General features: G+C 46.7%; 1 protein-coding gene and 2 long non-coding RNA genes across 4 annotated transcripts; 2 read left to right on the top strand and 1 right to left on the bottom strand.

Moving 5' to 3' along the window:
* Nucleotides 1-43,361: 43,361 nt before the first annotated feature.
* On the bottom strand, nucleotides 43,362-115,505 carry Baalc (BAALC binder of MAP3K1 and KLF4). 2 transcript variants are annotated; one of them, XM_028879229.2, is made up of 3 exons: nucleotides 114,090-115,193; nucleotides 57,460-57,626; nucleotides 43,362-45,539 (listed from the first exon to the last, which is right to left on the bottom strand). In XM_028879229.2, the coding sequence occupies exons 1-3, from the start codon at nucleotides 114,247-114,249 to the stop codon at nucleotides 45,429-45,431; spliced, it is 438 nt and encodes a 145-aa protein (XP_028735062.1). In that variant the 5' UTR covers nucleotides 114,250-115,193; the 3' UTR covers nucleotides 43,362-45,428. The 2 variants fall into 2 exon arrangements, with proteins under 2 accessions (XP_028735062.1, XP_028735064.1); XM_028879231.2 differs by lacking the exon at nucleotides 57,460-57,626 and having other exon boundaries at nucleotides 45,448-45,539; nucleotides 114,090-115,505.
* LOC119086387 lies at nucleotides 54,228-60,147 on the top strand. The gene is made up of 3 exons (XR_005089671.1): nucleotides 54,228-54,801; nucleotides 55,703-55,843; nucleotides 58,124-60,147. It is a non-coding gene; the product is annotated as an uncharacterized LOC119086387 (long non-coding RNA).
* LOC119086388 lies at nucleotides 113,279-116,537 on the top strand. The gene is made up of 2 exons (XR_005089672.1): nucleotides 113,279-113,362; nucleotides 115,497-116,537. It is a non-coding gene; the product is annotated as an uncharacterized LOC119086388 (long non-coding RNA).
* Nucleotides 116,538-124,137: the final 7,600 nt, after the last annotated feature.

The following is a 124,137-nucleotide window of genomic DNA, read 5'->3' as shown; positions in this document are numbered from 1 at the left end:
TCCAGTGTTGCTGCCGTATCTGAAACTCGTTCTGATGCTTTCTCTGTCTCTGGCTGGCTTTGCAGTGTGGGGTGACAATGTGTGAAGACGGGGGAAGCTGTTGTCGTGAGGGAGGATTCCCTCTAGCCTTAGTGATCCCGAGACTCTGGGCTGGGAATCCTTCATTTTCCAACCCCCTTTGATGGGTCAGGTGGCTAGAAGGGTAGGGTTGAATATTTTACTCCCTCCAGTTGGTTTAGGTTCCCAGTAGTCTAGGCTCCAGTAAAGTGGTTTCTCTTGAGAGGAGGTTTCCGTAAGAAAAACAGCGCTCTGGCGTTGTGTCACGTGGGATACCTGAGATAAGCACCTTGTAAGGGAAAATACTGATTTGGGGTCATGGTTTCTGTCCATGCTCACTTGGCCCTGTTGCTTTGGGGCCTGTGGCAAGGCAGTCATGGTTGCAAAGTGTGGTGGAGACAGCTGCTCTCCTCCTGGAAGCCAGGAAGCCGAGAGGTAGGAGGGGGGCACACCCCCCCACGGGTCTTGTGGGCACACCCCAGGACCTCGCTAGGACCTTCTAGTGGGCCGGTGTGCGTCAGCCGGCAGCTTCCAGGAGTGAGCTCCCTCCTTCCGCTGTGAGTTCTAGGGAATGGAACTCACGCACTTTTATCCACCAAATCATCTCGCAGCCACCCTGCCTCTTCCAGATCCTGCCACCTCTCAGAAGCACTCAAGGCTGGGGACCACGCCCTTAACATCGGGCCTTGGAGGAGCAACCAAGATGGGATTATAGCAGTCATATTTCAAAGTGGCTGCTTCCCCTCCCCTCCCCGCTGGATGCAGAGGGGATGTCTCTTTGACTCTCAGTGGGAAACCCCGAAAGTAAAACACCCAGCAATGCGGGTGGTCCCCAAGACTAGACCCCTTGGGACTCTCAGATGGTCCACTGGAGCCTCTAGCCACTCAGCGGCACTGCTCTGGTGCCTCTTCCTCTACCGGTTTCTCCGGAGGATTCTGCTGGCGGGTTCAGCTGTGCGGTGCTGCCATTCTCTCTGCATCCATCTGCTTGTTTGGTGGCCTTACCTCTGCCAGATCTAAGAAGAGTTGTTGATTTGTATCTGCTCAAGTTTTCATTTATTGCTAGGACAAATCTCTAAGTTCTTTACATGTCAGATCGGAAGCTCCAGTGTTTCATTTATAAAAACAATGCATTCCTTTAGGAATAGTATTGGTAATTCCAGCCTTAAGAGAGCAAGTCTCTCCAAACTATTTAAAAGTACCAAGAGCAGGGTCAGTGGTGCAGCTCCGTGGAACAACACTCGCTTACTCGGCATGAGGCCCTGGGTTCAACCCCTGAAATACATAATAAAAACTACAATGTTGGGAGTTAGACTCAATTAGGAAAGTTCCATAATTTGATGTGATTGTTAGCAGAACACTGCTCTCTAAAACTTTTATCACAGGTAGGCTTAGTAGTTCATAGCTATACTCCCAACATTTGGGAGGTGAAAGCAGGGCACTTGCCATGGGCTTTAGGCCAATGTATACAAAGTGATACCGTTTCAAAAAAAATTTTTTTAAACACAGCATTAAATGATTTTTGCTGAAATGAATGTGTGGTGGTTGGAATGAGAAGTGTCCTCCATAGTCTTGACCTTTGAACTCTTAGTCCCAGGTTGATGGCTGGATTTGAGGAGATTCAGCGGACACAGTCTTGCTGGAGGAAGGAAGTATATCAGTGGGGCAGGCTTTGAGAATGAACTCTCTGTCCTGCTTCCACTCAGTGCCACCACCAGTTCACTCTCTGCCTCTTCTTGCAGTTCAGGATGTGAGCATCAGCTCCCTGCTCCAGCCACTGGGCCTGCTGCTCGGCGATGGACTCTACCTCTTTGGCACCCGAAGCCCACATGAACTCTTCCCTCATAAGTTGCCTTGGTCAGAATGTTTTACCACAGAAACAGCGAAGTAACTTGTTGTGGGATGCCTTTCTGTATGCTGTGAATGTGTGTTGCTTTGATTGGTTAATAAAGAAGCAGCTTTGGCCTATGGCAAGGCAGCTTAGAGGCAGGCAGGAAATCCAAGGAGAGAGGAAGGAAGGAGAAAGGCGAGTCTAGGGAGAAGCCAGCACCACCAGGAGAAGCAAGATGTGAAAAGTACCAGTAAACCACAGCCAAGTGCCAACTTACAGATAAATGGAAATGGGTTAAATTGTAAGAGCTAGCCAGCAAGAAGCCTGAGCAATCAGGCCATACAGTTGTAAATAATATAAGCCTCTGTGTGTTTACTTGGGGCCAAGTGGCTGCTGGATGCGGGTGGGAGAGATTTGTCCCAACCGCAGGGCCGGGCAGGACCATAGAAACGTCTGACTACAGTAACTAATACAGAATATAATAAATATTTGAAGTGAATATATAATTTATAAACTGTAGAAGTTTTCATTTTACTACTTATCCAGGCATCTTCAACCCATCACTAGGCTTTGCAGATACATGCAATAATAAATTTCTTCATCTCTGATATTTTACCAAGGCTCATTTAGGAAAGCAGTGTTTTCATGGGTCCCTTCCTTTCTGAAATTCTCAATTCCACCTTCCCTTAAGCCTTGAAAGCTCTCCCCATGGCTCAGGTCCCTGCAAGTGGTATTTGTGAATTTTGCATTGACTTAAGGGTGTCTGTGAACATGACCTAGAGAACAGTGTTTACTTTAAAATGGACTTTCACATGAAATGCACTGCCTGTTGCTTTCAGCTCTAAAATCTAAGTGGGGCAGGGTTTGCAGCATGGCAGTTCACCTTTGTTTTGCATATATAGCTGGCCAGACATGATATAACCTCTAACTACTCCCTCCAGTATGACTGGAAAAGTAAACTTTTCAGGGCAGTAGTAACATGACACTGTCGGATAGAGCCACATATTTTAATGACAGTTTGATGCATAAGATTGCCTCTGTGGAGCTCTGGGATTGTCATTTGCAAATAAAGAGATTTATAATGCTGAAGAAAAATGGCCTCCGCCCTATGAAGGCTTTGAGTCACGCTTTTGTTTCTATGAGTTTACTTGCTGGGTTTTGTTTCCAGTGGCCCAGTGCCTGCCATCTGGTCACCTTTAATGTTTAATATCTGTCTTTTTATTTTCGCTTACCAAAGGAGCCATATTAAGTCAGGCACTAGAAACAGTACTTTCCCCTCCAGCTACTAGCTAACATCTAGGGTTTCTTGCCACAAGCTTAGTGATTTGTATAATAACTAAGTTCCTTTGATGTGAAAACCTAAATTTATACCTGATTGTATTTCATGGGCTGCTAATGACTCTGTGTGGTTTTTAAAATTGCCCTAGATTATAATAATTAATATTGTTAAAATGTTTATACTTCCCAAAGTGATCTAGATTCAATGCTATTCATATCAAAATCTGAGTGGGCTTTTTTACAGAAATTGAAAAATTTGTGTGGTACCACACAAGACCCTGAATATATATATATATATATATATATATATATATATATATATATAGAGAGAGAGAGAGAGAGAGAGAGAGAGAGACAGAGAGAGACAGAGAGAGACAGAGAGAGACAGAGAGAGACAGAGAGAGACAGAGAGAGACAGAGAGAGGAGAGCTAGAAGCATCAGAAGTATCATTCTTCCTGATTTTAGACTGAATTGCAAAGTTATAGTAATCAAAACCACATGTTACGGGTCTAAAAATAAATCTGCAGACCAATGGACCAGAACAGAGAGATCAGAAATAAACCTATGTTTCTATAATCAACTGCCTTTTAACAAGGCCCAAGAACACATAATGGGGAGAGAAGAGCCTGTCAAGAGATGGCTAGAAAAGCCAGATGGCCACACACAAAGGAATGAAGTCGAACACGTATCCTTTTTTTTTTTTTTTTTTTTTTTGGAGGAGACATGGTTTGCTGTGTAGCCCTCACTGTCCTGGATCTCACTCTGTAGACCAAACTCATGGATCTGCCTGCCTCTGCCTCCGGAGTGCTGGGATTAAAGACGTGTACCACCATCGCCTGGCTTACACCCTTATCTTAACCAGATGGAAAATGAACTTGAAATGAATTAGACTTAAATGTAAGACCTGAGACAGTAAAACTTCCAGAAAACCCTTGTCATTGGTCTTAATAATGAGTTTTGGATACAGACAACAAATACAAAGAAATGGAAGAAATTTTATGTCAAAGTTGTATCTGATAAATGTTAGTGTCTTATTTTATTTTTCCTGTTGGTGGTGCGCATACATGCAGGCAAAACACTCATGCACATAAAAGAATATGAATCTTAAGAAAGAAAATAATTCTGAAAACTTCCCAGAATAAGACTAGCATCTTGCTTTTGGGGTGACCCACGGCTAATTTAAAGGGGCAAAGGGAATTAGGAGGTCCCTATTGGGGCCTTTAAAAACTATAGGCAGGCAGAGTTAATCCTATTGGAGTGTCCTAAAACATCAGATAGTGAGTGGAAACTAAAGGAAGCCTGTTTACAATCACAGTGTCCAGTCCCTGGCATTGTGTTGGGGTGGAGTGGTGGAGGGTCCCCACTGTTCTGCATTCAGCCAGTGATTGCTGAGTCCTAATGTATTATATAAGGAAAGGTACCATGTGTAGGTCCTAAGAGGCAACAAAAAAAATAGGCAGAAAAATGAGTGGTATTTCCTAATTGAATAGGAAAATTAGGCAAAGACATTCCTAGAGAAGCATATGTCTTGATCACATTTCACCCAGCTTGTCAAATGAAGTTCTCACTTAAGAAATCTTATAGCACAAAGCTATACACTGTTGTACTGGGTAGAAAATATTGAAGGACACATTCCTTGGCTTTTCTCCTGGTTGGACTGGTTTAACTATAGTTGAAATGTTGGCAGCTATATTCAGCAAGAAAAATAGCAATTTGAGACATTTCCTAACTACCACGAGCTCTGGAGAAGCTGTATTTAAGGGAGAAAACCCAAATTACCTTGGATCTTAGGCATGACTCTTAGGTCTGCCTTGATCAATTTGCCCAGCATTTGACTCCCTGCCACAGCATTTTGCGAAAGTCCGACTCATGTTTTCCTAAACTTGATTTGCAGACATTCCATTTCTGAGGAGGTCGGAAACTCTCATGTTGGGAAGCTGATTCCTTTGGGAAAGGAACATTCCTTCTACTTGCTCCCATGCTTTTAGGAACGAGTCACGTGGTAGCTTGAAAGAGAATGGCCTCCATAGGCTCCTTTGTTTGAATGCTTGGTCCCCAGTGGTGGAAGTGTTTGGGAAGGATTAGGAGCTGTGGCCTTTCGTTAGGAGCTGTGTCACTGGGGGTGGGATCTGAGGTTTGAAAAGACTCATGTCATACTTAGTATCTCTCTGCCTCCAAATATCGGATCAAGATGTGAACTCTCAGCTGCTCCTGCTGCTGTGCCTTTGACTCGAAGATTCTGAAAATATAATCCCAATTAAACATTTTCTTTTACAAGTTGTTTTGGTGTTTTATCACATGTAGAGTCTCACAATTTGAATAAATGGTCTTTGTGGTTTAGCATATCTGGGATTGAATCATGGCTCAGCCACTTGCTGATTCTGATTTGAGTCTCAATTTATAAGCATACAAAATAAAGAACATAATCATCCGTACCTTCGGTGTGAGAATTGTATGAGAGAAGGCTCATAAGCCCTTTTCACAATGCTTGACATTCAGAGAGTTCCTGAACTTTCCACCAGGTGGAAACTGGAACTTTGTGCACGGCACCTTCACTAGGTACAACATGCTATCATGAAAAGAAAACTTGGGCCAAGCTACTGCAGCCCTTGGAGTCTGTACCAAAATGTGTAAGGAAAGAGGCCAAGTCCGTGTCCTCGAATGACATTACAGTTATAACAGGTCATGGTTCACTTTCACCCTGATGTCCCAGTACAGGAACTATGGGTGTCCCCTGGAAAGTCCACTGAAACAGGGGCCCAAAGCTTATACACTGCTCTCCAATAAACACTCTCTAGGAATGTGCCAAGTCCCTCTAACTTCAGTGATCAAGTATGACTATTTGGAAAGTTGAGTTTGGAATGAAATTGCTATCCTCTGTCTGGACATTGTGCCAGAATCTTGTGTGGTCTTAAGCAGAGCACAGGACTTCACAGGCGCAGTAACTGAAAAGACACCTGGGAACCATGATTTGGGCAAAGCACCAACTACCAGCAGCTAATGTCCTTCTGCTCACTTAAATATTGTTCAGAGGTAGAAAAGAAGATCAGAGGAAGTTGGGGCTGGAAGGGTGATGGCTCAGAGGTTAAGAGCACTGGCCCCTTCCAGAGGACCTGTATTCAGTTCCCAGCACCCATGGTGGCTCACAACCATCTGGAACTCCAGTCCCAGGGCATCTGATGCTCTCCTCCAGCCTCCACAAGTAGCAGGAAAGCACGTAGTACATAGTACATGCAGACAAAACACCCATACATAATTTACATAAAATAATGTAAATTAAAATTTTAAAAATTTTTTGAAAGAAAAGAAAAAAAGATCAGAGAAAATTATTCACTTCCACCTTCTAAATGCATTGGAATGTCTTTTAAAAAAATGGAGTCCCAGCCTGGTGTGGTGGCACATGCTTTTAATCCTAGAACTTAGGAGGCAGAGGCAGGTAGATCTCTGTGATTTCGAGGACAGAGTGAGTTCTAGGACATCCAGGGGTATACAGAGAAACCCTGTCTCAAAAAATTAAAAAAGGAAGAAAAAAAAAGAAAGAAAAAAGAAAACAAACAAACAAACAAAAACCCAACAAACAAGCAAAAAACATCTTAGCAAATGATTGCATTAAAGATAACTCCGCAGACTTGATGGATAAGGCTGTGGGCCCTGGGTTTTTTTGTTTTTGTTTTAGCTGAATATAAAGAGTTCCCTTCAGTGTTAGCTAAGTATCCATGGGAAAACACATGACCTTTCCTGGCTTTGGGAGAGGACCTGCTGTGCCCTTGGCCACATCACCACACATTGCTAACAGCAGTCAGTGGAGCTGAATGCTGGCCAATCTTGCTATTGTTGGATGACATCTAGAGCCCAACATTCCTTTTATGTTTACCCTTACATGTTATCTACAAAAATGTTACACATTTAATAATATAGTTGAGCAATGAAAACGCAGTTAGTGTTCTACCCTGGTGAGAGAATCACTTCATTTCTAGGTGTGTCTCATTAACAGCGAACCGTGATCAGGCTCGCCTTCAACACAGTTACAAGGATGGATCTGTCTTGTGAAATTTCTAAGATTTCCTCTGGGATATTCTTCTTTAAGCAGCTGCCAGCATATAGGCCTCATCAACATTGTTTGTGTAAGAGATAAGTCTCCAGAGCATAGTCTTGCAAGCGCAGACGAGACTGTGGGAGAGAGGGCTAGGTTTGGCACAAAATGTTGCATTTCACAACAAGTTAAATCTCTACAATACATTAGAACCACACTACAAACACATCTGCAAATATTTCTACATTTCTTATCTAACAACTTGATAAGGAAGAGTTAAGCAAAAACACACAACCACTGTGTTATGACTAAAGCCTCTTCACATGTTATAATAGTGTCATCAAAACACCCAAAACCAGTCTTGGGAGCCAAACAGCAAACAGCAAGAAAACTTCAGGCCCAACAAACATTTGACACCATTGTGAACTTCCACAGCCTATGATAATCAAGTAAACCACCTATAACATTATGGCTGTAACACTATGATAATGAAGAGTGAAAATATAATACCTATTATAAGAATGAAAGAGACTGAAGTTGATTGCTAGATAGAGAGATGAAGAATACTGTGAGAAAGGGAAAATAAACAGATACCAAGTACATCACAGATATAAAGCTAAAAGAAGCACTTGGAGACATATTTGACTATCTTTCTGCAAGCTTCCTACATCTCACCACTGCTCCTCCTCCCCTAAGACCAAAGTTCTGGAATTAGTTATTTTGATGATGGTAATGAGCAGCACTCATTGGGCATTTACCGTGAGCCAGGTGTTTGTTGAACAGTTCCAGCTTTCTGTTGGTTCTGACAATGACTCTATGATCCTAGGAGATGGGCTTGAGCTTGTTTGTTTTATCGTGGGGTTTGGTACAGGGACTCACGGTGTGGTGGGAACTGGCCTGGAATTCACTCTGTAAGCTGGTCTCCAACCTGTGGCCCCCCCTGCCCTCGCCACTGCAGCCTCTCAAGACCTGGGATTGCAGGAAAGCAACACCATACACAGCTCTGTCGTTACTGTCTTAATTGATGGCTTCCAGAAACAACATCTTGTCCAATTACACAGCTAGTGAGTGACGGGTGCAGGGTAGCTTCCTGAGCACTGCTGTCCACCAGTCACTTGTCTTGATTCAAATGCAGCCCTTCTACAGTCCAGGGTGTATCACAGGTGCTGGGTCTGTGTAGTCAACCTGATACCCACTAGCCACACTAACTTAAAAAAAATCAGTTCCTCAGTCACACCAGGTACATTTCAATCACTCCATCTTCCCCTTGTGACTTGTGGCTGCTGAATTAAGTCACACAGGTTAAAGGTCACTTACATCACTAATAAAGTTCTACTGCAAAGAACTGAATTCTAGAGATCATGTCCTATCAATGACTTCCGGGTGCCATCAGAGCACTTCAGGAGGTAAGAGGAGCCACTGCTCTCTTTCTGGCAACTGAAGAAAGCGACAGACTAAGGGTCCTTTGGTGACTGGGGAGTAAGGACCACAGCTGCTGGTGGGCAGTGGGAGGCAGCAACAGTGACCCTCAGCAGGACAGTGACGAAGGCTTGATGGGCCCTGAACATCACTTCTTTTTCCTCTAGCCTTAGTGTGATAGCAGAGTTCCAGTCACCAATCTCTCAATATCGCACTATCCTGCCTTTTCTGACTTCTAGCCCTTCCAGAAGCATTGTAGCTATTCTTCCTGGTGAATCCTCTATTTGAAATGCCTAGTGTAGCTAGAGTTTTCCTGCCTTGCCCACAGTCAGGACAAATCTCTGTCACCCACCAGTCCCACAGCCGCTCAGACCCAACCAAGTAAACACAGAGCTTATATTGCTTACAAACTGTATGGCCGTGGCAGGCTTCTTGCTAATTGTTCTTATAGCTTAAATTAATCCATTTCCATAAATCTATACCTTGCCACATGGCTGGTGGCTTACCAGCGTCTTCACATGCTGCTGGTCATGGCGGCAGCTGGCAGTGTCTCCCTGCCTCAGCCTTCTGCTTCCCAGAATTCTCCTCTCTCCTTGTCCCACCTACTTCCTGCCTGGCCACTGGCCAATCAGTGTTTTATTTATTGACTAATCAGAGCAATTTGACATACAGACCATCCCACAGCAGCCTAGAGTATCTCTGACTAGAGGACATAGTTCACTAGTAAACTATGAAAATGAAAAGAGTTCAGACTTGACAAGGTAAGGTGGTTATCATTAACTAACTAGAGTGACTGCCTAAACAATTAAAAATATTTTGGGAAGGAAAGATACAATGCTTTTATTTGATAAACATTTATTATTTATAGAATTAAAAAATGTTTAGAGGTCTGAAGCTAGAGGTATGCCCCTGAATTTTATTCTCATCATAAATTGTGATCTGTTGTATTATTACCTTTCTTGTTGACGACAAATACCTAACCAACTCAACTCAAGGGAAGAAGGTGTTCTTTGCCTCACAGTCTGAGGGTCAATCCATTGTGGAAATCAAAGACCTGAGCAGAGCAGCTGGCCCCACGGCATCCACCATGACGAAGCAGAGAGTGACGAGCACTGGCGATCAGCTGGCTTTCGCCTTTTTATTCAGTCAAGACCCTAGCCCAGGGGATGACATCACCTGCATTTATGCCGAGTCCTCCCACCAAATTAGCCTAATCCAGAAACTCCCTCACAGATATGCTCTGAGGTTGGTGCAATGATACAGCACCCAGGAGGACTTGGTGGGTTGGGCCAAGGTGCCCAAAAAATAATAATAAAAGTAAAAGGTTGATATGCTAAAGGCTCAGTTCCCAGAGGTTGTACCTATGGAGAAATGATTGGATAACAAGGATGCTAAATTCACTGAGAGGTTCACAGCTAACTGTGAGAAGCAGACTTTTCATGTGACATTGAAGGGTGTACTTTTTCCCTGGCGTCCTCTCTCTGCGTCCCAAGTAGCATTAGGTGAGCAGCACCATTCCACCACCATGGTGTCCTCCTGCCTCACCATGGGCACAGAACCGTGACAGTGGATTGAAATGTCTGAAAGCGTTGGCCAGAGTAAATCTTCCCTCCTCCACGTTTTCAGTCCCAGGTACTTGGTACAGGGATGAAAACCAGCGCGTTGTATGCAGGGCATAAGACAACGGAGAAACATCCGCTCTGGAAAGTCGGTTTGATGATGGAGTGATGGCTCAGGAATGAAGAGAACTTACTGCAGAGGTCCCAGGTGCCCAGGCGGCTGTAAGAGGACTGTGTGGATGTTGTGCTGGCTAGATTTATGTCAACGTGACATAAACTATAGTCATCAGAGAGGATGATAAAATGTCCACTGATAAAACGTCTATAGACTATCAGGCTGTAGGCAAGCCTGGAGGGCATTTTCCTAATTAGTGATTGAAAGGGGAGGACCCAGCCCATGGTGGATGGGGCCATTCCTCTGTTGGTGGTCCTGGGTTCTATAAGGAAGCAGGCTGAGCAAAGTATGGAAAGCAAGCCAGTAGACAGCACTCCTCCATGGCCTCTGCATCAGCTCCCGCCTTCAGGTTCCTGCCCTGTTTGAGTTTCTTCCTGACTTCCTTCAGTGACGAACAGCAATATGGAAGCATAAACCAAGCAAAGCCTCTCCTCCCCAAGTTGCTTTTGGTCATGGTTGGTGTTTCATCACAGCAATAGAAACCCTCACTAAGGCAGATGTGCTTCTCAGTCCCGCCTTAGGAGGTTCCATCCTTACTCCTGATTTATTGCTGGAGTAGATGCTTTTGGTTCCACCCTGTTGCAAGCACCCAGGGCTGGAGGAAAGATTTCTTCAGGCATTGGGCAGCTAGCCAAGCAGGAGAACTTATGTCCTGGAAACAGCTCTACTAATGACAAGCAGGAACTGTGGAGTGGAGACCCCTGCCTCCCCTGTTCCTCCAACGTCTGCTCTGGCAGGTGCCATCTATTTTTAAGAAATCTCCAAAGCCTGGCGGTGGTGGTGCCTTTAATCCCAGCACTCAGGAGGCAGAAGCAGGCAGATCTCTGAGTTCGAGGCCAGCCTGGTCTACAGAGGGAGTTCCAGGACAGCCACACAGAGAGAAACCCTGTCTTGAAAAACAAAACAAAACAAACAAACAAAAAGCATGAAAGAGAACTCCCTGTGATCTAAGCCCTTAGTTGCTCAAGGGAATAACCTGATCATTGTACTCTGTGCTGGCTAGTTTATAAACAATATTCTTGATATAATAGCCAAAGGGGGAAATGAAAAAATTGAATATATATGGCATGATTATGTACACAGGCATACATACCCAGCAAGAGAAATGGGGAAAGAAATGTATCAGATTTTAATAGCAGTTATTTCTTGGTGTTGAGATTTAAAGTGAAATATTCTTCCTTACAATTGTCCTTATTTTTCAATGTAAATCTGTGTTACTTTTTTTAAAAAAATGTTTATTCATTTGTTTGCTTATTTAGTGTACATGAGTGTGTGCCTCTGTGTGCGGGCGTGCGTGTGCACACTCACCTTCGGGAGCTTCTGTGCATGTTATGGAACACACATGGAGGTCAAAGGGCAGCTTAAGGAAGTCATTTCTTTCCTTGAACCACATGAGTACCAGGATAGAACTCAGGCTTGGCCGCAAGTGCCTTTGCCCACTGGATCATCTCACTTGCAGCCCTGGGTTTTTAAAATCAGAATAAATCAATTTAAATGCTTGTAAGTCTGATGACTATTTTGCCTTTATTACTTATAAACTTATGCTGTCAATCTGAATCAGAAGCACTCAGGTACAGTCCTCAGCAGCAGTTGGGAACCTATTAGACTCCATGTTCTCAGCCCCTCCCTGCAGCTTCTGAATGAGAAAGCTGGGGTGGGACGTAGCAACCTGTGTTTTAAAAAGCCCTTCAGGCAATTTGGAAGCAGACTTAGAGTTTGAGAACCACTGATAACTTTCACATACCTGTAAATCCTAAGCAACATACCGTTGACTGGATCCACAAATTTCAGTCACATAAAATGCAAGATCACAATGTTACAGGTTAATGAGCCGACCAGGTGGATCTTCTAAGTAAAGAGGCAGTCCACTGCACTCATCCTGGTCTGAGTTCATTGGAGGGAACATTAGGTCTAGGTTTTCTGACTATTATATTTGTTTTCAGGGTGCAGACATTTTATGTTGAAATCTATGGTCCATTTAATAGACAGAAGACTACCCTGACTTGAGTCTAGCCCAGCAATTCATCAGGACCATGTGACACCGTGATATTTCACAGGACCAAAGAGAGTCTGGTTTTCTTTAGTCCTGCCTCTACTTGCTGGTGGCTGCATTCCCTCAAATGGATCTTTCCTTAGTAATTCTCTCTTTCCCTGTCTACAAAAATGGTAGAATTTCAGGATTTTTGGAGAAGATCACCACTCATTGAGCTTTTGAGGCCCCTTCCTTAGCTCCTCTATGGAATCTTTGTTTATTCCAGTGAATGACACTTAGGCAGATTTACTAACCCACAAGCTCTTACAGGCTGGCTAGCTAGTCACCTTCTTACATGTCTGCTTCACGGCCCAGGGCTGGCAGACAACTCAAAATTCTCTTTGAATGAGTGAGTGAGCAAACACTGTATTTCAGGAAACACATTCATTTAGTTGGCACTGAATATTTTACATAGCAAAATCCAATCTAGGAAATGCACCCGAGGAACACTACCCACACTAGTTTGCATGTGCTGGGAATGAACACAGTGCAGTGTGCTGTTCTGCTGGCCATGCAGTTCATCCTGGCATCATCAAGTTTTCAGGAACTTCCAGCAGATGGCACCAATAAATACTGCCTTGGGACAGAATTGGAAACTGGTTGGCATTTTTCAACATGAACTTAAATGTCCAACTCGGTAAGTCATCCTTAGTTCAGCTAATAATAATAATAATGACTGGCATTTATTTGGCACTTTCCCATTTACAAAGTGCTTTTAAATCCCTGCCTTGATTTCATGTCAGGCTCTGTCAGCTTTAAGAAGCTTTTTTGCACTTTGGACCTCCCTCTGTTGACATGTCATATGGTCACAATGGCAGCATAATTTATGTTAATGACAATTTTTTTTTTATATTAGTAATAACACCAGTCTTTCAAAGAGCAAATTCTCTATGGATAATTTAGGCATGATCCTTCATGTAAAGACAGAGCAGAGCACTAATAATTTCATTAACTCTCTCTCTCTCTCTTATTCCTCTGGTTTGTACGTCGCTCTGTAGATGCCGAGCCGTTGCACAGGCCCAGCACCCTCTGATCTTGGAACAGCCTTAAGATGTGGGCCAAGCAAGTATCACACTATTTTTTGAGAAGGAGAAAGCAGTTCCTCTCTCTTCATTCCATGCCTCAGCCCTGCTCCTGGGCCTTCACTTCCTTCTTCAGGGTAATTGGCTCGAGGCTTCTCTTTTTTTTCTTTTAGTGCTATGTCTATAGGTGTCTCACCTGCATGTATGTGTGCTGGCACCCGCTGAGGCTGGGAGAAGGCACCAGATCCCTTAGAACTGGAATTATAGATGTCGGTGAGCCACCATGTGGGTGCTGGAATTGAACCCGGGTCTTTTGGAAGAGCAGCTGGTGCTCTTAACCACTGAGTCTTGCTCCAGTCCTCTCAGATTACGCTGTAATGACACTCCTGGACAAATTTCTAGGTCTGGACTGAATTTGGAAATTGTGACAGATAGGTCTGGTTCATGTAGTCTTGAATGCCTGAAACCATGTTCAACAGAAATTGGCCAGGTTTTAGGGCTAGAACCGGGGCTTTCAGGGAGACCTCAGGTGCCTCCCTAGGTTAGACAGTAACAGAAACCGCACTGGGCTCAGCGGGTAGGTCAGGTTGCTAAAAGACAAGTAATCAAGCGTTCATTGGGTCTACATTGCGGTTAGGTGGTGAAGGGGCCACAACCACGGGAGGGCCCGAAGAGTCAGTGTGTGGTGTGGGGGTACAAGGGTCAGTGTGTGGTGTGGGGGTACAAGGGTCAGTGTGTGGTGTGGGGGTACAAGGGTCAGTGTGTGGTGTGGGGTACAAGGGTCAGTGTGTGGTGTGGGGGTACAAGGGTCAGTGTGTGGTGTGGGGGTACAAGGGTCAGTGTGTGGTGTGGGGGTACAAGGGTCAGTGTGTGGTGTGGGAGTACAAGGGTCAGTGTGTGGTGTGGGGGTACATACGACCTTTGTGAAATTGTGGTGCCACCTGTTTAGAAACTGGTCAGAATGAAAAGAACGTATCTTCAGAATAAATGGTCTGCAAGGAAGATAAGTTGGCCCATGAAGGAATGGATTGTTGGAAATGTCTATGTGTGGTGAAACCTCCTGATAAAGGGTCCATGTTCAAAAGCTTGGTAACCACTGAGGCCCTTTGGAGTCTCTGAGTGTAAATTCATGGCGGCATCCAGAAAGCCTTGCATTTTGCTGTTTTTAGTGACTTTGACTTAACTAGTGCAGTAAGGAATATTCTGGATGTTTCACTGTGTTTGCTGGGCTGAGCATCCGGTCCCGCCCCTGTGTGGGCCAGGCTGGCACTCCTCCACTAAGCAACAGCCCTAGGTTTTTTTTGTTTTTGTTTTTTGTTTTTTCGAGACAGGGTTTCTCTGTATAGCTTTAGCGCCTTTCCTGGATCTCGCTTTGGAGACCAGGCTGGCCTCGAACGCACAAAGATCCGCCTGCCTCTGCCTCCCAAGTGCTGGGATTAAAGGCGTGCGCCACCACTGCCCGGCAACAGCCCTAGGTTTTAAGCAGTATGTTCTGTGTTGGTGTTTCCTGAAGCCTTGTATTCTGCTTAGTGAACACAATCATAATTTGAAATGAATAAATAAATTGGATATAAGTGTGACAAAAATTTTAGTAGTGCTTGTCACAGTCTAAGGAGTCTTTTTTTTAGTAACTTGGGATTTTAAAATTATGTTAGTTGGAATGGCAGAGATTTAAAAGTGACTTGACAGCATAAACAAATGTAAACATTGAAATTGTCGTGGGCTGGGAGTGTAGCTCAGGTAGCAGAGTGCTTGGGAAGAAGTGGACTTGATAAAAATCCACAGAACTCTTACCCTGTTTGTAAGACAGCCTAAGCTCAAGGATCAGCAAAGCGGGGATTGGTTGACAACCAGGGGAAACTTTCCTAGACTTTCATGCTAGATTAACTAGTGGTGAAGGTATTGCAATGTGGATTTCAAAAACTCCTTAAGGTTGATTCAAGGGTATGAATGCCCTGTGGTGACCAATGTGACATCATGTACCCAAATTAGAGTAACAAACGCTAATCATGAAAGGAAGTCAATTCAGTGATAAGCTGGGGTTTATGGAGCTAATGGGCAGTATGTTTGGGGGTGATGTTTAATGAAACCCTGCATTTTCTTTGATTGGAAAGACTCCTCTGAGTCACTCGGGCTTCCGTCACTAGGAGTTCTGTATTCCACAGCTCATCATGGAGCAGACAAATGCCACGGCGTGTGGAGAAGTATTGGTAAGCTGCCTGCTTAGAAAGAGTGCCTGGATCCTCGATGGAAGGACTGTGCCAGGTTCTTCTTAATACCCACATTGCGTTAAAGCTTTAACCCCGCAGCCGTGGGTCCTGTTGGAGACTAAGATGTAGACAGCATGTTAGCTATAGACTACGTCCTCTGAGGTACTGGCCAAGACCCCATCGTGAAGAGACTCAGGCCCTTCTCCATTTTCCTTGTGTGAACTTTTTCTCTTGACAGGATTACACTAGAGAGCACACTTCCATGCATTTCTTGACACCCTGAAAAGGCCATACTGTGTTGAAAGTTTGGAGATAGGCAGGAGTGTAGAGATGAGCAATCCTGAGCTCAAACACACTTTTCTCTTCTTCCTAACACATGGGGGCTTGTGTATAAAAATCCTCCCAATAAGTCATGGTGTTTTTACATGGCAAGTGTAGCCAGAGGAAACCAGATGTGGAAACTGCCAAGGGTAACATTTTAATCCCTGGTATATGGCCTTACAGATGAGAAATTTCTCTCCTGATAAGAGCTCAAGTTTTGAGAAGAAAGTAGAAGGCCTGTGCTGATTTCTTGGGTTTGCAAGACTAAGATTGCTTGCCAAGGGGCACACGCCACAGCACGCGCCACAGTGCACACGTGGAGGCCAGAGGCTAGCTTCCGAGAGGCGGTTCTCTTTTCCCCTACGTGGGTTCTGGGGATCGAACTCAGGCCGTCAGGCTTGTCATCAGGTTCCTTAACCTACTCAGCTGTTCCGCTGGCCCAAGAATCGTCATCAGGTTTAACCAAAAGGGTCAGCTGCAATTATTACAACTCAGCGCAGAATACCGATGTTGAATTTTGTTTTTAATTAACAGATAACTTCATGTTTATGGCACTTAAAAAAATGAGGAAAAAAATGAGGAGACGCCGGGCGGTGGCGGCGGCGGCGGCGGCGGCGGCGGCGGCGGCGGCGGCGGCGGCGCACGCCTTTAATCCCAGCACTCGGGAGGCAGAGCTGGGAGGATCCCTGAGAGTTTGAGGCCAGCCTGGTCTACAGAGTGAGATCCAGGACAGGCACCAAATAAACACAGAGAAATTCGAAAAACAGAAACAAAACAAAACATTAGGAGACGTAAGTGACCTATAGCAAGCTGATTTGATGAGGGACTGACACCAGTTCCTTAAACATGCAGAATCCAATTTCAAAAGACTAATTGCTTAAGTTAACAGCAAAAGCTGATTCCTTTTATCATTTATTAAGAATAAAACTCGGGTATAAATATTAGGTAATAAACCGGAGAGATCCACAGAGTGACTGAAACATGACCCTGGCCTTCTCGGCTTCTCTGATTGAAGAGGCTGCAAAACCTCCTCGGCTCCTGTCTTCCTCCCCTGTGTGTCCTTCTATCCCCCTCTGAGTCCGCCAGGAATCTCTTTGGTCCATCCTGGCTCTCCGACCCGAGGTCTCAGAGCCATCAACCCGAACAGATCTCCCCCAGCAGAGCTGTCTAGGGTGAACTTTCACGGTTTATTGTCCTTTCCATGCTTGGTTTTCAAATCTGTGACCTTGTGGTGGGGAGTGTCTTCTCTTGCTCTGTCTTTAGTCTTAAATCAAAATTCAAAAGCAATGGCTTTGAAGTTGATTCTTTTGGGTGTGTGAGAGAATTGGTAGATTACCATTTGTTGGACTGTATTAAATTTCTTAGCATGCCAGGGTCTGTGTCTCTGGTCTTCATGTGGCTCAGATTTCACTGCACTTAGCTGAGCTCACATTTGTGTTTCTCTTAGGTAAGATGGTTTGCACTGGGGGAGGCTCCTGAGAACACAAAACCATCACCACAGACCTTGTCCGTTTCCATCTGTAAGAAGGCATTTTGCTTTTGTTTAGGGGTGGAGGTAGGGAAGCTTATTGTTCTGATGCGAGGGGGGGATGAGGTCAGGCTCTGTGATCTGCAGTAATTCTTCAGGAATGTATTGATAGGTTGCTGTACAGCTGGGCCTGCCCTGTAAACTGCTGAGGTGCGCAGGGGCATCTTTGCCCAGACATGTCTTGCCCTCGCAGGAAGCCTGGCTTTTCCTTCTCTTTCTTCAGTGTGTCCTGACATCTTCTCTCCGCTCTGCTTCTTCTCAAAGGTTGAGATGCAGTTCCCCATCGCCAAGCTGATCAATTTCAGATAAAGATACAAACTGGTTTTCGTGGTTTTAGCAGAAGGATACTTAATAATATGTGAAAATCTGAAAACTTAAACTCTTGAGACTAGAGAGACAGTTCAGCAGGGAAGAGCATGGGCTGCTCCTCAAGAGGGCAGGTTTCATTCCCAGCACCCACATGGTGGCTACAATCATCTGTAACTCCAGTTCCAGGGGATCTAACACCTTTTTCTGGCCTCTTCTGGTAATACTCATTCATGTGGTACATAGACATACAAGCAATTAAAACATCCACACACTTAAAAAAAAAGAAAGAAAGAAAAGAAAAAGAAAGAAAGAAAAAGAAAAAAGAAAAGAATGAAAATTAAGTGCCCATGATCCTAGAAGACTTGGAGGGTTCTTCCAGCAAGAAGACCACCATCAGATGAGGGTCCTAAACCTTATTCTCTGTTATGAGCACACCATGCTAGAAACGAGATGAACACATTTGTGTCTGTCTGCAACGTCAGATTTTATTGAGTAACAATAAATGCACAAGGCTCAGTGGTTTCAATAGAAGAAATTTGCCAAATAACCCCGCCTATGTTGCCATCTGTCCAAGGTAAATGCAGGTTCTTTTATTGCAGTCTTAATTACCAGTGCTAACGCTCGTATAGCAGAGCTCACCACACACAGTAAACACATCTATACAACCACATGCTGGAGTCAGGGTAGGGAGTGAAGCTGTGGCGATGAGATGATCAGTAAAAGAGCAGCCCTGGGTCTGGAGCCCTGGACAACAGGTTCAGGTCAAGACCGGTGAACAGGTAGGTAGGCGGCCAGCAAAATGGGCCTGTTCAACAGTTGGGGACCGAGCCAAGCTGGGGCTCCAGGGACAACTGGGGACTCCTCGGCTTGTGGGTCCTTCATGCAGACATCAGGCATCAGATGGAGGCTGGCGTGGGGCCATGCCATCACAGTGGGAAGTGTGGGTCCAGGCAAGCATATTACATCCATTCCTCAGACTGGCGTGGCTGATAAGTTCTTGGGCCTGATTTCCCTACATGATTTTAGTACACTCAGGTATCTTCACAGTTTTCAGACTCACCTGGATAAATTCCTTGGGCAGCCTCTTTTCTACTCCTGGGGAAGTTGTCTCTCAGTCTAACGGATGGGTGGGACCTGACAGAGGGTGCTGTTTGTAGGCCCACCCAGGGCCTTCAGCCTCCTCCCTTCTCCCTCAAAAGGAAATAAAAAGATGCTTGTAAAATGTAATCTCTTAAGACAGTGCACAATCTGAAAATTAAAAAAAACCTGCAACACTGATCTCCATAGAATGCCAAAACTTAGGGAAGAGCAGAGGCTGGTCTCAACAACCCCAGACCCACAAACCAAAATAAGCCCCTTTCTTTACAACATAACCCCTGTCAAGCGTTTACAGTAATGAAAAATGGACCATATATACAGTGTGTGTGATGCGTGTGGTATGAGACTAGCATTAGTACTGGAGACTGAAATAACAGGACGTGCATTTGCTTTACCAGGTTACCACGGGAGGTGGATTTACACACCAGTTGCTGACACTGAAACCACTAAGCTCTGTGAGTTCATTGTTAGGACACTTTGGGCATTCACAGATGTGTTCATCTATGTTTCTGGCATAGCACACTCATGGCAGTTACGATTCTGGAAGTATCAGGGTTAGGGGACTCCTCTGGAAATGGTCTTCTTGCTGCAGAGTCCTGAGGTGGTGCAGAACATACTGTGGGAAGAGACAGGGCATGCCGCTGTGTGGACCTCTCTTTTACTTTATTTCTTGTGTGTATGGGTGTTTTGCCTACATGTATGTTTGTGTGCCCAGTTCCCATGAAGGCCAGAAGAGGGAGTCAGATCCCCTGGAACTGGAGTTAAAGATGGTTGTGAGCCACTATGTGTGTGCTGGGAATTGAACCCAGGTCCTCTGGAAGAGCAGTCAGTGCTCTTAACTGAGCTTGTTAGCAGCCCGTGTGTAGATTCTTTCATTCTCCTCACTCTTGTGAAGCCAACCAGGATTCAATCACGGCATCTCCACCTTTCTGAGCTTATCTCACCTGTACACCTCAGTCAGGTTATGTTTCCACCTTTTAATACCTCATAATAGGTATTAAATTTCAACACCCAAGGACTTAGGACACTCAAACCATATCCAAACCACACAGCAAACAACAGTCCTGGTTTGCCCAGAACATTTGAACAGGACTTCTGGGATAATGACCTATTTTTATGAACTAGAAGAGTTGTGGACAAGGCAGGACAAAGTGGCCACCTTAGACAGAGCCTGTGGTTGATATATTGTGCACCCCAATAAACTTATCCTGGGGTCAGAGAACAGAACAGCTATAATATTAAACATAGAGGTTAGGCAGTGGTAACACACGCCTTTAATCCTAGCATTCCAGAGGCAGAGATCCATCCAGATCTCTGTAAGTTCAAAGCCACACTAGAAACAGCCAGGCATGGTGACTCACATTTTTAATCCCAGGAAGTGATGGCAGGAAGCAGAAAGGAATTTAAGGCACGAGGACAAGGAACTAGAGCTGGTTAATCTTTTAGGCTTTTGAACAGCAGTTCAGCTCAGATCTATTTGGATGAGGACTCAGAGGTTTCCAGTCTGAGGAAACAGGATCAGCTGAGGAATTGGCGAGGTGAGGAAGCTGTGGCTTGTTTTGCTTCTCTGATCTTCCAGCTTTAACCCAATACCTGGCTCTGGGTTTGATTTTATATTAATAAGACCTTCTAACAATCCATGCTACAAGAGCCTGTCTGGGAAACAGCCTTAGACTGTTTTGTTGGGTGTAGAGAATGTGTGAGTCATGGTATGAGGTGCAGTACTATTGAACCAATGTGATGGTGGAGTTCTGTTTGCTCAGAATGACTTTAGTAGAAAGAGCAAAATGCTCATGTGTCACCACTGTTCATATCCATTAAAGACAGAAGGCAGAAGACTTCTGAGCTGGATGACTTTCAGTAGCATGATCTGAAAAATCACAAGTGATGTTTTGTAGTTGAAAATTTTCCTGTGTCCCACCAAGTCCTGCAGCCGCTCGGACTCAAGTAAACACAGAGGTTTACATTACTTATAAACTGTATGGCCTAATTGCTCAGGCTTCTTTCTAGCTAGCTCTTATAATTTAATCCATTTCTATTAGTCTATAAGTTGCCATGTGGAAGGCTTATCAGTACTTTCACATCTTGCTTCTCCTGGCAGTGGCTGGCATCTCCCCCTTCTTTCTTCTTCTTGTCTATCTGCTTGGATTTTCTGCCTGCATCTAAGCTGCCTTGCCATAGGCCAATGCAGCTTTATTTATTAACCAATCAGAGCAATGCATATTCACAGCATACAGAACGATATCCCACAGTAATGTTTCACAAATCACACTAATTATTCAAAAATTTTTCTAAGGCCAAGTTTGACCTTAAAATTCTCATTATACCTGATATCATCATTCAGTCTTGGACATTTTAAAGTAAGATTAGTCAAATCAGAATTTTTGGTTTAAATCATAGTTTAATTTTTCTCTTCAATGCAGGGTTTCCATTCTACCTCTATCCCCTGTACCCCAAATCTAACGATAATAGACCCACAGCACTGGTAGGGAGCAGGATCTGTCCCCGCTGGCATCTGTGAAGACGTTCATCATCCCAGCAGGAATATTCTAGGACATCTGAGTACTCCATCTGGTCTCCAGGAGCTGGTCCATGAAGGTCACCCTGAATCTCAATCTCAACCTCCACACCCAATAGCCTCTCTCAATGACTTTTGAGCCACCCACTCCCAATGGATAAGGAAAGGCTTGGGGCCCTCTGATGCTCTTCCATGATAGTGTAAGGTTTGAGGCTCTGTCTAGTTATAAAAGCAACTGGACCTATTTTGTGACCTCACCAGATAGATCTGAGGAAGTATCACGAGGCTTATCACTTCCTGGTGATAACTGGGTAGTTATCAGAGAACAAGGGGCTTCTCTGCCTTGGGGTGCCTTCAGTATGTCTGAGGTTTCTGTCTCCCTTCCCGAGGATTTGGTGATAAATCTGGTTACAACAATCTTCCTGAGGACCCATAGCATCTGTTTCCTGCCCCATTTTTTTTCTGTTCCTCCCACTTCCCAACTTAGTCCAAAGGATGCTTATCTCACCATGGTGAGAACTTGCTTTGCACAGTAAATTTAGATTTGTGGTACCAACTTTGTGGTACCAACTTTGTGGTACTAACTTTGACAGTTGGGTTCTTCAAAGGTGTAACAGATCCTGGTGTTTTCTGCCATACATGCATTCTCTTCTCCTACTCTAACAGAGTGTGGATCTTATTTATATCAGCTGTATGTCCTATTAAAAGGTCATATGTTCCTGGATATCTCCATGTTAACTATGGCCATGTGACTACAGTCTGGTAAGGAAAGTAGAAGTCAGAATTTGTGGAATGGCCATGGAACGACTGGAACCGATGGAAAGGACACTTCTTTCCCACCCCTCAGCTCCCACCCCGCACTGTTGTTCTTTTTTTTTTAGTTCCTATTGCTGCAGATGTGGATAGAACAGTTGGGATTCAAAGGCTTCAATCCAGACTGAAGCATAAATGGCACCCAAATCCCTGGCACACCAGCTGTAGCCTGTCTTTGACCTTGTACACTGTTGTTTCATTCTTTCTTGTAGGTAGCCTGCCTCTAATAAGTACACACACACACACACACACACACACACACACACACACACACACACACACTGTTTGCGATAGTAACTTTCAAAGGTCTGCAGGGAGACACAGTAGCTAACACCAGGCTCTGTTTGTTTTTTGAATTCTGTTAGTTAACATTTGTGGACTGTTCTGGCCTCCTTGGCCGGCTCTTCAATGACTGGTACAGCTCACCAACTTCCCGAATGATTTACTGCTCCTCTTTGTTGACAATTATACCAAATTCTGTCTTTTCTTTCTCTTCCTCCTCCTCCAGGGTTTCAATCTATAGCCCAGCCTTAACTCATACTTGAACTTGTAGTCCTCAGCTTCCCACGAGAATCAACACACATAGCATCAAATTCTACTTCTTAAGGAAGGGATAGTTATTCAAACTTGGTTAATTCAATTAAGTTTCCCAAGAGCTTTGTCTAGCAAAGGGCATGCCTTTATTTCTTGCAAGGATGTGGGTGGCTTTATTACTGCTTTTGATAGTGTAGACGTGGATTTAGCTTTGCAATCTAAGAAGTAGATTCCAGTAGAATTTCAGCAAAGGCATTTATATACAAGAACGTCCTCTATTCGAAGATCCTTGACTCCCTTTTGATGCCCACAAGCTATAATTTTATATTTTATAGCATTGATTTTTAAAAGTTGATTCTTTGATACAAAGGCATTCCCATGATAACAGAGAGGCTACATGACTTATATTTTCCACATCAGGCTTGATTTGTTTACTTTGTTCATATTCAATTCCACAAATAATATAATACCACTCATAAGAATGTAAAGAATAACTCAAATAATGATAATTTTAAAACTCCAAATAAAACTTAAATACAAAAAAAAAAAGAACATGGAGAATCAAGATCATTTTTTAAAAAAGAAAATGCATAAGAGAGAAGAACATGAGTTGACAGTGTCTCCACTTGTGATCCCAAAGCACTGACAAAAAAGGAGGCACAATGAGTCACAAACCAGAAAAAGGAAGCAGACTACTTCCTTGTGAGGTACGTGTTTCATCCTTGCACCAAATTCTCAAAGACATTTTATAATTTAAAGCTTTCAAGGGCCCCTGAGTTACCAAATGGACAAAATGGCTAGTGAGTCACTTTCTCTTTAAACCAACTCTGTGGAAGCAGTACTTAAAATCCAGTGAGCAGTTTCTCAAGTTGGTGTTTTTCTGAAAAATATTAATAAAAATGTCATTCTTAGCAATGTGTTCGATGTTCAGATAAGGTTGGGAACCACTGATTGGCCAGCATCAGGCAGGCTTCCTGGAGAAGATTCTGAAAATGTTGAGAAGTGAGTCCATGCTGGCCCTTGAGATCCCTCAGTCTTGAGGGTTAAGAGAAAGGATGAGAGAGCTCCCATGTGCCCGGCACTGGCTGTGGCTCAGGGCGTGGTGTTTATGTGCACATATAGTGTTGGATTCAGTGGGAGACAGTCGAGCACTTTGAATACGTACCGGGGTTAGAAGATGTACATTCTTCAGCCGGTGGTGAGTAAATCATTCCTTTCTCTGTGGGGCTTTGGAGAGGAGCATATCCGATTGTGTAATGCTGCCCTCTCTTGAAAGGCTCTGGGATGTGGGTGTGTAGAGATGCTGTGTGAGAGCAACTGCTCCGGAAACCAGACAAGTTGGAGGGAGAGTAGCAACTCATTGCTCCAACGAGCAACATCCCAGAAGAGAGACCCATCCCATTGCCACATTAGAGATATGCCATGGGCTCCCCAGGCCAGAATCGAACTAGGAAGCAATTTCGATGATAAAACTCAGTTGAGCTCAATATATTTCTATGTTATAGAACATAGTCAAGATAATTTGGGGAAATCTCGATTCTAAACACTCTATCCATTGTCAGACTGTGGGTATAAGGAAGTTTCCTGGCTTTGAGATTATAAAATACAGTACCTGTATAGAGAAAACATTTTGAAGTATCAGCTAACAGGTACTTGTTATTTACCATGAATCCAATATTATGGTCATGTGGAGATGATTTTTAGCATCATTTTAGGAAATGCTAGGATAATTATACCTTGGTTAGGAGAAGTTTATTGAGAAGAGAAAGATATCCCTAAAACAACTTGTACCGAAGGTTATCACAGTTGACTTCAGGGAGAAAGAAGAAGCAGCTTCACGGACAGTGGCTCAGGGTTCATCAGCCCCTGCTGAGAACCAGACACCATGCCAAGTCCTTCCACTGTGCTACCAACTCGCAATACGTGGCCCTCGGATTGCAAGCATCAGCTGCTCCCTCGGCAGGATCCCTGGGTGCTCAGCAGCAGCATTTCACCCCCCATCAGATCTGTGAGGGCTCTCATCGCATCTCATGCCCAGGAAGCTGCGTCCTAACAAGACTGCTACACAGCTAAGAGCTGGGGAACTGGAGCTTGAATAGACATGTCCTTCTCCCAAGTCCAAGTTCTTAGGCCACACTATGTAGCATAAAACATGTGCTTATATCAAATAACTTTTATAAGAAAGCTGTAACCTACTTTCTCTTTGTGCATGAACTGGGGGTTATTAGCTGAGCACTGATGGCTGAATAGTACTGTCAGGTTAAATGGCCCAGGTTCCCTGCGAGCTGCGTGAGTTTTTTTATTATAGTGCCTACCTATATCTCTATCCTTGAAGGAGGTGAGAAAGCAGTGTGACCATGAGTCACTATCTGTGTGAGGCTAGCCCTTTGTTCTTTAGTGCTAAGAGAGAAAAAAAAAAGAGCTGACCCAGAATCATCAAACTGTCAGGCTCCGGCTCAGCTGGGGCCCAGCTGTTTCTCTCAGATCTCACAAAGCCAGGAGCAGGACCTGTCCACACTACCTGTCTGATCTCCACAATGGATCTCTCCTGCCTTTCTTTTCCCGAGACAGGCAAGCCTTGGTCCTCTGCCCTTTTCCATTCTTTGTTCCCACTGCCCTCGGCCTATCCAGGGGCTCTGCTGGCACCAGATTTATTTCCAGAGACGTCCCGCGAGCGCTTTAAGGTGTAAGGTAACTGTGACTCATGTTCTCACTCAGCCTTTGTTGTTTCCTGGTGACCTGGATAGCGTCTCCCCGCGAGCACCTTTCCTCTTGAGACCCTGACAGCCCAACCCAGGGCTGTCTCCACAGCTAGACAGACCTCTCGAACCCTTTCCTCCACAGTCAGGGAAGCAGAGATGGAATATCTTAGATAAATTATCGTTTGTCAAAACAAAAGAATTCAAGTTTGCTTATTCGACAGCACCTTTTTGAGCATCACTGTCAAGACTGTAAAAGTTATAAAATTCACTTATGGTCACCATTAGTGAACCAGCAAATGAAGTATGTGGAACAGAACAGCCACGTAAGTTCTGATGTCTAAAAATACCCTAGAGAAAGTTCTAAATACTTACTGTATAGACTCTGCAGTATGATGCCACAACTTTAGTTAATCATATTATAAGAGATGGTTCTGTGGTTAAGAGCATATACTGTTCTTGCAGAGGACCCAAATTTGATTCCCAACGCCCACCTTGGGCAGCTCAGAACTGCCTGTAACGCTACCTCTAGGAACCGGAAGCCCTCTTCTGGTCTCCGTGGACGCCTGCACTCAGTGTGCATACACCCCTCACACATAATTAAAATTAAAAAATAAACCGTATCACCCTGTCCTTGGGAATTGTGTTTTACATTCTCCATGATTAAACATCACAGAAAATTGCCATGTGACCTCATGCCCTTTTCTGTCCACTCCAGTGAACACCAAGGCCGCCTTCAATTCTGTCCCAAGTGGGGGGCTGTAGAGCTTGCCCCTTGCCTCAGAAGAATACCAGTCGCCCGAGTCTCCAGACCGTCTACTCTAAAAGGGAAGGCAATCACAAACACTGCCTGTCCTGGGCCTGGCGGCCTCGCGTTTTGTACACAGTAGTTCCCTTGTTCGTCTTTAACTTGGGCCCTTTCAAGGCTGCCCCACCCTCTATTTCCCGTTGGGGGAGTAGACTTGAAGCCATTAGGTGATCCATTCCCAGTCACACAAGTAGTAATTGGACTTCGGCTGACATCTGCCCAGCTCCAAACCTCCCCTGGAGCGCTGCCCATTTTATTTGCTGCTGCCTTTGGGGATGGGGCCAGTGTTTGTTCTCTCCAGCAGTGATCTAAGGAGGAGACTGAGCAGAGGCTCAGCCGGATTGTCCCTGGGTCGCCTCGGTTGTAAATGGGGAAGTTGGGGGGTGAAGCTTGAATCATGGCGTCACCTCCCAAACTCACGCTGAAAGCTGATCTCCACAGTTGTTAAGTGCGAGATACAGTATTTAGAGGAGCGGGCTTTGGAGGCAGGTTTTTAGCCCGTGCCTTCTAAACTAAAGTAACTCTGAAACTAAGACTCCTCAAGGGAAGGGAGGGCTGCCCCACCCTACCCCCACCCCCACCCCGACGTGCAGACAGGCTGGGTCGGGGCGGAGGTGTCCGGAGCAGGGCAGGCCTGGGAAATGTCATCACCTCCTGAGCTTCCTGTAGCTGGTCTGTCCTCTGCTTAGTTCTGTGGCTGCCAGACTCCCTTCCTGTGGGAAGCCTGAGCCAGGACAGGACAGGACGGGACTGACAGTCAGAACGACAAGAGAGATTGATGGCATTTACTGTTAGAGAGCAAGGAAAATGCCCCCAAGTTTGTATTCCCACATGACAAATGCCTCTCCTCTTAATGTCTCAACACAACCACAGTGACTCAGAATCACAATTCGCTTTGCAAAGTGAGATGAGCTGTGATTTTTTAAAAATTATTTTGTGTTGAGGCATTATTTTTATGTGTCAGATCTTGGAGTTACAGACAGTTGTGAGCTGCCATATGGGTGCTGGGAATTGAATCCGGGTCCTCTGAGACATCTCAACAGCTCCTGAAGAGTCATTTTTTAAAAGCATCTCTGTATTTTTCTATAAGGGTCATGTATTTTGAAAACTTTCATTTCCTTAAAAATTGATGCAGAGAATTTGAAAGCTCCAATCATCCCTCTGGAGTTGACCTCAGGAAAACCACACAAAGGAACTGTTTCTGAAAACCAAGTCTCAGTGTAACTTCTACTTTATTAATTCGTATTAATACTTTAACAAAAATTTTACCTTAAGCGGTGTGCAATTGGCTTTCTGCATCCATATATTCAACCAACCAGAAATCGAATGTATTTGAGACTTTTAGAAAAGTGCCAATAAATAATGTGGAAAAAACAATATATAAACACACAAATTAAGACAGAAAAAACAAAACAAAACAGAAAACCCCCCAAAACCAAGCATCTGAGAAGATATATATTTGTAATACATGAGAGATCATGAAAGGTAAACACATTGGACTGTGAACATTTTGAAATATGTCTATTTTTAAAAGTTTTTTCTCCTATTTTTTTTTTTTTTTTTTTTTTTTTAGAATAAAACTGTCACTTAGGCCCAATAACAAACAAAACTATGAGTTCAGTTTCTGTTCATTTGGGACAAAAACCTCCCTAGCCATCTTCTTCAGGGTTTTCTGCCACTCTGACCTTCCATTTCCTTCAGTCCCATGGGAGTTAGGGGACTGGGGCAGAGGGTAAGGGGTCCACATGGAGCCCCAACTCCAACCCAAGAAAGGAGGGAACCCAGAGATGGAGAAGAGATGGTGTGGTCCTGAGACACAGAGCAGCCTGACTTGCAACTTGACGTTGGGCAGAGCCGTGCAGTGACCTCATGGTCCCTGACTGCACAGAAGCAGTCAGGTCACCAAGCTGCTTTCCTGTGAGTCTCCAAAGCCACACGGTGTGTCCTGTGCCTGCCCACGGTGTCTCCTGCGCCCCTGGTTCAGAGACCCCGCGGACCGGAATGACCGCACATCTCAAAGACATCAGTGTGGGTAGACGGAGATCTGAATCTGTCACTCTGCCCCCACACCAGGCTTGTGGCACTTTTGGTAGGCTAATGTAACTTTTAGGAGATGCGGAAAGCTAAATAGATCTTTTCTTGGAAGGCGGAAGACTGTAGAATAACGTGTGGTAACAGAACTCAAGGGACTTCGTTCCGTCTCTGTGGTTGTCCCAAGTCAGTAGCGGCCAAGAATAAGCTGAACTCAGAGCGAGCCCTCCCAGTCACTGCTGTTCTTCTGTTGCCTTGGGAAGCATGCTGCTTTGTGGGATTCGGAGGTTCGGGGGAAGATAGAAAACACCTGTAAGATTGTCTATTTTTAGCACCTTAGCGCAAACTTTGACAACATTCCCACAGTGATTCTGCTTCATGGCAGGAGTTCTGTTTGCACTGAAGAAAGCTAGCTCTGTGATCTTGCCACAGAGTCTGAGGATGTTTAGCTTCTTTTTTTCCACATTCTTGGAAATCCTAGCAGGGTGTCTCTCTCGACATATTCCCACTTCCTCATCTTGTGCTTACAGTCTCCCTGCATCCTGTAGCTCTGGAGAGATGGCTGAGTGGAAGCTAAGGTTAGTAGATAAAAACTTAGGCCACCAAGGTGTGGTGACACAGGCCTCTAATCTCAGTACTTGGGATGCTGAGGCCTGGTCTACATAGACCCTATCTCACTCCCCCCCCCACCCAACACACACACACACCAAACAAACAAACAAACAAAAACTTCTAACGAACTGTTAAGAGCAGCTGCCACTTGTCTACAGGACCCTGGTTCAATTCCCAGTACTCACATCAGTCAGGTTGCAAACACAGGAACTCCAGCTCCAGGACATCCGACACTCTTGTCTGGCCTCTGTGGGCACCCAAACACGTGTGGCATACCTTATACAGACACATGGACGTACACATGTGGACACACCAACAACAAAAGCAAAAACTTCTTGGGCCAAGAGTGGCCTCTTTCTCTGGCCGTGGATGGAGGTGGGGTGGTATTTTCAAGAGCAAGACTTCAGAAAGAACTGTCTTCAGGCTTCCAGACAGACAGTTTCTCCTTGCTTGTCTCTGAGGCTATCTCCCCCTATCTCTCGGTTGTAGGATCCTGTATCTTATCTCTTCCAGGCCAAATATCGCTGATTCCTTTGATACTTGAGCTTTTAGGCTGAGATAAAGGTTCACAGAGCTCCAGATAACTGGCTGTATTTCCTACAAGATGTATGTGCAGAGGATAAGCGACCTGCAGCCTCAAGTTCTATCTGATTGTGTCTAGGAATTTGATATTTCGGGCCAGTCAACTGGCTCATAACTTTTAAGTACGTTGTATGACATTATGCAACACGTGACAATTCAAGTTTCCCATCCTAATGTAGGGATTGTAACCTCAATAATCAACTGTGATTGATTGTGATGTACTGTATGTACATTGCTTGGCACTTAGGATGCATGCATTCAACAAGTAGTGTTTCCTTGACCTCTCATTAAGTTAACATGGCTGGGTTTATCTATCTATATGGTAGGGATTTACAAAAATTTAAATTGACTCATCCAATGCACATCACTGCAGTGATACAGTATTTGTGCTCATTTTTGCTTTTTTGTTGACTTCTTATTGTCTTTACCACATTGTACTTCAGCTGTCTATGATATTCAAGGTCGGAACTCTGTTCATATGTTCCCAGTCCCTAAAACACCCAGTAAGAGCTGGTTAATGAGCAAACGAGTTGATAGAGTCCAAAGTAAGCGTTTAGGCCATACACTCTGCTAATGCTATATATATATCATAAGAACCTTCAACTCAATAAGCATCTGTTGATCAGATAGAAGTTTCAACATAGTATTTCCCACAGGACATGGCTTTCCTACACAGTGCATGATAAGGTGAGGCCTGCTAATCGCTGAGTAGACAACTTGAAGCACTTCTGTAACACACATACACGGATTTCACAAGCACTGTGTAGACAGAAAAGCAGGGCATTAGATAGCGGGAAAGACTGCAGTTGATTAGAGAATAGAAGAGGTTTTGCTGAGGATTGGGGTAGCCTGAGCTAACCAGTAGCAGTGAACACACAGATGCTCCAGGGGACATTGTGCCTGACACAGAGCCTGTGATAGGTAGTGTGTGAAGGCAGCAAGCAGCATGGGAGAGGACTGGTGTGTCTCCAAAGGTGTGCAAATTTGGTGAGAGCTGCAGAGACCAGGGTGGGCGTTGAAAACCTGCTCTGTTGAGAAACTGGTTATTTCAGGCCGTGCGAACTACTGAAAATGAAGTGAAGGTTAAGGTTTGGTTAGTTTGCTAGTTAGTTTTTCTTTTTTCTTTTAGTCAACTTAACACAAGCTACAGTTATCTGGGAAGAGGAGCCTCAATAAGACAATGCCTCCATCCAGATTGTCTGTAGGGCATTTTCTTCATTAATAATTATTGTAGGTGGGCCCAGGCCATGGAAGGGGTGCCACCTCTGGGCAGGTAGTCCAAAATTTTATAAGGAAGCAGGCTGAGCAAGCCGTGGAGAGCGAGCCAGTAAGCAGTATTCCTCATGGCTTCTGCTTCAGTTCCTGCCTCCAGATTCCCACCCTGACTTCCTTTTAAAGAGACCCAAGAGTTCTAGGCTGAAATAAACCCTTTTCTCCCCAAGTTGCTTCTGGTCATGGTGTTAACCACAGCAACAGATACTTAACTAAGACAGTTAGTGTATATTGAGTATTTCCAGTTTTTAGATGAGACGAAGGAGGCTCAGATATTAAAAGTGGCAGAACAAGATTCTGTCTCTTTGTTCTTGGGGAAACACTCCTGCCACACCCCGTTTTTTCCCTTGGCAGACTCCTTGTGCTACAGGCTGGACTGAGCTGGCCTGGGTTTGGCCGCAGAGAGGGATCCTGCAGGTTGGGGTCCCAAGTGAGAGGAAGTGAGACTCTCACCACTGAATCACTTCCGCAAACAAAACAATTTCAGACATGAGGTCAGCTCTCACTTCCCTGGGAAGAAGCCTGAAAGGACCTGCTCTAGACACAGAAGTGACTGAAGGTGATGGAACGAGCCAGATTTTGAAGCAACCATGAAGTCATATGTGAGTCTAAAACTTGAGGGTAGCCAGTACGACCATTACATTTGCATTGCATGAAGATAATTTTGTCAGCAGTATGGCGCCCAAATTAGGCATGGAGTGAGTGGTAGAGGGGGGAGGAGACTTTTGTAGAAACTTGGGAACTAAGGTGGTGGTTGTGAGACACAAGGACAGAATACAGATGTGAGAGACATTTGGAACCTCGAGACAAGACACAAAAGCAAAGGAGACCATCAAAGGTGCCTCCATGGTTTGTTTTGGACAATTTGGAGGATAGGTGAGCTCCTGCCAATATACAAAGCATCTTGATGAGTGTGAGGAAAATGATGGGCCCAGAGAATGAGAATAATATCAGGAAGAGAATAGTAAACAGTGAGAAAAGACATGTAGTGTAGCCTACAGTCTAGAAAGGAAATGGTACACCAGAGGAGAGAGGGAGAGCTAGCCAGGGCAGTAGCTAAGTTGGGGTGATGCTGAACTTGGTTTGCATCACGTTATTCCTTCCACCTCTTCTTCTACCCCATTCCTGCCATAGCAACTTGGATTGTTACTTCATCTTGAGGGTTGCCTGTGTGGAACCATAAGAAAGACTGTTTTTCCTGTCCTGGGGCAGGAAACACAGCAACTCTTACTCTGTAAGTCTTCTCAGGGAAAACTAAATCTTCAGAACGAATGCATTTCATGGACATGCAAAAATAAATAGAATGGGAAAAATGTCTTCTTTTGAAGATGAGAATAATGCCATTCATTTTAACCACTTCTAGGCTGTCTGCTGTTACCGAGGAGAAGCTAATCATTGGTCTTAGAAAGGGGTAACCAAGGCATCCTTGGTTGCCTAGGACTCTTATAGTTTTAGCACTGACAGCTCGGCCATCCTGCCATCCCTTGATACTCACTCTTTCCCAGAGTTAGATTTGGATTCTTGATTCCAGTGACTGATTAAGTGAAATCATGTGACACAGCTTTTCTGAGCAGAGTTTCTCACATAGAATGAGGAAGGGAAGTGTATTCCTTGTATAATCTTTCCTGAAATGAGCCCAGGCAGTCCCATGCATTTAAATATCACGTAATACAAAACGTCTGTCTTTAGGCCTGGCCATCCCTTTGATGTCTGAGTTGTGGACTTGCATTCCCACCTGCCTATTTTCTATTTCTGCTCAGATGGCTGATAAACACCTACACCTTAATGCCCAGACAAAGCACGAGTTTTTCTTCTCAAACCTGTCTTTCCTATGTATCTACTTTTTCCCTCTGGGTGACACTATTAACCATCTAACTGTTTTTACCCAAAATCCAGGAACTTGATTTGATTTCTTCTGTCTCTATACAAATTCCAGGCAGATTCAAAAAGTTCTGTAGATTCTAGAATGTCTCAGATCCATCGGCTAGCACTTCCAACAGTATCCAGGAGGACCTTTCAGAAACAAAACCTACCTCTTCACCATGGCACATGAAATGCTCCAGATCTGGCCTCTGCCTTTTTCTCCTCCACCCCCTCCCCCTTTGCCCCCCTCCCAGCCTTTCTCTCACTGTCAAATCCATGTCCAAAGTCTTTGCACTTGTCCTAGCCTGGACTTCTTTCTTCCCAGGTCTTTGTGCATTTGGCTCTTAGCCACTAAGGTTTCAGCTGAAATTTTTCTTCTGCAGAGGCCTCTTGCAATCCCCCACTGGGTGCTGGGGTTCCCATTGAGAGCTAAGCAGTAGCCATTTGGACTGCAGCCATGAGGACAGACTGGGAGGGTCACAGCCTTCAGCTGAGGTAGTACATGGGGAGTGGACCACTAGGCCACAGAAAAGAAGTGGGCCTCATTCCTCCCACCACAGGAGTAGGGTGGGCAGGGAAGCCTAGTAGGGAAGTTTATACAGCCAAGAAGAATGCCAGGGAAAAAACTCCAAAAGAACAAAAATGTAAAGTACCCTGAGGAGGGACAGTGAACTTCCATTGAGTGGCATCTCAATTCCCTCACTATTCTTTGTCAAACTTCAAAAGAGAAGAAAGGGTGAGCCACTGAACAAAGAATGGAAAGAAGCTAGCTCTGACCTTCCCCACAACAGGATGGCCACCACGTGCTGGTCCTGACAAGGACAGGTGGGGAGAACTTCACCTTTGGGTAAAGTTTTACACACAGAATAGTGAGTGTTAGAAATTAATCAAATTTCTGAATGGAGACATTTGCAACTCAGAGAGTATGTGGTTTTCTGTTACCTAAGAGGGTCCAGAAAGGTCCCAGAGCCACTGGAGGTCAGGGAAAACCTTCCCTTCTAGAGTACATTGTTAAAATCCAAATGTGTTTATGGGGGATGTTTTCCCACTCATTCCCATTCAGGGTGCCTTAGGAGGGAACATCCTTGCTTTTCTGCCTGTAGGCTAAGAGAAGAGGTGGATCAGCTGACACACGAGATGCCTGTTGGTGTGGCTCAAGACCATGGCCTTGTGCAGCCTCCTGGGCATTTCACAGGAAGTAGGAACTGAGGAAGGAAGGAGATCCTTTGCAAGGAGAATGTGCTCCTGAGGAAGTCACCTTGGCTAGAGAGCTCTGGATTGCATCTTAAAGGCACAGTTAGAAAGCAAGCTCCACGACAGCTGTGTGTAAAAGTAGCCAAGCTGGGAGCTGAGCCCAAATCCATCGGAACCCCAGGCTCTTGGCCCGAGACTGGGGAGTGTACTAAAGTATCATTGGAAGGCCAAAGCCACCACACCACAGCCCATTCATCTTGTCATCTTTGCTCAGAGTTTGTCTGTGTCTCAAAAATGGACCTTGATTTTGTTTGCGAACTAGTAGGAGACTTGTCCTTATTCTTCCCCTAGAAGGGAACTCAAAGCTGTTTTAGAAGGATCTTCTGTTTGAAGGGAATTGATGTTCCACACCCACTGAAGTGCTTGTTTTGAATATTCATATTCTTCCATCTTTCTTGAACCCATAGTGGAGTTGCTGATGTCATACTATTGAGACAGACTTTTCTACTCTTCTGGAGAAGAGCACTGTGGTTTAATGCTCAGTTCTGGACAATTCATTGGTACAAAGGAACACTATGAAACCTCAGCACATGGGATTCTTTTATGTCCAAAACTGTGCCTCACTTGCTAGCTGCCAATTGAGGGAAAGTACCCTCCAGTGCCCAAAACCAACTAGAAAACTTCCTTCATCTAGGTCACCCTGACTCAGTGCTTCTGCCCAGAGCTGAGTCCATGTACCCAAAGTAATTCTGTTTATCTTGAAGTGTTTGTCTTGAAAACCAGTCCATTTTGTGGTCTTCAAGAATGAAGTACTTATTAAAGTACACTTTCCTCTGAAAGCTGGAACATTCATGACTAAATAGAGTTCAGCAATAAGTCTTGTGTTCATCTGCAAGAAGATAAGGCTCAAACCAGTTGCCAAGGCATACACATAGCATACTTCCTTATGAGTCAATCTGGAGTCTGCCTGAGGGCCTAGCAACAGGTACTGTCAGAGGTCCTGATCATGCCTAGCCAATGAGAGGCAACCATGCAATGTCACAGGATTGGGATGCAGCCTGGGTGCTGGGAGAAGGGTATATAAGGCTTTCTCCATTACTGAATAAATGAATTCATTATTTGCCTTTCACCTGACTCCCGGTGTCTGTGCCATTGACACCATGCCTTCTCACCCGCTCCCCCATGGGAGCCGTTAGGACCCAGCAACATGTTTATTTTCATGTGTTAATAAACAGTGTTAAGTACTTTATCTGTACCATTACTTAGTCCTCCCCAAACCAGGAGGTGCTGTGAGCCAAATGTGTATACAGGCAAACAGGAATAGAGTGCTAAGACAATTCGCACATGGCCGCAAAGGTGAGGCTCCTTCAAACCCCGAGCCTGATTCAAGATGTCCTCCTAGTAGATTGTTTGGCTGGAATAGTCTCAGGTTGCCCAGGCTGGTTTTGAACAATTTAACTCAAGTGATCCTCCTGCCTCACTCTCTAAGTAGCTTTCACTGCAGTCTGGCATTTCATTTCTCTTTGGGGACCCGCGTAGCTCAAGCTTCCACTTCCTCTGGAACAGAAAAGTGATTACTATGACAACTCCATAAGGCTTAGATTCACAATGTACCTCAAGTGCCCCCCAAATTTGTCAGTATTAGCATCAGAGGACTAACGCCGTGGCCCAGCTCAGAGGACTGCTGGGCTCTATTGCTGAGGAGAGTCAAGAGAAACAAAGGTAAAATTCTGCAGGCTTGGACATAGGCTGCCATGCTTGCTCCGTGATCAGCCCTGGCAAGCTGGAAGTGCTGTGAGGGTGACACTGTCAAAAGAGCTGTGAAGTCACTCGCCTTTTCCCAAAACAGACAGGTAGCAGACGTTACTGAGCCCAGTAGACAGACCATGGGTTTCTATAGACGGGCAAATGCAAGTTCAAACCCCAGCCTCTGTGGCTCCCTCACTGTATGGCTGTGAGCCTTTCAGTTTTTTCTCCCATGGAAAGTGGAGTTGGTAAGGCTTACCTGGGGAGGGCTGTTTGATCATCAGAGATAGTGCAAGGCACCTAGAATGGTACCTGACATGCAGAGCGATGATTATCCTGTGGCAGAAGCCATACTATCTACATTTGTTATCTCTCTTAATCCTCACAATACACCCTCAAAAAGATGATGTTATTTCATTGAAGGGAAGTGAATCTCTGAAGCTCCCTCGTGTGCCCCAGGACACACAGCTGGAGACTTCAAGCTTGGATTTGTCTTCTGCAGGCGAAGCTTGTGTTATCTCTGTTTTTACAGGCTCTCTGGCTACCTCTCTTTGCCTCCCAGGTCATCCAACAGTCGCTTTGTCTACTAGAACATAAGGACGTCACCTTTGGATAATTAAATAAAATTTAAAAGTCAAACCCAATTTTAGCCATTTTCTCAGCGTATGTCAGTGTTACGGAAAGGGCAATGGGGTATTTAGTTCAGAAAGGGCAGTCTTATTTTTCAAACATACTTAGGTGTGTGAGAGGGTTTAAGTATGTGCAAGTGTGTGTGTGTGTGTGTGTGTGTGTGAGAGAGAGAGAGAGAGAGAGAGAGAGAGAGAGAGAGAGAGAGAGAGGCAGAGTATATTGGTTTGTTCCTCAGAAGTCATCTTCCTTTTTAAAAAGATTATTTATTTTAGTGTGTGTGGATGTTTTGTCTGCCTGTGTGCCTGTGCTGTCTGGTGCCCACAAAGGCCAGAAGAGGGTGCTGGATCTGCTGGGAATGGAGTTTACAGACAGTTGTGCCCTGCTGTGTGGGTGCTGGGAATCAAACCCAGGTCATCTGTAAGAGCAGCCAGTGCTCTTAACTGCTGAGCCTTCCCTCCAGTTCCTTCCTTGTTTTTTTGAGGCAAAGTCTCTCCCTGACCTGGGGCGTAGCAGTCATGGCGGGCTGTCTGGTCAACAAGTCCCAGGGATCTGCCTGTTTCGCCTTCTCAGCACTGGGATTACAAGCACAGGCCACTGTGCCCAGTTTTTACCATGGGTGCTGGGGATGGAACGAAGGCCCCCCTGCTTGCAAAGCAGGCACTTTCCCAAAGGGTCAGTCCCCCTAGCTCCCAAGGTGTTGTTTTGTTAAAAACAGTGTCTCAGTATCCTAAACTGGCCTTGAATTTACTGTGTAACTGAGGATGACTTTGAACTTCTGATCTTCCAGAGTGCTTGATTTATGCAGAGATGGACAACAGGGCCTTATGCATGCTGGGTAAGAACTCTATCCACTTGGCTACATTTCCTACCCATTCCTTCATACATTAAGTGGAATTCTACCAGGAGAATGTTGATCTGCAAAAGTGAAGCTGTAAAACTTACGCTGGCAATAAATAGACATTGCTGAGTTAAACCCCAGTGATCCAGCAGGGAAATTGCACTGGATCCTTTATTACGTCCACGTTCCCCAGATAATTAAGCATAAATCCCTCTGGTGCTGTCTTTTATGCTCTCCCAGGGGCAATGGTTGTGGGAACAATTTGAATTAAGTTAAAACTCAGTGTCATATGGTATGGGAATGGAGTGCAAGAAAGGCCAGGAGATGTAACCTTGCTTAGTGCTTAGCACTGAGTTTTCCTGGCCCCAGAGGCCAATCAAATGACTGTGTCCAGTGACTGCCCAGATACACACCATAGGAGCTTGGGGTGCAGAGTGGACCTGGGATGTAAATCACTCAGGCCATGGGATCAGATGAAATTATTCAGAGGCAAAAACTAAATGAAATGTGGCTAGAGTCTAAAGAGGGGACACCAAGGAGGAAACCCCAAGGACTATGACACTCCAGGGACAGGTGCGAATAGGAGTTGGCAAAGGGAGAGCATGGGGGTTGAATTGGTATGGCACCCACAGACTCGTGTGTGTGAATGCTTGGTCACCAGGGCATGGCACTATTGGAGGTGTGGCCTTGATGGAGTAGGTGTTGGAGTAGGTGTTGGAGTCGTTGGAGGAAGTGTGTCATTTGGAATGGGCTTTAAGGTCTCAGATGTTGAAGCCAAGCCTAGTGTGTCTTAGACTCTGCTGCCTGTGGATCCAGATGTAGAACTCTTAGCTCCTTCTCCAGCACCACGTCTGCCTGCATGCTGCCATGCTTCCTGTCATGACGAAAATGGACCAAACCTCTGAAACTATAAGCCAGTCCCAAGGAAATGCTTTCCTTCATAAGAGTTGCAGTGGTCATGGTGTCTCTTCTCAGCAATGGAAACCTAACAGAGAGTAACAAGTGACAAAATCAGAAAAGCTAGAGTGACCCACAGAGGGAGAGCTTGTGAAGGCCAAGAAGAAACTGAAGCAGAGAGGCCAAGCAAGATGAGGAGTCAGACCGTCACTGGACTGGGCAGTTAGAGTATTGTTGACCCTATTGTTGACATTAGAGAAGAAAGTTTCGGTCACAATAGCAGAATCCACAGGTAGAAGTTTGAAAAGGAAATGGAAAACAGTAAAATGGACTTAGGATCCCCTCCACACTCACCAAACCACTCAATGACAATGGACGACCTTGCTGATATTCCAGATAACTACTAAGCAGGATTTTAACCAGCAGTCACATGCTGGACAACATGATTCCTGAAGTAGTAACTTAAGAGCTTTAGTTGAGTTCACTGGCACAAACACCTTTCTTCTCTGGGGAGACTGAGGCTTGGTCTCAACTGTCTCACAATATGGTGTATTTTCTTTGGACCCCTTTCTTTACCTGAGCTTGTGATGGAGTCTTCAGAGAAGATAGTGTGTGGTACACACACTCACACAAAGAGGTTTAGTCCATGGGCAGAATGAGCTCAAAGAGCAAATCCATTTGTCAAAAGCAAGTAAAAGCCGTTATCAAATGTTATCAGTAGTGAATCTGATCCAACACTAATCTGTAGTATGGATTTCAAAATCCGGGTCCAGTTGTTTATCTTAGCGAATAGTTTTCTGTCGACAGTGTTGTTTTGTGTTGTTTGAACATCCAGTGCTCTTAAACACAAATGCAGGTCTTTCTGCTCCTAATGTTCTACAGACTCATTTCTACTACCTGCCTGGTTTAGGAACTCACGTAGCTACTGACTTCTGCCAAGGTGTCTTTGGGGAATTTCTTTCCACAACATGTCTTATCACTCTGATATAATATATCTCTGGTTTCTTTTTTGCCATAAAATCTACTTGTTGTGGTGCCATATTCAAGCAAAACATTGAAAGATTCAAGGAAGCCCCAGGTTGCACACGGACAACTGAAGGCTTTTCTGATATTCCAAGCATGCTCGGAAGAAAGTGAAGGAAGAAACCGAGTCTCTGAAATGGTGTTTGGGTGTGGTAATAAAAGAAACAGGAGAAAGGATGGTGTTCATATTGAAGCCTGCAACTACAGCAGTATGCCTACCCTGGAGACCAATCAAAGAAGTGTGCAATAAAGGGGTATGTTATTAAACTAGCTTCCTGCTGGGTAACTGGAGTTAACACATCTGGGGAAATTCTAGGAGCTCATATAAAACACATATTTAAGCATTATCCACCCAAAGCTGAGTGACTTCCAGAATCAGTCATTCAGTGAAGGATGCTGGGATAGGGGAAGTGAATAAGTATCAATAGCACCAATGTCCTGGCCATTCATGTCCTGGAAGGGGTAAGAGAAAGTCCCCCAGCCAAGGAAGGCAGGTGGTCCAGGTGGAAGGAAGCACTTAAAGGGTTAAAGGGAAGTAGATGTAGCAGTGTTCCCCATGGAACTGTGTTCTCCTGTCCAGTCACTCTTATTCCTTTGAAGCCCAGAAGACTGAGTAGTGGCCCACACACCCAGCTTATAAAAATGTCCAAGTAACCTGCCTCAACTGAATGTACCAGGCTCTGCTGACTCCCCATGGGAGACCTTGCCTTGGAGGAGGTAGGAGTGGGGGTGGGTTGGGGAGGAAGGCTGGGGGGCAGAAGGAGGGAGGAGAGGGGGTCTGTAGTTGGTACGTAAAAGGAATAGAAATTTCCTTAATAATTTTTTTAAAAAAGGAAAAAATGTCCAAGTATTTTTCTAGGGGGGTGTTGTAATGATATGACATGCAGGAGGCCTTGGCGGGTTGGACCAAGGTGCCCTGGAGGGTGAGGCAGACATGCCATGCAGATGCAGTGGAGGACGTTGGAAAATCACTCACACCTCAGGCACGGCATCCACGTGGAGAGAATTTATCATAATAGAGAGAGAGAGGAAGAGAGGGAGAAAGAGAAAGGGAGGGACAGAGGGAAAGCAGAGGTGTGCACACCTCTGTCAGGAAAGGGAGGAAAGGGAAAGAGAAGGAAGAAGGGAGGGTCTTTCCTTAAGAGAGGATTTACGTCAGGACGCAGGGCGGGTCCCCAAGGGCTGGGCCGGAATGCCAACAGTTGTACCAGTTTGCTAGGGATGCCCTCACAAAGTGCCGCAACCCTGGTGACTTCCCAGACACGGCTTTTCTCATAACTGGGAGTCCTAATGTCGGGACCAAGGCATCAGCAGGATGTTTACTTCTGAGTCCTTCTCTTTGGTCTGTAGGTAGACATCTTCCTGGGCTATCTCACAGGTGTTAGGATTCTGCCCTCACTCCAGCTGCCTGACCGCACATGCGCAGTTCGGGAATTGAGCAAAGGGTCTTGCGTCTTACGTCATCAATGTGCACTGGTGACTGCATGCTCGTGGAATGGTCACGCAATCAGCGCATGCGTGGTGTAGCTTTGTAGGCCCACCTGCACCTCAAAGAGCCGTGATTCAGACCCCACCCTTTCTCTCTGTTCTGTTCTGTCTCCCCGCACCCCTCTTCCTCCTAATAAAGTTCTACTACTAGGTAGCTGTGGCCATGCCTCGTGACCTTTCTGCAGGGTAACCGGTGCCGCCACCAGTGCCGTTCATCATTCATTTCAACAGGGACTCCCCGCTCTGTGTGTCTGTCTGTCCTAACCTCTCCTTTGTAGAAGTACCAAGGTTACATTTGTTGGGGAATATTATTTTAAAGTGTGTTGCATTTTTTCCTACTGCTTTTGTTAACAATTCAAAGATGTGTTTGATTAAATAAAATCAGCCTGCAAGCAGGAGGCTGAGTCAGCACGTAGCTGACAGGAAGTGGCAAGGAGGAACCACGTGTAGCAAGGGTTTTTTAAGTGGGGCCTGAGAGAAGGACGCTGGGCTTTTTGGAGGACACCAGCAAAGGGAGAAGGTGAGCTACTTGCTATTCACCCTCTGTGAGAGAGGGAACAAAATCCCCTCAGGCCACGGCCCTTGCTTAAGGGGCAGTCACTGTAGATAATAAAAACAGATGACAACCTGCATTAGATCAGGGCCCATCCAGATGTGTCCAAACACAGCCACATTCTGTACACACGGGGTTAGGACTTCAGTTCAGTCTGTAGCACATACAGTTCAGAATGGAATTGTTGAAAGAGTGTATACACTTCCTGTTTTCATAAATTAGCCCAGTTGTCACTGAAGAGTCATGGAGCATGCAACCACCAAGATATCACTCTGGCCTAAGAGTTATTGGAACTAAGGGCACTTTAGAAAACGTCCCAAGAGGAAAGCTCTGGCCATTTTTCCCCCTGAGAGTCAGAGATAAAGCCCACGGAAGCTGCCTTCTATATATGCTTGCAAGAAACCTTCTATACCAGAGACAGGGTGGGGGTGGGGGGTGAGAGGGGGTGGGGAGGGGTAGGGTGAGGTGGGGGTGGGGGGAGGGGGGCATACAAAGACTCTCGCTAAAATAAGGTTTCAATGTAAAACTAGGAGGGGGGGATTAGAGGTGGGGGGGGGCGTGGAAAGGGGTCCAAGAGGGTTGGATCCTTAAATCTGTATGCACAGTTGATTGAAAAGTTTCAATGTGCTAAAAATCGGAAATAAAACAGACATGGACCCTGACTTTGTGGTGCTAATGTAGTAGAGCAAACAAAACAATAAATAGATAAATAAATAAATGATTCCAATAATTTGCTATTTCTGGCACATTGGAGATTTCCAATGAATATAGTTAACAGTATGTGAAAGTGAATAAATGCATAATTTTAGCTGTTGGGTCACATTCGTAATTTATCTCCTCAGAAAATTTCCCCAAATTAGCTACTTCCCAGACTTGTGGAAATGAGGAGAGAACAATCTGCATTTGAAGGACCCTTAAAAGAACAAGAAAACCAGGGATTTGGAGTAAGGGGCTGCGAAGTCATACACCTCAGGCAGGTGACAAACAGTTACGATGTGTAAGTCACATGAGTGGTGGGTCCCTCAGCATCTGGAGACACCAGCCCTAGCTCATGCGGACATGAGGTCCAGGAAACCTGTGTCAAGGGACTCAGAGACAGAGACCTTCCAGTTCTTCAAAAGAAGATGAAGCTCCTACACCAATTTAAATTAGTTTCACTGTTGAATTGAAACCTGAAAGGGTAGATTAAATGAAGTAAATGCATATTTCCTGGTCACGTACAGTCAAGTACGTACAGTTCGGGATTCAGGGAGGCGACATGGAGTCAGGATCCCGGGCTACTTCTAATTTGTTGCTCCGTTTGGCATAGCTTCCCCTCCAAGGCCATTTGACAGTCCAGTGGACCGACATCGCTCCAGCTTTTACCTCCACATTCTAAGCAGCAGGAAGAAAGGGGACCCACAAGTGAACATCCATCTAGCTGAGAAGGAGGGACTGTACATGGAGTTCTCAACAAGGGGTGCCTGCTGGGGCTCGCGGGATGTGGGGTGGTACACTGTTCCTCCAATTGCCCATCTCCACAGTGGAGTCCCAGCATTTGTACAGCATGGCAGCCGAACAGACCATGCCTTTTATCTGATTTCTGCAGGAGAGCCCCGCCTCGGGACCCCTGCTTAGAGGAACGGATATGGAGGGGAGGTGCTTCTGTGACACTGGGGAGGCCCCAAACGGAGGTTAGTAGGTTTTGACACAGCACAGTTAGGCCTGGGTGCGGGCGGCGCTGTGGAGATGGGGCGAGTGGAGGGACAGTCTACCACCCCACATCCCGCGAGTCCAGGGCATCGGCAGCAGCCTAGGTAGCCCTCACCTCCTGCTCTTTATTATATAGAATATATGATGTGTGTGTATTAGACAGTTGTTATAAGGAATGCAGTTTCTGTCTTCCCTGAATTATCAGTTTGCTTTCTGACCTTAACCCAGAGTGCCTTCTCATACCATGTCAGGCTCACCCTGTCCAGAAGGCTAAGGTAAGCTCAGGCCCGGCCTAGCTCTCTAATTGTGGCCCTCTCCATCCACCCCTTGTCCTCATCAGCTTGGTTTTGGCTCAGTTTCGTGGTATGTGACAGCTCCCCCTCTGAACGGCTGGGTCTTTCAGCTGTGCTGGATGTTCTGAGACAGGCGCAAGGAACGGTGGGGAACACTGACCTTGAGGTTGGCTTTCTGGTCTGGCATCCCATCCCACCAATTCCTGGCCGAGAGAGAAGACTATAAATACCTCTGTAAGTGTTAAGTTGAAGCCAATTAAATTCTCCTTACCTAATTCACCCAATTCACGAGGCTGTTTGAAGGAATCACTTATGTAAAACACCTTTTTTTTTTTAAATCCACACAACTGTGCATACAGATTTAAGGTTCCAGTAAAGAGTCTCTGTAACAATCCACATATGTTTGAAATTAATGACTTTATTGACACAAACTTAGAAATGGAAAATGTTATCCAATAGGATAGTAAGAATCAATTCCTGTCTTAAACACACATTTAAAATTTGCCAGATGGAGATTTCAGCGGTGTGGCCAGATCGCAGGCCCTCCCTCCATCCCTTCGTCTCTGAAAGTGAGAAGGTGTTCCTATACAGGCAGAGACCACTTTTCCAGATGGTGAATTCCAAACAACGTGCATCAGTGAACTGAGGCAAACACAGAGTGGGGAAGAGAAGCTGGCCTTAGCCCGTGGCGGACAGCCCATCAGCTGGGGAAGCAGCGTGTCCAAACAGAGCGCACATGCCCTGGAGAGCAAGCCCTTGAGCTCACAGGATCCCACTGCCCGCAACCTTGCAGCAGGGCTCCTGCCGAGCGGTGCCACTGAGGACACGGGAGTCACGGGGCTTGCTTTTGTTTATTAGTTAAATTGTCAGAACATGAAGTTCCCTAAAAGCCCTTTGACAAGGAGTCAAGAGGAGAGAGGTTGGGGAGACTGTGGTGTATACGGTAAAGGCTTGGACAGTGGGCAGGCAAATACCTACATCTGTGATTGACAGAAAGCTACCTTTAACCTAAAAGTGAGACTCCACTGTAATAATTGGTCCTGTGCCATAGGGTCCAAGTCAGTCTCCTGAGTGTCAAGGTCACCTATAGAGTCAGAAGGGACAGTCGTGACTGGCCAGACTCCAAATCCCTCCACAACTGTTACCGCAGCTGGCACAAGGTTGGCAGTGAATGTTTAATACTAACAAACACACGGTCAACCATTCTACGTGTTGGAGAAATCATATCAGAGAAAGGGCTGAGCATCTGCATTTTAGTCTGCCGAGGTTACTGTTCTTGGACTGGGTCGTATAAACATGTCACCAGGCTGCTATTGCTGCTAAATGTGGAGTTTGTTGGTACAGTTTGACACAACTCAGACTACACCTTTCCTAAGCCCAAGCTTGTTAACAGTCCTCTCAAACTCTTATTATGTTACACTTTTCAGGAAGATGTGTTTAAAAAATGCTAGAGAAGGATTCCTCTCGAAGCATCCTTTTGCTGTGTTGACTGCCTGTTTTCCAGCACAGTGCCTCGTCAGGCTAACGTCAACATGAATACACATCAACCAGGTTCCGGCTTCCTGAACGAATAGCTTTGAAGATACCGAAATAACATAGTCCTCGGGGCTGTCTACAGAAAGGGCAAAGGGGCATCGTCTGTGCCACCCCGTGTTCCTAGGTCACTTCCCTCCTGGTATCCAGTCTTTGATTTACAATTGCAAATGACCTGACTGGAGGTCACGGGAACAAACGGGAACTGGAAAGCTATGCTAGGTCCCAGAGGGGCTGCAGGTTGGATGCCTTGGCCTTGGGCATTGTGATACTCTGGTTTGGAAGCCAATGTCTGGATGCCAGCCTTGGGGGTGGCCTTTCCAGGTAGAAGATGACCAGGTGTGACTGTGTCACAGACTCCTCTCAAAGACACTCCACGGGCACTGGTGGAGTCAACCTTTGCAGCTGGGATGGAGCTATCTCAAACCGAGTTTCTCCTGTTCTTATATTTCTGAGTTTAGAACTGGATGAGACCAGCTCTGAAGTGAAAACACTAGGTTTTGTGATAGTTGTTTTTAGACAGAGAGGAGGACAGAAGGGGCTTGTTTAAAACCACACACGGTAATAGCTTCACACTAGTGTGTGACCCTTGACCCGGAAATCCACTACTCCTGCCTTTCTATGTCGTTCACAGACCCATGAATTTCACGTGGCTACAGCAGACCATGCTACGGAAGCTGCAAAGGGGAAAAACAAACCACATTTTGGCAATCTGTGAACATATTTCAGAACTTTTCCATCCATTTTTGTTTGTTTGTTTGTTTGTGATAAACAGGAGGCTGAGAAGGTCCTCACAGCGTGGGTGGCTGTGTTGCCTGGTCAAGCCATCTCTACAGATGCTCAGAGGCAGCCATGTTTACAAGGGACACCCACTTCTTCAAGATTCTTTGATTGAACTCCACAATGAAGTTCCTCTGCTCCTACAGCTAGACCCTGTTAATTGATGCAGTTCTTTGTGATTCTTTTACTTCTGTCCATCTGCCGGATGTTCTCTGTAACGTTAATAGCGACTTCTTTTGTGGACATTCTCTTGGCGTCTTTTTTAGCCTGTTAAAAAGCAGAAAACAGTGAATTCAGTTCCTGGCAAATATCCAAAGTTCATCCCATTTGCTTTAATTTCTTGAGATGATTATAAACACACAGGCAGGCAAGGGAATCGAGGACTCATACACATAAGGCCCTCCTAGAGCTTTTCCTTAATTAAAATTTTCAGTGCTCCATAAAAGCATAAAAATTGCACACATTAATGGAGGTGTCATGTGATGCCTTGATACATACATACATGGTTATTCTCGGAGGTTTCTCTGTTGAGTCTCTAATACAAAGCTAGCATGGGTCCTGGTATAAGACTGTGCTCATAAAACATGGTTGAACGAATGAATTAACAGAGATTAAAGGGTAGTAAGAGCATTTTCACAGTTGGTCTTAGCGGGGTGGTTAAGTTTTTTGAGCTTCGGAGTCAGATTTTGGTTCAAACACAGGCTATGTAGCTCCATGGGGCAGGCATTTCTAACTTCACGGTGGAGCTTCCTCATCTGTGAAGTAGGCAGTGACATTATTGACCTCATAGGACTTTTGTAAGCACTAAATAAGACAACACATGTTCAGTGCCTGGCACAGTGCCTGTTATTAAATGAACAGATACCTGAAAACACAGAGTTGTCCAGTTTGAGGTGAAGACAGACCCCCGCTAAAAGCCCAGAATTAACTTTAAATACAAAAGCATTAACTAAACTGTGGGTTCCTCAACATGTCCCCATCCCCTCACTTCTCACAAAGTGAAAACAACTTCAATTAGGGGAGTGGATTCCTGGAAATAGCAGTAAGCATGAAATGACCCTGCAAGTCATGACCACAGGTTTATGTCACTGATCTCCATTCCAGAGGATCTGCTCGGGCTGGGGAACAGGGGACAGCCAGCAAAGAGCCCTGTGCAGGAAACAAAACAAAATAATGAGACTGGGTCCCAAAGAAAGGCCTGTCCTGCCTGATTTTCATAGGTTGTTACATAAAAGCTTTGAAAGTCGTTAGAGAGTGGGAGACAGAGGCCATATCTGAAATGAATCACCCTGACAGAAGCATTTCTCTCAGATTGGTGGGAGGCAAGAGAGCTAGGTTGAGAATAATTCACAAAGGTTGATTATAGGTTATTCACAGAAAGTGAATGCCCTGTTCTATCTAGTTCAGTCATTTATTTGTGTGTGTGTGTGTGTGTGTGTGTGTGTGTGTGTGTGTGTGTGTGTATGCATGTGTGCGCATGTGTATCCTTAATAGTAGAGTCCAGAGGTCAGTTCTGTGTGTCTTTATTGTTTCATCTAATTTTTTTGACAGGATCTTTCACAGACTGGGGCTCACTAGTTTAGCTGTTTGGCTAGCAAGCCCTGAGAGTTCACTTGTCTCTATCTCTCCCCCACCCCAAGCTCGGAGGTTACAAGTGCAGGCTGCCATACTGAACTTTGATATGGGTGCTGGGGATCTGACCTTGGGTCCTAGATGATTCCTAATTTCTAAGCTGGAGTAAAGAGTCAAAGATTACAAAACGGTTCTTCCACAGCAGTTATGGGTGTGTGTGACTGAACACAGTGAGGCCGCTTCTTGATGAATACACCAGAGTCTGTAGACCAGACCCATAGGACACACACCGCAGTCTGTAGACCAGACCCACAGGACACACACCGCAGTCTGTAGACCAGACCCACAGGACACACACCGCAGTCTGTAGACCAGACACACAGGACACACACCGCAGTCTGTAGACCAGACACACAGGACACACACCGCAGTCTGTAGACCAGACACACAGGACACACACCGCAGTCTGTAGACCAGACACACAGGACACACACCGCAGTCTGTAGACCAGACACACAGGACACACACCGCAGTCTGTAGACCAGACACACAGGACACACACCGCAGTCTGTAGACCAGACACACAGGACACACATCACAGTCTGTAGACCAGATACACAGAACACACATCACAGTCTGTAGACCAGACCCACAGGACACACACCGCAGTCTGTAGACCAGACAAACAGGACACACACCGCAGTCTGTAGACCAGACACACAGGACACACACCACAGTCTGTAGACCAGACCTACAGGACACACACCACAGTCTCTAGACCAGACACACAGAACACACACCACAGTCTATAGACCAGATACACAGAACACACATCACAGTCTGTAGACCAGACACACAGGACACACACTGCAGTCTGTAGACCAGACCCACAGGACATACACCGCAGTCTGTAGACCAGACCCACAGGACACACACCGCAGTCTGTAGACCAGACAAACAGGACACACACTGCAGTCTGTAGACCAGACCCACAGGACACACACTGCAGTCTGTAGACCAGACACACAGGACACACACCGCAGTCTGTAGACCAGACCCACAGGACACACACTGCAGTCTGTAGACCAGACACACAGGACACACACCGCAGTCTCTAGACCAGACACACAGAACACACACCGCAGTCTATAGACCAGATACACAGAACACACATCACAGTCTGTAGACCAGACACACAGGACACACACTGCAGTCTGTAGACCAGACCCACAGGACACACACCGCAGTCTGTAGACCAGACCCACAGGACACACACCGCAGGCCTCACAACCTGGGCCTTGGTACAGGCTTTGCCACCACGTGGGGTCGCTGGATGTGTGCATTAGCTTGAGTCTCAGTCCTTTACCTGAGAAACAAGGAAACAACGTCTGCTTCCCAGATGTTTGAGACCTTCAATGTGTTGCTTACAATAAGGGGACCAACTTCTTTTTTGCCCTTGAATGACTCATTTTAAAATGAGGAGTTTCATGGTCTGGAAACCTGCTCGGGCCCTGGCAGACCAGTCACTCCAGTGGCAGCCCTTGTCATTAATTTCTCTTGAAGAGTCATGACGAACACACCGATTGTTACCTTATTTCCTCCACTGAAACTGATGGCCATTGCAGCAGCTACCAAGTAGCAGAAGTCATTCTAAAGAGATGGGCTTTTGGGTAATGGACGTGGTGGGGCTTTGATTTCCATAAGGAGCACAGCAAGTTCCCAGCTATAGACAAATCCATTTTCAAATAATGACTGCATTAAATTTAGCAAACCAATTAGAACTGACCACTTTCCCCCCACCTCTGACTTACATTATTTACGTATTCGTTTGTTTGTTTGTGTGTGGTCAAGGTAGGTACCCATGATACAACACATGTGTAGACAGCTTGCAGAAGTTGGTCCTTGAGAGGGCTGGGGAGCCAGACCAGGGCCATGACAGGCTCCTATAGCCCTGCCAGAGACCGGGCCTCAGTTTTGGTTTACTGGAACTGAGCAAGCAGTTCTTGGAAAACCACAGCTCAGGGGTAACCAATCAGCAGGTGCCCCATAGCCTTCTGCTAGCTAAAGATAGTTTTCCCCACCCTGCCACTAGAAAGTCCCTAAGAACTAGAACCACCTACCAATCCTATAACAACCTGTAAACTTGTTGTTTAAACCCACCAATCATCCCCCAGACTAATCTCCCCTCCCTGGAACTCCCCTAATCCTGCTTAAAAGGAGCCCACAAGCTTCTCTTGGGGTCACCATTTGCCCCTTTGTCAGATGGTTTGACCCCAGCATGCTGGAATTTTTTTTTAACTAAATGTTCTTGTTGATTGCATACATGACTGGTGGTCTTTTATGGGACTTCTTGCAGACCTTAACGGTCCTCTCCTTCTGCTGTTTGGATTTTAGACATGGAAAATCAGATGAGGTTTGAGAACAAGTGTCTTTACCCACTGAAGCCACCATACCAGCCTAGAAAAGGACACTTTCTTGCAATTTTTTTTTAAAAGGATATTTGGAGGCTGAGACACCAAACCAAAGGTTGGTAATTACTGCAATCTAATTACAACGTAGAAGGTTTAGATTCTGTTTTGACTGTGAAATATCCACCATAGGCTCACAGGTTTGCTCCCCAGCTAATGGTGCTGTTTGGGAATGTTCTTGAACGTTTAGGAGGGGCAGCCTCCTGGGAGGAGATGTGTTACTGGGGGAAGGACTTGAGATTTTAGAGCTCAGCCCTCTGCTCCAGACTGTGGATGCGGTATTACCGGTTGCCTGGTGCTTCTGCCTCCACGCCTTCACCACCATCGTGAACTGTATCCCTCCGCCTGTGAGCGCAAGTTAGCACAACTCGGAGCCCAAGTTAGCCCTTCCTTTTCTGAGTTGCTTTGGCAGATACTTTGTAGCAGCAGTGAGGAAAGGAATCAGTACAAATTCTAAGCCCACGTGAGTGAGAAAGGGGAAACTATAAATGTCACACATTTTCAGTTTTCTCTTCTTTGATAAGGCTACAGAGACACACAGAACAGTTAAACCCCTCTGTCTCTTAGGATTGATTTGTAAATCAATTTACCCCCTCTGATGTGGTTTTCAGCCAGCCAAACCTTTCCTACCCTTATCCTACCCTTCTCCCCAACCCCCCACCTTAATGACAAAGAAAACTAAGTGTCTCTATTGCAATTACTGGCTTTAAAAAAAATCTCACACTTCTGTCTGATGATGAGAGAAACCTATTTGGCACCTTTGTCTTTCACAGCTACCTGTGAATACAATCTTTCCTTCACTTCTAATTTTCTTGTTTTGTGAGCTCTGTCATCACTGGCTCTCATTAATGGGCCACCTCCTGCTTCTCACCCATACCGACAGCTTTTTTATTCTTGTCTCTGTAGGTCTGGAACCCTGTGAGTCAGAGCTTTGAGTCCCCTTGATGCGGCCTCTTTAATTAAGAGTCATTTGCTGGCTGCCATCCTCAAGGGTAGCCAGATAGACTGCGATAACTCCTCGGCAGCCTCCAACCCAGATGGACTTGTCTCTCTTGGGGTTCAGAAGTCAGTGATCCAGCGCATTCCCTGCGGTGGGTAAGGGCAGGGTGGAGGCTTCGTCTCAACTCAAGACTACAACAGGGTTTGCTCAGCCCCTTCTCAGTTTCACCCTAAATGGAAAGAGAGATGTTCTTGCCTGTGTCTAACTCACACTGGCTGTACAATGCCTGGATCTAGCACTGGCTGTACAAAGCATTTCATAGACCTTTGCAGATGACAAAGAAAAGCAAGACTGACTGAAATTGTGGTTTACTAGATATGGTTTTTCCCCCTGTAGTATTAGTGTTTTTAGTTATAAAAGCCACGCATGAGCTGGGTATGATAGTGTACCCTTGTGATCTCAGCACTTGGGAGGTGAAAGCCAGAGGACCAGAAATTCAAGGTCAGCTCCTGCTTCATAGAGAATTTGAGGCCAACCTTGACTACTAGAGATCTTGTCTAAAAAGTATAACATAAAAATATAAAAATAAAAATTAGGATTGATGTAATGTGTGGCACATTCTTCTAATTCCAACACTTGGGCAGCAAAGGCAGATGGATCTCTATGAGTTTGGGGTCAGTCTGGTCTACATAGTGAGACCCTATCTCAAAAATATATATATAATTTTTTTGATGAGCCAAGTTTGGTAGTGTACACTGTAATATCAGCACTTGGAAGGATAAGGGACAGTAGTTGAGAGTTCATATCTAGCCTAGGCTACAGAGCAAGCATGGAGTACATAGTGAGGTTATATTTCAAAAGACAAAACAAAAGGTAAAGTGTAGAGAAGGGTACCATGATAGCATGCTCTGGTCTTTAGTGCTTTCCCATAGCTAATCACGCTTAGTAATTCTTCATGGACAATTCCAGGGATGTTCTAAGCATATAGCATCATAGGGCTCTATTATTTCCTCTCTCAGAAACCTTAATTTCCTGTCTACCCTTTACCACAGTTAGAGCTGTGCACCCATCCATTTGTCTTTCTACTTTTTAATCAGATCATACCTTTAAGAAGATAGAGTCCTAGACTAGTTTGTTCACTACAGGATCTAGCTCAGTGCCTGTCACACAGTAGACATCTAACACATGATTTGAAAAACAGACAGATAGACTTTCAGGAAGAAAAGGAAAGGGGTACAGTGACACATGCCTGTAATCCCACACCAGGGGAGGTGGAGGCAGGAGGATCAGGAGTTCAAGGTTATCCTTAGCTGCTTAATGAATTCAAGGCCATTCTGAGCTGCATAAGATTTTGTCTCCAGGATGTGGAGCAAAGGGAACACTCCTCCACTGTTGGTGGGAATGTAAGCTTGTACAACCACTGTGGAAATCAGTATGGCGGTTTCTCAGAAAATTAGGAATCGAACTACCTCAAGACCCAGCCATCCCACTCTTGGGCATATACCCAAGGAAGGCTGATTCATACCATAAAGATACATGCTCAGCTATGTTCATAGCAGCACTATTTGTAATAGCCAGAACCTGGAAACAACCTAGATGCCCATGAATGGAAGAATGGATGGAAAAAATGTGGTACATATACACAATGGAGTACTACTCAGCAGAGAAAAACAATGAAAGCATGAAATTTGCAGGCAAATGGATGGAACTAGAAAAAATCATCCTGAGTGAGGTAACCCAAACCCAGAAAGACAGTCATGGTATGTACTCACTCATAAGTGGATTCTAGATATAAAATAAAGAACAATCAGACCACAACCCATAGAACCATAGAGGCTATATATATATATAGCATGGAGGTCCCTAGGATGACTGTAGCTTATAATAAATTTCTGTTTTACTCAATTGTTGAAAAAAAATAGCCAAATGAATGGAAACACATGAACTATGAACCAAAGGCTGAGGGGCCCCCAGCTGGATCAGGCCCTCTGAATAGATGAGACAGTTGATTGGCTTGATCAGTTTGGGAGGCAACTAGGCAGTGGGACCAAGTCCTGTGCTCATTGCATGAGTTGGCTGTTTGAAACCTGGAGCTTATGCAGGGACACTTGGCTCAGTCTGGGAGGAGGGGACTGGACCTCCCTGGACTGAGTCTACCAGGTTGATCGCAGTCCTTGGGGGAGGACTTGTCCTGGAGGAGGTGGGAATGGGGAGTACGCTGGGAGTAAGGGGAGGTGGTGGGAGTGGGGAGAATAGGGGAACCCGTGGCTGATATGTAGAACTGAATGGTAGTGTAAAATAAAATAAAATAAGGATTTTGTCTCCAAAAACAGAGTGGAAAAGGGAGGGGGGATAGAAAGACACACAGAGAGAGAGAGAGAGAGAGAGAGAGAGAGAGAGAGAGAGAGAGAGAGAGCTCCCCAGACACAGAACGTGTTAGCCCTGCCTGAATGCCGAAGAACTTTCTCACTGGCTTTCAATGACGTAAATCATTGATTGCTCCTCATATCACCTCCGGAACACTGTGATCTTATCGTGTTTGCTTGCACATTAAGGCATCTGAAGTCATTCGAGCTGATGTGGTTTGCGGAGGACAATGTCCTGCAGGTGACAACCCAAAATAAAGACATTGGCTCCGGGTCCCACATCCCGATGTACTCTGACGAAGCTCACACTAACTCCTCCAACACTGTGATTCAGGCAATGAAGGGAAAGGCTTGGGAGGCCGACGGACAGAAGTTTAAATGTCAACCTAGGCAGAGCACAGCTCTGAGTCCTGTTGGATGGACATTCAGCTTGTGGGCCTCCATTTCCCAGGTGCAGAAGGATGCTTAACTTTTCTGGGTCATGAGGGTTTAAAAAACGATGCCCTATGTAGTGTCTGGCACATAGTAGGCATGTTCATCTACTCCTCCCTCCCTTCTCAGAGGATTAAAAAGCAGGCCTTGTAGGCTGTATCACAAGGCCTTAGGTCTCTGTCAGATCTCCATTAAAGGAAGGCAGGTACCAAGTCTAGTTCCCAAATTCTATTGAAAGGGAAAAATCAGCAGCCATCTTGAGACATCCCCCCCCTCCTCTAAAGGTATTTGCTGACCGGCAGTTTTAGAACTGACCAGAAGTTAAACTCATGAGAAGATAAGGCTGGAACAATAAATCTATATATCCTGGACTTGGTAAAACAGGAAATGGGGAGTAATGGACTCAGCTGACCAGAAATTGAACTTATGGGAAAACAGGACTGGAACAGTAAATCTGAATGTATATATCCTGGGTTCAGCAAAAGCAGGACATAGGGAGTAAAAATTTACGTCTCTGTAGATACCCTGAATCCTGACAGCCATCAGTAACCTCATGCTTATAGTTCAGCAAGTAACTTCAACGAACTACCTCACCCCAACCCCCTCATCCAATCCCAAACTGCATGTAAACCTTTCCTATAGAAACCCCTTCAAGTGAGTGCTCCGGGGCGTCCTCATCTACCCCCTGTGTTGGATGTTGGACATGAGGACCAAGCCCCGGGCCTGCTTGTTTTGTTATTAAAAACCTGTGTGTGCTTGCATCTGATATCGGCTCTGTGGTGGTCTTGCTTGGGGGCCTTGTAACCTGGGCACAACACTATTGAGTGTTAGAGCTTTAACCTGGGGTTAATCAGGGAACGTTTCATCTTAGCAGCTCCACCGGGGGCCAGCTGTTAGCTTGCCACAGCAGGATCAGACCTGCTTTGACTTACCCTAAGGGGATCCTGCAAGTGTCACAAGGATTTATTGCTTTCCCCCATGAGCCTCAGGGAGATGATCACAAAGAAGGTAACAGCTGCCATGACACAGTGATGTTGCCATAGCAGAGTTGGTGCGGGGTGGGAGGGGGCAGCCCCCCTTTAGTCTCAGTGAGCTGCTAGTCTGGTCTCATTCAATTAGCATTTAGCTATTAGCACCTCGTAGGTGCCTTACGGGTAAAATACCCTGGAATGTCAAGGGGAGAACAGAATGAAAAGAAGGGCTGGGGCCCCAGCACCTTCTACCTGAACGGGTTTTGCCGCCAGCCAGATCTCTACAGAGATCTCTCGGCTGCTGTAATAGCTCCTTCCTTCTTCCCAGGCACAGGCTGCTGAGAGCTCCCAACAAGAGCCTTCCTCTGGTTCCCCCCAGCGGCTCTATCTGTTCCCTCCCTCCACGCAGCTTCTTGCTTCTGTTTTCCTGAGAGACTCCTTCACTTCCCAAGCTCTTCCTCGATTTGCCTCCCGTTACCATTGTCCGGGTGAAATTCCAGCTGACCCTTTCCTTTGAACCCTGTGGGCTTTCACCCCTGCTTCCTCCACTGGGCCACACATTGCCAACCATTGTTGGCCAGACACTGGGGGTGGATACTTTTGTAGGAAGTCCCTGAGCTGAGAAGTCATCCAGACAATGGGTAAGTCCTTTAGCGTCTGGTCACTGTGCCAAGCACAATAAAGCCACTGGAGAGGATGTGCAGCTTTGGAGCCGTGAAAGCCTCGTGGGCAGCGAGCCACATGCTCAGAGCTTTGTCTGCCGAGAGCTGTGTTCACATGGTATGTCTGCCTCTGACGAAAACCTCAGGGGGTTTTGTTTTGTTTTGCTTAGACTTACTTATTTTCATTTCATGTGCATTCGAGTTTTGCCTCTCTGTGTATATGCCCCTGCAGAGGGCAGAAGAGGGTGTCAGATTCTCTGAAGCTGGAGTTACAGATGGCTGGAGAGGGTGGGGAGTGGGAGTGGGGGGTTGGCATGCTTGGGGTGGGTGGGTGGTGCTCCGTCTGTGAGCACCCTAGCCAATCAGGAAGACAGTTTGGTGCGACACAGCTCAGAAGGCAGTGTTGGTTCCCTCGGAGAGTCTGACCCAAGTAGTTTACTGTAGGCATATTAAAGCACAGCACAGTCCGGTGAAGCTTCCTGGCGATGATGAACTCAATCCCGTGTGCACAGCAAAGCATAGATCATGGCTACATGGAAACTCTTTGTAAAGTGCGTGTGACACCTCCTATGAAGATGGCTTCTGTAGATTGGCCGAGAAAAACAAGCTCAAGGGAAGGGTCTGGGGAGGATCCGGTGTGGTCTTGGCCACACAGTGCAAAGGTCCTCAGGCTATCAGCCATGTCCACTCCCAACCTTCTGGGCAGAAAACAAGCTATACATCTCTCCCTTTGAAGAGACATTCCTGGTCCCCCGGTGTTTTATCTGTGAGCATAAGGACCGGTGTGCCTCCCACAGTGGTGAGCCACCATGGATGGGGGTGCAGGGAACTAAATCTGGGTCCTCTTCAAGGGTAACAAGTGCTCTTAACAGCTGAGCCATCTCTCCAGCACTAGTTCAGAGTTTTAGTTTAGTGTGGGTGAGTGAGTGTGTGTGTGCGCGTGCGTGCACGCGCCGTTGAGTACCTGTGGAGATCAGAGGATAACTTTGAGGAATTGGTTCTCTCTTTCTACCACATAGGTTCCTGGCATCATACTCACGCTTGGCAGTGGGCACCCTGACCTGCAGAGAGCAACAGAGATGCCTCTTGTGTTGTTTGTGGGACACAGGAGGGGACCCGGGTGCAAGAGAACAAGCCAATGACTTGTTAAATGTTGTGAGGTCAGTATGGCCCCCAAACATATAAAGAGCTCCCTACTGAGACAGCCAATCCAATTTGTGAAAGATCATTGTTGGTGCAGGGTTTTGCCAGTTAGCACCTACTGATGCTAGTCAGAAGGCAGGCAGGGACCAGAAGGAACTGGAGAAAAAGAGACATGGTTTGTTTGATGGGACATGAAGTAGAAGGCTCCAAACACAAAATGCTGTTGCTCACCATCATGGGTACCACTCATTAAGTCCCATCACCCTTCAGGAACGGATCTGAGCTTTGGAGGGGGGCATCTGTGCTAACAAAGAAGTTACCACCCCCACTGGTGACTTCCCAGGTCCCTCAGAACACAGTCAAGTCTGCAACAATGTTGTTTATCTTATTGTCTGCCTCTGGCTCTCACGCTGATGGCCGCTGGCACTCAGGAAGCAGCCCTCTGCCTTTCCCTCTCCTGGGCTCTTGGCACTGAAACAGTGCCTGGCATCCGAGCAGCACTCAGAGGGCTTTTAAGGGTGCTTGTAGGAACTAATGAGGAAACTCTCGAGGCCCAGCAAGGACTACCTTTAACCTACACATTTTTCTGGTAAATCTGAACTAGAAAACCGCAAGAGGTGTGTGCATGAGGCTGTATGCTTTCCCCAGGGTGCCCCCTGGAGATGAACTGTCATCCAGGTGACGGTGCAGGGGAGAAACGCATGAGCATTCCACTTAATGAGGTCACTGTGCTGAGTGCCAGGCCATCCTTCTCATCCTCCTTGCCATTGTCTGGCGTTTATCTCAATTTACAAGAGCAGACTCATCTTTTGTTCCTTTGGGTATTATTCCATTTCCACTGCAAGTTTAAGGAACCCGAGGTTCTGAGAGATTGGTTCTGGCAAGCCTACTCAGTTAGTGAACTTTCAGAGATGAATTTGCAACCAGTTTGCTGAGCAAAGCCTCTAAAGGCGACTGGTGATGCGAGCAAGAATTCCATTAGTAGGTAGGAAGCTGTGCCCTCAGGAAGCAGGTATGGGAGCTGGGAGAGGTGGGGGGCAGCACGTTCTGAAGCAGACAGTAAGTGGTGGACTTTGGGGAACATGAGAAAATGGGAGGGGGGACCTGGGGAGGAGGAAGAAGAGACCCAGCCTGCTCAGAACTTTAGCTCGGGGCTGCAGCCTCTCCAAGCAGGAGCCAGGCACAGCAGGAGAAACACCTCCGATCAATAGCTCCAGGAAGCAAAGCATCAGAGGTTGACAGCCAGGTTCAGGGACCCACCACCTGCCTCCTGTTCAACAGCGAGAGTTCAGGGAAATGAAGGTGTGATACTTTACAGGAATCGCCCTTGGGAACCCTTGCACCGACCAGCTGGTTGGAGGGTGGGAGGTAAAATGCCAAGTTTGACCAGGAGATCCTTGGACAACGCTGTACCTAAGCAAGCACACACTTCCTCCAGAGAGCTGATACCAACGACACACTTCTGTAGGTTAACTAAAACCCAGTAGCCCACAGGGAAAGGATTAAGTGAGGTTTGCAGTAATTTTCTACACGGAGGGTGGAAAATCTCCATCGCCAAGGCTCTGGTCCTGATTTAAAGTCAACTCCACCCCTGTTCTCCAGTCCCCAGTTGATTCTGCGGCTGTGCCCCTACCTCTGTGGTCCAAAGGCCATTCTGTTTCTGGGTCAGAGGGCCTGAGCTGAGGCTCTGGGAGTTGGGACACTGTGTCCCACAGTTCATCTTCTTCTCTGGGTTGGCTATTCCACCTGGGGCTGCAGACCGGAGCACACCATTAGAGGACAGTCCATCTTCCAGCACACCTGGGGAGGCAAGGAGAAGATGGCGCCAGAGGCTTGCAACGGCAGGCGTTCTAAACAACCCCAAGGTGCTGGAGCAAAGGGCAGCCACACGCTCTGCGGAATTCTACCATGTAAAGTGTCCTTTCCTGAAAGAATATGTGGATTTTTATGTAAAAAAAAAAAAAATGAGATTTTGAAGTAATTTGTGGCTTGATATTTTTACTTAACACATCGATGACAACTTTCCCTCGTCATTAAACATTCAGCCATGTGATTTTTTTTTTTTTAGCAACTCTGTTGGTTGTACGGAAAAGCCATCATTTAACCAATCCCCTCTAACTAGATAATGCCTTTCTACTTTCTAGTAATAATGTTACTGGAATAATACTCATTTTGATTCATAATTTTATTCTTAGTGGTTCTCTTGGGATAAATTCCTAGAACTAAGGCCACTCATTTGAAGGTTACACTGAGTTTTTTTGTTTTTTGTTTTTTTTTTTTTCCATCTCCACCAATAGGACTGAGCCAAGTGCGTCCCATAACAAACGCCAAGAAACACAGGACTTTAAATAAACAGCCTCACTGAAGAGCCAGAGGAGGACAAGGGGGCAATTCATGAAGCATAAAAGGGACGTTATTTGTAAGAGAAAAAGGCCCAAGAAGCATGGAGGGGATCTGCCAAGAGCGGGCGAAGCCAGCCAGATGCGGCAGGAGTTATGGGGTGAGGGAGGCCAGCAAGGGCATCCATTCTCCTCCACCAGCCTAGGCTAGATGGCCATCGGGGCCACAGCAGCGTGCTGCACTCGGGCATTGAATTTCACCGGTAAGACTCAAATGCAAAGAGAGAATGGCCAAAAATTCCAAGATGGCAGCCACTGAGCTTTGACTCCAACCCAGGGCCCTTTGGAGCCCAGCAGGTCCTATGCACCAGATGGTTGCACCATGCAGAGATGCCTGCTGTAGCTGAGAGGTAGCCAGCAGGGTGGTTGGGTTTTTTTTTTTTTTTTTTTTTTTTTTTGCATGGGGTATACTGCTGGATGAAATATAGGATGAAGGGAAGGATGTTGCTTGTGCTGCTCTGTATTTACCAATTTTGGCATGTTTTAGAACTAAGAAATACAAGTTAAACCCACACAATCAGAAACACTGGGTATGTTGGTGACCTTTCGGGGTAACCTCTTGACCACCCTGGAAAGGTTACACCTGGCCATGGTCAGTGGGCTGACCTTGTTTCAGCTTGTCATCAGCGCTTCTCAGCTTATCTATTAGGCTCAGTAAGGCCAGTCGTTACGCACTTAGCTGATTGTGTGACTCACAAGCCAAGAACGTAACCCACATGGCTAATGAGAGGGCATGGGGAGACACAGCCGCTGCTGGGCCATAAATAATACGCACACTGTCTGTGCCAGACATTGTCAGAGCCTTTGTGTATATTGTCCCACTTAATCCTCACAGTAGCCCTGTGAACTAGGAATCACTACTCTCTCTCAATAAATGAAGTGGTCCCTGTATTGTGCTAGGCGCCGGGTCCCATCTGTGTATCTACTGCTTACCACTCTCTCCCTTCTCTAGCCTGGGGGTGGGGTGGGAGGCACCCTGATTTTAAAGGAGTGGAAATTAAATTAGATCTGTGCTTTTCTGACACTTGGGATACAAGCAAGTGCTTCCTCCTGGGAAAACTCCCAAGCAGGCAGTTGTTGATTTTGGTGTGTAGGAGACCCAGCAGGCAGATCCTAACATCCATTGCCCAGACTTCTGATTCAGTAGAGACTCAGGAATGTGGATTTCTGAAAGTCCCCCCTAGATTCTGAGGCAGAAGGCTTTAGAGACTTCAAAGGCTTATTGCATTATGAATGTAGATGTAGCTATATTCAGACCTGCCTGTCTGTATCTCACATATTAACACTCTCATTGATCTTGAAGGTTACAGGCAAAAATCCTTATGTTCTCACAGTGAATTCTAGAGAAGTATAATAAAGTAAGATAGATTTGCTGGCTCCTTACAATTTCTGTGCCCCTAGAGTACCTCTTCTTTTTAACATCCTCTACAAAATTTCCATCCCCTCCGAGAGACAAACCAAATTACTGACTTTGTCAAAAGACGGCAAACAGATGTGCCAGTGCTTGAGAAAGTGTAGCCAGTGGCTTCTTGCCGAAGCTTCTGGCTATCTTAGCAGTGAAGCTGGGTAGGAGAGCGGAATAGGGAGGTTTAAAATGGTAGCTGGCAGCCGCACAGAGGACGAGCTGCTCCTTCACCCCAGCACCTGGCTGCTCCTGGTCCAGGTGACCAGAAAGTCTGCCCAAAGTCATGAAGAAATGACTGCCAGTGTTTTTCCTCGATGACAGACATCAGAGTTAAGACATTGCCAGTGTATTTGGGAAGAATCTCTGATGTCACATCAGATGGATCCCTGGCTCATCGAGCCCTGTCTAGGCTCAGATCCAGAACACATGCCCATTGGTAATTTTGTCTAAATTGAGCTATAAGTTGAATTATTACTCCTCAACCACTTACTGAGAGTTTGTCTTCTAATTTTCAAAATGAACTAGACTAGGATGGTGAGCCTGCCATTTCCTTAGTCTGATGAATAACTATAAATTGAACATGGTCTATAATATGTGACCTTTTGCATTGGTATTATTAGATATTCTAATAAAATATTGAATAACCCTTGCATTCGTGGATGATTGATTTTGGACAAGGATGCCAAAATAATTCCAAGGGGAAAAACAATTTCTCAATGGATGTATTAGAGATCCACATGCAGAAGAATGGAGTGAATCCTCTACCTCGAAACCTGCACAAAAGTTAAATCACAAGGAAGCAAAGATCTAAAAGTAAAAGGGAAAACTGTTAAATATTTCTTTAAAATATAAATGACAAATACTCCTGATATTAAGTTAGGCAGTAGTTCCTTAGAAATGACCCCAAAGCACAAATAAAAACAATGAAATCCATAATTGGACATCCTCCAATGTATAGGCGACCACGAAAATGAAAAGGTAATCCACAGGGTAGGAGGGAACTTTGGGAAATTATGTCCTTGTTAGAACGAGTTCGTGCAGTTCAATAACGGAAAACGACAAACGACTCAGCTGAAGTATGAGCAAAGGGTCTGAGTAGACCCCGACCCAGAGAAGACAGGCACATGGCCGAGGAGATCCGACACCAGGAGACGGTACCACTGCCCCAGGAGACTGCGCTCAGGCCAACAAGATGGCGACTGGCATTGCCGCAGATGTGGAGAGCCGGGAAGCCTCCTGCTACTGTGACAGGCAGCGTTCCAGCTGCTTTCCCTCGGCCAGGCTCTCAAAAAGGAAGACATGGAGTCTACCAGCAATGCCACTTCTAGGTACACACCTAACGGAAATGGAAACAGCCCCACAAAAACTTGCACTCGAATGTTTGTAAAGGTTAATCTTGATTGCCAATTTGGTGGGGTTTAGAACCAACTATGGAAACAGATCTTGAGCACGTCTTGTGAGGCGTTGTCCAGACTAGCTTAGGTAGGGCGAGAAGACTCACTATAATGTGGGTTGAACCGTTCCATAGACTGGGATCCTACACGGATTAAAAAGGAGACCCTGAGCCAAGCACATGCATCTGTTGCTCTGCTTCCTGAACGCAGATGCAGTGCGTCCATGCCCCTGCTGTGGGCCTCTTACCTCGATGGGCTGCATCCTGGAACTGTATGCCAACATAAAGCTCTCCTTTCTTCCTTCATTGCCCTGGTTAGGTATGATGGCTCAGCCAAATAACTCACATATAATGTTCACAGCAGCAGCACTCCTAATAACTAAAAAGTAGAAATAGACCAAACATCTCACCAGCTGCTGGGTGGATTCATATTATTTGGTAATACAGACACTGAAGTACTGATATATGCTATACACCAACCGAGCTTGAAAACATTATGCTAACTGAAAAGCCAATTACAGAAGGTAACTGTTACAGAAGCTTATGATTACACCTTATAAAATATTCAGAAACGGGCAATTCTAGAGACGGAAAGGTAGCTTAGTGGTTGCCAAGGGCGCTGGTATTGGAGGAGATGAAAAAATGACTCTTAATAGGTATGGTATTTTTCCCCCAGGTAATGAAAGTGTTCTAAAATTGGTGGTGCAGGTGGCTGTACAACCAAATTATAGCTAAGGAAAGCGGGTATTAAAAGGGGGGGAAACCCGTGAGCAACACACTCCAGAATGTTTTATTGACGAGAGCGAAGAGGCGCGTCTGGACTTGCACAGCACTGGCTGGGGGGAGAGACTGACTTCTGAACTTGTACAGTCCCTAAGGGCAGGGGTCCTGACCACAGTGCCTGGAACGTCTGTCCCCAGAGAGGGCCGCCAACCTGTCACATCTGCCCTTAGCAGATGTGGAAACAGCTTCCTTCCCAAGGCCCTCAGCCACAGGCAAGAGGGATGCCTGCGAAGAGCTGAGGGCTGGGGCTGAGGACTGTAGCCACAGCAGCTGTCTGCAGTTGCTTGTGGAGGTGAAGTCTGAATTCTTCCCCCTACAAGGACACTCAGCAGGCGACACACAGGCTGTGGAGCCGAGTGGCAGCTCTAAGGGACAGTGAAGCGCCAGCTTTACTTTCCTGTGTTCTCACGGGAACCTATGTCTTCTCTCCGCTTCCTCCCTTCCCTCTCTCTGACTATTCAGGGGGTGCTCCCTGTTCATCTCTCCTCCCATATTTTCACAGGGCAGATCCGAGGCTGTCCTCGCCAGGTCTCTGTAGTAGTTACTTGGGGCTGTCCTGACCTAAGCGGTAATAAAAGTTCAGCTCCCTCTACCATCGTGGGTGCTCGATGCTTCTAAGATGGGCAGTTACTGGTGAGTTCCTGTGACCACGGAGGTGGCACCCTGTACTCCTCCCAGGTTGTCTCAAAGACTTCTTTGCCCCCTCTCTTTCCTTTTCCTCTCCCTTGAATATTTCTCTTAAACACTTAAAATGCAAACACTGCTAGAAACATCACAGCAAAGCACAGCAATGTGGTGCCTTATTTTCTCACAGTCCAAGGGAAGGTGTAAAAAAGGCTGGTTTCCAACTGAGAGTGGTGGATGATGCCTGCCTGAAATCTCAGTTAAACCAGGCTGATGGGGAGTTCCAGGTCGGCCTGCCTGTAATCCCAGGTAAACCAGGCTGATGGGGAGTTCCAGGTCGGCCTTGTCTATACAGCAAGACCTTGTCTAAATAAGTAAATAAATAAATAGTTTGATTTCCCTGGAGGCCTCTCTCCCGTGCTCATAGATAGATGGACTCCATCTCTCTGTGTCTTCACAGGGCCTTTCCTAAAATGTCCTTTATATAAGGACACCAGTCACATTAGACTAATGTTCACTCAGATTAACTTTCAAAAGCCCTGCTCCAAAATACAATTATATTTCAAAGTTAGGGGTAAGAGTTAAGACTTCGCTACAAATATATTTTTTAAGATTTATTATTGCCAGATGGTGGTGGTGCACACTTTTTATCCCAGTGCTCAGGAGGCAGAGGTAGGCAGATCTCTGTGAGTTCGAGGCCAGCTGATTGACAAAGCGAGTTCCAGGACAGCCAGGGCTACACAGAGAAATTCTGTTTCAGGGGGAAAATTTATTATTTATTTTTATTTATGTATATGAATGTTTTGTCTGATATATCGTCATGGAAAACATGTGCCTGGTGACCTGGAAGGCCAGAGGAGACACCACATTCCCTGGATCTGGAGTTACATGTGGTCGTGAGACACCGTATGGGTGCTAGGAACTGAAGCAGGTTCTCTCCGAGGTCAGCAAGTGCTCTTTAAGATCATGCCACCTCTTCAGTCCTCAGTGCACAGTACATGAATCTTAAGGAGACTCACATCTTGCAGTTCCTTTTATAAAATAATGTTCATTTACCTTACTTAAAAAAATAGATGTTTCGGGGATGGAGAGATGGCTCAGAGGTTAAGAGCACTGGCCCACCATCCAGAGGTCCTGAGTTCAATTCCCAGCACCCACATGATGGCTCACAACCATTTACAATGAGATCTGGTGCCCTCTTCTGGCCTGCAGAGATACATGCATGCAGAACACTGTATACATAATAAATAAATAAATCTTTAAAAGAGAGAGAGAGAGAGAGAGAGAGAGAGAGAGAGAGAGAGAGAGAGAGAGAGAGAGACGTTTCGTGTAGGAAACTGGACTATGGTGATAAGAAAGTGAAAATTACCTACAAACCTATCAGTTGGGACAACTATTAGTAGATGTTTTGTCTGTCTCTCCCCTATCTATTTTCAGTGCATGAGTATGCACACACATACACACGCACGCACACGTGCACGCACACACACACACACAATTTTTAACAAGTAGACAATGAAGCTAATCCATCTTGCTCTCCTCCATAAACGTTTCTACTCAGTTTCATCCATCCCTTACTTCTTCCTCAGGTTAGATAACTTGTTTCTTCTATTACTCGTTTTTTTAACCAGCCAGTGCTTTTCAGGGTATTTAACTCGCCCCTTCTCTGTCCCAGGCACTCTTTAGGTACCTGTTACATCTGAAGCTATGGTTCACTGGTGTTGCAGACTCTCAGCCAACTCCTCCCCCAGCCTCCTTTCTCTCCTTCCTGCTCCCCTGTTCTGTGTCTAGTCCCTCAAGTCCATACCAGAGAAAACACGGGAAGGTGGGTAGCAGAGGTTGACTTTTGTCGGAGGGAGAAATGATGATCTGAAAGTGTGTTGACACAATGATGTCTGAGAGGAAGAGATGAGGTACCCTGTGTTTTTTCCTCTTCTGCGAAGCTGACTCTGGATCCCATTTTTTTTAGGTTACAGTGCGCAATCCCGAGCACCTACCAAGCAGCATCCTTAGGGTGACAGCAAGTGCTGGGGCCGAAAAGTCCTAGGAACTGGGTGTGAAGAGTGGCCCTCAGACTCACACTTCCCATCGAGAGGACCTGGTGGCTTTCCTGTCCATGTTCTGCGGCATCCTGTTCATGTCCTCTTACCACAAAGTTAATAGATCTAATCAGTACAGGACTGAAAATGCCCTTTGACTGACCCAAAGATGTCTGAAACCACCAACGCCTCCTGGCTTTGCTCTTTAGAGTCTCTCTGAGTCTTCTGATACAGTTTTATATTTTGCTACAACGAATGTTGGTATCCTCCATAAATTATACCCTGAAAGGTAATTTCTAGTGCAATAGTCATAACGGTGGGACCTTTAGGAAGAAATTGTCATGTGGGATCTACACTCAAGGATGAAAGCTGTGCCTTCATACAAAAGTTGGAAGGCTTGCCTTCCCTTCAGACTCGGTCATGTGAGGAAGAATCAAAGGGTACCCTCTTTGAAGCAGGACTACGTAGTGGGTCTGTAAACTCTAAGATCTCTGCTTTCGTGGGCATTTATGCTTAGTCTCATTAAAACAAAACAAAAAATCCCCAAACCCAAACAACAGAGCATCCTAGCAAGTCCCAATGTATCGTCTCCGGGTTAATGAGATGTACTGTGTCATCAATATAAATGTTTTGGTTTGTCTGTTACCTTAGAGACAGCCACGGCAGGGTGGAGAGGTGGCTTGATGGTTAAGAGTACATACTGGCCGGGCGGTGGTGGCGCACGCCTTTAATCCCAGCACTCGGGAGGCAGAGGCAGTCGGATCTCTGTGAGTTCGAGGCCAGCCTGGGCTACCAAGTGAGTCCCAGGAAAGGCGCAAAGCTACACAGAGAAACTCTGTCTCGAAAAACCAAAAAAAAAAAAAAAAAAAAAAAAAAAAAAGAGTACATACTGCTCTTGCAGAGGACAGGATTTGGTTCCCAGCAGTCACATGGCGACTCACAGATGCCTCTAAGTCCAGTTTCAGGGGATCTGATGCCTTCTTCTGGCTACTGTGTGCTCCCGCACACACATGGTGCACATATTTACACACACACACACACACCCCACAGGCACAGCTCAAATGTCCCAGTCCTTCTAGGGCAGAATAGACCTTAGGATCAAAGTAGCTTGCTTGCAGAATTGAGGTCACACTGCAGAGCACCCAGTAAGAGGGTGAGTGATGGAAGGAAACTATCCTGGTTTCTCTTCTCCTCCTTAGACCTATGAAGTCAGCCTTCTGGGTCATTGATGGCAGGTTAAACAGAATTCCAGGAAGCCGCTCCCAGGCTTACTGTCTTACGCCAGAGCTCTCAGGCCAAGAGTGCGGCCAGGTGACCCTGGAAAATCTCCACTCCAGACAAGATGGGGACTACCTGTCTGAGGTGGGAAATGATTCCAAGGCACCTTAGCAAGCTGGGTGCTGTGGACATGTGGTAACCCACCCAAGGGGACAGGGAGGGACTGCCAAGCCAAGTCAAGAAGGAGTGGTGGCTTTGGTTCCCCCCTCACTGGGCAGTCAGAGCCATCATTGAGAGCCGTCAGCCGCCCCAGCCTGGCCTTTCGGCAGTTTCCCTGCATAGATCGCAGACGCTGTCTTTATGGGCTCTCCTGCCCCTTCTGGCCTGGTGGGTTCTGTCCCCCCTTCCCTGTCACCTCTGCTTTAAACCCATGGGACACCTCAAGCCACCCACAACCTTACGCTAGTGTCTGTTTTACTCAGAAGCACCCCCCACATCCCTCTCCATCTCTACTTAAGCCTGGCTCCTCCAAGGGCTCCCCCGTGCAGGGCTGGACTCCCCGCTCACCGCACAGCGTCACCCTTCCTCTTTGGATTTTTGTAACTGTTGGAATGATTCATCCCATGCCTGCCTGGCATGCTATCTAAAAGGCTCCATTAAAATGTCTTGTGTATATGTGTCTGGCATACATGAGGCACTCAGGAAATGTTTGAAGGAGTCCTGACCTGTAAGCGGGCTGCTGGCGTAGGAATCTTACTGTGGAAAGAAGCTGATGTTAGGCCTGTAGGTGTTGGTGTAGATGTTTTTATGAAGATTGATTTACCAAACAGCCGCATTTGCGAGGGACATGGGTACAAGCATGGACCACTCTGGCAGCTCTGATTCCTGTGCTGGTCGAAGCAGAGCCCTGGCCCAGGCAACCAGCTGCCTGTCCTGTTCCTGTGCAGCTTGCTGTGGCTCCCCAGAGGCTCCCGTGAAGGCTGGCATCTGAGCAGAGACTACGTACAGAATGCAAGTCTTCTCCAGATTCCTCCTGAAGCTTGTGCCACAGGAGAATTCTCATGAATTCTAGTCACTAGCCCTCCAGTGATAGCAGTTTAGGAAAGACACCCTGAGTCCTAGTGTAGGAGAGACAGCTCACAGAAAGCGCTAGAAAATCCAGAATTGTGGAGCATAAAGGGCTTTTTTTTTCTTCACAGAAAGGAAAGGGTTGGCACCTTTTCACCCAGAAGGTTGGCGTTGATGTCATCTAATTACCAACCTGTGATCTCTGTGCTATTCTATGGCTCCAGCCTTCCTAAATCCTCCAAAATCCAGGGCATTGCTTAGGCCCCAATCCTGAGCTTTGTCTCTCAGTGAATAGAACCCCTCCTTATGAGAGGTCCCATGTACTCTGCACCCTCCATCAATGGAACCCCTCCTTATGAGAGGTCCCATGTACTCTGCATCCTCCATCAATGGAACCCCTCCTTATGAGAGGTCCCATGTACTCTGCATCCTCCATCAGTGGAACCCCTCCTAATGTTTATTACAAATCCTTCTTCTCCAGGCCCTAGCCCTGAGCTCTGTTCATCAGCCAGTAGAACTCATTCTTATTGTAAAGGTCACAGGTGCTTTGCTACTTTGCTAGGGAGTTTTGATGTAGACATCTCTGAAGCTTTGCTGTGACAATTGTCATGTGGAAACCTTTTCCCAAAGTTTTACTACGTGTAAGAAGAATAAGCCAAGAGGTCAGACTCTGGAAGCTTTTGGCCCAGCGCCTGCTAAAGTGGTGCTGACCAGAGATTCATTCTTCACCTCACTGGGATATTTCCCTGCCTTCTTGCAGGGACCCCAATACCTACAGACAGAAGGGCCGGGGATGGTGCAGATGAGAGTCATCTAGGGCTTCCCTTCCACTCCACAGCCTGTGTGTGAGATGGACACACAGGGGTGTGGGATAATGATGCCCTCTGGTGAGGTGTGGAGGGTCTGACCTTCAAGCATCCAGTTCTAGGACTGAAATGCTACAGGACCAAGGGCAGAAGGAAAGGGTCCCCAACCTCCCAAACATCCACTCCTTTTCTCCAGTGACAGAAATTCCTTGTACAAGTGCTGTGGGTTGTCCAAAAATCATGTTGAAACTTCGTCCCCACTGTGGTGTTGGGGGTGGGGACTTTGGGAGTATTATCATGAGGGTCCCACCCTACACAAGGCCTGTTTCACTCTTCCACCTTGTGAGGACAGGCTGTTCAACCTCCCTCTGCCCTTCTGTTCCTTCTGCTGTGTTGAAGACGCCTGGATGGTGTCATCCCCAAGGAGCAGGCCTCTGGTAAACACCCAGGGTTTTGATCTTGGATTTGGCCTCCAGAACTGTGAGAATTTCTGTTCTTTATAAACTTCCCAGTCTCGTGGTTTCTGTGATAACACCACAAGCTGAGAGCAGGGATGGTATCTTATACGGGACCATTGGCATCAGGGGATCAAAATGTCCGTTTCAGGAGTGAGACTGTGGTAGGTAACACGACTCTGCCTCTCTGTCTTTCGAAGGCAGAGGGCTCTCGTTGGGATGATCTCAGAGCTGGCTTTTGAATTCAAGGGAGAGAGTGAACTCGATCCTGTCAAGTCACATTCTTCTGTGCCAGAGATCAAACAGAAGCCACTGACACATCTTACAGCCTTCAAAGGTGAAGGAGTTCTGTCTGCTGTAATGAACTCGTACTTGCTTCTGAGTTGGAAAAGCTGGGTAACTCGTGGAAAGGAAATCAAAGAAAAGATATACCCGAAAAGGACCTATCCGGCCGGGTGCAGGTGGGGAATGAATGGAAAGGCAGAAGAATGGGGGAATCACGGGCAGAGAACAGAATGATGTTTGCGACAAATCCCTGCCTGATCAGTAACGGTCTGAGAGTCAGAGGATTTCAAAGAGATTTTACCTCACAGTGAAGGAAAATTCCTTGGCCTTGGGAGATGGCTTGGTTGTTGGCAAAGAGCTCAGCATGTGAGTTGAGAGCCTGAGTTCAATTCCTAGTGCCCATGCTGGGGGTGGGGTGGAGTAGGGTGGGGGACATGGGACTAGGTGTGGTAGCACATCTTATAATCCCAGCGTTGGGGAAGCAGAAACAGGAGGATCCCTACAGCTTGCTAGTCAGCCAGTCTAACAAAATCATCAAGCATCAAGTTCAGTGAGAGAGCCTGTCTTAAAAGCCAACGTGGAGAGTGATCAACAGAGACACCTGACCTCTGGCCTCCACAGCCCTACACACACACACACACACACACATACACACACACACACACACACACACACACACACACACACACACACACACGGAACACAGACACATGCCTTTGTGACATTTTTCTTGGGGGTCAGAGCAGGGTTTGAGACGCCTGCCCATCTCTCTGAATCTGTTTTGTTCTACTAGGGACCCTAAGACTTTGTGAGTTTGTGAGTGCTGTCGGTGATGGACTCACTGGGTACCGGAAGGCATGGGCTCTGGTGGAGCAGGCACTGCCGTGGAACCAATCCCAGCACTGTGCCCTTGCAAGCTGTGGGCCCTTTCAGAGACAACCACATCTACCATGTTTTTGGCCTCTCCAGCGTCAAACTCCGCTGAGGCAACAATCCAGAACCCAGTGGCCCAGAAAAGCCCAGGATCTAGCCCAAAGATAGTCAGGCGGTGAAGACTCCGAACCCAGGTCTGTGCAGCTCCAGAGACATCTTGTTCTGTCTACTGTCTTAGTCATTGCCCAACTACTTAACATCACTAAGCCTCATTTCCTCAGATATAAAATGAGACTCATGATAACTACATCAAAGATTGGTGATCAAAGAAGAGGGAGTAGATGAGCTGGCACACAGTCAGGGTTAATTTCACGCCTTCCCACCTCCAGGCACAACGACAACTTACAAATGTCTGATTTCAGATCCTTCCTTGAGAGCAAAGGGAACACACAGAGTAGGTGGGAGAAAAGGGTGGGGCCAAGAAGATAGCATCAGCCAGCAGCTCTGCCAAGCAAACAGCTTTACCTCTCAGCTGGCCAGGGGTGGCCACCTCCGAAGGCCCCACGGGACCAATGCAATCCGGAGGTTAAGGGATGAAAAAGAACCGGGCCCCAGCTGGAGGCAGACTGCTGCTCTGTCGGTGTCCAGGCACTCCTGGTGAGCAGAAGGCTGCAGGGTGACTCACAGAGCAGCGATGAAAATAGAGCCCCAGCTTCTGCAGGACAGACAATTTGAGGCTTGGCTGGTTCCCGGATCTTTGTCATGCTGACGAAATTGAACAGTGCCAGAGGAAAATCTACACGAAAGCAGATCATACGGTTCTGAGCCTCTCTGGGGTGCCGGGCTCTGTCCCAGGGATGAGTGAAGAAGGTCCAAAGTGAAGAATGGTGTGTGGGGTTGGGAGACCTCAGAGGTACTGGGTGTGCTGGAAAGAGAGGCAACTCAGAGAAACTGGCAATGCATAAGACCAGCCAAGGAAACCCAGAAGCCCAACTCTTGGTGGTCATATGTCCCTTGTTAAGAAGCATGCATGTTGTTCTGTGGGCAAATGGCACCCCAAAACAGCAAAGAAGACCCAGATGCCAGCCCGGAGGCAGGGATCCTAGATGGCTGCCCTCCTCTTTGTGGTTTTTCCTAGCTGTTGGAAGGTATTAAGATATTATCTTCCAACCCTGGACTCAGTGCATTGGAAATCTCTATCAGAAGGCTGCGGCTCAAAGTGCCACTTTAGAATGGAACTTTTTGTTTAAAAGCTCCCCTGAACTCAGGAGGCAGAGGCAGGGGGATCCCTGTGCATTTGAGGTGAGCCTGGTCTACATAGAAAATTCCAGGCCAGCCAGGACTACATAAGGAGACCCTGTCTAAAACAGACAAACAAAAATATACATAAACAAACAAACAAAAAAAAAAACCCCTCACCTGAATGCAATTAAATATTTGAAAAGAAAGGGGAGAAAACTAAAAATGCTGGGATACATTGATTAGGATAATCATCTGTAGCCACCCTCCAGAGGAAAAGGTTCAAAGGTCTCAGGATGAGGAGGGGGCCTCATGACCTGCCACCCTGTCATTCCTGTTCAGGGTTAAACAGTTGGTCATATGCAGCCCTGCTCTGTAGCAGCTGTAAAGACGGCAGAATCACATAAAAGCCCCAGCTGGTTGGCTTCTGTATTTCTGAACTATGGTAATATACTCTCATTTCCTGCTCCCTGTCATGTAAGCTGTTGTGAGGTTGTTCAGAATGTAAGTTTAAACTGATGTTTCCCTCCAAACAACTGACAAATTCAAGCTCCCCTGTCTTGACAAGTTCCCGAAGGTTCTGGAAGTAGATGCAGTTGGCTGTGCTTACGTTACCAGTCTTGCTGCTCACGAGGGGGGTTTGTTTATCCAGTGCAAGTATTTGGACATTGTCATGCATGAAGGCAGTGACTGCCCCTGTGAGCTCGGTCCACCTTTCCTGTACAGGTTCCATTTTGAAACAGAAGTTTTGTTGGCATGTCATAATGGAACCAAGATGTCAGAGTTCATTTCTGATGTCCATTTGACACAACCCAGTCACTTGGGAAGAGAGAACCTCAGTTGAGAAACTGCCTCCCTTAGACTGGCTTCTGCACATGTCCATAGGACATTTTCTCTATTGCTGGTTGATGTGGGAGGGCCCCCGCCCACTGTGGGCAGTAACAGACCTAAGCAGGTGGGCCTGGGCTGTGGGGATTGCTGAATGTGAGTCTGGAAGCCAGCCAGTGAACAGCACTCCTCCATGGCTTCTGCTTCACTTCCTGCCTCCAAGTTGCTGCCCTGGTTCCCTCCATGATCGACTGTAATCTGTGAAGGGAAACAAACCCTTCCCTCCTCAAGTTGCGTTTGGTCATGATGCTTATCACAGCAACAGGAAGCTAACTACAACAGGGATGGATGTCAAGACCGAGGCGAGTCAACCTTTCCAGGGCTTCCCAGGGAGCAGCTCTTCTTCAGCATCCAATAACAACAAAATGACTGCTGACAGTTCTTCAGGGTCCTTGTTTACAATCACTGTGCTGGGCAGAACTCCGGGACATCCTGTGGGCGGCCCCAAGAGCGAAGGTCATGCTGGGCCTTAGACGCAGTTCTGGGCCTGTTTGTTCAGGTCCTACACTACTGACCCCAGATGAACAGTGGTAGCTTGTCCATGGCTGGGAGAAAGATGGGCACCCTAAGAACTTTTTCCATTTGCTGTTTATTTTAAATTATTTGTTTTGTGGCACATGACCACAGCTTGTTATGTGGAGGTCAAAGAACAACTGGGGGGGGGCGGGGTCAACTTTCTTCTTGTACTACATGGGTCCCGGGGATTGAACTCAGGTCTCGGCCATCTTGCTGGCTGCATCCTAACAATCTTGTTCCTCTCTGTTCTATCATGGTCCTGTCTTAGAAACCTCATCCATCTTCACAGTAATGGCTTAAATGGGACCCTCAGTTCTGTGCACCTACCAGTTCATCTCAACCAGCAACTGAAGAAGTTGTATAGATTCCAGACATTCACCAGCTCTGCTGGATCTCAGGGACATAGAGTACCATCATCACCTCTAAATACATCCAGTGGGAAAGTAAGAAATAGAAATCAGAAAAGACTGTATAAGGCAACTCATCCTTGTACTTTGGTCTCAGAGGTCCAGTAAAGAGAATAATAGTCAACATCCAATTAGAAAATGGTCTATGTTCTCAACTTGCTTTTAATATAGTGTCATGCTTTATATTGTCCTTCAATGAATACTAAATTAGCAATCAAGAAAACAAAATTAAGGTCATAATAAAAATAGGAGAGAATACACCAAAGGCACAAAGGATGCTGTATCAAAGAGGAGCTGGAGGAAGGGAGACTTGACTGGTAGAACAGTGGAGGCGGGGGGGGGGGGGGGGGGGGGGGGGGGGGGGGGGGCAGTGAGGACTTCCGCCCAAACAGCGCAAGGGCCAACAAGATGTAGTTAAGAGAGATTTGTGCCGAAAGAAAGGGGAAGAATCCAGAAGCACCGCTGACATTCCTGTAGAACCAGCCACAGTCTGCCTTTTCCACTGGGGTTCTCTCAAGTAACTTTAGACTCAGTGTGTCCAGTCTGAACTAGTCACATCCCCAACCGCCAAGCGGGTTCTCCTCGATGGTCATTTCTGTCTGGCATGACACCAGCTTGCTGGCCTTTGATCAAAACAACATGCAAGCATCCTCTCTCCTTCATTCTCTGTTATCAAGTGTGATGCTATGGCCCGCGGACTTCCTCAGGTGGCTTCTGGCTCTCTGCTTATGTTCCCACTTGAAGGGTTCCGCTCCCCCCACCCTGTCTACTGCTGTAGCTCCTGATGGTGGGCTTCACTTCATCCCTCAGTGCCCCTCCTCATGAACGAAGAATGAATGAATCTTCCCACAGCAAGGTTTTCTTTTCTTCATTCCACGTTGCCCTCTTGTATAAGCTCAGAGCTTTTTTTTTTTTTTAACATGGAGAACATGTAAAAAAAAAAAAATGTCCTTTGAAGTTGAGGGGGAAATTACTTCAATTGACACTTTTCGGTGTTCCAAAGACAATGGTGGGGAATTATTTTAGAAAGTCCCCTATTAAAAATATGAGATTTCATAATCAACTTTTGAGGAAAACATAAAACATGAATAAATTAATATGTTAAAAAGATAATACCTCTCCATTGAATGTATCTTAATGTTATACACAGCAAAACGCAGTATTTCAGATACTGGCAGGTTGAGAAAGGGGGTTAGTCTCCTAATTATGGGTCTATAAAAGACCACAAGTGAATTACTTGCAGCCAGAGAATCCTCTAGAAATCCCTACACTGGGCTGGGTGTGATGGTGCACACTTGCAGTCTGAGTACTTGAGAGTGGAGGCAGGAGGATCAGGAGTTCAAGTTCATTCTCTGCTACGTAGCCAGTTCAAGGTTAGCCTGAGCTATGTTGAGACTCCTGTCTCAAACAAACAAATAAAACCTGTGTGTTTCTTGCCAATCCTCCTTTCTCTAACACATCTTGCACCCCCAACACAACATCCTTTCTTATTTTAAAAGGACACTCCTCGTTCATTAGCTCCTCTTCCTGACCCACCTAACATCACCCCAAAGTCTATATTCTACGGAACCCTACGATTCTAAGCCTTTGCAGTGGGCTTGCCTGAAGTATGCACAGTGGGCGTGTTTGCCCATTCGCCATCCACCATTGCCCAGTAACTCCACCTGCTTTCAGGTGGGGTGGACTAGCACATGTGACCAAGGCCAAAGCCAGTCCCCTCTGCCTTCTCCTGGGAGGTGTAATTTGTCCTGGGGCATCACCTATCCGTAGTCAGGAACCCTAGGACTTTGGCGGGAGCTACCAGGAAAGGGCTGTGGGTCCCACTGGATGTGAACCTGGGAGATACAGTGAGACAGTGTGGGCACAGTGAGGGAAAGAACCTCTGACGAATACAGTTGATGCTGAAGGGTCTTGAGAAATGAAGAGGGAAACACGGGTCTCTGGTGTCGTGTGAGTCTCTAAGCCAGCCTGACCCTCAGCCTTCCCGTTCCTTAAGCTAAGGAAGTCTCCGGTTTTGCTCAGTGATACCCGGCTTTTTGGATTCTGATGTTATTTATGCCGCCAGGAATCTTAACTGATGTGCAGCAGAAAGCACAAGTGTGACCCGCACACTCCTACACAAGCTCCCAGGGTTTGGATGTCACCAAGAGTCTGTCTTGCTTGCACAGAGGCTGGAATGTGCCCTAGGGTCTCCCATGCTGGGACAGACTAGATGCCAGCAGTGAATTTGCATCACAGACTAAGTAAGCAACTGCCCCAAATCCCTCGCCCAAAAAGAAACAGGAGTCAGCAAGTAAGCCTCACCCAGGAAGCCCCAGGGGCTAGAGGAAGGAAACTTTAAAGGAGAATCTACGATTGTTGTCTCCACTCAGCCTGACCCGGCGAGGTGGAGGAGGATGTGAGCAAAACCAAGAGCCTGTTCTAGATTACCACATAACACACAAGAGGCCCCCGTCCTATTTCATGACTTGGCTCTGTGTGCTCCGGGTGCCTGGGCTCCACAGTGTAAAGATCCTCTTGGTTGGTATCTGGGGACAGGGCGGGGGTGCGGTGGGAGCTGTGCAAAGTGCCGGGGCGATTCAGCAGCACCCGGGCCTCTGCCCACCCCCTGCAATGGCTTCGTCACCCACACACTCCAGTTCCCACAATGTCTCTGAACAGCAGCAAATGCCCCCTACGGGCAAAACCACCCAGCTCGGAACGGCTGGGTGAGGGCATTTGTGGCGTTGAGCGAGAGGAGACTTCCGTGCCCACAGTCACACCTGGAGTAAAAGCAGATGTGTTGGGAAGAGACACCAGTGCCCGGATGTGTGAGGCAAGAGCACGGCGGAATAGTGAATGAAGAAGTCGCTGAGGCAGACGGGACTTTGTTCAAAGGTAAAAGCCAGGGCCCTTAGTAACAGAGCTGCACCCGGCAACGCATGACCTTTACAAAGGTCGAGGCTCTTGAGAAAACGACCTAAGCGAGGGGCGGTGAGTGTGCTCTTTGCTCTGCTTTTCCTTTCTTTCTCGTGTGTTCATGTGTGTGGTGTGCACGTCCACGTGTGTATGTGTGCAAGTCCCTGTGAAAGCCAGAGGTGGGCGTGGGGAACCTTCCTCGATTGCTCTGCACTGAGGCAGGGTCTCTCCGTCAAACCCAGAGCTGGCCAGTACAGCTCCTTGCTCTGGGAGTCGGCCTGTTTTCCAAAGCGAGAATTACCGCAGACCACCACACCCTGCCGGGATTTGCTTTGCCTCCGGTAACACAAAGTCAAACGCTGGCCTCCGTGCTCTCACCACTGAGCCATCTCCCCAGCCCAAACTATGCTCATCGTTTTTCATGGTACCTCTGAACCCTGAGACCAGCTATACCCGAGGATGTTAGAATTAAACTTGGAGAATTCCATAAACTTGAAACAGATAGCAAACAGCCTGGCTCAAGATTATTCCCCCCTGTTCTAGCGAACACAAGCACATTTACTTACAGCCTCAGAGAGTAAATTCCAGAAACGATTGTTTCAACCCAGTGTGTCTCTGGGGGGACATGTAGTGTGTGAGTAGAGAGACTCGTGCTGACAGAGAGCAAGGAGGTGTCTTTTGGGCAAATTGGGTCAAGAATCTCTGAGGAGGCAGTGGGATTATCTCTTGATGAAGAGGCCTTTTGGCAGAGAGGAAACAATCTCGTGGGCAGCAGAGCTGGCAGTAAACATACCACCGCCACATTGGGAAGCTGAGGGGGGCGGAGTCAGCAGCCAGGGCTGCAGCTTTTGTCCCAGCCAAGCAGCTTAACAGTTTAAAATTTCTTCTGGTCAGAGAAGGAGTATAGATCTATATAATAAGGCAGATTCAGATGGAATAAAACTCTAAATGGTTTACAATGTTTGTGAAAATGTACATAGGCTTGGAAGGGAGAGGAAAAGAAGTACATGCAGTTATATAAAGAAATAGTTTAAAAAAATAAAGTCTTTAAGGAGACAGTAAGAATAACATTAAAGTTAAGCCATGGAAAGATGGAAATTACACAAAGAATCTGGATACTGCATATTATTATATTGATTTTGGGATTTTTTACTGGAGAGAGAGATTTGATTGTAAAGGCTGCCAAGTTAAACCAATATGTATATTTTAAAGGTATCTTGACTTCAAAATTTATGTCTAAGAATATGTTGCTTTGGAAAAGAGGTTCTGCTTTTCTTTCCACAGAAGATGAGAAGCTGTGGATTTCTTCCAGGTTAATATGGTTCCATCAAGGAAGACCCCCTGAGAGGTCTCCAGATGATCCAACATCCAGAACAGCTTCAAGGCAACTGGCTCAGAGAACACAGCCTCACAGACCAATCCAGTCAGGACCTGACCATAGTCCTAAAATTTTCTTTGTGTCCCTATAAGACTACCAGTGCCCCCAACCAGTAGGAAGTAGTATGAGAAGCTATGCCCAAATTCCCAAAATATTGTTTATAAATGTTTATTTTTATTTAAAGGAGGTTGATTATAAATGCAATCTCTTTCTAAAGAAGAAAAGGGGACATAGATATGATAGGATAAAAGGGTAGGTTATTGAATCTATTTTAAAAGAGCAACAACTTGTTTGAAATGTTTTACATTGATATGGATTTGGGTTTATTAGTACAAATTTAAAGTTAATTTTGTTATACTGTATGAATATTTCTACTCTTGTTTAAGGTATTATGTTTATGCAAGTCATTTAAAATTGCAATGTGTAATTAAGAAATACAGATTAATAATTAGTCATCTATGATAATCAAATTTATAGTCATGTTAGTTAAGTTTTCTAGGTATACATAGATATAGTTCAATTAGGTAGATAATCTTCAAACACTTCAAAGACCTACAGAATATGGCATTTAAAATGTTTTAAGAACTTTGACTTTTCTGGACATTGAGACATGTCTACCCCTGGCAGCACCAATCTACTTCAGAGAAGGTGCTGGGCATATGATGGGCAAATTCCACATGGAGTTTGCTTTCCTTACAACAAAAGTTAGCCATTTGGGCAAGAAACTGCTCTTGCCTGGACTGCTTGACAAAATGTTGTATCAACTGGACACGCAGGACCCATGGAAAAATGACCACTAAATTTTGCCAAAACAAGGAGAGATGGTCCATCAGACTCCTGCTTCACAGAGAAGACTGTCAGACATTCTACAGGACACAAGGAGAAGCAACTGAGACACTCTAGGCCTATAGGCTGAAGAAGGATGCCCAAACATTACAGAGGAACTTTGGGTGACTGTCCAGGCAGCCAGCTGTCTCTGTCATTCTAGATTTTTGAAAGTTTCTTACAATGCTCTTCCTGTTTACTTAGGTAATATTATATCCTTCTGGGGTCTTTGATGTAGTTGAAGACTAGATAATTATAATTTTCTTTGGTTATGATAAAAGATAAATTATATATGAAACTTTAGACTCACAAATATAGGATAGATAGAATATTTTCTTTAATTTTGCCAAATACAAATAGACTAGATATTGTAACTGTAATTCTTGCTTGATAACTGTTCTATTATATGTAATTTTACTATGTTAAAGTTAAAAACCTTCCTTTTTGATTAGACAGAAAAAGGGAAGTGCTGTGGGATGTCTTTCTGTATGCTGTGAATATGTTGGTTGATAAATAAAGCTGCATTGGCCTAAGGCAAGGCAGCTTACAGGCAGGTGGGAAATCTAAGCAGATACATATCAGCAGACTGGTAAAGCCATGGAACACGTGGCAAAACAGATTAATAGAAATGGGTTAATTTAAGATATAAGAGCTAGCTAGCAAGAGGGCTGCCATAGACCATACAGCTTGTAAATAGTACTAAGCCTCTGAGTAATTATTTTATAAGGGGCTGCAGGACTGTGGGGACGGGTGGGACCAGAGAAACGTGGAACCTTGGGGCCAGGCTTGACTAGAGAAACTTCCAGCTATACTTGAGGGCGCTCAGGCTGAATCCCGGAGCCAGCAGCTGTAAGTTAGGGGTCAACTGTCATGATGTCAGTGCTCTTCCCCATCACCCTTCATATTCTGACTCCAGCTCTGACGACAGACATGACAGGGACAGCGATGACCCACCATTGATGCCTCTTCTAACAACTGAGACCGACACCTGGAATACTCATGAGTATCCTTAAAACTAGAAGGAAAGTTGATGTGATAAGTAGCTCACAACCTGGAAGCTGAGCCATCTCAAGGATGTTTAGAAGGAAGATGGGAACCTTCATGAACTAGCAGAAAATCAAACATTAAATGAAACATTAAGCTAATGTTTGTTGCAGATGCATCTGGATTCTGCTCATCTTAGCGTGCTTGGTTGCAATATGATGAGCCTGCATATGATGAGTGAGAGAAGGCCCTTTGTGCTGAGCACAAATCAATCTAAGGTTAATGACAAGAATCCAGGGGAATGAGTAGACCTCTGCAAAGCTGATGGAGAAAGAAACTCCGTACAGTGATTGGTTGCAGTTGGGTGGTGGTTCACCCAATGAGATCACATCAGGCTTCTGACCTACAGTCCTGGAAGATAAGAAGCTGTGGTCAATTATTACAACAGCAACAGGGATTTGCTACAGCTCACGAGATGGACATTTTCCCACTCTGCCTTCAGGGACTGCACAATAATTCACTTGGTGCTTTTCAGTACTCAGCCACTTAGATGCCCCAGGGATACAACTATGACTTCCGAACCTCAGACCAATTTCACTCCTTCTATGCTTAGGTTAATGGGAAGACATGGAGTGAAAAGGTTGTGGGCCGGATAGTTATTCTATCCTTTGTATTAGAAAAGAACTGGCCATTGTTAGCAATTCCATGGTGGCTGTACTTGAAGCCTGAGTGTGTACATGCTGCAGGCTTCCCTAGCCAGAAAGGCTCAGCCAAAGTGTGATGCATCCAGGCCTTGGGTGACTTTTCTGTGCCCCTTCCTGGGTTTTCATGTTATTTTCTTCTTCCTTGGGTTCTGTTTATCTTTATTCTTCAAAGTTCTTCACTAGAAATATTGATTTACCTCAGTGTCGTAGTCACTTGTCTATTGCCACCATGATCAAGGCAACTTTATATATATATAAAAAAAAATTTAACTTTGGGCTCACGGTTGCAGAGTTAGAGTCCATGACCATCACAATGTCACGAGCATGGGAGCAGGTTGGCAGGCACAGAGCTGGAGCCGTAGCTGGGAACTTACATCCACATCCACAAGCAGGAAGCAGAGCGAACTGGGAATTGCGTGGTCCTTTGATCCCTCAAAGCTCCAGTGACACATTTCCTCCAACAAGGCCACGCCTCCTAACCCCTCCAAACAGTTCCACCAATTGTATACAGATCAAGCATTCAAATATATGAGCCTACAGGGGCGGGGGGGGGGGCGGGGGGATACATTCTCATTCAAACTACCGTTTAGGTAAGATAAAACTTCGGAAGATCAGTGGTGTAGGGATATGACCAGTCTGATTCTTTCTCACAGGTCCCTCCCATCTCAACCTCTGTGGAACCAGAGAAGCACAGGGAAAGGTTTCCAAATGGCAGGTGGCAGAGATGATTTCCCCCAGTGGCGCACGGAGAAAATGAGACAGTATAGCCCTTGAGGGGTGTAGGGCCAGAGCGTCTCCTTTCTTAGCAGGGTTGCTGGGCCTCCTCAACTCCTTCAGAAGAACTTCCACCCCGTGCACGCCCATCTTGTCCTCTGCTGGATTTAGTTTCCCCGTAGCACTGAATTCTCACACAACCGTGTACTTTTCCGTTGCCCTATACTTAGAAGTTAGCTGAGAACAAGGACTTTTATTTCGTCGATCTTCCTCAGAGCCCAGAACAGACCTTGTTATGTAACAGCTCCTCCATAAACACTGGCTATGTTGAATTAATTGTTCCCTCTGAGTGAATATGGGGATGAAATGTATTTTCTTCTTTAGTTTTACTGGATGATGAATTCCAAAGGCCTTGAACTCATTGATCTCAGGTTAGAGAGTTTTTTTAAAATTTATTTATTTTTATTCTATGTGCATTAATGTTTTGCTATGGGTGTCGGGACAACTGGAACTGGAATTACAAACAGTTGTGAGCTGCCATGCGGATGCTGGGAATTAAACCTGGGTTCTCTAGAAGAGCAGCCAGTGCTCTTAACCTCTGAGCCATCTCTCCAGCCCAAGTAATGGTTTTTTTTTTCCCCCTGTTTATTGCTGTCTTTTATACTCAAGGATTATCGGTGGTCATTGAGCCCTTTTCCCAGTTTTTTTTTTTTTTTTCTTTTTTCTTTCGAGACAGGGTTTCTCTGTGTAGCTTTGTGCCTTTCCTGGAACTCACTTTGGAGACCAGGCTGGCCTTGAACTCACAGACATCCGCCTGCCTCTGCCTCCCAAGTGCTGGGATTAAAGGTCCCAGTTTTCTGTTAGCACTGATTTTTTAAAAAACGTTTTCCAATTTACAGTTCTTAATTTGGAGACGCTGCCAGTCTCTCCTTGCTGCGGGTCTGTCTTCTGACCTGTTTACTCCTCTGGACTTGCCAGTGTTAAGCCACAGGGTTAGACTGGAGTCGGGGGGGGGGGGGGGAAGGCTAAGAGAGCGTGTTGAAAACCCGGGTCCTTTCAGCCCGTATTGTTTGAAGGAATGAGCTGCTCGGAACCCTCTACAAGGATCCGAGCCTGGCCCTGCATCTGCACCACTCAGCTCACCCTACTTGACAAGCAGGTTTAGCAGGGCCCAGCTTCACACAGCCCCTCCATAACTGTGCTTGCCCACAAGAGTTCACGGTTCTGGCCCGGGCTTACACAGTCCCGGTGCCTTCCTGGTGGGACCTAGAGAAGAGGTTGGCTGTATCCTTTCAGGTCCAAATGCTCACGAATAACCCTTGCATTTTACATATTTCCATTCGGTATTTCTGAATGCATTCATGCAGGCTTTCTCCTGCTCCTTGCCCATACACGCATTTCACAAGGTGAGCAGAGAAAGTGAGCTAGCCAGCATTCCTGCCGCAGATTCCCAAAGCCTTGGCTAGAGAAGCCTGCTTCAAGGCAGGCTGTGTCTTGCAGGACCAGGACTCGGCGTGGAATTTGCTTTACAGCCTATCCCAGCTGCACGGTATGAGAAGCTCCTGACAAGTCTGTTTGCCATCAGCAAACACACAAATGACTTTGATTTCCAGAACATACTGACATAGTTTGCTGGTGCTTTGATTTCTTTGGGCCTGGGTGGTAGGTCTGTTGTTTTCTCTGTTGTTATTGTTTGGTTTGTGCATGAGGGGTTTCCCAAACAACCAAATTAGAACATGTGTGTTTATTCTTTGCTGTGAAATTTTCATCCCAATGGAGGAAGCCTGAGGAATAGATTCAGAATCCAGCCCCTTCCCAGAGTCTAAGGCTTCCAGCACTTGGGGTTGGAATGTTCCTGAAAGCTCCCTGGACCCTACGATACAATTTCCCTTCTCTGGGCTGTGTCTGGACGGAAGGTACTGTGTTCTCCTAGGTTGACCTTGTCCGTTGTGAGCATGGGGTCCTTTTCCTTCTCTGTGTGGTGAGATTTAGGCGTGTTTTCTCCAGGACCTTCCAGCTCTTGAGGAGAAGGCGGGCAAGGGCACACTCAAGCATCCTGTGGCTCCCTGTGGCTCGCTCTCCCTGCGGCCACCTCTGCAGTTCAATATCAAGGCTTAATCTGAGTAACACTTACTCGAATCCTTTTTAACTTTTTAAGACATGGAATCACTGAAGTCTAGTTAATTTTCAAGCATGGAATCATTGAAATACAGTTAATTTAGCCTTAAATGTGAAGGTTAAATTTATGGCCTGAGTGCTTAGTATTGACATTGGTTTCATGAAAACTTACCTTTTGCCAAAAGTCTGCTGCATGCTGATTGCATGTGTTGTTCCATTTGCCTAAAAATGGAGTAGTCAGCAAGCTCCTGGTGGGGGTAGGAACTTAGGATACACCTTCTGAATGCTTCCATCCAGAATATAATTATGAAAAGAATATTATAAGCAAATTTGGACTCTGCTCATATCCACATCATTTTAAAGGCTGAGTTGATACCAATTCCATCAATTGTCTTGATTTATGAAGAAAGGGATATATGGATGAGACCTCTGTGTTCCATGGAGCAAGATGGCATCTTGGATGAAAGCTTCTGAACGGAGTCTTCACCCGGCACGTGGCTGCACAGGGACTCTGTGCTGGAGACGGTGGAGCCCACATGGTGGGGTGCACAGTTCCTGTCTTTAGAAGCGCCTGTGAGCGGTGCAGGGTTAGGTAGGCAGCACCGATGAAATGAGAAATAAGAGCAATAATGATGACGACTCAGACGACAGTCTGCAGCCTCAGACACCGAAGATTCGAGGGACAAAGCGAAGCGGAAAATCAGTGTGCCATTTTTCTAGCCCTGAAACTAATATTTACAATTCAGCTTCTATAAAACAAAGGAATTTGGGTAACTGGTGTCTTAAATGCTGGCTGTTACCCAGAACGTCGCTGGCGTCCTAGCTGTGGGAGAAGGGGTATCTCGTGAGTTGTTCTTGCATTACAGTTGCTTGTAAGTGGTAAGGAGTGGGTTTGCACATTTTAAAGTAAGTGGTATGTTTTTAGAAAGTCATTCAAGCAATCCTGGTCACTTAACCCTTACGTCTGCAGCGTTGGCATCATTTTCTCCATTTTACAGAGAAAACAGCCCTGGAGATGGGGAAACTTGCCTCAGCTAGCAGCATATAAGCCAGAGCAGAGGTCGCCATGGAGTCCTAGTGACCTTTGACTGCTTTCTCAGAGCCAGAGGTTTCGTGGGTCATTCTATCAAATTATAATTTACCTATAATGATTTTATTAAAAGATCAGCTTTGCCGAAAACTAGTCAAATCTCTCCTTACTGGGAGAAGTCAGAAGTCTGAAATAAAAATGGCAGTGTGAGGTGGGAGTCAAAGACCAATACCCAAAATACTATCCTATAATTACTTTCAACTGAATCTAGACAAGTTTGCCGGAACACAAAGCACTCAAAAACTGAAGATTCGGTGGACAAGTAAGTGTGCCAAAGGACCTGGGGTTAGAGTGGGAATTCCTGGCCACTCCCCCAGCTACATGACGGCTCACGCACTGGCAAGACGCTTAGTCAATCCAGGACCTTACGACCTGTGTAATCCGTGTGCTGCGTGGCCACGTGATTTACGCACAGCGTGATCATGCAATCTACGCGAGTGCGCGGTGTAGCTATGTAAGCCCGTATGCGCATGTGCGGGGAATCCATAAAAGCGGGCCACATACCCCTCCCCTCTCTCTCTCTCTCTGTTGCACGACCATTTCCATAGGTCTAAGCACATCCCTTCTGTTCCTTTTTCCAATAAACTCTCATAGCGGGTTTCGTTGAGCCGCATGGCTTTTCTCGAACAGTAAACAGCGCCACTTAATGAATAACACACCGCTGCATAATAACTAACAGAGCATGAAGAACAGAGAAAGGTCCAGAAGGAGCCAGGACACCAGACGTGGAGCTAAAGAGGAGCCCAGCCTCCCACACTGAAAAGATCCTAGACTTTAAGGAGGGGTGGGAATGCTAAGTACCCCAACTTAACAACTGCATGCTATATGCATGTATAGATATTTTACACTGTAATTTATAAGTACATACAAGTATAATGTTAATTTTAAAATAAAGTAAAAACAGCCAGGTGTGGTGACACACATCTTCGATCTTGGCACTTGAGAGTTAGAGATAAGCAGATCTCCGAGAGTTCAAGACCGGCCTGGTCTACAGAAGGAGTTCCAGGACAACATAGTGAGACCCTATCTCATAGATAAATAAGCATTTTTTAAAAGTAAAAACAAAAGTTCCTTTAAAAAAGAAACAACAAAAAGTAAGTCCTTTTGTACTGTTGGCTACATAGCAACAGTTATAACTGTCTAATTTATTAAAGAAAAACAAAAACAAAAAACCATGGACCAACAATGCCACAGAAGTTGAGGCAGTAAGTTGAGGCAGAAATGGAACTTTGGGGGAAACCTTTGGGTATCCAGGTGCATTTAATAAGTTCTCAATTTGTTTTTGGAGAATTAGCATTCTGACCGACCCAGTCTGTTCTTTTCATGAAATCCGGATATCTGGGTGTGTCACCAATAGCGAACACCAATAGTGAACGCTCTCCTTGTCTGGGTCTCCTGAGTTCGGGTACACAGGTACCAGAGGGGGAAAGTCCGCCAGGCAGACCTTTCCTCACTGTTGTCCTCAGCTCACACACACCCCACCACCACTCCCCACCCCCCACCCCCGTCTCTGCGGAGCCAGCTCTCATGAATGTGACCTTTAGAACTAAAGAGCTCCAGCTCCAGGGCAATGGAAACAGCTGGCGATGGGCAGCTGGATGAGGGCTCGGAGTGGGAGAGTAAGCAACACACACCACAGGAAGTCCTTAGAGGAGATGTCAAAAACCTTTCCAAAATTCCTAGAAGTCCTTCCTTCTAAGGACTTCTAGAAGTAAGTGCCTTTGTGTACAGGCTAAAATCTACACTGCATGGGAGAATTTGAAAAATCAAATTGGATTCTGGCAACCTTTAAGCGAGGAAGCCGAGCGTGTTGGGTTCACTCTGGCTGGGAGTTTTGTATGTGCTTGTGTCAAAATGAGTGCAGACATGCTCGGACTCCTGTTGGTGTACTTATTTCCTAGTATTATCCTCAATCTCAACTGGCTCTGTCTGGTTTGACAATTTTCAAACAGGGGTTTTAAAATGTATCCAGAAAATTGAGGTGTGTACAGATGTATGCTACACAGTGAAAATTTCATAATGTTGGAGGAAAGCAGGTTTTTTTTTTTTTTTTTTTTTTTTTTTTTTTTTTTAATAAAACTGCTGGCTAGTAAATAATATAACATAGATTCCTGTTCTGGAGAAAAATCATCTGCCACTTCTCAACGTACCCTCCCTTTCTAAGAACGCCAAATGTTCTCAAAGTACATCCCTTTCTGAGAAGGCACAATCTATAGCCTAATAGCCATCCATATTAGCTTTGGGCTACTCTAACAAAGAACCCCAAACTGGTGATTGTGGGAGAAAAGGCAGGCATGACCTGATAGCCGGCCTCCCTGTCACACTGCGCTTCTGGATAAGAAGCAGGACAGACTGTGCTCCTCAAGTCAGCACACTGAACTCTGAAGTGGCGTGAGTGGCCGGTAGCTGGCCTGCAGAGGAGTCCATCTTTAATATGCTTCTCAGCACTTCCCTCCCCTCGCTGTGCAATCACAGTCGACCGTCACCCCACATTCCCTGTCCAGAACAGGCTGGAATGCTGGGTCAAAAGGAAACCCCCGGGATAGAGGACTGACTGGCTATCAAATGCCCACTGATATTTATTAATTAAAATGGTTCTACAATAAGATAAGACACTTGACCTTCTTTATGCAGAACCAGGGAGATATTATATGACCTCAAGAAATAATTATTTCTATATAAGTCATTTAGGATTATAACCTGGCTGTACTCAAAGATCAGAACTACAGCTACAGGGCCTGAAAATGGTAATAGATTCAGATATCACTGCCAACAGTTTAAAGAATGTCTTTTCTCACTCAAGGTCTATTCAGGCTTAAGAATGTGAGCCTCTCTGTCCTTGCTAACTTCATTAAGCTGTAACCAATTGAAAAACCTTTATATTCAGATTTAAGTCATATATATGCTCTCAAAGTTATAAACACACCTAACAGATTTTGTTCCCCCAGTTCTCAGACACCTGTGGATATCTGCAAATATGGCATTTAATATAAGAGCTTTTTATGGTAGAGACATGTCAGCTCCTGGCAGCAGCATCCTGTATCATCTCCAAGAAGATAGATGGCTGTAGACCCTTCACCTGGGAGCTTATGGCAAGGCCAGCCACGCAGCAAAATACTGAGATCCCGTACAGACCATAAATTACTGGAGCAATGGGGATTGGTTGTCCTCTCTGCCAAGACAGGTAGAATGCCCTTCCCAAATTTCTACTCCACAGAAAAATCTGTAAGATCTTTTGGACCTATCAGCTGAAGAAATGCTTCCTTTGGGGCTTCTAACCACCCCCCACGACCATGGAGAGACTTGGGATTGCTGCCTAGATAGCTGGAAAGCTGTCTCGCTTCTTCTTAAGTTTATCCTTCTCAGATCTGACAAGGTTTGATGACTAGGGTGTATCAGTTTGACAGCCCCAATCCCAAGATCACTGACAGTTCATTAATAAGTTTCCTATTAATATTACAGACAGGTATGCCTCATTCATAGACTTCATGATACAGGATAGACTGGCTTCAGATATAACTCCAGAGGTTCAAAGTTTTAATACTGATAAATGCTGCTTTGATAAACTGATACAACACTGACTACAGACAGTTCTTAGGAGCCCTTACATTTCTATGGATTTTCAACCCTTTTTGCTATGATGTAAATCTATTTCAGCCATCTTGTAGATACCTACAGGTCCCTGGGGAAAGTTTGGCTACTGCATCAAAATCTGATCTGATAAAAAATTAACAGTCTCCAGAGCCCATTTTGACCTCATCCGTTTTCGAGAATATTATGCAGTTTCCCTCCTGCCTGGGCCAAGGGGCTCTCCAGATATGCCAGCCCCTACACCAGCTAGCACCAGCTCCGAGAATGCTAACCTCCAACCAAGGATGCCAACTGGGATGGATGCACCCCCACCTCCAAAGAAATGACAGATGTGACGGCTCCTACAATCCTGAAGGACACGTCATCCCTCAGTTCACTGCTGGTACCACCTCTCCAGGCCCAGGTGGGCACCTGCCCAGCAACTGGAACCTACCTTTCCAAGATGCCCCAATGAAGAGTGTACCTGCTCTCGGGTCTCACTCATTCATGGTAACAATCTATTTTTTTTCTCCTAGTAACCTGCCCTCTCAGTACATTCAAAGGAACAGATGCCTGAGATTTTCATGGTGACACAGCTCACTCAAGGGACAGATGCCCGAGATCTCCACGATGACAGCTAACTGGATGCTTCTTCACTCACGCCTCCCACCACGTGTGACTCCCGGCTTTCCCCCTCCCCACTTCGCCCTTGTCAGCTTGAAGTGACCTCGAGAATTCAGCGCCCTTGCTCCCCTACTTGCTCTCATAACTCACCTCTTCTTATAATATTCAAAATGGAGAAATGTTAATATTCTGACCCGCCCTTGGGGGCCACCCTGTGTCCTGACGTAGAAGCCAATTCTTAATGGAAAACTCTGCCCCTTCCTTCTCTCTCTCTCTCTGTCTCCCTCTTTCTGTCTTTCTGCCTCCTCATCTCTCTATTATAATAAACTCTCCACATGGATGCAGCATCTGGGGTGTGCATCACTGGCCGCCACCACCACCATGCCCTGCATGGCATACATCTCGCTGCATCTGCCCAGCGTGGTTCCTTGCATGAGTGGGATACCCTCGGGGTCTCCCCCACACTACATCAACTCAGAAAGTTGAATCTATATATTTATTTGAATTTATATGTACCAATAACAATTTTTTAAAAAGTCATGAATTTAAGAGGGTGAACATGGAAGGTCTTGGAGGAAAGAGAGTGAAGGGGTAAATGGTGTAATTACATTTTAATTATACTATTAATTAAATAAAAATTAATAACTAAAAATGTCTATGTGTTTATACTTCTTGAAATAAAATTTACACAACTAGAAGAAAGATGATGGGAACAGGTAATAGAGTCAAGGTTAAAGGTAACTCTTCAGGCAACTAAAATAAAATATTGTCTGAGGAAGGGGAAGTGATCATGCCCATTGTAGGGGTAAACATGCACAGTGTCCACAAAATAACACAGAACGAACGTAAACACGGACCTAACCCAATGTGTCCCACATGTGTTGGGAGGGTTGGGAGTGTGTGGAAGAGCGAACTCTCACCTTCTATGCGGGTAACAGCAGTTGCTGTTGGACTGGACAGTGGAGCAAGGCCTGAGTGTTATTAAAGACTTAGAAATAAATACTGCCCAGGTTAGTGTACACTGCAGAACGTACTTACTGCCAGGAACCTGAAACTGGGAAGTGTCACGGGTCTGTTGATTCACGGGAAACCTTGAAGAACTATACACTCCATGCATTTATAACCTTGAAAAAATTTTCTCTTGGCTTTTCAACTATAATTGGATCAGACTAACTTTCTATCCAAACTACTTCTGAGATTCTCCTGGTCCTTAGGATTGAGTGCATCTAAGATCTATTACAGCCCGCAGCATCCCATGCGATCCAGCTCTGCTTCTCCCCGTCCGTCCATGCTCACCCCCTTCCTGCTGTCATAAAACGCCCAGAAATGGCTACCCTGATATCTGGAAAGTACTAGGTATGAGGAATCTGTACATGCTTTTCCTAAAATGGCCTGGAATGACCAGAGCTCTGTCTGTCCCTGCCTCCTGAGTAGGAGGATTGAGATGCATGCTGCCATTCCCACCAGGGTCTACTTAGATTTACAGTGTCCCTTGATTGATGCTAAGTCCCTCTGGGCATTGTAGACTAGAAACCAATTTCAAATGCTGAGATGATGATTATTATTATTATTATTATTATTATTATTATTATTATATTTATTATGTATACAGTGTTCTGCCTGCTTATATCCCTGCAGGCCAGAAGAGGGCACCAGATCTCATTACAGATGGTTGTGAGCCACCATGTGGTTGCTGGGAATTGAACTCAGGACCCTTGGAAGAGCAGTCAGTGCTCTTAACCTCTGAGCCATCTCTCCAGCCCCTGAGTTTAGTATTATACACACAAGAACAGACCCAGTAAGTATGGCTTGTTTGTAAGAAAATTATTGCCAGGCTTTTAAAGAAGCATGTGTACCTTATTAACGACTAATGTGTTTATTGGATTTGAATAAATTCAACAACTCAGAGATACATCCAAGTATATTTAAGCATTCTGGAGACTTTTTAAAATAAAAGCAGGCCTTTCCAGACTACAGGAAAATCACTCTCTCCATCCTCCGATGTGCCGGCCTGAGGAGACGCCCCACTTCCCACAGGGAATCTTCCTCCTCATCCACACATCCCCACTTTATACCCTGACTCCAGGAGGTGCCTGGAAAGAAGGAAAACATTCTAGAAGGACTTAAAATGGAAGCCTAGCTTGCTCCTGCTCTTTGCCAAGGGTGAATATTTAACTTCAGTGTCCTCTCACACACACACACACACACACACACACACACACACACACACACACACTTCTCTCAGTCTCCGTAAGGAGCAAAGGTCAGCTCTGAGGCAGAAACAAGGCTTCAGCAGCAAGTGCACTCTGAGAATCCAGCAAGACGGGGGCAGAAGGCTGCGGTCTGCGTCCTTAAAGACGCAGGACCGAAAGGAACACCTCTGCTCGAGGCTCTCCTCACCCGGCACTGAGGGAGTGTGGTCTTCGCCAGACAAAGCAGACAATGGAAACCCCCTCAGGGGACTGGACGGATGAAGAGTTCGGCTCCTCCTACGGCACACGCCAGGCAGCGTGTTGGGAGGGACACTGGAGTCACAGCTGCACCAGCACGAAGCACCAGCACGACTGCGCACTCGATGGGTCCTTCACCTGACTACGTCATTCAGTCTACACGCGACACTGCAGGCAGGGGTAGTTATTGTAAGGAAACTGCCACCGAGGGCTCAGTGCTCATCTGCTGAGTGGGGACATCCTGGCTGCAGAGATGCTTTCAGATATGGTGAGAAGAGGAGCAAGAGTAAGGAAAATATCCGGGTGTTTGCTGTGCAGAAAACAAGCGCCCCTCTTAAAGATCAGAACAAGGCCTTTGCTTCTGTGGTTATCAAACCGTGAGGCCAGAAGCAGGACGCTGAGGCACGAGGGGCTGGACTCCTCAGACCTGCAGGGGGAGCTTGACAGCCACAAGCACCCCTTCCAGCCACAGGCTTCGAATGAAGACGATGTCCTTCCTTCTTTCTTGAAGTTTTTGTTTGTTCATTAATTTATTTTCAGACGGGGTCTCGGGTAGCCCAGGCTGTCCTCAGACTTGCTAGGCAGCTAAGAACGACTTTGAACGTCTTTGTAGTGTGCGCGTGATGTGTGTATATGCATGTGTGTGCAGGTGCGTACGCTTATGTATGGAGGCCGTAGGCTGACTCCACCGTCACTCTCCACCTTATCTTTTTGAGACAGGGGCTCACTGGCCCCAGGGCTCAGTGATTGGCTAGACTGGCTAGCCAGCAAGTTCCAGGTCCATCTGCCGCCATGCTCACTAGGCTAGGGTTACAGACATGTGTGCAACCACACCCGGCTACTACATGGGTACCAGGGGTCCAAACATGGGTTAGATGTTTGCATGGCAGACACTTTACTGAGTGAGCCACCTCCCCAGTCCCCAGCTAGAGCTTCTCATCCTCTTCCCTCTACCTCCTACTGCTGGGATTATAGACTTGCACCACCATGCCTCTTTTATTCAGCACTGAGACTTGAACCCTGAGCCTCAAGCATACTACACTCTACCAACTGAGCCATCTGTAAACACTGTATCTACTACGCTACACTCTTGACCTGAACGTGATTTCCCCGTGGCTTTTCCGTCCCTTTACTCCCCATACATGTGTGTCGCCAACTTAGCAGGTGGAGAAAAAAAGGAGTTTGGAAAGGAGCAGGAGCATCCTTGGCCTGCCTTGGCAATGGGAGAGCCAGCCTGGGAGTCGTTATGAATTCTTTTGTTTGTTTGTTTTTTTTTTTTTTTTTTTTTTTTTTTTTTTTTTTTTTTTTTTGGTTTTTCGAGACAGGGTTTCTCTGTGTAGCTTTGCGCCTTTCCTGGAGCTCACTTGGTAGCCCAGGCTGGCCTCGAACTCACAGAGATCCGCCTGGCTCTGCCTCCCGAGTGCTGGGATTAAAGGCGTGCGCCACCACCGCCCGGCCTGTTTTGTTTTTTTTGAGACAGGGTTTCTCTGTGTAACCTTACTGCCTGTCCTGGATCTCGCTCTGTAGACCAGGCTGGCCTCGAACTCACAGAGATCCGCCTGGCTGTGCCTGCCGGGTGCTGGGATTAAAGGTGTGCGCCACCACCGCCCGGCTTAGTTGTGAATTCTTAAGGCTGACCACGCATGTGCCACAGTCCCGCCAGTGGCCGTGGCTCCTCTGTGGATGACATTATTTGCTTCAGATACCGATGGAAGTGGCAGCCTACTTCACGGGAGACAAAGGGAAGGAAGGGCTTCTGGCAAAGCCACGCAGACGGTGCGAGGCGGGTGACAAAAGCAGGTGCAGGCCTTGGGAAAGGGATCTCCATTTCCTCAGGCTCTCATAAGAGACCGACGATGAGCACCAGGCAACTTCTGTCCCCAAGAAATTCTGCTTGCTGTGGAAGGACAGAGCGAGGCCCACGTACACAGAGCTAACCACACAGCAAATCAAGCACTGACTGAGAGAAAGGAATCAAATAGGGTGTGAGGAAGAGATTCGTTCCTCACAGGGGAGGCCTAGGAAGCCGTGCAGAGAGGGCGGCTTGGAAAACTTGTGCAATATGATGAGTGAAGTGAAGGAAAGATGTCTGATGGGAAGAATCTGCTCAAGAGACTCAAGAGACAGAAAGGGGGAGGGAGCAAGGGGGGGTGGAGGGGCTGCCAGGAGCTAGTAGACACAGAAGGCCCCTAGACAGGACAGTCTGAAAGAAATCTAACCCATAAAAAGGCATAGTTAGCTTGGGACATAGCTCAGTGGCAGGTTGCTATGTTTGCCAAGCATGGGCAAGACCCTGCATTTGGCCTCCAAGACTGAAAACAGTAACAACAATAAAACACAATCAAACAAAAAATAAGACACGGGCTGGAGAGCTGGCTCAGAGGTTAAGAGCACTGGCTGCCCTTCCAGAGGTCCTGAGTTCAATTCCCAGCAACCACATGGTGGCTCACGACTATCTGTAATGTGATCTGGCGCCCTCTTCTGGCATGTAGGCAGAACACTGTACACATAATAAATAAATAAACAAATAAATAAGTAAATAATTTTTAAAAAAAGACACATATACACACAATTAGGGAATCCATCGTGTTTTGTTTGCCCATGAAGTTGGCTGAGACAGCTACAGTGCCTGATACTAACAACAGTGAAAGTCTATTGAGCCTGAGACGCACAGCAAGACCCGTCTCAAACAACACAGCAAGGCCTGGGACTTAGTGACATGATTCAGTGGAAGAGCATTTGCCTGGTGTGTACAAGGCCTGGGGTTTGATTCCCAGCAGTTCAAGAAAAAAAGAAATGTCTATTCAGACAGGCATGCCCGATGCTAGTGCTGCACTTGGTCAACACGTATTGAGTGCCTTATAGACTGTCTATGGCATCATCCAGTGCAGGAGCCAGGGTGGGAGGTGGATCAGCTGGGCGGTCACTAGTCTTGGATGGTTGGACTTGCGGCGGCTGGCAGGCAATAGTCAGAGGTACATTGGTAACAGGAGGGAACCCCACGAGCTGATAGCCAGTGGAGATGAATCCCTTGGGAGTGAGCCTGCTGAGTCAGGAGGGCCAGGGGGACAGCCTGAAGAGTCCCAGAACCCTGGGCAGGGTTTGCAGGAACAGGAACGGGGACACTAAAGGGCGACCACACAGGCCAGAGGTATAGTGAAGCTGGGAGAAGATGCTGGGGAGGAGGCGGGAGGAAGAAACTGGCCCATGATGTCGCTACAAGCTGTGGAAGGGTCAGTGGAAATGAACACAGGCTCTCCATAGGGTCAGGGGTACAACTGTGAGCAGAGAGTCCGCAGAGTGGAAAGAGCAGCAGTCTCACGGCACAGCTATCCACCCAGTCTGCCTACACACACACACACACACACACACACACACACACACGCACGCACGCACGCACGCACGCACGCACGCACGCACGCACGCACGCACACTGAGAAAGGGAGCTGGGACAGATGAGCCAACCCTAAAGAAACATGCTCCTCCACAGTCATAAAGTCCATTGTTTCTGACCCAGGAGTTGCCATGTCTTACCAGTGTTGATATTCTGACCCATCCCCTGGCTCTGCCCTGCATTCTGATGCAGAAGCCTCTTCTTAAGGAAAAACTCGGCCCCTTTCTTTTCTCTCTTCTGCTTCACTCCCATGGGGTGCACACCCTCGAACCCCTTCTTTCTCTCTCTCTCTCTCTCTCTCTCTCTCTCTCTCTCTCTCCTACTTCTTTCTTATCTTCTCTCTTTCTCTTTTATAATAAACCACTTCCACGTGGATGCAGCCTCTGGGTTGTGAATGTCCTCCTGCCGCCATGGCCGCATGGAGTGGGTCGGCTGCATCTGCCCAGCATGCCAGCATGTTTCCCTGCACACTGGGGATACCCTCAGGTATACACACACGCATAATAATTCATAACAACCAGAGAAACAGTGACAGGCCGAGAGAAAAGTTGAAGGTCCCTCGTGGATCTCAAAGCCCATTTCATCAAGGAGTTACGCTCACGTGGACCCATCCAAGGTCATCAAAGGCAAGGACACACCCTGACAGCCTTGGGCTGTGGTGCTATAAGCAGCCTGAGGAAGCCAAACGACCATATGGAGAGATGATGCTGGCACGCTGCGCCATCTGAGGGCAGAGCTCCAGCGATTCCGTTCACCAAATGACCTGAACGATGTTCCGCTTTTCCAAATGCCTCAGTCATCCTCGAAGGGTGAATATTTGTGACCAACAAACACAGTCAGAAGAACAGACCTGAGAGTAAGGACGGACTTCCCCAAGGGGAGAAAGCACAGTTTGCACACAATCCTGTGAAAAGACAGCAACCCCACTCCAGGAGAGGCACACAACTCTAACTGAGTGTCACCTGTTAAAATGACAAAAACCTCCGCGACTGAGGATGCAGTACTCTGTGAGAGGCTATGGGGAAACAGGAGGACATTCTCATTCAGGGCCGTCGGGGAGCGGGAACAGCACAGGCTCTGTGGAGAGAAATTCCTCTTCCTCTCCTGGCCTCGGGGAGCTTTACACTCACGTGGCACGCATGCACACACGCACGCACACACACACACACACACCAATGCACATGTACACATAAATAAAATTTATTAAAATAATAAATAAAAATGTAGAGAGCCTTTATCCCTTAACATGTATTTATGATGAAGTTAGATGACTCCTAGAATTTGCTCCAAAAGTATCCGATTGGTGAAGGCCAGTAGAAAAAGCAGGGAGGAGGCCAGATTTGTGCTGTATTCATTGTTCATGCCGAGTGATGGGCACAGAGAGGTCCAGATTCACACAGCCATATACAATATGCACAGTCTTGAAATATGTGCATATAGTTTAGACTTTTGTAACTTAAACATGCTTGAAATGCCTTATAAAAATACATTAGGCTGTGATGAAAGAGTCCCAGATCAATTGAAATTCAACATCTCTGGAGTGTGTGCGTGTGTGAGTGTGTGTGTGCGTGTGAGTGTGTGTGTGTGTGTGAGAGTGTGTGTGCGCGTGAGTGTGTGTGAGTGTGTGTGTATGTGTGTGAGTGTGTGTGAGTGTGTGTGAGTGTGTGTGAGTGTGTGTGAGTGTGTGTGTGAGTGTGTGTGTATGTGTGTGTGTATGTGTATGTGTGTGAGTGTGTGCGCGCGTATGTGTGTGTGGTGTGTGTGTATGTGTGTGAGTGTGTGTGTGAGTGTGTGTGTGTGTGTGTGTGTGTGTGTGTATTGTGTACGTGTTATGTCACCTTCTCAAATAACTTTTTGTTACATTTCCTGGGGCTTTGCACATGACTTTAGATTTGGAACTTTGGGATTTGGGAAACCCAGAATAGTCTGTGTCTGGATTTTTAAGTTACATTCAAAACGGAAAAATGTAAGTCTAAAGAGCGCTGATATACATGGGACTTTCCGTTAACACGGCCAGCAGCTTCTATTTAAATATTGTCTTCTGCAGGACATTCACGGCTTAGTTCCTGAAGCCTTACATAATGGCTGGCAAGCCCCTCCCCCTCTCTGCAAAGGAACACCTGATTCACACAGCAAACACCAGAACAGAGGCCCCATTCATCAGCTACCAGACTCAGAACCAACCAGACGTGGAGCGATTTCCTAAGAATGTTCCTGTGGCCATCACTGACAGTTAAGGAAAGGTGAGCGCGGCTCAGAAGGACACAGAGGGATGATTATGCTTCACACCAGGAAGAAGCAACACTCCACACTCAAGGACAGCTAGAAGAAGAGTGCAGGTCACAGCAGCTCCCCTTGGCTCTCAGTCAACTGTGGCCCGAACCGAAGGATCGGAAGGGCACACCGTTCCCAGGAACCCAAGCGAGGGAGGGCTCGGTTCCTTGTGAAGTACAAGGGTGATAAAATTCATCTTTGGGACCCGCCCCCAAGATTACCCCACTGTGGGTGATGTCACATGATGCCTTTCAAGTCAGGAGCATAATATGAATAACAGTCTCTAATCTACATTCCCTAGCATCCTAACGTCATTAGAAGTTGTTTAATAGCCTTTAAAAACTTCCTTCTATCACAAATGTTGGTGCACATATTAATCCCAGTACTTGGGAGGCAGAAGCAAGTGAATTTCTGTGAATTTGGAGGCTAGCCTGGTCTACATAGAGAGTTGCAGACCAGAACTACGTATAGAGACACCTTCTTAAGAGCAGAAAAGCAAAGCAAAACTTACTTCAAAGTGAGGAATAAGTTTATCCCATTGGCTCCTTGCTCGTTGCACAAACACTGTGCATTTGGTATTTGCAAGGTATTTAGATATGTCTTTGAGGGCTGGGACTAGAGACAGCAGAATCCACACCCTTTTCTACATCTCTGGCCTTGAAGGCGGTGAGTCTGAAATCTACTAACGCCAAAGATCTACCTAGGACATGAGCAGACGCCAGATTGGGACTGGTGGGATGGCTCAGTGGATATGGAAGCCTGACAGTTGAGTTCAAATAGGAGAGAGTCCACTCCCACAAGTTGTCCTCTGACCTCTGCCCCTACAAACACTCACAAACAAATGCTGAAGAAATAAAGTTAATTTAAAAATGAAAAATAGGGCTGGAAGGTGGCTCAGACACTAAAAATACTTGCTGCTCAGTCATAAGAACCAGGGTTTGGATCCCAGCACCCACGTTGGACCATTTGCAAACATCTGTAGCTCTGGAGCCAGGGGATCCAACATTCTCCTCTGGCCTCTACAGGCATCTGCACACACGAACATATGTTCCACACACAGAGATACAGATGTGGGGAGGAGGAGGGAAGAGAGAATAAGAAAATAAGTAACATTTTAAAATGAAGAAGAAGGAAGGCATTGGAACACAGCCAGGCTTGTTCCTGAGTTGTCTGTGGCTGAGCTGGCACTGAGAACTGAGAAGCCAAGGAACGGCAAAAGAAATCACGCGGCCCCTAAAGCCCAGAACATTTACCATCTCGCCTTACAGACATTTGCTGATCTTGACCTACAGTAGCCTCTGGTCTCTGTGAGTTCACAGCCAGCAGCAGCAGCAGCATCCATAAAGAGCTTGTGACTGAGCTGTGGGGGCAGGGAGGGAAGGTCCTGGGGGCATAGGGAAGAGCCTAAGAGCCTTCTGGTCAGGTTGAGTGGGGGAGAAGCTGCCGGGAAGCCACTGGATGACAAGTCAAGAGAGGAAGTCTTCAGAGGCAGGCTGGCATCTGCCTTCACAGTTTGTGGGCAACGGAAAGTCATGATACTCTGAGAACAGCACGACAGTGAATCCAGCTGGGTCAAAACACTCCCCCAGCAAGAGTGAAAAGCGTTGGGATGGGGCTGCGAGGGGCCAGTCCAAAAGCTGCTGTAGATGTTATGAAAACAGCAGTGAGAAGCAGAGGTAGCAGCCTGACCACGGAGCTGCCGCTTAGGAAAGACCACCGGGTTCAAAGCGAAACAGGCCTGGGTTCTGAACCACACCCACTTCTTACAATCCACGTGCATTTAGACAGGCAACATCGCCTCTCTGCCTCTCCTACCTGTAAGACGCAGATAGCTGGGATAGATAATAACTGTGGGATGCTTGGCACTGGAGAGGCCCCCAGTGAATGCAAACAATGCTCAGGAGACAATGACTGCATTCATGTGTACGTGCATACTCATCCCTTATCAACCCCACCAGCGACTCCGAGCCTCGCCGCTACACCGTGACTGTCTGGAAAGCGGTTCTAGAAGAAATAACTGAACGTGGCCTTGGCTTTAGACATGCCTGCTGTTTACTGAGGTCCTTAAACCTGCATCCTCCTCTTAGGAAGTGTGCATTGGCCACTGCAGCTTCTTTGTAAGCAATGCCGTGCCCTGTTGTTATGGCAACCAGTTTTCCTAACAGCTCTGCTATTTTCTACACACCTTCTGGCTTCTGCATGTGCTAAAGCCCACAAGCAGGGAAATTTTATTTTTTTATTCTTTTAACTTCCACAGGGAATGCAGTCAGCTCTTAAAATTTGCCAACTGGCTGTCTGAAGCTTCCCTGACAGAAGCCCCCAGACTGAGCATGAATATGACCTTGCACAAAAAACCTCCACAAACCAGGCATGGTGGTGTTCACCTTTCAATCCAGGGTTTGGGAAGCAGAAGTAGGCGAATCTCTGAGTTTGAGACTAGATTGGTCTACAGATGAGTTCCAGAACAGCCTGTCTCAGAGAGACAAAGACAGAGTAAGAGAGAGAGAGAGAGAGAGCTCACTTCATAAATGCTCCCTCTCGTGAAGCTGGTACCCTAGTCTCCGGATCATATTAAATTTGCAGGAAACTGAAGCAAAAAGAAACACAACACAGAATTCCATGTCACAGGATCATCCTACAAGATTTAAGGTTAGAAGAGCATTGCCTTATTTTTAAATTATTTACAGGGGTGGATGTAGCCCAGTGGAACGTGGCTTGCCTAGGATGTAAAAGGCCCTGGATTTAAACCCTGAAACCTCAAAAAAAAAAAAAAAAAGTTATGTATTTCAACATTAACACATGTATCTCAGACTCAGGTTGCTATGTAGCAGAGGACAGCCTTGAACTTCTGATCTTCCTGTCTTTACCTCCAGATTATCAGGATTATAGGTGTGTCACCACTTCTGGTTTTATGAGGTGCTTGGGTTCAAACCTAGGACATTGTCCATGCTAGGAAAGCACTCTTCCATCTAAGCCGTGCCTCCCACGTCTCGTTTTCACACATGAAAATAGCTTTACATGCTGTTACAGCAAAATATCAGTCCTAACAGCCGCGTCGCCTTAGTTCCTGGGGATGGTCTGTCTCTCCCTCGTGTCGGTTCTTCTTTCCTCTCCTGCCCTTGCTAATTGTACCTTCTCTCTGACCACACCCTCGGATGAGAACTGCAGCCATCTTGCTAGCCCTTCTTCCGTTCTCCTCCGCCGCCCGGAAGAGCCGTGCGGCTTTGCCGATGGCACGTTCTCACCTGGAAGTGTTGGTCTCCCACACTTCTCCTGCTAGGAATACCGGACACACTTCTGGCCACCGTAACCGGAGCAAAGCTCACTCGGTGCCGGGAAAGACGCTGTTTTCCACCTAAGGGGTAGACTCGGGAAGAGTGCTCCTTTCTCCTCTTCCCGTACCTCCCGTGAAAATAAGACAGCGTGGGGGCTGCAAAGGCGGCTCGGTGGTTAAGAACACTCACTGCTCCGGCAAAGGACAAAAATTTGGTGCCCAACACCCATGTCGGGTGGTTCACAACAGCCTGTAACTCTAGCTCCGCCTTGAACCTTTGTCTCTGGCCTCTGAGGGTGCCTGTACTCAGGTGCACATACCCACATGAAGACCCACACATATACATAAGACTTAAAATAGGCACGTCTTTAATCCCAGCACTTGGGAGGCAGAGGCAGGCAGATCTCTGTGAGTTCGAGGCCAGCCTGGGATACCAAGTGAGTTCCAGGAAAGGCGTAAAGTTACACCTTTATATTAATTATATATATAAATATATAAATATATAATTATAATTTATATAAATTAAATTTATAATAATTTTAAAAATAAATAAATAAATAAAATAGGACAATGTGGCGTCTTGCGTCATAAGATGAAATCCAGGCACTAAGGATGGCAGAGTAGGAAATTCCCAAGAAGACTTCTGCTGTGGACCCTCTACTTACTAAACTATCATGAGACCAGAGACGATTTGTAAGTGGTACAAGAAGTGACATTCAATAAATATCCACTCGGCTGAGCACAGTGCAGAGTGCTTGCGTTCCAACAAGTGAGTCAGTGAGGCCCTTGACCTCATGGCCAGGAAACACTGAGACAAGGAGCCATGTTAGGAAGGAAATAACCAGTCGCTGGGAAAAGCTGGTTTCCCTGAGGAAGTGACAGCCGAAGAAAGGGGTGGGGTCAAGTTTGTGAAGGGCTGGGGTGTGGTCAGAGGCAGCCCGTCCTAACAAGTGTCAAAGCCTGCTAGTGGGAACAGGCTCCGTGTACAAAGAACAAGAGCCGTAGAGCTGGGCCACTCTAAGTGACTGCGGGATAAACAGTACTGGAAATGCAGCAGGGAATGAGTCAGGCTAGGAATTCTTATTCTACAGAGAGGAGAGAAGAAAGGGCTGCAGAGATGGCTCCGTGTTAAGAACACCGGCTGCTCTTCCAGAGGTCCCAGGTTCAATTCCCAGCAACCACATAGAGACGCACAACCGGCTGTAACCTGAGTTGCAGGGGATCTGATGCCCTCCTCTGACCTCCATAGGCATTGCATGCATGTGGTGAACAGACATGCAAGCAAAACACTCATGCACAGAAATTAAAAACAAAGGGAGGAGAAAAAGACAGAAAGGAAGAGAAGGAAGCTATTTAAAAATATTGGCCCAGAATAACAGCACTTGCCATGCATTTAAAAGACTGTTCCCTCTGCTAGTCTCTGTGATTGCATACCTATAATTCCAGTACTTAGGAAAGATGGGGAGAGGTCAAGGATGATCTGGACTCTGGTCTACACAGTGGGACCCAGTGGGACCCTGTCTCAAAGAGAGAAGGAGCGGGGGAGGAGATATTGTTCTCCCTGTGACATGAAAATAAATGCCAAGGGTCACAGTGGGAGCAGGTTTTGCAGAGGTCACATGATTGATGACGATGTGCGCTTTGAGGGCCAATGGGGCACAGAGGAGACCTTCATGTAAACAGAGCTGCAGACAGGGTCTCCCCATGCATTGTTACAACAAGGAACAACCTTGCCTGTGGACTTAGCATCCTCTCCTCTACTCAGACTGGAGGAGAGGGTAGCTAAACTGTTTTTAAAACTCTGAAAATAAAGATGGCATGGTAGGTGTGGAAAACAAAGACCCTCACTTCAAAATAGGAGTACTGGAGACTCCACAGCAAAAGTGAGACACTTATTTTCAGCTCTGCAGAAGCTGGGGGTGGGGGGCGGGGGTTGTCTGCAGCGGTCAGCCTAGACAATCGGCAAAAATGACTGGCACACTAATTTGTCACAAAACAGTGTTCTATCATTCCTGATCACAAAAAAAATCCCCGCGCGTTCTTCCCCATAGGCTGGTAGTCTGGAGTTAGTCTCTCCCACTCATCTAGCACAGTCCCCATCCCAAATTCCCCGCCCTCTGGGGGCCCAAGATGCCCCCCTCTTCCTGACACATGGGTTCACTCAGGTAGCAAACTGTCTGTAACTTTTTTGTCTTCTCTTGACAAGGCTTCTTTGTGTAGTCCTGGCTATCCTGGAACTCACTCTGTAGACCAGGCTGGCCTCAAACTCGAAGATCTGCCTGCCTCTGCCTCCAGAGTGCTGGGATCAAAGGCGTGCACCACCACGCTTGGCTGGCTTATCTGTAACTTTTCAACATGAAATAAAATGGAAAGTCCCCAGGCAAGCAGTGCCAGGTGCATAGCCAGGGAACACAAGAGCCTAGTGCCTCCTGCTTATCTGTGATCGCTGACGAGCTCTAAATGCACCTCATACTGAAAATGGACCACGTGACTTGCTTCTTACTTGGGGGACAGGAGACAGGACCAGAGAATCCACCGCAAACATTTGATCTCTTTTGGTATTCAGTGAAGAAGAAAACATAGCCGTGAAGCCGTAAGACAGGGACCATCCTAACAGGGAATTAATGGACAGCATCACTCATTTCCTTCTCCAGTGGTGCCCGCAGCTCAGACACACGGTACAGGAAGCAGAGAGGCAGGAAGACGAAAGACTCGGCATGGTAAACCCAAACAAGCCTGAGAAGGCAAAGTGAAGAGGTCCTGGGCGATAGGCTGTGTGGCCAATGCTACGACTCCGAGTGTCCTTGTGACTGTGTCAATTCTTCAGGGACTCCCATCCCACCAGAGAAGAACTGAAGCCCAGGGTGGCTGAGACCTGTACGTGAGGTTCAAGGTCACATGACTAACACCTGTAGTTAAATTCAGATTCCTTAGCTACGGAACTGTGCTGTCTTCCAGCAAAGCAGCAAGGAAGGGGCTGGGTGAGGAAGGAGAGGTGTGAGTGCTCAGGGTCATCATGGTACACAGAGGGTGTGTGTGAGTGCTCAGGGTCATCACGGTACACAGAGGAGTGTGAGTGAGTGCTCAGGGTCATCACGGTACACAGAGGGGTGTGAGTGAGGACTCAGGGTCACCACAGTACAGAGAGGGGTGTGAGTGAGGGCTCAGGGTCATCACGGTACACAGAGAGTGTGAGTGAGTGCTCAGGGTCATCACGGTACACAGAGGGGTGTGAGTGAGTGCTCAGGGTCATCACGGTACACAGAGGAGTGTGAGTGAGGACTCAGGGTCATCACGGTACACAGAGGTGTGAGTGCTCAGGGTCATCACGGTACACAGAGGGGTGTGAGTGAGTGCTCAGGGTCATCACAGTACACAGAGAGTGTGAGTGAGGACTCAGGGTCATCACGGTACACAGAGGTGTGTGAGGGCTCAGGGTCATCACAGTACACAGAGGTGTGTGAGTGAGGACTCAGGGTCATCACAGTACACAGAGGAGTGTGAGTGAGGACTCAGGGTCATCACGGTACACAGAGGAGGTGAGTGAGGACTCAGGGTCACCACGGTACACAGAGGGGTGTGAGTGAGGACTCAGGGTCATCACGGTACACAGAGGAGGTGAGTGAGTGCTCAGGGTCATCACGGTACACAGAGGGGTGTGAGTGAGGACTCAGGGTCATCACGGTACACAGAGGGGTGTGAGGACTCAGGGTCATCATGGTACACAGAGGAGTGTGAGTGAGGACTCAGGGTCATCATGGTATACAGAGGTGCTGTGTGGCAGAGGGAGCAAGTGTGGGATGCTTAAACAGAAAGACGTCATCTGTCCGTCTGTGTGGTCCCCTGAGTGTGGCTGCATCAAAGCAGGAGAAGATCAGTAAGTTCTAGGGTGGATCCAAGCCACAGGCATCTGGCTAACAGCACTGACTCAGCTTGGCTTAACTGCCCACTAAAATGCCTATGCAGACATCAAGAAAAACCAAAATGCACAGACAGCACCACCATGAAGGAAGGCTGACTGGACCCAGAGTCTGGGGGACTTTGCAACATTTGTACCGCATATGGGGCGTCCAGCTTTGATTCCTTACTCGAAAGCCTCCTGACCAGACATGGCATTCCACACCTGCCCTGTGGAGCCCAGAGAACCAGAGCTGGGAGTGGATGGCGTTGTATGAAACAGAAGATAGAATGGTCAACCTGCCTGACCTCATGGGCATTTGAAACTCAGACATAGAGCTGGTGCCTCCAACTATACCCCACTCCCACACAGAGGCTGTGCTGGATAGTTTTATGTCAACTTGACACAAGCTAAAGTCATCCTAGAGGAGGGGACCTCAATGAAGAAAATACCTTCATAATGTCAGGCTGTAGGCAAGCCTGTAGAGCATTTTCTTAATTAGTGACTGATGGGGGAGGGCCCAGCCCTGTTAAAGTTAAGACTTTTCTTTTTATTTAGACAAAAAGGGGGAAATGTTGTGGAATATTACTTTAACTATGTAAAGATGTGTTACATTGTGGAATATTACTTTAACTGTCTAAAAGTGTATTGCCTTTGTTTATGCTGCATTTGTTTAACAATGTAAAGATTTGTTACATTTGTTTCACATTGCCTGCCTAAGGTACCCAATTAGTCTAATAAAAAGCTGAACAACCCATAGCTAAGCAGTAGAGGTATAGGTAGGGCTGGCAGGCAGAGAGAATAAGTAGGAAGAGGAATCTAGGTTTAAGAAAGAAAAGGGGAGAGAGAGAGAGAGAGAGAGAGAGAGAGAGAGAGAGAGAGAGAGAGAGAGACCCAGAGCCAGGCAGCCAGGCAGCTACCAGCCAGCCAGCCAAACATGGAGGAAACAGGAAAGTAGGACAGACAGAATGAAAGAAAGATAAAAAGCCCCCAGGCAAAACACAGCTGAAGAAAAACAGGTTAATATAAGCTATAAGAGCTAGTGACTAAAGTATAAATTAAGGTCAAGCATTCATAACTAATAAGTCTCTGTGTCATAATTTGGGAGCTGGTGGTCCAAGAAAGCCTGCTATACAGCTGATTGTGGGTCCATCTCTGGGCTGGTGGTCCTGGGTTCTATAAGAAAGCAGGCTGAGCGAACCATGGGAGCAATACAGTAAGCAGCATTCCTCCGTGGCCTCAGCATCAGGAAGCAGGTTCCTGCCCTGCTTGAGTTCCTGTCCTGATGTCCTTCAATGATGAACAGTGATATGGAAGTGTAAGCCAAATAAACCCTTTCCTCCCCAAGTTACTTTTGGTCATGGTGCTTCATCACAGCAGTAGAAACCCTAACTGAGACAGAGGCTACCATGCTCCCGTATCATAGACTGTACATCCCAGAAAACGGCTGGGGAAAATGTAAGAAAGCATGCCCTCCACTGCAGAGCATGGAACAAAGGATGTAGTTATTATAAGGTATATAAGGTAGACAAAGGAGGTAGTTATTATAAGGTATATTTGCCCTGCACATAATTTGCCCACACTCAACTACCTTTGCTTCATATTGAAAGGAAATGAAGGAAGGAAAGTCCCCTCACTCATCCAGGGCTCGCCTCCCTTGATTCCTCTTGTCAAACTAGACTCTCACTCCCAACAGTTCCACACACTTTAAATTGTGTGTGTGTGTGTGGGGGGGAGTGTTCGTGCCTTTAGAGACCAGAGATGCTGGATCCCCCTGGAGCTGGAGCCACAGTTTGTGAGCAGCCTGATATTGGGGCTAGCTGTCTAAATGGGACCTATGGAGGTGCTGCACTGTGCTCCACTCTCAACGTCCAAAGCCATCTCTCCAGCCCCCACTCTCTTAGTTTTTACAAGGAATATAAGTTTCATTTGAAATCAGAAAACTGTTTTTCTTCCTAGAGACATTCATCTTTAACGGACCTGGCAAATCTCCAAGCACCCCTCGAAATGCTGCTCTCTAGAGATGGACACACATGGACCACCAAAGCATGGGAAGGGCCATGTTCACTGCCACAGGACTCCAGGAAGCCAGCCCTTAGTCACGGAAATGCTGGTAGGAGGCACCCACAAAGGGATCCATAATATAAAACAACAAAACACCGAGCAGATGGGGGAGAGGAGGGCTTGAAATCCCTGCTGAGAAGCCGCAGTCACGGTAGGGTAGATGTTGCCCAGGGTTTAGAAAAAGAGAGAGCTGGGTTCCCATAAGGCTGTTCTGCCTTCCAGCTACGTGACCTTGCTGAATCTGTTAACCTCACCTAACCTCAGCTTCTTCCTCCTGAAAACAGCAACCAGATCGAAACAGAAGGGAAAACGCTGGAAATCTTCTTACTGTGTCCAGCGTCCAGTGTCTGTGTTCACGTATTAGTAGGAGTTTACTAATGCTGTTGTAACAAAGTATCACAAACTGCTCAAAGATCAGAAATCCATTGTCTCGGCTCTGGAGACATTCAAAAGCTCTGGGCCAGACACAGAAAAGCACTGGGCAGATTCAGCCTAGAACAACCAAGTTTACTAATGAATTGCACAGATGCTGGAGGAAGGTATCCTGAAGGAGGATGCTGAAGGGGTCCAAGCATGAGGAACTTCTGAGAACAGAAGAAGCCAGGTAAAGATCCTTGATGGTAGAGAGAAGGCTACCCTATCCGCCCCCCATCCACCAGGCCCTACGAGTCAGGAGGCGAGTTGGAATGCTGTTGCACCCAACAATGGAATCACTTCAACATACAGCTGGTCAAGTCGGGATTATTTTACCTAGTGTCCAACTGGTATTGTCTAGGGGTCCTGCTCAGGTTTGCTTTATCTGACAGCTGAAGAATCGAAAGGCACACAGCAGCAGGGGAATCTCGGACACAGCAGACAGAATCAGCCGGTACACCAAGGCTTTTTAAGGTCGAGGAAACATGCTGTGGAACAATCTTTTTGTACACTGTGAATATTTGTTGCTCTCATTGGCTTAATAAAGGGCTAAATGGCCAATATCTACGCAGGGAGAGGTTAGGTGGGGCTTGCGGACAGAAAAAAAAGAATAGTGGGGAGGAGAAGGGCTGTTGACGTTAAAATCTTCCTTTTGAATAGGAAAAAAGGGGAAATGATGGGTGACATCTTTCTGTATGCTGTGAATATGTGTTGCTCTGATTGGTTGATAAATAAAGCTATTTGGCCAATGGTGAGGCAGAATAAGGTTAGATGGGACATTCTAACTAGAGAGAGAGACGAAAGAGAAAGACAGAGCAGGGAGATACTGCCAGCCACTGCCATGAGAAGCAAGATGTAGAGGTATCAGTAAGCCATGAGCCACATGGCAGAGTATAGATTTGGAGAAATGGGTTAATTTAAGATGTAAGAGCTAGCTAGCAAAAAGCCTGCCATGGCCATAGTTTAAAAATAATATAAGCCTCTGTGTGTTTACTTGGGTCTGAGCGGTTGCAGGACCAGGTGGGACACAGGAATTTTATAAGTGGCTGTGGGACCTTGGTGCTGGGTGAGCACAGGAAAACATCCAGATACAGAAGGCAGGGTCACCAGCTAGATGCAGAGAAAGCAGGAGATGAACATGCTGTGCTGAACAAAGGTACTGCCATGTGGTAGAGTGTAGATAAGAAATATGGGTTAATTTCAGTTGTAAGAGCTAGTTAGTAACAAGCCTAAGCTATTGGCCAAGCATTTATAATTAATAAGTCTCTGTGACAATTATTGGGGAGCTAGCTGTCCTGTCAAAAACCCCACCTACAGAAACACACACAGCAAGGCACACAGAGAAAAAGACCCTCTGCTTTACAGATGGTGGACTCAGGAAACTGAAACCCTGTCTTCTTGAGAGCCGGGTTTTTTTAAAGGTCTTGGGGAGGGGTCTTCCTCTCCTAATTGGGTTGGTCAGTTTAAACAAAAATAAGGACGCTCATAGGTCCACAAGTTTGAGGTACACACGTTCTGGTCTGGCCTTGAACTTGTTGGACAGGTCCACAGGCAGGGGTGTTATGGGGTACCTGAAGAGAAAAAAACCCAAGGGGCCTAAATAAGTCAAATGGAGTCCTTATTAACTGCCAGCAGGCCTGTCCCAAGCAGATTAGCGGGAAGCAGCCTCAACCTCCAGCTGGTTGGGTTTTCAAGGGCAAAACCCATAACTGTGACATAGACAGAAAGGCAGCTCTGGACATCTGCAGCAAGCAAGCATTGTTCACAGAAGCAGAGAGATAGCAGTTCGGTGGTCCAGCAGTTAACCTTTAGCCCAGGGACACATTGTATAGGAATTTATGGTTGGTTCAGAGACAAGTTTTACCCAAGATCGTCTTACTACTTAAAGTATTCTTAGGAATGCTTTCATGAGATGGTATAACTATACTTCAGTAGCCTACTAAAAGGGAACCCCACTGGTCATGGGGGAAAAAAGCCTGCCAAGCCTTTGTTTTAAGCTACCAGGGTTTTATCTCAGGAGGGTAAGGAAGAAGCCAGCCATTTTGGAAGTTCGACATCTTTATGGTCTAGGTGAGGCCCCTCCCCCATCCGTCTGCCTGTTGAGAACTCCATCAGCTCCTTAGTCCCTCAAAAGGGCTGGACAATGCCATGTAGGCATGCTGACACTGGACTGTCAGAGCAGGAACGACCATGAGGACCTGGGACTTCCTAGAGATGTATAAATGGCTTGGGTTTGTTGTCACCTGTTTCTTGTGCCATTTACAAAACAAACAAATCCCTCATGGTTAAAAGGTTTGGCCGGAGAGATGATTTAGTGGGTAAGGCACTTGCCAGCAAGCCTGAGATCAACCCTGGAAACTCACAGAAAAGGGGAATGCAGTGGGTAGCTGTTCCAGCTTTGACCGGGAAGTACTGCCCCCAGTGAGGCTTCCGGTAACTGTCACACCTACCTATGACTGGCCCCTGAGGTGAGGCCCAGACAGGAACCCTCAAGACCCGGATCTGTGGGCACTCTTGGTTCCTGGTGATCCTGGGTGCTGGATGGTAGACTGAGCAGAGTTCTCCAGAGAACCCAGCTGGACTGCACCTCACCTCTCCCGGATCCTGTAACCAACCCCTTTACTAGCTGTAAGTTACCCCCCAAAACAAACCTCCTTTTTAACTACGTGGAGTTGCCTTAGTAAATCTTCCAACAGGGGAAGGAGAGATCAGATTGCACAAAGCTGTTGTCTTACATCCACAGGGTACTGTGGCAAGGATGACCATACACATCATGTATGCTCTCACGCACACAACAATAAAAAGAAAAATAAAAGCTTTCTGTATAGCAAAAAGAAATACTTTCTTACTAAACAATCGATAGTAGGCAAGAACCTAAAAATGATGAGTAGACGGAAGTGATGAGAAATAACATCTTATCTAGGGTCTACGGGGAAAGGGAACATGTAAACTTTTTAGATTATCCATCCAGGAGCGCTCCCTCCCTCACCAGCCTCACTCAGCCAGGCTTTCCTTACCTAACCTAACCAGCACCCTTGAAGGTGGCAGATGTGAGTTAATCATTAGTTTAAGACAGAAGCACCAGTTTTAACAGGCGTCTAGAAGGGGCTGAGGCTGGGGTGGGAGGTTTCATGCACAGGAAGACCTAGGTTGGGGGTTCTCCCCAAGACTGTTCCTCTCAGGACATCTCTTGGGGAAGCCAGGCTGCCTTCCTCCACCTTTCCTGCTTGGAAGGAGCCATGGGAACACCTGCTTCTTTGGTTCTTCTATGATCTGCGTACACAGTAACTCCCCAGGCTGAACAAAATGCTTAGACCTTGAATTTCCCCTGCAGCATGGACCACGCTGACCTGGTTGACGTTTCTGGGTTGGTCTCTCATTTATTATCTACTTCTTGAAATAAAGAAACACAACTTACTCATCTCTGTGCTCAATGTCTACTGAACAAACAGAAGAACAAATAATCTTCCATCTTCAGTCTATAAACATGAGGAAACGAAGGCCTAGAATGTTCTCTTCATAGCATCATCAAAGTGAACAAAAGTCAACAGACTTGAACAGTAATTTGGAAACCACTAAGATGAATTTTTACAATAAATGCAAGCATCCAAAATGGGGGTTACTTAACACAGTTGTGTTAGTGCAGATTCACAGGGTTGGGAGGGTTGGGAGGCTGGGAGGTTCACAGGTTTGATGTTTATTGAGTGTCAACTATATTGCAATTACTGTCCCAAGTGCTGGGTCTATAGCAGAGGAAGCACAATATTCCTGATGCCACAGAACTTCAGTTTAATTAGAAAGAAAGAGCTAAGGGTTTTAACTAATCATGAGCTTACTGTGAGTCACCAAGGTACTGTGCCAACAAGAGCAGACAAACTCTCACCTGATTTTTCCTGTGCCAGGAGAGGTGCATTCAGAGGCCACTTCAGAATGTCCCTTCTGTTGTCCTATGCAGCTAAGCAAACATCAAGAGCCTAGCTCTAACCCACGGTTGCTCTTGTCAAGGAAAGACTTGGATGGAGTGAGTAGTGCTTTTAGAGAATATAGTCAAGCCCCAAGAGTCAAGAAGATGATCACAGTATCGCACATCTGACCTGGAAGAACTGTAGCAGAAGACCGATGGCATCTTCCAGGATTGAGAGAGCTGTTTATGCAAGACATGGCCCCACAGAGCTGGGGTTCATCAGGTGGAAATCACAGGAAGTAGGAAGAGTCTCAGAGGAAGGTGCTCTGCAGAGGAGGCAGCTTCCTACACTAAGGGGGATAAGACCGAGGAACGGCGCTGTCGGACATCAGCCTGGATCATCAAGAGATTAGGCAAGACTTTGCATCCCATTAACTGCAAAATCAAGAACTCTAAAACCAACCCCCATTGACTGGGGTTGTTGAAGAGTGCTTGCCATCAGAGAAAGCTGGATCCCAGTTCTGGGATAGAGAACACTCTCAGCCTCTTTCCCTGGCTTGTAAACGCAGGAGGCAATGGTTCCTAACTCATCCTTGTTGTACACATTAAGTGGGGTGATTTACATTAAATGTCAAGAACAGTGCCTGACCCTTCAGAAGCCATCAGTAAATGGTAGCTAATAATAATACTAAATATCTTATCTGGCTTCTAGCTTATTAAGGCAAACCATTTGCCCAAACTCTGCAAAGTGCGATATACTAGCACAATTATTTGAAACTATAAAGAACTACTTGAGACAAATTTGGAGCGTTTTACTCTCTAAATGGATTAGAAAATTTTATGGGAGACATGTGAAATTGTGAGGAGAGACTGGCGATGAAGGGGAAACGGGACTGGGAGGGTATGGGTATGTGGGACAGCTGCACTGGGCGGGTCGTGACAACCTCAGGCTCGCTCTCCTCGGAGAGCCCCCCTCCCACAATGGAAGTAACACAAAACAGTCCAGCAAACCGGTTTTATGAGAGTCAATCCTCACCACAGAAACCGGTTCTGTTTCCTTCTGCAATAGGTTTGGAAATCGGGGCAGGTAAAGGTACAGCAGCTGCTCCAGTTCAGCTAGATCTTCAATCCCAACATACCGAGAGTGGCATCTAAAAACTCACTTGCATTCCGCTGGCTGCCGGGAACCTCCCCAAAACAGGAAGCAGAGCCCCAGGGTCGGCTGTCAGTGAGAGGAATGGGGGACGAGCAAGAGACTCAGTTGTGGAACTGGCATAAAAATAAGCCTCCCACCACCCACAGTGAAGTGCAGATCTCTTCCACAAATGCCGAGGGAACGCTTGTCATGTGTGTGACACGCCCTCAGTCTAGAAGACAGGTGAAATGAAGCTGAGCTGAAATGGAGCGTCTCGGCAGACGCGGTTGTGGAATTGTGAGGTGGGGGACCTATGGAATCTTTAGGCTGGTCCAGAAGTTTCCATGGAGTGGGTTAAGGTTAGGGGAGAGCTTTTTTGACAGAAGCTGTGGGATCAGAAAGACACACGAGTCAGGCTGGGGGATGTCCAGTTGCAAAGACCTCAAGGAAGAGAGTAAACAGAGAATGTAGGACTAGCTCAGGTAACTGAAGGGCACAATAGGCCGAGTGCCTGCTCCTTAGGAGAAACCTTTACCAGTTGATGCTCAGCCTTCTGGAGAGTCCATGGAACCTAACCTTGTGTCACCTATGCCCTAAGCACAGAAGACAGAGAGGAGTTGGTCCTACAGTTAAGGCTACCAAGAGAAAGGCAGTTCCCATTTGACACTAAGGAAGAGGGACCAGGGCCCCAGGAAGAAGGGAGTCTTGAGTTCTGAGAGAACTGGAGGTTCATGGTTGAGGAAGTTTCCAGATGGGGACAATTGATCTGAGAGTCCACGTGCCCTGGACAGATGACCTCCAGGGTCTTCTCCAGCTCTAATTCCAGAACAAAGGCATCTTGGTTATTTTGCAACATGCAGTCCTGAACCCAGCTCTTCCATTCGGCTGCCTCCCTCAGAAGAGGATTGCCATAGACAGAGACTGGCATTCTGGTTCCCTACAGGGCACGGGCACCTGTGGGTCATGGGGTTGGGTTCATTAGAAAAGCTCCCACAGGGGACACATGGGGGGGGGCTGGGAGGAACAAAAGAATGGGGGATCCTGGCTAATGGCCCAGGGTGGCAGAAACCCAAAAACTTATTTCCAGGCTGCAAAACCACAGCAAACAAGCCCCTCTTCATTCCCCACCCAATACCAGTGCACTCAATAAAACTTAGGTTCACATAACCTCTGACCTACTATTTGCCCTGCCTACAAGATATGATGGGACAAAGGTGGCGTGGAAATTATGGGAATGACCAACCAATGACTGGTCCAGCTTGAGATCCATACGCTGAGCGGGAACTCACCCCTGTCCTAACCTGGAGGGCCAGGACCTGAGACTGGACAGCCCAAAGACCTAGATAGAACCAAACATGACCGGCAAAAAAAGAAAAAAGTCAATGAAATGATGCCTAGTGATATTCTGCTATTCTCATAGAAAGGCTTCACCCAGCAACGGATGGAAACAGATGCAGAAACCAAGAGCCAAACATTAGACGGACCTCTGGAAATCCTGTGGAAGAGGGGGAGGAAGGATTGTAGGAGCCAAAGGGGTCAAGGACACCACAGGAAAACCCAAGGAATCAACTAACCTAGGCTCATAGCCTCACAGAGACTGAACCGCCAACTAGGAAGTCTATGGAACTGACCTAGGCCCTCTGCACACATGTTACAGTTGTGTAGCTTGGTCTCCTGTGGGACTCCTAACAGTGGCGGCAGGGGCTGTCCCTGACTCTGTTACCTGCCTTTGGGACCCTTTCCTCCTACTGGGTTGCCTTGTCCAGCCTTAATAAAAGAGGAGGTGTCTAGTCTTACTGCAAATTGATATACCATGGCTAGCTGATACACGTGGGCCTGCACATTTCTGAAAAGAAAGGAGGAGGAGGAGGAGTGGAAAAGGGGAGGTTGGGAAAAGGGACTAGAAGTAGTGGAGGGAGGGGAAACTGTGATCAGGATGGGGAAAATTAATTAATTAATAATAATAATAATAATAATAATAAAGGAGTACAGCCTGATGATACCTTGTCTGAAGCCTTGGGATCCTAAACAAAGATCTAGCCAAGCAATGGCCTGTATTCCAACCAAGGGAACTGAGTCAGCAACGTGGGCTGTTTAAGCTGCTCTGTGTATTGTAATTCCATAAGCAGAGGTAGAGAACTAATACATATACCCACTACACAGTTCAGAACTGCTCATGCAAACCCTGTTCATTCTTGATCTTCAGAAGTATTCCTCCACGCCGAGACTGACTGAAATTTCTAGGGAATTAAAATGCTGCTGTCCATCTGAGACACTGTCCCTGGACTGGAACATGAGGCCTTCCTCTGAATGATACTGTCTTCAGGACCTTGTAAGGTTGTTCCTATTCAGAAAGTTCCATTGATGAGTGGGCCTGTCCCATGCCTCACCTGTGGCAGGAACCAGATTTCATGATATATAGACTGAAAATAATGAGTAAGTGTTGGTAAAGACTTGAGGAATGTGCATGTTCCATAACATAACAGCTTTGATACCCATACAATAAACACACGCACACACGTGTACGCCGAGTGCCAAAACAGCTGTTCTTGAAGCTGCACTTTGTTCTCTGCAACTGAATCTTTCCAACCATATTTCCTTGCAGTGCCTCCCTGGCCTTGGACTCTCCAGAGAAGTATGACACTTTCTCAGAAAATGCTGTCACAGCTAACATTTACAAAACCTTCAGAAGCTCCTGTCATCCTCCTCCTGACACGGAACTCAGCCAGCATGCCATTTGGGAAACTGCTGGATACAGCAGCAGCACACAGTAACCATCATGGTCACTGGGAGTCCAATAATTTTAAGATGAATCCAGCATTACCACAGTTTTCCCAGGCAAGCCAGGGGAGGCTTATGCCTATCTCCCAACTATGGGGTGGGGGGTAGGGTAGGGGTGAGGGGCTGGAGAAGGAAGAGTGCTTGACCTCAGGAGCTCAAGGCCAGTCTGAACAATATAGCCAGATTTTGTGTCCTTTAAAAAAAAAAAAAAGGAGGTCTGGGGATTTAGCTCAGTGGTAGAGCACTTGCCTAGCAAGTGCAAGGCCCTGGGTTCGGTCCTCAGCTCCGAAAATAAATAACAAACAAACAAATAAATAAATAAATAAATAAATAAATAAATGGAGCAAGTGTTGGTATCAAGGGTGGGGACATCTATTCCTAAGATTAAAGTAATGCCAACACAATGGGATCAGGCAACAAGACTTTAAAAACCCAAATATTGATCTATGTAACAAGTGGAGAGGTTTTATTTTTTTTCCTTGTGATGTCACCAACACATTTAGGTTCAAAGGTCAGTCTACCTCAACAGTAGCTGCCTGTGTTTGTAAGTGTCTGCTTTAACTCAAATCCTGACACTTGTGACTAGACCAGGAACTTCTCTGCAGATCCCTGTCAGATTCCTGCTGTCCGAGGAGCAGGAATGAGGTAAGAACATTTATAGTCAAAATCTCTTAGTTCTCGCTTCACATAAAGCATGCCAGCACCTTGGGATAAGGAGAGAAATCCTTCACTATGACATAACTGCTTGGAAAGTGGGCTGGAGAGCTGCAGCGGTGGTGGGCAGGCAGGAATTGTGCCCTGAGCTAGCTTAGGAATTTGAAGCCCTGCAGTGGGGCTCATTCCCAACAGGAGGGATGAGGGAGGAGACAAGAAGGCTCCACCCAGACCATTCTGCTCAAGAGTCCAAAGGTGTGAGGGCCAGGTGGCCCAGTGGATGGAGAATCACCCAGTTGAGTACACGGGTGGCCAGGAGGGAAGCTGGACCAAAGCTGGGTAAAGGCCCACTAGCTCAGGTGGCAAACGAGGGGGTGGGCTGAGGGCTAGGCTTGGGGGTGAAGTGGGCTGTCCTCCCACCCCACCCCACCCACCCACGCCCGGGCCAATGCATATGCACTGACTGGCTGAGGCCAGGAAGTGCTGGGTCGCAGCAATGTAGAGGGTTAGCTCGGTCCTCTGGGGAGCTGTTCTCCTTGACCTGGCTCCCTGGGGCTTGAGTGTGCCAGCTGGTCAGCCGGCAGGTCCTACTCTGTCCCTCTGTCTCGGTCACCCCACCCGCCAGCACGCCGTGGGGCGCCCGGCTGCCCCGGGCTCTCCTGCAGCCCCGGCTCGTTGCGGGCAGCCGGGGCCTCGCGGGCGCGCGGGGCTCACTCACCCGCGTGCAGGCCGGCAGCCTCGGGGCCGCTGTCGGCGGCGGCGACGCTGGGCAGCGCGTCCGAGTCGGTGTAGGTGAGCCAGGTGGACTCGGTCTCCCGGGTCCAGCTCTCGTAGTAGCGGGGCTCGATGGCATCAGCCCGGCTCCCGCCGCAGCCCATCCTCCCGTGTTGCGGGCGCGCCGGGCGGCCGCTCGGCTTGCGGCTGCGGCTGCGGCTGCGGCTGCGGCTCAGCCCGGGAAACGCAGCTCCGGCCCGCGAGGAGGCGCCCGCAGCGGCAGCGGCAGCGACATCGGTCCCCTAACCGCCAGAGCCGCTGCCAGCGCCAGGCTCCCCGGGCGGGCGGGCGCCCGCTGCCCCTCTTCTCCGCCTCCAAGGCCCTCCTCCTCCTCTCCACTCTCCTTCCTTCCCCAGCTGCTCTCCACCTCGCCTCTCCCACCGCCCCGCTGCAAACCCCTCCTTCAGTGCTCCGGAAGAGGCCAAGCTAAGCAGTCGCAGACAGGTGGTGGGAAGAGGGGAAGGGGTCCCTCTTCTGTCTTCAGGCGACCTCCTAGGCCCCCAGCCAGCCAGCCAGCCATCATGGGTCCACCCATGCACCCACCCGCTGATCCTGTCATCCACCTACCCATCCATCCTTCTATCAAACCATCTCGTTCTGGGTAGCTCTGAAGCTCACAGAAAGCCACCCAAGTTTTCTGGCCACTTGTTCTAAAGGCGGTGGATAAACAGCACTAGAAAATTGGGGAGACAGTGTTGTCACCGAAAGTGAAGTTAGAGTCAGTGCCTGTTTAGAGGGTAGGAAGCAGGCAGGGCCCATGACAATGCAATGTGACACTTGTCACAAACAACCCTGCCAGGTCTGCAACTTCGTGGTCTTCTGAATTTTGTTCCCGAGAAAGCAAAAGATCACCATGCGTCAGCAAGGACTCCAACGAATGCTCACTGAATAGTAATAGGCCAGCCTCTTGTAGTGACTACGTTCAAGATAAGAAGAGTCCAGTCTCAGGTGGAGGTCCCTGTGGACTCTTACCAGAGTCTGTGAGGCAGAAGGGAGCACAGACTTGGAGACTCCAGACAAGGCCCGGGCTTGTCTTCCCTCTTGGTTGCCCCAGGAGGCCTCTGCAACCTCCGAGGCAGAGGGTGAGCAGTTACCCAGGATGGGTGACTCCATCTGCCTGTGGCAAATTAGAGGCCCTCTGACACCTTTTGCTTCCTCCTCTAAATATTTTGGTACAAAAATAATTGGGTCTTCATGAGGTCCTGTGCTCAATCTCCAGTATCAAACTGATGATGACCACGATGATGATGATGATGATGGCGATGGTGATGAAGTAAAAACAAAACAAACAAACAGCTCCCAGAGAGAAGTCTCAACATTCCTAACAAAGACTGTGTTTCTTTCCCTTCAGCAGCAACGAGCTTTTTCATAACCAGCTCTTTGGCAATGTCCACACCTGAAGAGCGGCCAGAACAGAGGTGCTTGGGCTGAAAGGTGCTTGAAGATCTCTAGAAAATCAAAGCAAGCCCCAGAACTGGGACCTGGTGAGCACAAGATGAGGTAGAGTAGGCTGGAGCCAGAACCATAGGGAAAGATCCAAGGAAGGGGTAAAGGCTTTATTGGGGAGGGGGGTGGGGTGGCGGGAGGCTTCAGGCTACATCTCACCAGCATCACCGGATCTGCCCCAGGAAACTGTCACTAAAAAGCAGGTGAAGAATGAACGGAAGGAGAGGCCAGCATAGATTCTGGCGAGCATTTGGAGGTGAAGGATGGCCAGTTACTGAGGAGGGAGTACTAGAAGTACCCTGTAGATGCAGGCGTCTAGAAATGACGGACAAGTCGACAGGTGGTTGTCCTCCTTTTCACAGTTTTACTTTTTCCTGCTCAGCTAGCCGCAGTCAAGTAAAGTCCACGTGCAATAAACAATTCATGTTTTAATCACGCACCATCCTAAGGAGCGCGATGAAATCTTACACCATCACAATCCATTCTGCCTGAATATGAATCATCCCTTTGTCCAGTGTGTCCATGCTCTATACACACCTGCCCAGCCAGATGTGGCTCTGGAATGCCCCTCAAAGGCCCACATGTTAAGGCTTAGTCCTCGCGTTGGTTCGGGAGAAGCTCTAAGCTGTAGGGACTATTGGGAAGTCTTGCAGTTGCTGTAAATGAAGTGAAGAACTGTATGTAAAGGACGTAAGTACCCATCATGTGGAAAGCACTCACTGCTGCTGTCACTGCTCTTAGGGGACAAGACACACAACATCAGCATCTCTCTGAAGAAGAAAGTCCCAGAAATTGTCTCACAAGACAATGCTTGTGAATTTGCGGGCATTAGTGCTTAAGTTTGGTAAAGGTAGTCATCTTTGCTTTTCCAGTTTCCTTTTTCCTTTCCTTCTGATGTTGCTACTGATGAGCTTCCTGCAAATAAAATGTCCCCCTATCATTTCTACATAATCACCTACCAGGCAAAGTTCTGTTTTCCCGAGGACTCTCTTCTTGCTGGTATTTAATAAGATTCAGAGAGAGTTGGTCCTCTGAGACTTAGGGAGCAGCCAATCTGTCCTTGTGTTCACCAACTAGCTGAGACATGTTTGCAGAGTCCGGCAGGGCTCTGCACACCTGGAAGCCTTGCCTGTGGGAGGCTAAAAGAGGAGGATGGGGGTTCCAGGATAGCCAGGACTATGTATTGTGGTCTGAGGCTCCAAATCAACCCAAACACACACAAGAGGTTACCTCAAGGCAAGATTTAATGCTGGGAAGCACAAAGAAGAGGGGAGGGGGAGGGGGCTGATCTACCCGGGTCGCAGAACAGACTCAGGAGCTGAACTGCGACCCCGAATGCCAGGTGAAGCAAGAATTTAAGCACAAAAATCAGACATTTGCGGCCAAGTTACAGTTATAATTTTCACTGGTCAGGATTTAGAGATTAGGGGCTTCCTTGTCAATCGACATATAAAGCAAACTTTTCAGTCCAACCAATCAGATTCATTTGTTCTTTCTGTTGTTAGGAACAGCCATGATATTCCTAGAGAACTAAAGATGCATAACGACTATTTCTGTAGTTTAAGGAGGAGTAGATCAGCCATTGGAAGGTTCCCAGCTCCCCTGGGGCTTGGGAATCTGAACTTTGTTTCTTTACCCTACAGATAAAACGGAGTCTGAAGTCAAAATGGCAGCACTTAGGACAAGGTGCTTTTTGCCTATTCCCAACATATACACTGAGAACTTGTCTCAAGACAGGTAAGCCTGGAGTTGTAGTTCAGTTACTGAAGTCCTTGCCTACCATGCATAAAGTCCCAGGTTCAATCCCTAGCACCACATAAAATCAAGTGTGGTGGTATATGCCTGTAATCCAAGTACTTGGGAGGAGGCGAAGGCAGGAGATCAATTCAAGGTAATCCACAGGTAGACTTGGAGTTCAAGGTCAGCCTGGGCCAGGTGAGACCTTATCGAAAGAAAAAAAGATCCTGGCAGTGGTGACACACACCTTTAATCCCAGCACTTGGGAGGCAGAGACAGGCAGATCTCTGTGAGTTCGAGGCCAGCCTGGCCTACAAGTGAGTTTCAAGACAGCCAGGACTACACAGAGAAATCCTGTCTCGAAAAAACAAAAAACATAAAAAGGAAGGAAGGAAGGAAAGAAAGAAAGAAAAGAAAAAAGAGAGGGATGGCTAGGTAGCTTTGCGGAGCTGTCTGAAGTCAGACATGTTATCTCTGCAGAGCTGAAGTCTCAATCAGACTCCGAACTTCTGGTTACTGAATGGCTCTCTGCTCTTTTAATTATAATTCTCTAGTCGGAAACTGAATTTTCCTCCAAGCTTTTAGCAATAAATTTTGATAAATTAAATGTAACTGTAAAATCTAGTAAATGTTATAAATCGGTTCAGGATCTTTAGCCCGACTGCCATGAATTAGCCATCATTTCCCACAAAGTTTGAAAGAAATAAAAAAAGAAGAAAGAAGGAACTGAGGAAGGGGAGATGGAGAGGAGGGATGGAGAGAGAGGAATTCTGTGGCTAGATCAACTCACATTGGTAGCACGAATGGACCCCTGGGCTTGATTGCCAGCACCGAGCCTGGGGGTTCAGTGTAGCCCGGCACTCAGGATGTGGAGACAGAAGACCCAGTCTTCTGGATCATTCTCTACATTCTCAGATACAAGACACGGTGGAGGCCACTGCTGTCCACTAACACCAGACACGGCGGAGGCCACTACTGTCCACTAACACACCAGACACGGCGGAGGCCACTGCTGTCCACTAACACACCAGACACGGTGGAGGCCACTGCTGTCCACTAACACACCAGACATGGCGGAGGCCACTGCTGTCCACTAACACACCAGACACGGTGGAGGCCACTGCTGTCCACTAACACACCAGACATGGCGGAGGCCACTGCTGTCTACTAACACACCAGACATGGTGGAGGCCACTGCTGTCCACTAACACACCAGACACAGCGGAGGCCACTGCTGTCCACTAACACACCAGACACGGCGGAGGCCACTGCTGTCCACTAACACACCAGACACGGCGGAGGCCACTGCTGTCCATTAAGATTCTATTTCAAGAGAAGAAAAAGGAAGAGGATGAAAAAGAATTCTACAGAGTGGAGGGCTGCGACTGGGAATCAGCAACCTTTGGTCAAAGTCCTCAGAGCAATGAAGTAAATTCTGTGTTAAAAACTAAGAAGACTGGAGAGATTTCTCTGTGGTTAAAAGCACTAGCTGCTCTTCCAGAGGACCTGGGTTCAACTCTCAGTCCTCACATGGCAGCTCACACCCTTCTGTAACTCCAGTCCCAGGAATCTATCCTCTTCTGGCCTCCTCAGGCAGCAGGCACACAGATAATACACAGACACACATGCAGGTGTTAAAAAAAATAGTAATTTTATTTATTCTCTGAAGGGTATTTGTTATATGATGGGAATCTCTAGATAAGATATCTGTGGCTTTAAGACCCCAACTGGTGAGTACCACCTCTGGCTTGTTTCCATGGAAACCCAAATGAGCCTTCAGGACACAAAGCCCTTCTTCCACCAAGGTCTCATTTCTCTGGACCAGCACAACTGGGCTCTGTCCAACTGTCATGAACAGAAAGGAGACCTTTGGTGTGGCAGACAATCAGACAGAAGAGAGGGCGCAGCAGGAACTTGACCTCTCTTCCGGGCTCTGCCTTCAAAAGGAGTAAAGATGGATGGACCACCTTACAGTGAAAGGTGGTCCCAGTGAGATGCATTAGCTGCAGTCATTCTAGGCCAGTGAGTAGACGTATCCCCCCCTCTCTCCCTCTCTCTATAAATATGTATAGATATAGATATACGTATAGATATGCATATAGATATAGATATGCATATAGATATAGATATCCCCAGTATTTCCTTGAGTCCCGAACTCCCAGCCTCTGACAGTCTCACCTTCCCCTGCTCCAGATTCAAGGAACATACTGGAACTGCAGCCCCAGGCCCTCACCCCACCTCCACCGGCTGAAAGCCCTTTCCAGGGAACTCCCTTCCAGGTCCTCAGTCTTGGATAGCAGACGGCTCCTCATTGATCTGCAAATTATAATTTAGTTATGAAGAAAGGGAAACCAAAGCCGGGCGGTGGTGGCGCACGCCTTTAATCCCAGCACTCGGGAGGCAGAGCCAGGCGGATCTCTGTGAGTTCGAGGCCAGCCTGGGCTACCAAGTGAGCTCCAGGAAAGGCACAAAGCTACGCAGAGAAACCCTGTCTCGAAAAACCAAAAAAAAAAAAAAAAAAAAAAAAAAAAAAAAGAAAGGGAAACCAAAATTAGCATCCCAAAGCATACAACCGATTCAGTTGCTACTTCTGGAGAAAAAAACTGGCCTTTAAAGAACAATTGCACCTCCCAGGAAGTGACCGGCTCACCTGGAGTGCAGGTGGTCCAGGTGGATGGGGTCAATTTTGTGACAGACTGTCACAAAAGAAAGGAGGCTACGATAAGAAAATTGCAAGAGGAAAATGAGACTTTTATTTGGTATAAAAGGCTAGAAAAGAGGAAAATGGAGGAAAAGGAGGAGAGAGAAAGGAGGGAGGGATGGGGGAGGGAGGGATGGGGAGGAAGGGGCGGCAGAAGGAGGGATGGGGGAGAGAGGGATGGAAAGGGAGGGATGGAGGAGGGAGGGATGGAGAGGGAGGGATGGAGAGGGAGAGATGGGGGAGGGAGGGATGGAGAGGGAGGGATGGGGGAGGGAGGCTGGAAGAGAATGAAGAAAGAGGGAGGGAATATGGGAACAGGTTGCATGAAGGGAGAGAGGAAAAGAGAGAGAAAGTGAGGGAGAAATGAGTTCCATGTTGCCACAGAACATTTGTCCATTTAAGTGAAATTTGAATGTTAAATTGAATACTGTGTGGTTAATTTTTCCTCCACCTGGGAATCTTTAAACCGAACAGTTCTCATGAGAAGAGTGGCTGGCGCCTTTAAATTGATTCTAGAGAGATTCAATGGGTTCTTTCAATGACTATAAAGGTCTTCAGAATCTCTCAGTGCCTAGATTAATATTCTGTAGCACTTTATCATACACCCGAAATTAGGACACAGGGAAAAGCCGTTCCCCGTGTTTCCAAGTGTCTGATTTCATCGTTTCTCCTTGTGGCTGTAGTACTGTGCCAGGGCATTGGTGAGATGAAAAGAAACCAATTCATTCTCTTAGAAGAAAATGTGGGCCACATATTAGAAAGGAACTGTGGAGGGAAATTGAGCAATGGTAATTTAAAAAAAAAAAAAAAAAAAAAAAAAAAAAAAAAAAAAAAAAAAAAAAACAATAACAAAACAAAACTTCCCGGGCGGTAGTGGCGCAGGCCTTTAATCCCAGCACTCAGGAGGCAGAGGCAGGTGGATCTTTGTGAGTTCGAGGCCAGCCTGGTCTACAGAGCAAGATCCAGGAAAGGCACAAAGCTATACAGAGAAACCCTGTCTGGGAAAAAAAAAAAAAAAAAAAACAACTTTATGAAAAACCTCAATTTGTAGGTTGGATAGTTAGAGGGAAAGGTTGCTAAATTGAAAATAAATCCAGAAAGGCATATCCCTAGTTGTTCTGAGAGTGCCAGGCAGGTTTTGTGTGTGTGTGTGTGTGTGTGTGTGTGTGTGTGTGTGTATCTGTCTGTCTGTCTGTCTGTGTTCATGTGTGTCTGTGTGTCATATGCACATGGATTGGTGGGTATACGCCCCATATGCCCTCGTGGAAGCATTTCTCTCTATCACTGGAACTGCAGCCCCAGGCCCTCACTCCACCTCCACAGGCTGACAGCCCTTTCCCTTACTCCTCTGAGGCAGGGTCTCTCACTCCCCATTCTCCTCTGAGGCAGGGTCTCTCACTCCCCATTCTCCTCTGAGGCAGGGTCTCTCACTCCTCATTCTCCTCTGAGGCAGGGTCTCTCACTCCTCATTCTCCTCTGAGGCAGGGTCTCTCACTCCTCATTCTCCTCTGAGGCAGGGTCTCTCACTCCTCATTCTCCTCTGAGGCAGGGTCTCTCACTCCCCATTCTCCTCTGAGGCAGGGTCTCTCACTCCCCATTCTCCTCTGAGGCAGGGTCTCTCACTCCCCATTCTCCTCTGAGGCAGGGTTTCTCTCACAGAACCAGAAACTAGACTAGCAGCCAGAAGTCCCAGAAAGCCTCCAGTCTGCACCACTACCACCACCCCACATCTCTGAGGTTGCAGGTCCATGCTTGGCCGCACGTGCCTTTTAGGTCAGCACTGAGGATTTGAACTTAGGCTCTCATGAAAGCTCAGCAAATGCTTTTCCTGGCTAAGGCATCTCCCCAGCCCTGAGGATGCCCTTGAAACAGTGACTCTTCCCATAATGTCACTCAGGCTGTCCTGAAGTCATTCCTTCCTGCCTGAGTCCCCCAAGGTTGAAGGCTGCGGTTGCAGGCACACACCACTATGCCTGGCTGGCATTACCTTTAGAGTCCTCACTGGGTGAGCTCACGGTACTGTCTTCTGCACTCTCTCTTCTAATAGAACAAAGGAAAGTTGACTAATCTGCTAAAGACTGATATAAATGTCAAGAAGAGAATATTTAGAAGCTAGATCTCAGTCAGTAATCATGGAATTATTGCTTCTCTTGCAATTATTGCAACAATGGAACATTGCTCCTCTTTAGGAATAAGGAAGAATAGACTTCCTACTTATGACTTCTCCCACAGAGAGCACTCTCTAGGCCTTGCACTCTCTAGGCCTTGCACTCTCTAGGCCTTGTACTCTCTAGGCCTTGTACTCTAGGCCTTGCACTCTATGCCTTGCACTCTCATTGAAACTTCCTCTGTAACTGATGAAGATGTCGACAGTACATGTCTTTTTTCACTTCTGCTGCAGCAACAAAATACAACAGCAATTAATGTCTCACTTCTCTGGAGGTTAGGAGTCCAAGGTCAGGGTGCCAGCAGATTTGGTGTCTGGTGAGAGCTTCTTTCTGCTTCCCAGGCGGCACCTGCTGTGTCCTCCCAGGGTGGAAGAGATGAAACTAGCTCTTGTCCGTCCCTCATAAGGTCCCCAATCCCTTTTGTAGAATTGGAATCAATTTCTCATGACTTGATCACTTCCCCCAAAGGCCTCACATTGCAAGGATGCTGTTTCAACATATGAACACACACACACTCAGATTACAGCAATCCAGCACGTGCCTTTTAGTATGGATATGAAAGAAGGCTGGAGAGATGGTGGTTAAGAACACTGGCTGCCCTTCCAGAGGACCCAGGTTTGGTTCCCAGTACTCACAGTGGCCAACAATCCCCTGTAACTCCAGTTCCTCTTCTGGCCTCCTCAAGTGCTGCATGCACAGGGAGCACAGATTCGCATGCAGGCAAAAACACCCTGCACATAAAATAAAATAAATACACATGTGAGAGTCAGCAGGACCTGAGGGAGAATAATCTGATGGAGAGAAAGCTGAAATAGACACAACAGATTCTGGGCCCTTGTCAGAGACTCCTGAGGTTGGGAGTCAACACCAGGAGCTTGGGAGAAGGAGCAAGGTGTTGACGGCAAAGCTCAAATAGTGAAGACAGTGTTCTCTTCCCTCTGCCCACGGCCTGAGCATGAAGGCAAACTGTTTCCTGGAGCTCCTGAAGGTACTCAGAAATCTCCAGTGTCTTTCCTCTCTTCCTGCTGCCTGTGGATCCAGATGTAGAAGTCTCGGGTACCTCTCCAGCACCATGTCTGCCTGCATGCTGCCATATCCTACCATGACGACAATGGGCTAAACCTATCCACTGTCAGCCAGCCCCAGTTAAATGCTTTCCTTCATAAGAGCTGCTGTGGTCATGGCGTCTCTTCACAGCAGCAGAACACTGGCTGAGACAGTTGTCCTTGTCCCCTTTTGACCCCTGTGGCAGGCACACAGATGTTGTAGGGGAAAAAGAACATGGTAATCAGAGAAGTTTTTAAGGAAAGGCAGATGAGGTAAAGACCATGTAAACATGTCTGAATAAAGGCCCAGATGGACTGTCTGCCTGAGTGCTGAGCCTCCTGGGAAGATGGTTTTAGGAAAGCCAACTTGCTCACTAAACAAGGCCGCAGCTGCCAGAGAGAGGGAGCAATTTAGTATAAACACATCCGTTTGCTCACTGGAGGTATTTCTCTTTTAGCTCATATAAATAAAAACATCTCTATTATAACAACAGTAGATCTTCTAATAACAACATAGTGGACCTAATACTATGATGAAACCACATCTTACAAGGCAACCATATTTTATATAGAACAGATTACTGGTAAAATGCTAAGCTTGTCAAATATAGGGACTATTGCTAATTGACTTGTATTAGCTGGAGTTCTCTAGAGGAACGGAACAAATAGAATAGGAAATGATTGTATAGGGATGTATTAGATCGACTTACACAGTTAGAGTCTGGATAGCCCCCAACTCTCTGCAAACTAGAGAGCCAGAGAACCCGGGAGCTGCTTGACTTGAGCAGCCAGAAAGTTCTGGAGGACAGAGACCAGTGCTCCAGCCCCAGCCCACTGTGAGGGCCTGGAAGATCCCTGGAGAGTCATGGGTGCAAATCTGTGGTAGATGGCCAA

This window comes from Peromyscus leucopus, chromosome 20 (genome assembly GCF_004664715.2).
Source record: "Peromyscus leucopus breed LL Stock chromosome 20, UCI_PerLeu_2.1, whole genome shotgun sequence".
NCBI classification, from domain to species: domain Eukaryota; kingdom Metazoa; phylum Chordata; class Mammalia; order Rodentia; family Cricetidae; genus Peromyscus; species Peromyscus leucopus.
The sequence above is the reverse complement of the archived record's forward strand: the minus strand, read 5'-3'. Positions and strand labels throughout refer to the sequence as shown.

Excerpts from the sequence above, each read along its gene's own strand:
- Baalc (XM_028879229.2), bottom strand. The coding sequence starts at position 114,249 with ATGGGCTGCGGCGGGAGCCGGGCTGATGCCATCGAGCCCCGCTACTAC. Across the intron at positions 57,627-114,089 it reads GGCTGCCGGCCTGCACGCGG|GTGTGCTGGAAGATGGACTG; the intron begins GTGAGTGAGCCC and ends TTGCCTCCCCAG. Across the intron at positions 45,540-57,459 it reads ATGGCCTTTGGACCACAGAG|GCTAAAAAAGACGCCAAGAG; the intron begins GTAGGGGCACAG and ends GCTTTTTAACAG.